The sequence below is a fragment of the Stegodyphus dumicola genome, chromosome 3 (assembly GCF_044657685.1).
Source record: "Stegodyphus dumicola isolate Sdum_Otavi_A_Nest chromosome 3, ASM4465768v1".
NCBI classification, from domain to species: domain Eukaryota; kingdom Metazoa; phylum Arthropoda; class Arachnida; order Araneae; family Eresidae; genus Stegodyphus; species Stegodyphus dumicola.
Window position 1 is genome coordinate 177,276,155 of NC_140770.1, and position 144,179 is coordinate 177,420,333.

The following is a 144,179-nucleotide window of genomic DNA, read 5'->3' on the forward strand; positions in this document are numbered from 1 at the left end:
TATGCATATTGCGCACAGAGAATCACTTTCTCAATTTCTGTAGTCGGAAATTTTACGTTATAAAACATTAAAAAAGGCATATGATTATTTGGCTAATCTTTAGAATATGGTAACAGGTAGTTTGGTGATATTTTGTTAAGGCGATAAAGGCTACTAGCTAGGACTTTAGCAATAATCTGAGAAGTACACAGTTCGAATCACAGATTATTTTGTCTCAGAGAAATGAGAGATCATGAGACATGTAATGTGACATTTTCCGGAAAATTCCGATCGTGATTTTAGCTAATAAGCATTTAGAAACAATTTCGCTGCTAGAGTGCAGACTTGCCCACTTATTTGTTTGGCGCTTTTTACAAGAATAAGATGAATTGGATTTTTGTCAATTTTCTTTGACTTTTTAAGTGAAAATAGGTCGATGTGTACATAGATAAAGTCAAGAGTGTGCGCAATGCCATTTTTGAGAAATTCTGGGATATTTTTTTAAATGAAAATTGGTCGACGTGTACATGGATACCGTGTTGCAATTCTTAAAACCGCGGGAATCAGTTTGCGATTCTGCACTTTCTCCCAATTTCGCACCTAATCTTCGTTATGATTAAGCATTTTTGTTCCATAAAAGTTCTAGTATAAGCGTAATTCGGCTAGCAGATTGTTGGAAAAAATGTTGAGTAACACAAAAAAAAAAAAAAAAAAAAAAAAAAAAAAAGAAACATGCCTTTACTTCGGGAAAACAAAATGGCGTCTAAAACAAAACTAGCAGGTTGCAGTAGCAGGGTTGGTCGTCAAATTTTCCCCCCCAAAATAGTTAAGTTACCATAATGTAAAGATTCACCGAATATTTTTCCAGTACTTTAAACTATGAAAGACTTAGTAGTCATCAAAAGGCTTTTATAAAACTATGATTCATAAATTCCATTTATTCAAATTCACTATTTGACATTAATATAAAGCTTCTAAAAATTACTAACGAGCTCTGACTGGTGTTTCGGAAAAATCTCCAAAGTTCCCCCTCCGAAAACATAGGTTATTATGGTTATGAAATTGTATCATTATATACAATTTCTTCCCAAAGCAATAAACCATAATTTCTATAGTAATCCAGTTCCAAAGCTTTTGAATACACGTTATGAAGGTCTTGTTCCCTTCAAATAAAATCAGAGGAAATGGATGATATCAAAAACTGAATATCGGTGCATTCGTAAAAAGAACTAGAGATCATTCATTTGAGCTCCAGAAACGCTGCTCTTTGCAGACGTCCGAACGACGATATTTATGGATGAAAATAGAATGACAAAGCATGAGTCATGTATCATATAAGGCAATTTTACTAAATCTATGACATAATGCTTCTCTTTATACATTTATCTTAGTACTAAAGAACGGATCGAAAGAAGTTACCCGTCATTGAGCTATCTGTTAAGCCTTGTTCTTTTTTTGAAGCAATATAAATTTTATTGTACACTGTATCCACAAAAGTCATTGCCAGGATTTTATTTTAGCAACGACTGGTAATAATTATACTTTTGGAATGATACGATACCAACGTAAATTATGAAATCCATGCACATGAATAGCAGCTTCTGAAAAAAAAAAAAAAAAAAAAAAAAAAATCACACTTATCTTCACTAGAAAATTGACCGAGAGTCTTGAAAATCATGTTGTCTAGATTTTTCTGATTTTTATTAACATCACACACAAAAAGCATATTAGACTGAAAAATTCGAGAACAGTAATTAATCCGAGATTAACAATAATGCATAATTAATCCGAGTACAGGAAAGAAACAACTAGCCTAGTAAGCAAGAAAATATGTTACACCTAAATCCAAAGTCTAATTTTCATAAACATTTGCCGCAAGGCCTGCTGGGAAAAGGACTCAGACGACCGTTAATTATTTTTAACAGCTTCAATAAAGTTAGTACAAAACAGCATCATAAAGTTTACAATGAATTGCAAAAATACCTGAATTTAAAAAAATATATCCTTTGTTGAATTTTAGAGGAAAACATAAACCCGTACATAAATGAATAATATTATTACTGATAATATTCAAGAAAATTACCTATTTGAATAGTTTTAAGAAGAATTGACACGCAGAACGTTTTAATCAATACAAACACTCAAGTTTAACTATAATTTCAATTTTTCAGAATTTGCGAAATGACTATAAGCTGGCAATAGGATAATATTATTGCGAAATGACCAGTGGCTGCGCAGTGAGATAGCTTCCCCACAAAGCGGGTTTAAAACGAAGCTCCTCTCCCGGAGCGGGGAAAGAAGTCTGCCAGCGGGACAGCGTGATTCAACGGCAAGCTTAGAGTGTCAGAAAATGTCAGGGAAAAGGCAAGGTTGCCAGACCTGGCACAAAATTACCCATCTGGAATCGAAATTTAAGCGTCAGAATTGGCGATATGCCATAGACGGAGTGAGAACATTCTAGAAAGCATTTTTAGTGGTTTGCTCGGGAATATTCTGAAAGGTAAGTTAAAGCTATATATACCCTGCCTGTCCGGAGAGAAAGCAGTGTCTTGAGTTAAGAGATTAACTTGAGAGCGATCGACCGAGTTGGGAGATGTACTTTAGTGTTTTGCCGTAAAGCTGTCTTCACCTTTACAGACTGAAGGCTGTGTTCCTGTTCGTTTCAATGTGTTTGTCGTACTTTAGACCGTGATTCAGCCGACAATGAAGAATGAACTGCGAAACTTTCCTGGCGTTTCCTCTTTATATTTGCTTCTGTGAAAATAAAACTGATAACTACAGTTTGGAACTGCATGAAGATTTGTAGTGGAAGTGTTAATATGGCGGAGGTAAGGTACTTTTCAGTACGTTATCGGTTATGCTATTATATTTTTATAAGATTTATATTATATATTTATGAGGTATATTTATAAGGTTTATATGTCTTTCACTTGTTGTAACTTGTGACCAACTTCGTAAACACCAAGAGACTTATCTCTAAGTTTAGAATTGCCACAACGTACTTGAAAAGTACTTGAAAATATAAGACTTAGGAAGGGTATAAAACACGCTTTATTTAAAACTAAGGTTGAACAGAAGGCACTCTTGGGTGCTTACAAATCCGCCTCATTTATGGAGAGAACTGAAGTTGCTTACAAATACGCCAACATTTATGGAGAGAATCCAAGGTTTCAAAGGTACATCTAAATTTAGTTACTAATAGCGAAAGGCTACACAGAGTAATTTAACGTGAAATTGGCTCGGATTTCACCGGCGTGTATCGGCAAGTATAGCGCAAAGCCGAAGACTGGAATTCTTATCTTAGAGTAATAATCTAGTAATGTGGCCTTCAAGGGTCAGAACACGCTCTGTCTTATAAATCTCAAAACCTCACTTAAATACACAAACTAATTTGCATTCTGGGGGAAAACGGAAAGAGAGAAGTGATAGTAAAGATTCAAAACAATAACTTTTTATTTAAATTAAAGGAAACCACATATTTTTAGTAAAGTTATCTTATTTACTTTCCAAAGTCATTAGGTTTTTTAACGCAGAAGACATGAGAAATGTGCAATAACCTCATCGGGCTTCGAATACTGGACCTCGCGACTGATAAACAGTCGTCCCTCCAGTTACAACACAGAGGCACATGGTAAGAGATGGGGGAACATGGGAAAACATTCCTTACATATCCCACTTTTAAAGGGGTTGGAGAGGGGGAGACCCAATTCCAAATCCTGGTGGTGACATATTGTTGTCAACCACCTTTTAGTTCGAGCGCCATTGGCAGAGAAATTAACTTTTTTTTAAGCAGGAAATATGAAAAATGTGTAATGCCGTCGTCGGGATTCGAACACCGGTTCACCCAATTGCTAGAGGGACATACTCCCAATTACACCACAAAGGCCCACGGAGGGAGTAAGTGCCTCACAACTTCCTTTAAAGAATGCTGAGCATTTATTCTTTAATCTAAGACCGTGTAAGATATCCTTTCACCCAACTTTATGAGAAACTTTCTTGTTTCTCACTGTGTGCCTTCGTAGTGTAATTGGTAGCACATCCGGTTTTATGATGAGAAGTAAACAGACTTTGTTTGTGCGTTCATCACCCACAGAATTTTTAAATTCCACGTTCCTGGAGTTTTGAAAACACGCTGTCAAGAGCGATGCTCAAACTGTTATCCATCTGAGAACGTAATCACCTAACCTTTTCTCACTCAATTGACACTAATTTAAAGCAAACATTTCTCCCACTCAGGGATGAATCAATAATTGACTTCTACGGCTTTTACATTTTATAAAAAGCATTTAATTTTGGAAAGAGAAAACATTTCAGAGAAATAAATTGAATGATTTTTTGAGATTTCAGTGGAGAAATGTGATTGAGTATTTTAAATTGAGTAGAATCTCTTTTAACTGACAGCAACAGGACCTCAACGATTCCGAATAAGAGATTTTCTCCAGATAAATGAATAAAGTTTGTCTAGAACTTACCTCTTCATGTTCTGTTATGCCGTAAATAGAAATTTCAGATGCAAATTCCGATGGTTTTTCTATCTGTCGGCTATTATTAAAAAGTAATATTGAAAATCGTACAAATTATTTAAACTTAAAATAAGGTAAGGTTGCTATCGATGGTCCGGCTCCTTCGTTGTGCCACCTCCATTATTTTCTAGTAATCTGACAGTAGGCCTTACTGTGATAGGGTGGAATAAAGGTTCTTTGTCTAGGATGAGTGATTTCAGAGTGCAATAATTTGCATCAGTGGTGAAATCCTGTGCCTTTGTTAATGATTCCGGTTGAAGCCTCGAGGGTCACTCCCGTAGACAAAGAGATAAAAGAAGTCTTTTCATCAGGGTCAAGAGATGGACACTTTGTTATGTATGAGTGAAAGAATCATTTCCCCCTGGGAGTTCAGCGCAAGTAAACACAGAGATATATATAAGGTGGTTTCCTGAGAAGAGAGAAAAAACTTTCCTGTTTCGAGCTATGTGCATGTTCACCTGCTAAGAACGATCATTCCTCGTGTATAATGCGTTAGAGCATTTTTCCTGAAACAAAATTCTGAAATTACGGGACTAAATATATCCAAGTCCCATAGTGTGAAGGTATGCAACTGTTAAGGTTTTCATCTTATTAAAATTCAGGTTATTATTAAAACTTGAGTTAGAAGTTCATTTCAACCCTGTGTCACAACCCAGAGTTTGCGTAGCGGTTTCGGCCACTACACCACACTACTTGTTGACTGTTTTATATACCAGATGAAGCTTCAAAACCGTCATTTGGACTGGGAGAAGATCCACTCTCAAACAAGACTGCTTTACAAGAAAATAAGATTTTTGTACTTTTCTTCTAATTCATCAATCTAAAAAAATACCGGTATCAGGTAAGACATCAATAACGTTTTAGTTATTACTGATAACATTTAAAACTGTATTTAATCAGCATTAGTTGGGTATAATGACAATGTTTGTTTGCCTTGTTGTAACCAAAAGCACGGACATATTACATACCATTGCTAATTGCCTTCAGTGAACCAGCCAGCGTTGTTGTGATATGAGCCAGTGGCCCAACTAGAAAACCATATCGAGGCTAATATTTTGTAACTTCTTCAAGTTGAAGAATAAAATGTCACTGTACCTCATTTAGTAAAAAGCTATCAGGGGTAATTAAATCTATAATTAGATAATGATATCATTTTCATTGCTATAAAAATAATTACAAGCTATTAATCTAAACTGTAGTATTCTTAATTCGTGAATAAAATAAATATTTTATTGAAATTGTCGTAATGATTTTCATTACTTCTTGCTTAATTAATGCTTATTTGTAGTTTTAAAATTGTATCTGTACAATAAATAGATTAAATACATTAAGGAACAAGTTTCTACGACAGAAACAACGGAGAGAAGGAAAATTAGAAAATCAATGAGTTCTATATAGCAAGATTATTTGGGAAAGCATATGTACAAGCAGCAGCAGTAGAATGGCAATGAATGGTTTTCCTAAAACAGGAGTTTGGCCAGTGAACAGAGATTTATTTCAAGACTCTCGTTTTGTTGCAGCAGTGCAGTTTGAGAAAATTATGTTCTTGTTATAGAAGTCCCTGACCACAAGCCTAACTGTTTCTACTAGTGGACTGTCACATGATATGCAGTCTCCAGGGAGCAAATCTGTTACAACTGCCAGTGGAACAAAATCAGAGTCGTTTCCAGCTGGTACATCATCAACATTTTTGTCAAAAATTAAAGTTTTTCTGAGTGAAATCTCTGCGATTCCGTCTAAATTCTCAGTTGGAAAAGGCTCAAACAAAGCTTAAAAAACAATACTGATGACAGGAAGCCCACATATGCAAATCCTGGATGAGGCTTAAAAAAAAATCTGATGTCTACACCACATGACTTCCTTGTACGGAATATTCAATTATACGCATTTTTTCTTGAATTTCATTTAAATTGATTGGATTGAATTAAATCTACTTCGTCGACAGCGCATAAACCACAATAGAATAAATGCACTCTTTAAAATTCACTATATTTGTGTACTATAATAACGACACTCTGAATGCACAAAATTTATATCATTTGAAGAATTATCGTTGCCACATGTTCTATTCAAATACTATAATAAAGCTAAAACGAGGTATGAAAGAAATTAAGCAAAAAAAAAAAAAAAAAAAAAAAAAAAGAAAAGAAACAGTTTTTCACAGACGATTTAGTATTTCTCATTCAATTAATTCAGCTCTCACTTCGCGACAAGGCAAAAATACATAAAAACTCAAAATATCTGCATTAAAAATTACGAAGTAAATCTTAAACACTTATTTCCTCGAAAAAATTCCAGAAAGGATTAAGCATGATTTAATTCGCAATAATAAATGAAGGCGTTATTTTTGTGTTGCGAAGCTGAGTCTCTCTAGATTGGCAACAAATCTAGAATTCTGCTGTTTCAAATGTAAACAAATATGTCCGCCATGTTATTTAAAACTTAACCGCATTTAAACAGCTTTTAAATTGTTGATAATTGTACAAATATTGCTTTCAGAATTACGAAAGGCATAAAAACTTTAACCGGAAGATAAAAACAACATAATTCAATCATTTTTTAAAGCAAAAAAAGGTACAATTTACAAACATATAATAGTAAAGAAACTGAGATCACTGAGCCGGGTAACAGAGTGGATATATATATAAATATATTTATATACGTTTGGTGCGGCCAATTGCAACCAAAATACGAGGTGCACATCTACATGTTATAGCAGTCCTATATACAAAATTTCAACGTTCTGAGGCTTCTCGTTTTTGAGTTATGCGAGATATGTACGTACGTACGTACGCACGCACGTACGTACATACATTTGTACAGACGCCACGAAAAATTCTCTTCAGAATTCATTTTAAAGCAGTTTTTTTAGTCTTTTTGGAGGAAAAGAGTCTTTTATTCTGTCCTTACATATAGATATCACGCAAAAACATCGTTAAATTGCATTCGAAAGCGGTCAAAGTGGATATTTTCGTTGAAATATGCTGCCTGAAGCTTTTCGCGATTACAATACTTCCTTTTTACTTCGTACAAGGAAGTAAAAAGGAATTGTAAATTTAGTTGTGAGTTATTTAAGCTACATAAAGGAAATACATTTGCTGCTGTCATCTCAATGAACTGGTGCAGAAACCAGGGTTCTGTGCTTGAGGCACTAACCTTCCCAATAAGAACTTTCATTGAGAGTTTTGTCACTCCACAAGAATGTTTTTAGATTGAAGTCCTTTTCAAAGTCCTAAAGCATTTCAAAATAACAACTGTGTAAATGGTAAGAATACCTAGATAGGAGCAAAGTTGACGTTGGTGGAGAGTAAGCAGAGAACTTATAATATTACACATACATGTACAATGAATAAAAAGCAAGTTCCACTCGCCAAATTAAATTTTCGTTTTCAAGATATGCGAAAGATGGAGTTTTCCGTTGCTTATGATCTATCTTCAAAATTGTTTCCGTAAATGATGTGATAAACACTTTTTGTGAGCTTATTCTGTGAAGAAAATATGTGTATTACAAATTCCAACCTTGTGTGACAACGTTGTTCCCAGAAGTAGAAAAATGTCAACGTACTCAAACAGCATTTTTCAAATAAGATTCTAGGAACAGAAGTGTTATCAAAAGAAGGTAACTCTTCTAATAAAAAAACCTGCTTCTAATTGTGCCTCGAATAATAACTCTGTGCGGCGACGAATTCTGAATTTATTGTATGCGTGAGACTAATTGAAAAGTATTCGGTTTTAACCTGCGGCTAAAACTTAATCTTGGAATCTAGACACGCTGCAGTATGTGCACCATTTAAACAGAATTTGAATTATCGTGAAAGAACACGTAAAGCAGTAGATGTTTTATGCCAGAAAATTCTAGCTTTCGCGACTATTATTGCTGAAAACATAATGTTGTGACCTATTCCGCTTGTTTGATATCAAAGCAAGCCCATCTTGGCGAGAAGGCAAGATTGCGCCTGTCGTTGGCCTCATATAGGTCAGGTGACAGTACGTCTTTGGTCAGTTTCGCCCCACTTGTGAAGAAAAGCACCCCGGGGAGACGGGTGCGAGCGTCTTCCACCTCTTCTTCCCTACGCCAACCTTTCGAGAGGACTTTCAGCTGGACGCATATTTAGAGTGCCCTATGCCCTACATTTACAAACATTCATGCCCCATGCCTTCTTCGGCATTTGAACCCGAGTGCTCAGTCAGTGTCATTAACCACTTCACGATCGGCTCATGTTGAAAACATTTGATCTGCAAGTATCAAGGATTATAAAAGTACAATATCGCTCAAATTCTCCAACATTTAGAATTAATTAGTTTTGGAAAATGTGCTATTGCTAAAAAAAGTGCTATAATACCTTATTTGGACTCCTCAATCATTGTGAGATTTACCAGCATTTTTTTATTGTTATTGTACCCTGTGGCTATGTTAGAAATGCTAGTGAAAGGGTACAACAAAAAAATTTAAATTCTTCCGCGATTTTTACCATTTAGAAAATTTTGATAATGAAATAGAACTTTGATATAATTTTGGAAAGAGAAGAAAGTAAAGATCGATAATATGAAGAAAATAACAACAACAGATGAATTTTCCCCGCACAAATAAATAAATAAATAAATATAAATAAATAAATAAAAATTTTAAAAAAATAAAAAAATAATTTAAAAAAAATAATAAAAATAAAAAAATAATAATAATAAAAAATATTCTTATATCTTTTTCTGAACCATGTATCACGAGTACTATCGAAAATTTATCTCGAATCCTGCTCAGAATAAAAATTTTATTGCGTTCAACACTTTGGTTTTCATTTTGGTTCAACATTTTGGTTTGGTTTGGTAGATTATAGCAAAGCACACTAGGGTTATCTGTCTAAGGGGAAGGATGTTTTCCTGAGGACTATGTAGGAGACACTGGCTCGTGCACACGGTACACAAGGGGAAAAACTCGGAAACGCCCATGCAGCCAACCCGTTCGCCTAGAATCGACCTCCAGGTTGAACTACCATTGTTCAGCGATTTTACCGCTCGGCCGCTGGTGGGCTTCAACAATGACAAGGAATAGTTTGATTAGACTAAGTATGTTAATTGCGCATTGAAAGTTAGTTGAGGAAAAAATAATAATAATAATAAATTATTCTAGAAAGTTTTAGTTCGGGCAGAGGAAAAAAATTTATTTTTTTATTCATATTTGCCAACTTTCAATAATCTGCTTGCACTCTTATATTCAAATACATTATTTACTTGCTCCTTTATTGAATCGTGCAAAGTGCGCGGGAGCTATTTACCCAAGAAAAAACATGTCTTAACGGAAAATTTTCTTAGGGTTAACTCGTATTCACTACGATGAGATAACCCACGAAAACACTCATGAAGCTAATCATTTCGTCCCTCTGGGCCGAACTAAATTTTATCCATCCAGACGCTGATCGGCGATTTTGAGACATAACCTGGTTTAGCTTTCTGACTGTGAAATCATTTGAATCCCTGGTTTAGAATTTGAATCCAATTTAGATCCTCAATGAATCAAAATTATATATATTAGGACAGTATTTAGGATTCTAATCAGGACTGCATTTAACTTGAATAAATTATTAATATATCAAACCAGATATTAATATGCTGATATAAAAAGTCAGCCAGGATGTTATAATTAATAAGGCCTGCTTTCTTAATGGGAATCTATTTAATAGTTTAAAACTTGTATGTGATGTTTGAAATAATATATTTTATATTTTTACCTCCTTCTACGAAGTAAAGAAAGTATTATAACGAACTTGAAAAATGTCGGGTATCATATTTCAGCAGAAATATCCATTTTGACGGTTTCCGAATCGATTTGTACAGTTTTTTTTTTTTGCATGACATCTGCACATAGAGACAGAACAAAAGACTCTTTTTCCCAAAATGGGATATAAAATATATTTTTTCGCTACATATGTATATGTATGTATGTATCTAGTATAACTAAAAAATTATTAGCCGTAGAACGTAGGAATTTGGTATAGGAGATTGCTATAACATCTAATTGTGCATCTCGGTTCTTTTTATTGCAATCTACTAAACATATATATAGTCAAAAGTCTTTAATCCGGACTCGTAGGGACTTCGGCGATTCCGGATTATAGATCATCAATTTAAATCTGGTAAGATGGCATGCAGAAATTATAAAATTAAAAATATGAAACCATAATTTATGAAATAAAGAGCAATTATGATCTAAAGGGTATCAAAATTTACAAAAAAAAGCTTAATATTTAATTGTTTACTTTATTAAACATTTCTTTCAACGCGCGCATGCGTAAAGTATACATTACGCATAGTCGAAATTAGAAAAATGCAATCAGAAAACTATTTGATGTGTATTCGTGATATTTATAATGACGAGGAATTTGATTTAAATCATATCAAAGACGGAAGGAATTATAAGCCGAATAAAATAAAAACATCTGCCCTGAAGATGAGGATAGTGCTGACAGATCAACTTCCAGGTCATTGCGCGCCGCGATGTCCCCCCCCCCACAGAGCAGCGTGAAATTGATAAACTGATTTCGGAATGGTTAGAGAAACAAAGGATATGCCTTTATCCATTTTTTGCAGCAATTCCACTTTTTGTTTGTTGGACATCGAAACATGCTTTCGCTTTGTAGATCCTTTGGCAGCTCCAGAATCGGAAATTCTTTTTGACATAATCGAAAGTTCAAGCTAACTTTTATAAAATTGCTCAAATAGATAATTAGATCATTTTAGCTTAGCTTATACCGTCCGTTATACATTAAACGCGCATGCGTAAACGCATACGCTCATGCGTTTACTCATGCGCAGAAAGTTTGTAGCTTTGATGTCCGGATTATAGATCATTCCGGATTATGAACGTCCGGATTAAAGACTTATAATAAAATATGTATAATAAAATACGAAACTGTTTAACTGTATAATAAAATACGAAAAGACGTAACTGGCAGTCCCAAAATTGACTATTCTAAATTTTATGTCCCCCCCCCGCAAGTTTATCTTTTCTCCCAAATTCGGGACCTTTCCAAAATTATATGACCCTTATATAACGCTGCTTATAAAGAGAACTAAAAACTAACCAATGGAAGCTTGGCTATACATATGCACCTCCCTAGTATAAATAACGCTTCGCGAGCAATTATGTCATCCATTTTTTAACTTCTCCTGCCTTGCAAAACATGTGCTCGCTGCTATGCTTAATTGTCATCCTTTGTTTTTTTATCTAAGATAACGTAGTATTGTGTTTAACCCGTGTACATAAAAAAATTTTGTATTTAACTATGATAAATAAATTGATTTGATGTGAAAAAATAAAGACTGTGAGTCTTCGAATTCAGTAGTGTCATCGTCATCTTTGCATCTACACTCAGCTGTTTACAACTGCCAGAGTTAAAAGTACCGGTTACTTCTAAGCATTAAAGTATCACAATTAATAACATATTTATACATCCACTCCCTTACCGTTCTTTATTTTTGCGATCATTAGTCATAATGATATATTTCCAATTACGGAAGTGTTTTAAATGACGCAAATATTCATGTTTTGGCAAAATTCCCGAACAAATAACGAAATCTAGCTTTTGATGCGGTCTCCCGGTTCTTATACTTACATACTCATTACGAAAAAATATAATTTACACTCATTATGAAAAAAATATGAATTAATTAAAAACTTATTATACTCATTATGAAAAAAAAAGTTTGACTCCCATACGACAAAAATTGACTAAAGTATTTCATTTCAAAATTTGCAATTTTTGATGTCATTTTCAACTCTCCTTGAGGTATCGGTACTTTGAGTCAGAATAATTCGAGAAAATAAGTTTAAATGGGTGCAGGAAAAAATATGTTTAATTTTAAAGACCAACTCATTTAAGATTTGTCCATTTTCGGATTTGTTTTTATCTGCACCTGTATGTAAAAACATGTTTCAGTTTCATCAATCAAAATGTTCAAAATCCGTAATTTGTTTTTTGATATTATATTGGAATTGTTTTATTATTTCCTTTTTATAAGTTACAAATAATAATTTCATTTAGCAATGTTACAAAAGCGTATATGAGGGTCCACATGCTTAGTTAGTTAGGACTCCGTGCATCCACAAGCAAAAAAGTTTGAGAATCTGTGGTCTAAAAGAAAAAAAAAAAAAAAAAAAAAAAAAATATTTATATTCTTAAAATACTCCAGGAGTTAACAAAGAACAGTTAGCCATGTCATTACGTAATTTACAACAGATTTTCTATTAATATTCGTAAAGTACATATTTTCCATGCGATAAGTGATGAACTGTTACTGAAATATTAAAATATTTGCCATATGTAGTAATATGTTATAGTTATCTGATAAAATATTTTGAATTCCAGATTTCAGTGCATTATATGCATAATTATTGAATTTCAAGGTAAGAATTTTTCTTATAGGACAAAAACGTGCCATACATATTTATTTAGATTAATTTTATTACTTCATATAACACATAACGTAGTGTGTTTTATCTTTTTTTTATCAATTTAACCTAAGGAAAATTAAAAAAAAAAAAAATGAAAAACTAATCGCAAAATTAATTTTAAATCTATTGGAAAAAAGAACGTGCGAACCGGATAATTGCCTTCCAGAATAATAGTAGAGATGGGAGAGATGGAGATCGGCTATACGTACGGCCTGTGTATTATTGCCTTAATTATTTCATTACTGGAGTAAGTAACTGCAAAATTTATACAGAATCCCAATCTTAATAGTAAAAGAAAAATATGTCTTTGGAGAAATTAATCTGACCCTAAAAATATGTGTTGTGTGTGTGTGGAGGGGGGGGAAGCATCGAGGGGTTAGATGGCACGAATCTGAGCACTTTAAACTGAAAATATGTGAAATTGCTGAATAGCTTGAAAGGAGAGCCAAAATGCTAAGAAAACTCACTTTTGCAAATACATTTTTGTCAAATATATAAATTTCATTAAATGCAATACTGAAAGAAGAAATATTTCAGCGAGGTTATAATACATAAAGACTTTTAGTATTATTAGTACTGCACCAAAATCAAAAATCTGACAAAATGCATTTCAACATTTGACATACTTTTGATTCTGAGAAAATCGAATACAATTATTTCTTTATATAGTATTTCTCAGAAGCATGTGTGTGTGTGGGGGGGGGGAAATCATATTTCTTGTGAGGTTATAAAGTAGCTCTTTTATAGGTTTAATATACATTAAAAAAAGGGGGAAGTGTTTGTACGTTAAAAATAAAACATGTGATTTGTGAGTTTGGCTTAGTGCCCGCCATGTACTACATAACGAAACATCAATGTTAGGATGCTAATGAGAAGACATAATAAACCAGGTTTTTACATCTTAAAATAAAATAAAATTGTTTATTAGAGTGTGTTTTTACACCACTAAATCAAACCGAAACATTTAAAGCACAAGATTATAAATGGGAGATACATATAGTAATTAAATCCGGAAATAAATTTGGGCGAACAACTTTCAATTATCTTTTGTTTTAGAGAAGACAGCTCATGGCGATAAATGAGAATTATTGGTAAACCCGAACCTGCCTTTTCAGCTTGTACTAGAGCACACTTGTTTGATGGAAGGTCAGGGTCGCTTGCGATGTTTCATTTCAGAGGTTGTTCCAAGTTTTCACTACTCAGCCCCGCAGTCGCGGATGCTTACGGATGACAGCCTAAATATCCCAAGAGGTAAGCACAATTTTGTCTTTCTATTTGATCTGTCAAATATTATTTTTAGCGAGAAAGTAAGAGACTAATTGAGATATTTATTTCCTAATCATCAATCAATAGTTAAATCAACAAGTAACTGAGGATAAAGCATGCTGTTTTGGCCCCAATATGACATACTTTTTTTTAGCCCAAAGGGGCGGTATCCCAGAAGGTGTATTTGTCTCAAAACGGCATTTTCTGGCGTGGCACTATAAACGGCGAATCACTTTTTAAATTGTTGCCACAAAATATTATTACTCTGTATTATATTAAAAAATTAAATAATGAAGAATCTGCATTAATGTATGTTTGTATGTTTCTTGCATTATGAAAAAATGACGACAGTTAGAGCCGTCAAATTTTAAGTAACGTAATTCTCCAAAAGAACCTGGGTACCGGAACGCCGAACTTTTAATTTCGAATTTGTTTCTCTCTTTATTTCGTATTTTGCGATATTTTAAAGAATTTTCGATTAACAAACCAACGATTTCAAAGTGAGCAATGGCAACACTGTACGGGGGGGGGGAAATCTCCAGCGCGCGAGACTGTATATCGGAAATTTTAAAGAGGTGTTGTTTTTAAATATTTTGTGAAATTGCTGTTGAATTGAATTTTATTTGCTTTAAGTGAACACGAAATTTAATAACTGAAGGTAACACACAAAACGTTGAAACGCTCCTTTGATCGTAATATGAAATATGAAAGCTTTCAGAATTTTTTTTTAAAATTCGCTCCTGAAATCCATATCCGTTTCAGAGTTGTCTGAAATCTTGATAACTTATTAAATGTAATTTATTGCTTGGAAATTGGTAGAACAAGCAAAGGCTATATTGCTTAAGCCTCCAAAAAAAAAAAAAAAAAAAATTGAATAATGAAACAAAATTTGTTTGTTCGATTGGTCAACTAGCAAAGCGCGCGAGAGCTATCCACTTAATAGGGAGGGGAAATAATGAAACAAAAAATTTTGTTTCGTTATATGGGTATTAACAAGCACACGCTGAGGGCTATCTGCTTAAGCACAGAGATATCATCTGGGAGGAACATTTTAAGCAAAACCTTAAGAATTATATGAAACTCAATAAAAACTATTTTCAGGTGTTAAAATCCTCAGAAATACATCGATATTTAAAATATTTTAAATGGAACTCGTAGCGAACTTCGTTTAAATTATTTTAGTAATTTAACAATTTTGGGGAAAAATCTAGGTCACTTTTTCCCTATGCATTTTCAAGCTTATCTTTCTGCACATTTTCACCAGAATTAATTTTATTGTCTAATTGTTACTAACATAATCCAGATTTGTGTTATCCAGGATATTGGGGCAGTTACATAACGCTCTAGTCGCTATATATGAGCAGTATGTTTTGAGTTTCTCCTTGATGTAGCTGAAAGTTAAATGATATATTAATATTTTACTTTTAGCAGTCTGCTCAACATTTTTTAAACGCGTGAGTATTATTATTATTTCTTATTTTAATATTTTTACTTCTAAGCTTATTATCTTTAGTCGATGATTTCTTAATTTCCACTCCAGGAAATTCATCTAGACCCCAAAGAGCAGTGGTCTGAATGGCTAAGCTGTGGTAGTTTGCTTGGATTTTTTCTCGACGGTGTAACTGATTGGTTTGGCATGAGGCTTTTGGTGGTTTTACCATGAGTATTATAACTACGGACCACTTTCGCTTGTGTTATCACAGAGATTACAGCAGAAAGCTTCTCCACGAAAGCATACTTCATACAGCATGTTTTGCACGGTCATTTAATAGACCATTCTGCTACCACGCTTGTTTTAAACTTTTGCCTAAGCTCATTTCTTTAGAATTTCCGAGAGACAGTCTCGCACGCTGGAGATAAAAAATATTTTCTTCCTTACAGTGTGTTGCCGCTGCTTGCTTTGAAATTGTTGAGTTTCTGAATCAAAAATTCGCTAAAGTTTAAAAAGTGTGAAATAATAATAAAACAAATTCGAAATTCAAGATTGAGCTTCGAGTGCCCATGTTCGGAAGGAGGACTACGTAATACATTTAAAGAAATTGAATAATGAAGAATCTGCATGATTGTATGTTTCTCGCATTGTGAAAAAAACAGCGGCATCTAGAGTCATCAAATTTTGAATAACGTAGTCCTCTACACGAACATGGGCACCTGCAAGCCCGAATGTTGAATTTCTAATGTGTTTGATTATCTATTTCATAATTTGTAAAACTTTAACGAATTTTTATAGCATACTCAAAGATTCCAAAGCGAGTAGTGGCAACACCGTACGGTATAAAATATTTTTATCTCCAGCGCGTGAGACGTTATATTAGAAATTCTAAAGATATGCTGTTTTTAAATATTTTGCTATTTTTCTGTCGAATTGAATTTCATGTGACCTAAGTGTGAAAAACGTGATATTTAATAGATAAAGTTCACATACAAAGCGTTATAATAATAAAAAGAACAAAAAAAGTATTATAAATTATCTTACTAAGAAAACTGAACACTGATATCACAGACTGAGAAAAGACTGAAAAATATATATATATATATATATATATAAAAGTGTTTTGCCAACACTTAATACTGCACCGAGAATTTTAAACATGCTGCTGCTTTTAAAATGTTTAAGATTTTGATGTTGTATTGTGTATGGCGTAAGTGCGAAGAAAACGATGCTTAATAATAAGGCTAAAAGGGGGGGGGGCTAGAACGAGTGAATGCAAGAGTAGATAGATAGACTGTTAGCTCAGAAAGAACGAAGAAAACCTTAACAAACCTTTCGGGCGACCGTTTAAATCTGAAAACTTTCAGATTTATTTATTAGTCCTAAGGAGCTTTGTCCCTGAAAGACTATTGTTTTCGTTTTGCTATTTGTAACTTCAGATAGTTGCGGGATCTGGGCGTTACCCGATTAGTCTATGTAAACCGTCCGGGTGTCCGGACGTGCTCTCACCTGTCACCTATCAGTCCGTCATATTTTAATTGAGTGTCCATGTTTTAATAGTCTTCGTCAGAAATATTTTAATAGCTCTCGACTTACCTCTCGACAGTTTTTAGAAGGCCCACCAGCGGCCGAGCGGTAAAGACGCTGAACATCGGGGTCCGAGGTTCGAATCCCGCGAACGGGCTGGCTGCATGGGCGTTTTCGTGGTTTTCCCTATGTGTAAGGTGTATACGAGCCAGTTTCTCTTAGAAAGTCCTCCACGAAGGCATTACTCCCTTTAGGCAGATAGCTCTCATGTGCTTTGCCAAAACTGAATAATCCAATCCATCCAATCCAATCTCTACAGTTTAATCGGAAGTGAGGTCAATTGTAATTTATTTTATTTATTTTTTCTTTCTTATTATCAACAATTATACATCAGAAATCATCTTCATTCATATTAAGTTAAAATGTTCGGGCGTTAAGTCGGAGTTCCATTTCTTACAGTTCTCGTTTGAAGATACCTGGAAGTTATAATAAACACCATGAATTTACAAATTTATAATATTTCATTTAATTTTCGAATCGATATTAACATTTTTATAGTGATCAAGAATCAAATTATTTAGATCACTTTCAGCTCACGTGTCTTATTTACTTGCTGCGATTGAATGTAATTGTGGTTTTACAATACTTTTTTTACAATATCTAAACGCTGAGCAGATGAGAGCGCTGTGGCCAAAGCAAAATTTATAAGTTCTATTTCATAAAAAATTTTACTCTATCTCTGTTTAGTGAAGACGGATGGGAATTTTAAAATTCCACCTCGTACGCGCTTTGACGCAGCCATCGAACAGCAGTGAAGTTCAGCTGAAAAAGAAACTTGCAGGGTGCGAAAATTAGCGTTTTTAGAATTTTTAATTAATATCTCGGCTGATCAAAATCGTACGATCATTAGAATAGTCGGATTGGCTTCCCACGAATTTTTGGAAACCGGGGTATCTCTTTCGAAACTCAACTTCCCTCCGTTCCGGAGGAGATGCTATTAAAACAAACAAACAGAGACGCGCACATATTTTAATAGTATTAATGTTACAATTATTTTAAAATAGATGCTAATCTCTACTAAGCTTCCCTGCCATTCTTTATCAAATGCCCATGTAAATTTTTGAATCTCTACTTTGCTTTATCGAAGCAGAAACAATAGTATAATTATTACATAAATTCACAGATTTCCACCTTAGCTGTATGAAATAGATTTTAATTTTCCTCTTTAGACATTCATCAAGAAATTATCACACAAACTGTCACATTAGCATTTCCCTTTTAGTTCAAAAGAGCGTTATCCCAAAAAGGTTATTAGTCTCAAAATGGAACTTTCCGTTGAACCACTGTCTGAATCACTTTCCGAAATGTTGCCACCAAATATTATCGCCCTGTATTATATTTACAGAAATTAAATGATCAAGATCTGCATGAACGTATGTATGTTTCTCGCATTGGAAGATCACAGCGGTACCTAGAGCCATCCAATTTTGAATAATGGAATATGAGCACCTGGAAGCTCGAATTTGGAATTTATTTTATTTTCTATTTCATATTTTGTAAAACTTTAACGAATTTTTGATTAACAAACTCAAGATTTTAAAGCGAGCAATGGCAACACAATACGGGGGAAAAAAGAATTATCTCCGTCGCGCTAGATTGTCTATCGGAAATTCGAAAGATAAGCTGTTTTTAATTATTTTTAGTCCTAAGGAACATTAATTCAAATGCTTTCGAAACGTGTGATACCAGATTTTTCACATTTTTGTCGACGTTATTTTATTTTTATTTTAGTTGAATGTAATCTGAATATTTCTTTCACTGTAGTATGTGAGGCCATTTTAGACGTACGCTGTTTTTCTTCGTGAAACAACTTCAGAAAATGGGGATCGTTTTGTATGCGATGCCGTCTTTATATTCGGGCATTTGCAGTAACATTTAAGCTTGTTTTGTTTACAGGAATCGGGAGACATTCAGTGAAACTGGAAATCAAAGCGTTTCTAGGGTCAACGGCAGCAGAGGAGAACGACTCAGGTAAAATTGTCATAACATTGTTGGGTTGATTTAGAATGTTAATGGTTGAATCCACTAACCGGTTTAAACCAGGTGTCTTTAACGGCAAGGGGTGCGAAATGTCTTTATATCAAGTAAATGGCTTTGCTTCGCTGTTCCTTTCACCTGTCTTTCTTTTCTCTCACCCACCAGTGATTTCTGAAGATACTTTTACTGCGTTTTTGAAGCTGAGAAAGTCCATTACACAATTAATCTGGTAGCAGCTAAGAAATGGCGAAGAAGAAGAATATCATATTATAAAAAAGAAAACAAAAATCTGAAACCTTTTAGATTTTACGTTATGCACAAAGGGGCGTTTTTTTAACGTTTTGTGTGTTATTTTTATTTATTAAATATCATGTTCTTCGCACTTAAACCATAAAATTCAGTTCAAAAGCAATAGCGCAAAATAATTTTAAAATGAGCATATCTTTAGAATTTCCGATACACAGTCTCGCACGCTGGAGATAATTTTTTTTTTTTTTTTTCCGTACAATGTTGCCATTACTCGCCTTGAAATCATTGAGATTGTTAATCAAGAATTCGTTAAAGTTTTACAAAATATGAAATAGATAATAAAACAAATTCCAAATTAAGGCTTTCAGATGCCCATATACGGGTGGAAACGTACGTTATTCAAAATTGGATGGCTCTAGGTACCTTCGTTTCATCACAATGCGAGAAACATACATACATTTATGCAGATTCTTCATTATTTAATTTCTTTAAATGTAATACATGCTCTAATATTTGGTGGCAACAATTTGAAAAGTTATCTGCGTTTATAGTAAATCGGAGCAAAATGCCGAAATGAAATTAATAATCCTTCTGCGCAAATTGCCCCTTTGGACTAATAACAGAAAAGTACTACTAAAAGGTTATATATGCATTTTCAAGGAATTCAATCTGCAGATTCATTTGACTAATTAAATTAGATTAGCATTGGAAAAAAAAAATTAACAAGAAAAAAAAAATCTGAAATGTTTCAGATTTCAACAATCTCCCAAAAGAGTTTCTTGAGGCTTTTTTACGCTGTCGCTGAGCTCGCAGTCTACCAGTCTACTGTTGCACTCACTCCTGTTAGCCCATTTCCTTTTGTCTTTTTAGCTTTATTATTAAGCATAATTTTCTTCGCACTTTTCTACGTACAGTTCAGCAGCAAAGTTATATAAAAATTTTAAAAGCAATATGTGTTTAGAATTCTCGAGGAACTGGTAAGTGTTGGCATACATTTTTCTATATTTTTCAGTCTTTTCTCAATTTATCATATCAATGTGCAGCTTTCTTAGTAAGATGGTTTGCAAAACTTTTGTTTTTGTGTTTTAAAAATTAACGTTTTGTGTACTAAATTTATTAATTAAATATCAAGTTCTTCCTACTTACGCGTCATAAAATTCAGTTAAATAGCAAAATCACAAAATATTTAAAAACCGCATATCTCTAGAACTTTCGATACACAGTCTAGCGCGCTGGAGATAACAGAGTTTTAATCCGTACAGTATTGCCACTGCTTTCTTTGAAATCGTAGAATTTATTAATCAAAAATTCATTAAAGGTTTACAAAATACAAAACATAAAATTCGAAATTTAAAACTGCAGATTTTTTAACCGTATACAAATGAGTTTATTTGCTGCAGATAAATTTTAAGTAAACGCTTCCTTGAATTCATATACCTGTTACTGTGGAAGACCGAGATTTGGAGAATGTCGACATTCACCTAGTCGCTTGGTGCATATCCAAAATATTTGCCAAATATCCTTACTTACACCGGCAAATGTCGACATTCACCATGCACTAATGGTGCATGTTGAATACGACGGAGATATGCATTTTGTTCTCCGTATTTCAGGCGCCATAAAACTTCAAGGGTGACGTAACGTTTTCGCCTGTCTTGCTGAGAGGAGTATCCAATCCCTGGGGAGAAGAGTTCTTCGTAACTATTCTATAGAGGCGTTTTCACTGCGTGACATGTAGCTTTAGATTCTAACCTGAGGAGGGCTACTTGATATTACCTGCCTTCTTAATAGTGACAGGAAGGGAAGGCTATCGACATGCCGCCTTTTGGCAGTATAACGTTGCGCGCCTCCAATTTGCACGCAACCAAGAGGTGACTGTGAAAGCTGTATAAAACACAGAGTCTTGTAAAGGGTTTAAGTCCCTTTTTATTCAACGTAATAAATTACAATTGCGTCCTCTTGACGCTTACAGACGGTGCCAACTCGGCAGTCAAATAAAAATAATAACCTGAAAAGAAACTAAAGACAAGATTCTAACTATGAGGCTCTCTAAAATAACTAACTCACCGCGTTTTACAATACCGCTGCTAATTCAGCAGACTTGAAGCTCACTGGAACGATTAACACTACTTCCCGCCAAGCACATAGGCCGAAACGCGGGGTCCTTCAAATTCTCGCTAACTACCTCCGCGCTCGCTAAGTAAGAATATCACACCGAACTCGTTTCCTTCTATTTAAATCATAATACTTCCGATGATAATTTGAATGCTTGCGCGTTCTACTCAAATTTACATATTCTGGCATTGGCAGTTCCAGGGAAAAGTAAGGCTTGACAGGAAAGATAGTTTAAACTTAAAATAAATGTTAGTTAAAATAAATATAAACCCTACATTTGCCGCTGCCAGAATTTGGAAAACTTGGAAGCAGGTCCTACAAACGACCTGTTGTAAGTTTCTCTAATTCTGAACTAATTGGCGAGAACCTCGTTTACACAAAAAAAATATCTTATGTAACCATTTGTATACTAAAATTCTGTTGATCGTTACAAAGCTCTCTTCTTACAGCAACTTTTCCTGGACTTCATCAATCAATCTTGGTCTTTCCTTCCAGCATCTGGAAGGAATAAGTATCAGTATCTTTCTACATACATTATAATTTACACTTTCTTGACACAATAAATTTTTGTTTTTAAACGATTCGTTTTTCTTAGTTATTGCTTACTTCACATTCATTCAATTTTTCAAGCATTAATTTAACTTTACCCTGGCTCTCCACCGTGTGTGGTGTCAAACGGGAATATTCGTGTTTTAGTCTTACAACACTTCCCCTAACCACCATGATTTGTTAGAATTCAACGACCAAATAGACACACCTTACTCGACATTCTACAACTCAATGAGCTACTTTAATAGTCTTAAAAATTCAAATGTAGGTGGAGAACCCTACAAAACACATTCATTCTAACTTCCCCCTCATTCATCTTTAAACATGCAGGCTTTCGCTCTAAAGCATGACTTTATCTACAATTTACTACTTAAATTTTGACTTCATTGCTTTTAAGCATTCACTTTTAGCATCTACAATTTTATGCTTCTAGACTAAATTCTACTTTTACATAATATTCAAGGATTTATGTACATTTACAAAATTTTAATACATATGCTTTTTACAATTTACCATAAAATGAATAAGAGAAAATAAATTTTTACTTTACTCATTCTTCGCCAAGCTGGCGGCACTGAAAGTAAAATTCTTATTAATACAAGAATACGAAGTTATTTTTATCTTCTGCCAAATTTTGGCTTTAACATAACAGAATTAGTCTTTCGACCAACAGAAAATGCTTGTTTTTAGCTTTTACACTTAAAGAAAATAATACTTTTGCCTTAGCTAAATAAAATAAAACAAAACTAAGTCTCACCCGAGACATATTGACTTTCGTCAAAACATAGAACTTCGTACTTATGCATAACATTTCGGAACAAAAGAGGAAAAAAAAAAAAAAATTATAGAAGGTTTTAACTTATCTTTGAGTTTTCGATGCTTGAAATTCCGTCATTCGTTTTTGGCAGAATTGGTCCCAAGTTAGAGGTTTCATGGATGTTAATCTTCTCCTTACTGCCCTCCGAGTGTCGTCCACCTGACTTTTTCTTTTGCGTCCTCTACATGCTGGCCTCTTGACGGAGTAATCGTCTGGTTGTTGGCCTTTCCGTTTATCCCTGGGACGGCTGGTCTTGACGTCCTCCGGTCTGGAGTCCTTCTTGAATTTCTTCTGTTCCTCGTATTTTTGTGCCTCCTGTTGGCGTTTCAGTTTCCGGAACGGCGGCCTTGCTGGCACCTGACTCTGTGGCCGTGTGCGCGTTCTCCTTGATGTGTAATTTCTCCTGCTATCCTTTGTAGGTGGTGTTTTTCTCTTTACCACGGTTTCTTTACCCGGTGCATCTGTATTTTTGTTTTTCTTAAACGCTGGAGTTTGAAAATTATTTTTTCTTTTTGATACCGACGTCCGGGTTGTAGAAGTGCTAGGTCTCTCTTCAGTTCTCTGTTTCTTGGGTGGTGGAATAGTTGTTGTAGTCTCTGGATCTTCTACTTCGTTTAGACTTGAGTCCTGCAAGAAACTTTTAAGGATTTTAAAATCATTTGGATTATAGTATTTTTTCACCTGGTCGGGACTTGCTTTACAGATTTCCCCTCTCTCGTTCTTAAGATATAAGACTACTCCTTTGATTTCCTGAATTACATAGGGGCCTTCAAACTTTGGAGCTAGCTTTGCCATAAAATTGTCTGGGGCACTTGATAAAGAAAATTTCCGCTTCAATACTTTATCCCCAACTTTAAAATCTGCTTCACGGCGTTTTCTATCGTAATATAGTTTCTGCCTATTTCTTGCCGTATCCGAGGTTTTAAGCGCCTGATCAATCAACTTTTGCACATCTTTTTGTTTAAACTCCTGCTCTCTTTGTTGCACAAAGAATAATTTATCTAAAGGCGTAATTAACTTTCTGCCTAAAAATAATTCTGCTGGAGTTTTTCCCGTAGTATCATGATGTGCCGTTCTTAAAGCATAAGCTAATTCATTTATGTAGCCATCCCAGCGCTTGTGATGTGTGCTCACGTAACTGCGAATTACTTTTACTATGTTTTTATTAACTCTTTCTGCTATGTTAGCCTGTGGTCTATACGGAACCATTTTGATATGGCATATGCCAAGTCCATTGCATATGTTTTCAAATATTTGACTAATGAATTGTTTTCCGTTATCGCTAATGACTTTTATCGGTGCACCGTATTTTAAAATGTATCTGTGTAAGAATGCATCTGCGACTGTTTTGGCTGACGCGCGTTTAAGTGGAACAATTTCTATCCATTTTGAAAAATGATCTACTATTACTAAAAGAAAACGATTTTTATTTAACTCGCTCTGGGGGAAGGGAATAAGAAGATCTATGCCTAAAATTTCATTCGGAAATGTAGCGCGAATGCTATTTAAGTACCCGGCCGGGCTGTAATTAATATCATTTATTAACTGACATTGATTGCAGGACCTGACATACGCCGTTACTATTTTGTATAATTGCGGGAAATATACCGCCTCGCGTACCCTTTTTATAGTCTTTCTGACCCCTAGGTGGCCCGCTGTTTTTTCTTCGTGCAACTCCTTCAAAATGCTTAATCGAAGCGAGGCTGGGATGACTGGCTTATACTCAAGATTTTCGTTTGTTGTTTTCGTATAGAATAATAAATTATCTATTATTTCATAGTTTTTTGCTCTATTTCTTATCGCATCGATATCTGTGTGCTCGAAGCTTTCGGGGTCTTTCAAATAAGCATAGATATTTCCAAATTCAGGATCAGCTTTCAGTTCAGTAATAACCGTATCTCTAGAATCTAAAATTTTTGAAGTCAACACAGCGCATTTAAGTTCATTTCCTTCATCGTCCAGTTTTATACGAGAAAGTGCGTCAGCTACATTGTTTTCCTTACCCGGTTTATATTTTATTGTGATATTATATTCTTGGAGTTTTAAAGCCCATCTTATTAACCTGGGCGTTAGGTTTTTTCCCGAGTAAAGTCTACCAACAGCCGCATGATCCGAAAAGACTGTTACTGGCGATTTGCCGAAATAAACTCGAAATTTGTGTACAGCCATTAATACGGCTAATGTTTCTCTTTCTGTAGCTGTATAATTCCTTTGTGTCTGATTCAACGTTTTACTAAAAAAATGCCAGCGGATGGTTATTTTGCATAAGAACCCCACCCACCGCATAGTCTGACGCATCTGCTGCAATTTCCAGGTTTTCGTCCCCCTCAGGGAATTTTAAAACAGGGGCATTAATAAGCGCTTCTTTTAATCTTTCAAAAGCTGTGTTAGCTTCCGCTGTCCACGTAAATTTAGCCCTTTTTCTTTTGATTACTAAGAGTGGTTCAACAATATTAGCGAAATCTTTTATGAAAGATCGATAGTAAGAACATAATCCAAGGAATGATGAAAGTTTCTTGGCGGTGTTGGGCGGTGGGAAATTCTTAATAGCTTTTATTTTTGAATCTTGCGTTTCTATACCCTTTTGCGAAATTTTATAACCGAGATATTTAAGTTCTTTAGTTGCGAACTTGCATTTTGAGGCGTTAATTGTAAGACCGGCCTCTTTTAATAATTTAAAAACTTGTTCGAGGTCATTAACGTGTTGTTCCAACGTACTACTCGTTATAATTATATCATCTAGATAAATTAAAGTTGATTTTCCTAGGACAGGCTTTAGAACAATGTCCATAGCTCTCTGGAATGTTGATGGGGCCCCACACAACCCAAAGGGCATGCGTAAAAATGCATAAGTGCCCGATTTTGTTATAAACGCGGTTTTATGTATATCTTCGGGTCTCATAGCTATTTGATAGTAGCCAGACGTTAAGTCCAAAGTAGACATATATCTTGTCGATTTGATCTGTCTAATGATCTCATCTATAACCGGCAAAGGGTAAACTGGAAATTTAGTAATACTATTTAGTTTTCTGTAATCGATAGCAAACCTCCAAGCCCTTTTATCCGAAGGAGGAAACTCGTTCTTTTTCCTACATAGTACGACTGGACTCGCGTACTCACTATTTATGGGCGTTATTATTTTATTCTTTAACATCTCCTGAATATGTTCTTCGATGATTAGGTCTTTTTGTTTATCATAACGATACGGTTTAGTCCTACAAGGTTTTTCGGCATTTAATTGAATCTTGTGAGTTACTATCTGGCAGTTTCCTGGTTTTTCTGAAAACAAATGAGAAAAATTACTCACCACCTGCTGTATTGCTTTACTTTCATGGTCATTCAGATGGCTAAGGTCCACTTCAGGTGTCTCCACAGGTTCCACCACCCTCTGGTCCATCTCCAACACCACGGAACTATCTTGAAAATTTAATTTGGCCCTCGCGGCCCTTAAAAAGTCCATACCTAAAATAAGAGAGTGTTGTAGGTCTTTCACCACAAAAATTAATACTTTGAGATTTTCCTCTTTTACCTGTAAGTTTAATGATAATTTCCCGATGCAGTGACATGTTTTTCCTTGCGCCGCTATAATTTCCGTATTTTTGGTTTTAAATAGTCGTATCCTATAAAAATTCTTTTTGAAGAACTTTTCACTCATAAAATTTCTTTCTGCTCCTGTATCGATGAGGGCTTCTACTGGTACATCGCCAACCAGGACTTGTATAATTGGTAGCTGTGAGTTTTTTACGATGACCGTGTTTAAATGTCTATTTGAGGGTTTTTTTAAAACTTCCGGGGTCTGGACCCTCCCTTTCACAGGTCCCCCTAGTCGTTTAAAGCTTTCCTTTCAATCTGTGTCTTCTGGGTACGCGGATGTTTATTTTCAAATTTTCTTTTTGGGCCTTGACCTTCGAGTTTCGATGCGTTAGCTTGATAGTTCTTTCCCCCATAAGAGCGATTTCCATTTCTGGTTTCCTCTTTTAAAGATTTCCTTCGGGTACTTTGAGAATATGTTTCCCCTCTCGCTTTTTCCGCTATTCTGCAACTTCACCGCCAATTCGAAAAGTTCCTGCAATGTGCTTGGGTTTCTAATTCAAAGTAGTCTTGGACAGCGGGTAACAATCTTGGTAATATTATTTCAATTATCTCCGCATCGGGTTTTTTTCCATACAGCATATCCGTTAGCTTGATTTTTCGTAAAATAAAGTCCGTCAATTGTGCTGTATCCCGTTGATAGAAACTATATAGTTCGGCTTCCAGCCGTGCGCGATCTTTCACTATGGGGAAGGCCTTTACTAACGATTTTTTGAAATTTTCAAATGTATACGTCGGGCTTCCAAATTCACCTAGAAGAAATTTGCCTATATTTTTTCACCATAGCGCGGCCTGTCCTCTTAATGCTGATGTAGCGATGGCAACTTTTTGTCTTTCAGGCACAGGGTAGAGCTGAAAGTGGTTTTCTAGACCTTCTAGAAATACCGCCACCGAATTTTTTCCGTCGAAATGGACGTTTGGCTTGATTGATGCTCTCAAAGTCTGGACCAGGTATCCAAATCCTTCTAACTGAGTTGTCATTTCTTGGTGTTGTCCAGCGGCTTCCATCCAATTTTCGGCCATTTCAGTTCGATAATTGTTCGGGCGCCAATATAACGTTGCGCGCCTCCAATTTGCACGCAACGAAGAGGTGACTGTGAAAGCTGTATAAAACACAGAGTCTTGTAAAGGGTTTAAGTCCCTTTTTATTCAACGTAATAAATTACAATTGCGTCCTCTTGACGCTTACAGACGGTGCCAACTCGGCAGTCAAATAAAAATAATAACCTGAAAAGAAACTAAAGACAAGATTCTAACTACGAGGCTCTCTAAAATAACTAACTCACCGCGTTTTACAATACCGCTGCTAATTCAGCAGACTTGAAGCTCACTGGAACGATTAACACTACTTCCCGCCAAGCACATAGGCCGAAACGCGGGGTCCTTCAAATTCTCGCTAACTACCTCCGCGCTCGCTAAGTAAGAATATCACACCGAACTCGTTTCCTTCTATTTAAATCATAATACTTCCGCTGATAATTTGAATCCTTGCGCGTTCTACTCAAATTTACATATTCTGGCATTGGCAGTTCCAGGGGAAAGTAAGGCTTACAGGAAAGATAGTTTAAACTTAAAATAAATGTTAGTTAAAATAAATATAAACCCTACAGCAGTATACGGAAAGGATAGGATGCCGTAGAGGACTTCTTAAGAAAAACTGGCTCATATCCACGTTACACATGAAGAAAAACCAGTGCTCAGCGGCTTTTACCGCTCGGGCGCTGGTGTTCCATGGATATAGTAAGAACAAATGAAAAGCATTCATGAATAAACTACCGGTAACTATCATAATATTTATTTAAACAAAGGAAACCTACATTCCAGTGAGATTACATAGTAATATTAACATCACCAATATCTAATAAGATATCTTCATTTCTCCTTTTTGTATCTTGAATCTAGTCTGCTCTTATTATTGTCTACTTCTATTTCCTAAGCCTCAAATCAAAATTTAATACAGTTGAAACTCTGTCTATGTCATGTGCTATAAGCTTTCAAGTCGTCGCCACTGTCACCGTCTTCATCACCGTTTAGTCTGTATTCTCACATGAGAATGATCTTCAGAACCAACATGAGCATCAGATATCCCCATCTTCTTGAAGTTTTTCATCGTTTTTACTTCATCCATCAGAGCCCATGTATCCAAAATCCACGGACATATCAATTAATAAGACGAAAACAATCATACTACATGGGCGAACCCGTTTAAAACCTTAGGGAAGCTCGCTTTAGGAAATGAGAAAATAACATGAATACTTAAAAAACATCAGAACTTTGTGATAAATGCACAGTGGAAAATACGCGAACAAATACTCTCTGTATTATTAAAGAACGTTATTGGGATGTGCTGAAATTTCGGCATGGCATTGTTGCCATCTCGCGCTAAATCAGTATGTAAAAAGGGTGGTTCAAAAACAACACGCCTAGCAATTAAACAGTACTCCTTCAAGCGCCAGTGTTTCTTTTTCTGAATAATAACGTAGTCTCCAAGTCAGACGTTTAGTCCTGTATAGTCTGTCTATCATAAGAAAAGCTCTCGCCAGTTAGTCTGCAGCTGTCTGTTGCCGTAGAAACGAGCCTTAACCCATTTTTCGTAGGGGTGCTTTGAAGATTTACTTTTCGGTTTGCCATCTTGGCGCATTTAAAGAGGAATTATCAACCCTTGGTTCGCCGCTATTTGAAATATACTAGCCCTGTTGCTATAGCGACCGCCACCCGCGAAACACTGTGGCGGGAACTGTTGTTCTTGTAGACAAACAGTAGATGTTTAGGAAGTGAATTTCATTGCAGTACGTAATTATCCGAGACCAACAAGGACCTGACCCAGAATCTCTAATTCATGGAGCATTAGTCATTTCACGTCATGTTAGAGATTATATTTACACAAGATATTTGCGCCGCCGACGGAATCGCTGCTTTGTTGTAAAATCTGAAAATTTTTACATCCAGCCAAAAGAGGAGACATTAATTGAGAAATAGGAAATGGGGTAAAAATCTGAAAAGTTTCAGATTTTAACGGTCGCCCGAAAGAGTTTGTTGAGTTTTTTACACTCTCGCTGAGCTCGCAATCTACTAGTCTGCTGTTACATTTACTCTACCTAAACCATTTTTTCTTTGTCTTTTTAGCTTTGATATTAAGCATAATTTTTTTCGATCTTACTCATATACAATTCAACAGCAAAATTACAAAAATTTTAAAAGCAGCGTAACGGTATGTGTTTAGAATTCCTGATGCAGCGTTAAGTGTTGGCAGGCATTTTTCTGCTTTTTTTTTTTTTTTTTTTTTTCCAGTATTTTCTCAGTTTATCTGATCAATGTTCAGTTTTTTTCCTAAGATGGCTTTACAAAGTTTTTTTTTTCTTTTTATTATCAATGTTTTGTGTGTTTACTTCATTTATTAAATATTGCGTTCTTGTCGCTTACGCCACATGAAATTCTATTCAACAGCAAAGCACAAAATATTTAAAAATTAGCATACCTTCAGAATTTTGGATAGACAGTCTCGCGCGCTGGAGATATCATGCAGATTCTTCATTATTTAATTTCTTTAACCCGATAATATTTGGTAGCTACAATTTGGAAAGTGACACGCCCTTTATAGTAATTTAGAGCAAAATGCCGTTTCGTAACCCTCGGAACTAACATCCTTTTTGGGCTAATAATTAAAAAAAAATACAGTGAAATAAGAATAACCTGTACATAAAATACAACAGATGATATATATAATGCAAGCAGTTAACATTATTTTTAAATGACTAAGCAATCCGAAAAAGAGGTATAAGTAATGATATACATTTAATATGAGTATTTACATTTAGGCCATTAGGAAAAATGCGATAATTTCCTTACAATTTACTTGTTTATTTCTGTGGGGCATACAAGCGGACGAGCGGTAAAATCGCTGAATACAAGTAGTTCGACCTAGGTTCGATTCAACCTCGATTCGGCTGCTTGCATGGGGTTTATCGTAAGTTTCCCCTTAAAAAGTCCTCCACGAAGACATCCTTTCCCGTAGATAGATAGCCTTTTGCATGCTTTGCCTTAATCAATTAAACCATGAGAGTTAATTTAAGCAGTGTCATGCTCTTAGCTTCCGTAACGGTAAATCGTCCAATTAAAATTTTTATGCAAATTTTTATTATACGAGCATCATTTAGTTTAAATTTTGCAGTTTCTCTTATTGTAGCTTTTGCTGAATCGTACTGAAGTTAGTACTTATGTGAGGAAGTGTTGATTAGCTTTTGAAGGCAGCTTCATTCTCTAATACGTGACCGTAATTTTGGAAGTTTTTGTGACAGTTGGGGGGAAGAGTTGAACTGAAATACTTTTAGGTCTGTAGTTCATTTCATCAAGAGCTTAATTAAGAAAATTTTTCTGACAGACCGACTTTTTTTGGCCGGGAGGGCGGGTGAGAGTTGAAATTAGAATAGATCTTTAATTTATTCACGATCGTAGTTAGTCAAGGCGTTAATTTTGGAAGCATTTATGACAGAACCATTTTGAGGGGAGTTAGTTCAAATTATAATGTTTCAGGTGTATATTTGATTTAGTTAATCAGGTCAAAAGTTTTAGGAGACTTTCTGACGCACCTTGGGGGGGGGGGCGGAGTAACTATAAGAATATTTTTATTTTTGTAGTTGACTTAGGATCATAATTTTGGGAGATTTTTTACAGACTATTTTTTGAAGGGGGACGGAGAAGTGAGTTGACATTAAAATACTTCTAAAGCAGCGATCCCCATCCTTTTTGTATCTCAGAGCACATTCTAGAATATCGGTGGGGTGGATAGTTCAGTTATTCTTTATTAAGTAAATTTGTAGATTAACATAGTAAATAATATACATAATATACAAAAGTATCGTCCCAAAAATATAATTTTTTGCAGTTATTCTTTATTAAGTAAATTTGCAGGTTGACACAGTAAATAATACACATAATATACAAAAGTATTGTTTCAAAAATATAATATTAAGATAAAAACTTATTGATTATATTCTTATGTAAAATAAATAATTGGCAAATAGTGCAAAAAAGTTTATTAAAATCATCGGTTTACAATTCGTTGGTACAAAAATGATTCATAAAAATGTAATTCATTTGGCATTCCATTTCATAGACCATCGCTTCATAATTAGAAGAGTATAATGATATTTCTGGTCGTAAGCAATCATCAAAATATTCATCTGTAAGTCGAGATCTGGACTTGTGATATTCATTGTTGTAAACAATGATATTTATACGTTAAAATTTTTAACAAGTAATCTGGTCAAAATGACAAATTAGCCGGCATCATATTTTAAAACTGGACAATCCCGAGCAAACCTGGACGTCTGGTAAGTCCATTTAAAATTATAAACAAATATTGTTATATTTCTCTAAGTAATTACTACTATAAAGATTATATTTTTTTGAAAATTTAAGCAATTTTTTATTGCAGTCGCAAAGCAGCGTATACACGTAAAACACTGGCAGGCGAAATGGAGCCTGCCATAGGATTAGAAACCTTAGTTTTAGCGTCTAGCCGATTTAGTTAATCAGAACGGTAATTTTGGAAATCTTTCTGATGGATTCTATTTAAGGGAAAATGTTTGAACTTACAACGCTTATAGATGTCTAGTCGATTTATTAGTTAGAAATGATTGCTAGTGGATGCCGTAGGCCAATTATTGTGTTTTTTTGCAGACTAACACTTCTTCAACTAGAGGATAGTCATAAAAAACTTTTCGTGATATATGAATACCTATCTGTTCAACCAATCGAAATGAAATATCAGATATTGTTATTTGATGGTATGCGCTTCAGTTATGGTGATTTAAAACAGTAGAGCTCTCACTTTTACGGTTAGAGTGAAAACATTTCAAAGTTTTCGAGTGGCAACAATCCCTGTTTTCCTGCGATAATTGCTCAGCGCATTGAAAAACCATAAACGGCGTTGGAAAGTTACACGCACGACAAAAATTGACGACGTAAAGTTTGTAAAAAAGAGCATTGTAAAGGACGAATGACAACACATGAGAGGACAGGGAAAAAATGCGCGAAAATCATCAACTTGCACCGATAATTACATTTTAGTTTTTCGTTGAAAAAAATCGCCATATTGAGCCGAGGTAATTGCCACGGTGTGAAGGTACAGTGGCATTATTATGGAAATTTCTTTCTGGCTCTACGATGTATAACGAAAAATAACTGCAATTAAATCCATTATGATACATTATGTAATTTCATATAACTTCACACCTTGAAAAACAAACTGCTAAATATACATGTCAAGGAAATAATGAATTGTGTCATTTAAATTCGCATTTAGCTTTTTTCTGGGCTAGATGGGACATATATGTCCTGCCCCCTGGAAAAATTAAATCTCCTGCCCCCTTTAAATGCATCTCAAGAAATTTTAGTAAATTATGGAGATTTAAAATATACTTTTTAATACGGAGTAGGAAGTGTAAGACTCTTAATTTGTTTTTCTGCTCTTTCCTGTAAAAATAGCTGACTAAGTGGCTTTAAAATATTGGTCTCTATGGCATACGGAAATAAGCTGTAGAGACATAAAGCTATTTTGAAGCAGAAGACGAGAAAAATATGCAATGCCCTAAGCCGGGACTCGAACCTCTCGAATACGCGCCGAATGTACTGGCCATTACAGGAGATAGGAGACCAGCTGTGCCTTTTAGCTTTATTGCTCACTCAGTGGGACCATGTTTATTTAAATTTCGACATTTAATTTTTGACACTCGAATATATATACATTAAATCATTATACATAAATAAGTACATAAGTAACACATGTATCTATGTATAAGTGTGTGGCTTAAAATAATATCACACACTTATTTATGTATAAGCTTATACTCTTATTTATGTATATTTATGTATATACTCTTATTTATGTATATTTATGTATATACTCTTATGTATGTATGTTACACTTATTTATGTATAAGCTTATACTTATATATATTGTATTTATATATAAGTGTGTGGCTTATTTATTTATACATAAATAAGTGACCAGCATACTTATTTATGTATAATAAATCAATTTACCTAAATAAGTGTGCTGGCCATTACCCCATGAAGGCATGCTAAGAAGGCAGGAGAAATACCTTATATGAAACCCCTTTTAAAGAGCGACTGGGGATTAGTGGATCCAATCGCCTGGTGGTGGAGAATCATCATCCACCATCTTTTTTAGTTCGGGCGCCATTTTTAGGATTTTTGATGTTGAGAGACGTGAAAAATGTGCAGTGCCCTCGAACCTCGGACCTCTCCAATACGCGCCGAATGTGCTGACCACCACGATGGCGTGCTGAGAAGGCGTTAGAAATACCTTATAAGGTTAAAGTGACCTTATATGGTAAACTTAAATGCATTTAAGCATAGCTTTTGTGGTGTTTGCGAATTATTTAAAGCTATCATTCTGGTGTAACAAATTCTGTTATGTAACAGAGCTTCCAAACTCTCCAAATGACAAGAAATGATACAATAATAAAGATTGAGCTTTTGCGAGTACAGAGTTATTGACATCTTTCTTGAAGAGTGGTAATAAACAAGAACGACTCTCTTCCACTAGGGCAGGGTGTGACTTGTTTAATATTTGAAGTTAGCTCTGGGAAACTGGTACACTTTCCATACTCGACCTGGGAAGTAATAATTTTTTTTTCGTTTGCAGGGGTGTTATGCAGCCACTGTTACAAGACAAAAAAGAACACGTTTATTTCAAGTCTTTTCGATCGCGACCTTTTTTGACCTTTATATTCCAAATATAAAATTGGAATGTCTGAGTAGAATGATATGGTAATCGTTGACTTTTTTAAATACTAAATTGTGGGATATGGTCATTTTTTGAGTACAGTTGATGCCGCTTAATGTGATCACGTTTGTTCACTCTTATTTTGATAAGATTAACCGAATGATAGCATTTAACGACGAAAAATGTATCCTTCAAAAGAGCAATGGAATTTGCCTAATTTAATATAAATACAACAAGAAACATATATATATGTACCTTAACAGAATGTCTATTAGGAAAATGGAAAATTTTATATATGACGTGTTCATAATGTCTTCAATGCTGAAGTTCGTAACTGTTTCTGGAAATTATTTGATCGATGCTATACCTGTAACTTTGGTACTCCAGTACCGGATAACGACAACACATTAATTGTTAAAAAAACTGAAAGGCTAGATATTTTAATGGTCGTTGAATGGGGTTTGTTAAACTTTTTCTCCTGCGTTCGCAGTCTACTAGACTGCCGTTACTCTAAACCAGATTTTTGGCTTTATTATGAAGCATTGCTTTTTCACCATATACAATTCAACAGCAAAATTGCAAAGAATTTAAAAGTGGCATAACTGTATACGTTTATAATACCCGATGCAGCGTATATTTTTGTTTTGTTTTTTTTCGGTCTTTTCTCAGTTCTTCATATAAGTGTTCAATTTTCTTACCAAGGTGGCTTTACAAAATTTTCGTCCTTTTTTTATTAATGTTTTGTGTGTTTACTTTACTTATTAAATATCAAATTCTTGGCGCTTACGCCTCACAAAATTCGATTCAACAGCAAAATCACAAAATATTTAGAAAAAGCATATCTGTAGAATTTCCGATAGACAATCTTGTGCGCTGGGGTGAAAAATGTTTTATTCCATACAGCTATGCCACTGCTCGCTTTGAAATCTTTGAGTTTGTTTATAAAACATTCGTCAAAGTTTTATAAAATATGAAGTAGGTAATAAAACAAATTTCAAATTCGGGTTACCAGGTACCCATTTTCGGGTGGAGGACATCCTGGGGGGGATTATTCTTTATATGTGTAAATTTGAACTCTTTTATGTTCGCATATGATAAGTTGTGACAATAGTTACAATTTGTCTGTCGTAGAATACCTTTTGAAGGAAAAGAACATGGAACTGATATGAGAACATTATTGCGCTGTGATTTTCAATAATTTTCTAAGAAGAATGCATTAAAAGTATGCAGTTAGCACATGGAAATGAAGCTCCAGTTCGCGCCACTGTATTGGAAATTTCCGTTTTGGTTTGTCTAGCTGCTGAAAGATGACACCATTGCTGAGTAAGCAATGACTATTATGTTTACAGTAATTAAAAATTGGCGGCATAGCACTATCAGTTTATTGATATTGCTTTGCTTTTGCCGATTTGTTTTTGCTCTTCGTGAAGTTGCACTGTGTTCGCGCCGTTCGTGGCATAGCACAGTGGCGCACTGTGTTCGCTTTACTGTGCTATGCCACTGTATTCAGATGGCTTACAGAATTTCGCAGAAGTCGAAATTTTCACCTGCATGAAGATCATACAGGAAATACTTTGTCAGCTGTAATCCCATGAAATGTGTTGGCGATACAAAAAATATCAGTCGTGTTAATTGCTCTGCCTACCAAATGATACAAAAATATCAGTCGTGTTAACTGCTCTACCTACCAAATGATACAAAAATATCAGTCGTGTTAACTCCTCTACCTACCAAATAATACAAAAAAATCAGTCGTGTTAACTGCTCTACCTACCAAATGATACAAAAATATCAGTCGTGTTAACTGCTCTACCTACCAAATGATACAAAAAGAACGAAACATTGGATCCCCATCTAGACATAAAATAGTTCATAAAGAACTACATATGAAAAAATTAGTTTGTCTTTGGGTCCCCCACAAATTAACGAAACACTAAAAATTGGAACATGTCAGTATCAGCAGAGAAACCGTAAAATTACGTAATGATATGGATATTCCATTCATTTCTCAAATTGTAACTGAGAGGAAATCTACAAGTTTTTGATGTTAAAATACATCAAGAAATTAAGTATGGGTTTTAAAAGATGCCTCTAACCAACAATGGTGAAAAGACAACGAGCAATGATAAGAATGATGTATGCTGTCTTTTTTTTTTTCTGAAGTATGGGACTGGTAAAGCCATCAAGTTAGAAGGGCAGAAGACAGTTACAGCTGACTGTTATTACACCACTGAGTGTCTTCCAGAACAGCGGTCGTCAAACCTTAGAACTTCACGGACCGCTACATATATAATTTTATATTTGGCGGACCACTAATATGAATTAAAAAATCTGATGTGTACACCACATGACTTCCTTGTACAGAATATTAAATTATATGCATTTGTTCTTGCATTTCATTCAAACTTATTGGATTGAATTAAATCTACTTCGTCGATAGCGCATAAACCGCAATAGAATAAATGCACTCTTTAAAATTCACTATATTTGTTTACCATAGCGACACTCTGGTGCTAGGTTCACTTAACAGCGTTATATTTCGTTCATATTAGAACTCAGAATGCACAAAATTTATATCATTTGAAGAATTATCTAATCGTTACCACATGTTCCATTCAAATATTATAATAAAGATAGAACGATGTATAAAAGAAATTAAGCAAACAAAACAAAAAAGAAACAGTTTTTCACAGATGATTGAGTGTTTCTCATTCAATTAATTCAGTTCTCATTTCGTAACAAGGCAAACATACATAAAAACTCAAAATATCTATATTAAAAATTACGAAATGAATCTTAAACACTTACTTCCTCGAAAATTTTTCCAGAAAGGATTAAGCATGATTTAATTCGCAGTAATAAATGAAGGCGTTATCTTTGTTGTCGCGAAGCTTAGTCTCTCTAGATTGGCAAAAAATCTACTATTCTGCTGTTTCAAATGTAAACAAGCAATGGCCACCGTAAAAAAAAAGGCTTAGCGGCACTTAAACAACTTTAAAATTGTTGATAATTCTAAAAATATTGCATACAGATTAACTAAAGGCATTAAAAACCTTAACCGGAAGATAAAAACAACATAATTCAATCATTTTTAAAGAAAAAAATGTACAATTTACAAACATATAAGAGTAAAGAAACTGAGATCACTGAGCCGGTTAACAGAGTGGATATATATACTCGTATAAATATATTTATATACTCGTATAAATATATTATATTTGGTGCGGCCGATTGCAACCAAAATACGAGGTACACATCTACATGTTATAGCAGTCATATATACAAAATTTCAACGTTCTGAGGCTACTCGTTTTTGAGTTATGCGAGATACGTACGTACATACGTTAGTACAGACGCCACAAAAAATTCTCTTCAGAATTAATTTTAAAGCAGTTTTATAATTTTTGGAGGAAACGAGTCTTATTCTGTCCTTATGTACGGATATCATGCAAAAACATCGTTAAATTGCATTCGATAGCGGTCAAAATGGATATTTTCGTTGAAATATGCTGCCTGAAACTTTTCGCGATCAAAATATTTCCTTTTTACTTCGTACAAGGAAGTAAAAAAGTACATGTATTTATACAATAATAATCAGCAAGCTACACATATTTCGTTCACACTGAAAAATTACATGAAAAGTACAAAAATCTTACCTTCTTGTACAGAAAGCTTCACGTTTCCATTTTTCCACTGAAAAGAAACTTCACGAGGTGCAAGAACAAGTCGGGAAAAACAACACAATTCAATAAATTGATAACGTTATGCCGCCAATTTTTAATTATTGTAAACATAATAATCATCGCTTACTCAGCAATGGTGTCATCTATCAACAGTTAGACAAAACAAAAAGGGAAACTTCCAGTGATGCAATTATAAACAAGGATGCAGATGGTTCTCATAAAAATCCATCAAGTTGCCTATTAAAAATGAGAAAAACTGTGCTATTAATGACTGCTATAGCGTATGTTTACAACTGAAAAGGAAAGAGATTTCCAGTTCGCTCTAATATTGATAACAGCAGCATATCTATGGATGCCAACTCTTACTTTCAAATGTCGCTAGATACACCTGCAAAAGTAGTTAAAAAGTCGCTAAATTCATAAGGAATTTCGCTAAAAGTAGTAGCTAAAATTTAAAAAAAAAGTATAATCTATATTCCATAATAGGTTTTGTTACTCGTCAAAACTGAATCTTCATAAAAATATATATAACGTTCCAATTTTTCTGCAGACAAGCAAAAACTTATCACGGACCACCGGTTGGCGACCGCTGTTCCAGAAATTCTTCAAGAAGTAAATATTCGGGGGCCCGTGCTTCACCATGATAATGCATCTTTTAATTTAACAAGATTGTCACTCAAATATCTTCAACAAAAACACCTGAAAGTGAGAGAGCATCCGCCTATTCTCCTGATGTTTCTATCGCTTTGCATTCGAAGCCTTTTCGTTCGGGTGAACCAGCAACTCGAGACGATTATCTGCATATTTGGTGAATTTCTTACAGCTAATTTAAAATGATCTGGTATTTCTTGATGTATTTCTTTGGATTCTTTACATGTTGCCTCTTACTTCATTGCAATCTTCAGCACTGCTTTCCTCCTTTCTAACGTCAAATGGTCTACGCATAGATGTAAATTCGTTCTTCATTCAACGAAAAATCGAACTCATCTTCACTTGAACTGATTCCTTCATTGTATTCCATGCTTAGTGGGCTCCGTAACTTTGAAAATAATACTCCTATTTCCACCACTCATCGAGTTCGAACTAACGTCGAACACGCATATGTAACAATAAGTATAAAAAGCGTATTTCGGATTGAACATTAACAGTTGTTTTATACACATTTATTGTTAAATACACCGCTCCAATTATCGCGTCAAGCCGACTGGTGATCGAGTTCGAGTCACCTTTCGAGTTCGAGTCACCTTTCGAGTGACTTTCAAGTTCGAATCACCTTTCGAGTTACCGTATCAAATCAAGTGGTACGGTGCAAAATCAAGTGGTACTAGAGTCACCCCTCGAGTGCAAAGTGTTAACTTGTACCACATACAGTGGCTCACAAAAGTGTTCGTACGCATTTCAGTGAAATATTGCTTTATTCATTAATAAAAATTAATATATTAGAATGAAAAACTTTTAAAAATATCTATCTATAAATTTTTCTTAGGAAAACTACATTATTAATTTTAATTATTTTATGAAAATATTAAAACTTTTCTTGGGGGAGGGGCAATCAATAATAAAAAAGTAACGGAAAAGGTACCTCAAAGTCTTCGTACGTTTTAATGAAATCTGAATATATTAGTAAATATTGTAATATTTCTGTCAGTTAGTATTTTGTATTATATCCTGCAGTATTTATGACAGCTTTCAAAAGTCTGGACATAGCGTTAACCAATTTTCTTTTGTAATATATGCAGTAATGTTCCTGCATTTTTCCATCATCCTTTTAGTTCGATTTTGTTTTAATGTTGTGCCCTCGTCCTCTAACTTTTAATTCTCTCCAAATGCGTTCCAAGGGATTTAAATCTGGTAACTGAGGTGGTGTTTTCAGAACTTGTGAACAATTATAGACATCCAAAAGGCGAACGTTGAGGGCCGTGTGCTTAGGATCGTTACTGTGATAAAAAATAAAATTGTTTCCAGTATCCAAATTTTGGACGAATAATTTTAAATTATTTCTGAAAACATTTAAATAAAGAGCAGGTTAGTTTTACCATCAACAAATACTAAATTATTTAATCCTGATTCTGACATGCACCCTTACATTAAAACACTTCCACCGCCATGCTTTGATGTTCCAACCAAGGTCTTGGAATTAAGCTCCTCATTTTTTTTCTCCGAGTAATTATATTCCCATAGGAACCAAAAATGTTAAATTTGCTTTCACCTGAAAATAAGACATGATTCCAATACGCTTATTTACCATTGATTTTGAGAAAAGCCTACGCTTTCTATTTTTTGCATTTCCAAAAGTTGTTCTTCGAGCAGAGCGTTTATGCAATCCAGGTGATCTGAGCACTCTTTGAACAGTTTTTAGTGAAAAATCGAAGTAGAAATTTTTCAGTAAATTCTGTAGAAATCTTTACAGCGCTCAAACATGGACTTTTCAAAGATTTTCTAACTGATCACGTTGAGTCACGTCAAATTCTCTTCGCCGGACGACCTCTTCTTACTTTATTTTGGATCAACTTTAGAGCATTTTATCACATACTGCACCTTAGAATGGGATACATTTACTAACCTAGCGATACCCCGAATTAAATTTCCATCCTTATGATAAAAAATTATAAATTTTCCAATGCAGTTCGTTGCTTCTTTACGACTACGAGACTTTTTTTAAAAAGATTAAAGAAATAAGCAAGCAAATAAATAAATAAATAAGTAAATAAATAAGTAAAGCCAAACAACTTTTTAAATGTCACCAAAATGCAAAAATAAAAAAAAGTGGTAGGCGATAATTTTATTTATGAAATTTTACGAAAATTTTTCGGTGTACGATCAGTTTTGAGACGTGTTTTATCCTATACCTACTTGCATTTTCAGTTTCAGAGAAAGAAAATATGTTCAGCATTAAAAATTTAAATGTTTGAGTTTTTTCAAAATGACATGGAGATAGTATGAAAAAATATTGGGTTTTATATTCGAATTTAGTTCTGGGTTACAGCTCTTTTTTTCTGCGAAATTCTTAAAGTGTACGAACACATTTGGGAGACATTACATTTAGCTGTATCTAAAACATTTTAGGTATGCCTGACATTTCAACAAACGTTATATTGCTATATACCTCTTAGCTACATTTGCTCATAAATTAATTTAAAAAATAAATATTTTTTCAATAACATCTTTAAAAATATTAATATATTGGAAAACTTCTCCCTTGATCGTGTAAGATGAAACGTTAATATGTGTTACAGAAATTTAAAATATTATTAATGCTCACTTTAAAAAATAAATGAAATATAATTGATTTAAGAGCTTCCTACTGCAAATTTTACATATGTAATGAATAAGCATATTTTTTTTCTTTTTGCTGCAAATTATGTATATTTTTTATTTTTACTTTGTCTGTCTAGTATCTACAAGATTTCTAATGTCTCGTATTTCGTTAAAATACCAGTCAATGTGAATGGAAAAGAACTTTTATCATTAAAACCATTAAGGTATCAAATGTTGAATCAGATAAGAACACAGAAACTTAATCTTTGAGGTTAAATTTCAGGAGATAAATATCAAGTTTTGATATATAAAAAACGTTTCCCAAGCAGATTCAATTTCACTGCAAATTAAGATGACGAAACTAATGTCTAAACTTGACATATTTAATTAAGGTTATCGTACCGTAGATGTTGCTTAATGTGATCGCGGTAAATGTTATCATTCGTCCGGATATTATTTTCAATATCCGAATATTCGCCCGGATATTAATATCGAATCTGCTGAGTCCCGTATACTTGTGCACGAAAACATGAGAAATATATCTTTTTGTTAATAAATAATTCGGTTAATGTTATCAAAACATTGCTGGATGAATTTTTGAAACTGAAGTAAAATCGTCAAATAAAGCAGATTGTAGAAACTGCTAAATGGCAGTGACATGTGGCCATGGGATTAAGCCGCGAAGCTGCTTGGTTTTGATTTAAGACTACCACGTGCAAAAGCAAAGGAATGATGATGTCCCATTTCCGGCTTTCCAGATTCAAGCTTTCTGGAAGTGGCACCAAAAATCGTACCATTTTAGACTACTCCCTCCTTCTGTAGGTGTTCTGGTTAAGAACAGCAAAAACCGTACCATTTCTATTTTTAACCTTGTAAGGAACGTTATTTTTAGTTTAAAACTAATCAGTTTTATTAAGTTACTTAGCTTTTCGGTCTTACTTTATTTCCATTTCCTGCTGGAATGATATTGTGATAATGCAAAGTAGGGTAAGATACTATTTAAGCTGGTGTCAGAGTTACTTCAGACAAAACGTATTCTCTTTTCGACCACGTTGTTTCTCTGATTTAAGTTTGCTATTTTACGGCCGTGCATGTTAATTGCTGGATTGTGTACGTCGGTGGTACGGCTAAGAGCCAACTCCCGTTAATTATCTCTGTGCAGCTTCGGCTGATTATTTAACTTTGTTTATAATTTTTAGTCCAAAGGGGCTTTGTTCCTGAAGGACTAATGTTTTCGTTTTGCGATTTTGCGTTGAATCACTATAAACGTCCTTTTCACTTTTCAAACTGTTGCCACCAAATGTTAGAGTCCTGCGTTATATTTGAAGAAATTAAATAATGAAAAATCTGCATAAATATATGTATATTTCTCGCATTGTGATAAAACAACGGTACTTAGAGCCATCGAATTTTGAATGACGTAATCCTCCTGCGAATATGGGCATGTGGAAGCCCAAATTTGAAATTTGGAATTATTTTTATTATCGATTTCATATTTTGTAAAACTTAAACGAATTTTTGATTAACAAGGATTTGAAAGCGAGCAATGGCAACGTTGTACAGAAAAAACATTTTTATCTCTAACGCGCTAGACTCTGTATCGGAAATTCTAAAGATATGCTCAATTTAAAATGATTTTGCGATATTGCTCTTGAACTGAATTTTATGGTTTAAGTGCAAAGAACGTGATATTTAATAAATAAAGGTAACAAACAAAATGTTAAAAAAACGCCCATTTGGACGTAATTTAAAATCTGAAACCTTTCAGAATTTTATATTTCGATTTTGATTTGTAGCCAAAATGTGAGCACCAGGAGACATGCTAAGTTTGTAAGCACCGGAAGTGCCGTCTGTAAATTCCTTCTTGAGTTGAATAAAAGTGTCTTTTCACACTTCTCACGTTTTGTAATTGAAACAGTTTGAATTTAGCAATTAGTCGCTTTGCATTTCAAGCAAACATCTAGCCATCAAAGTAAAGTTAATTTAGCTAGAATCTTACAAGCTTTCATTCTAGTTTGTGGGAAGACGTGCATTTTAACTTACTCTAGAATAAATTGTAAACGATCTCCTCTTTGATGAAAGTTATATTTTAAAAAAACTGTAAAATAATGAATTTGTTTAATTATTATTTACAGCATCACTGACGGTTTTGACACTTCATTGAGGCCTTGTATTTTCAGTATTAATTTAACATTTAATGACGGCCTTTTCATTTTTCGCTTTTATTGTTTCAGTTTTCAAGATGTAGAATTCTCAAAATATTTTCGCCACGATTGTTCTTTAGAAATCGACGTATGATCCTATTTGAGGATAATACTCATTTGTATTCAGATTTTAATTAATTAATTATTCAGATTATGATTAGGTGTCATTTATGATCATACCTATTTTACAGTCCTGTCCTTCTATCGCCCTTTCGGATTTCACGTTGACTCTGAAGGAAAGTATTCAAATGGGAATAGCTCTTACCTATTCTTATCAAGAGAGGCTGAAAGGGCACGATTTTTAAAAAAGCCTCAAATGGGAAAGCCTGAAGTGGGAAATTATCTGCAAAGAATCATGTTTTTCAAGTTTTAGGAAGATCGACTGTATTCATGAGAATTAGCGAATAACGAAGCGGAATTCTAGAGGACTGCTTTTTCACGGCAAATTATCTGAACAATAGCTTTCACACCAAAATATCTGAAAGATTTCAAGTTGCAACATCATTGCCAGAGAAATATATCAGTCAAATATTTTCTGAAATAAATCCAAGAACATTCATAATATGATAAAATTTCTAAAAACGAAAATGATAAAACTGGTGAATTTCTTATAAGTGCTGAGATGAGGGATGCCATACAAATATTAGTTATTAGCCTAAAAGGGCTATTAATCTCGAAATGGGATTTTGCATCGATTCACTATAAATGCATCGTTTTACATTTCATTCGAGACTGTTGCCATTTGGTAGAATGTAAGATATTTGTCTTTCAAATTGAATCTGTCTTTGTGGATTAACAAACCGACATATTTGAGAGCAACACATGCAGTTCTTAAGAATATTCGTCTGTTACTTTTGAATCGTATGGACTTAAATAATAAAAATGCATTTAATTCATGATCTGTATAATTAAAAATATTCAGTATTTTCATAGAATGAAGTTATAGATATTTTTAGCCCCAATGGGCTTAAAACCAAAAAGGCTATTAGTCTCGAATTGGCATTTTGTGCCCAATCACTATAAACGGCTGTATCGCTTTTTAAATTGTTGCCACCAAATATAATCGCTCTCTGTTTTATTTAGAGAAACTAAATAATGAAGAATCTGAATGAATTGATGTGTTTCTTGTATTATGAAAAAACAACGGTACATAGTGTTAAGTGTTAGCATACGTTTTTCTACTTTTTTCAGTCTTTTTTCAGTTTATTATATCAGTGTTCAGTTTTCTCAGTAAGAAGGCTTACAAAACTTTTTTTGCGGTCTTTTTGTTATTAATGTTTTGTGTGTTAACTTTATTTATTAGGTAGCATGTTCTTCGCACTTACGTCACATAAACTTCAACTCAACAGCAAAATCACAAGATATTTAAAAACGGCACATCTTTAGAATTTTCCAGAAAGTGCTTTGCGCGCTGGAGATAAAAGATATTTTATTCCATACACTGATTGCCACTGCTCGCTTTCAAATCGTTGAGTTTCTTAATCAAAAATTCATTCAAGGTTTACAGCATATGAAGTATAAAATTCGAAATTAAAAATTCGGACCTTCAGATGCACATTTTCGGGTGGAGGACAACATTATTCAAATAATGGCTCAAGGTACCGTCGTTTTTTCACAATGCAAGAAACTTACACATATTCATGCAGATTATTTATTATTTAATTTCTTTGAATATAATACAGGGCGATAGTATTTAGTGGCAACAATTTGAAAAGTCTTTCGCCATTTATAGTGGAGGACGCAAAATCCCGTTTCAAGTCTAACATCTGGCTAACGCAGTTTTGTGTTAATAATACATTTAACGAGCAATATCACACGAGAGATTCAATATATGCCTCTTTGTTGCGTAAAAATGTCTGTTTTTTTGCTATGTAATGTGTAGTATATTCTGGATTACGCATAATTAAGTTATATATTATCTATATATATATAAAGAAGAAAGTTTAGTGCTTTTGTTGTCTAATAACTCAGTCGCTACTATAGCTATTGCCACCAAACTTTATACGTTCTTTTCTGGGGCCTGGAAAAGGTTGAAGTCCATTTTATCCCCCCAAAAAAAAGCTAAAATCAGAGATATTAATTAAAAACTAGGAAAAACGCCCGCCCTCATTTTTCCGAGTGGCAACGGTCTCGCAAGCTGGAGATGAAATCTGCTTTTTCGAAAGTTGTTGCCACTGCTCGCTTTCAAATCCTAGAATTTGTTAATAAAAAAATTCTAAGTTTTACGATGAAATAAAAATAGCATTGCCAAACATTAAGTACATTATTCCCGATTTCAAAAATTCGTGGAAAACTACTTCGGCTATTCCCATCTTCGTACGACTTTAATCAGCCGAAATATTAATTAAAAACCATGAAAGCGCTCATTTTCGCTCTCATTTTTCCGAGTGGCAACAGTGTCGCACGTTGGAGATAAAAATGCTTTATTTTGAAAAGGTTGCTACTGCTCGCTTTCAGATCGTAGAGTTCGTTAATAAAAAATTTGTAAGTTTTCAAAACCTATACTATACATACAGTGTCTCACAAAAGTCTTTGGACACTTTAAGAATTTGCAGAGAAAGAGCTGTAACCCAGAACTAAATTCGAATATAAAACCTAATATTTTTTCATACTATCTCCATGTGATTTTGAAAAAACCCAAACATTTAAATTTTTAATACTGAACATATTTTCTTTCTCTAAAATTGAAAATGTAAAGAGGCATAGATAAAACACACCACAAAAGTGATCGTACACCGAAACATTTTCGTAAAATTTCATAAATAAAATTTACCTCTACCATATTTTAAAATTATTTTTGCATTTTGGTGACGTTTAAAAATTGTTTTGCTTTATTTTTTACTTGCTTACTTCGTTATATTTCATTTAATGTTTAAAATTGTTTCGTAGTCATAAGGAAGCAACGCACAGCATTTGAAAATTGATCACTTTTTTATCATAAGGATGGAAATTCGATTCAGAATATCACTGAATTAATAAATTTACCCTATTCTACCGTGCAGTATGTGATAAAATGCTCTAAAGGAGAACATCGGATCCAAAAACAAAGTAAGAAGAGGTTGTCAGGCAATGAGGATTCGTCGTGGCTCAACGTGATTAGAGATTTATTGTTAGAAAAATCTGTGAAAAGTTCACGTTTGGGAGTTGTAAAGAAGTCTGCAGAATTTACTGAAAAATTTTCTAGTTCAATTTCACTGTTCGACGAATGCTCAGATCAGCTGGATTACATGGTCGCACTACTCGAAGAAAATTTTTTTGGAAGTGCCAAACACAGAAAGCTTAGGCTTTTCTCCTCAATATCAATGGTAAATAAGCTCGAAGTGTTTTGGAATCATGTTTTATTTGCACATGAAAGCAAATTTAACATTTTTGTTTTCTATGGGCGCATAATTGTATGGAGAAAAAAATGAGGAGCTTAATCACAAGATCTTGGCTGAAATAGTAAAGCATGCTGGTGGAGATGTTCTAGTGTGAGGGGTGCATATCAGCATCAGGATTGAATAATTTACTATTTATTGATGGCACAATGAATTCTGCTATTCATTTAAAATTTGGATTCTTGAGTCAACTTTATTTTGTATCAAGGTAACGATCCTAAACACAGTGCCCACAACGTTCGCGTTTTGGGTGTGCATGATTGTCCACAGGTTCTGAAAACACCACCTCAGTAACCAGATTTAAACCCAACAGAACACATTTGGAGAGGATTAGAGGTTAGAATACGAAGACATAATATTAAAACAAATACCGAACTAAAAACAATAATGATGAAAGAATGAAGGAACATTGACGCAGATATTACAAAAACCAATGGTTAACTCTATGCCCAGACGTTTGAAAGCTGCCATAAATACTGCAGGATATACTACAAAATACTAACTGGCAGAAATACTACAATAGTTACTTATAGAGTGCAGATTTCTTCAACATGTACGAAGGTTTTTGTGAGGCAACTTTTCTGTTACCTTATTATTATTAATTTTTCAAAAAATTTTAATATGCTCATAAAATAATTTGTGTAATTTTGTTAAGAGAAATTTATAGATATTATTAAAAAATTTCATTCTAAAAGATTAATTTTTATTAATGAATAAAGCAATATTTCACTGAAACTTGTAAGTGTTTCACTGAAACTTGTAAGTGACAAAAGTACACTTGTAAGTGCACTTTTGTCAGCCACTGTATAAAGAAGAATGTCTGTTTGTGTGTTTGGTTGTTCGCGTTATTAATTTCTGATCAATTATGATGAATTTTTGCCACATTTAATAGACTAAAATTGAATATAGGTGAAATATTGGGTGGAACTTGAGCTTTTACGACCATTTGATTCGAAAAATGAAAATCATTAAAAATTGCGCACCACTGTTGCTGATGTAATGAGAGAGTATCAGTTTATTTTTCTATCGAAATTTTTTATATGGGCTCCATATCGCATCAGTCTGAAAAATGTATGAGAGTCGTATTTTTTGCATCATTTTTAGAGAAGGATTACAGCGGTGTCGTTCTCTCTGTTGTTAGATGCATTACTCTCAGTCTAACGTAACTGGCATCTGGTACTTCCGCTAGTTATCAATAAAAACCACACGAAAATAATTATGACATTGGTTGTTATCTGTGATGTTAATATTCTTCATTGCATCTTCCGAAGGCAACTTCTTTAATGCTAATAATTCGTGATCGTAACTTTTTTTAGTAAACAAATTGAAAATTTTTTTAGACAGAGCCCGGTTAACTTGCTGCCGTTAATCGGGAGTTTATAATATTTTATGAAATTATTAGTTCTATTATTAGAAATTATTAGTTTGATGTTTCACATAAGGAGTCTAGGAAAAAAGTACTTAATTGATGAGATAATTAGGTTTGGTTTGTTTAATTATGATAAAGCATTCGAGGTCTAATCTGTAAGGGAAGGCAGTACTTAAGGGAAACTTGCTGATTGTTACACATGGGGGAAATCACGAAACGCCAATGCTGCCAGCTCGTTCGCTGAGATTTGAACCCCGAGCTTAATTAGACACTGACGTATTCTCGCAACAATCTTAGTAAAAATAGCCAAAATTTTAGAATGCACCATAACCTGGAAATCACGTGGGGTAACAGTTCTTCAGACAACCATCAGCACCGTCTTAAACTTCTTCTTAACCATCAAAAAGGTTTTACTGACAAATCGTGAAATCCTTTGTTGTAAACTCAATTTAAAAATATGTGCTTATTGGATTTTGTTACAGTGTGAGAACCTACAATAGGGTTTTAGCAGGAATGTATATTGTATTTTGGCTCAAAACTGCTAACAGAAACAGTTGTTTTGATAGCTAAGATAATCTGAATATGGCAGAGCATACAAAGGCCATTTACCAAAGAGGAGGAATGCCTTCGTGCAGGATTTTCTAATTCTTAGGTTAGACTAATTGATTAAGGCAAACGAATGCAAGGGCTATCTGCCTGTGGGAAGCCATGCCTTCATGGAGGACTTTCTAGGGGAATCTCGCTCATAATCATGTTTCACATGGAGGAGAATCAGCCATGCAGTCAACAAGTACGCGTGGGTTCCAACATGGGTCGACCAGTATTCAGCTGTCTTAATCCTTCGGTCACTGGTATGGCAACAACTGTTTTGAATCAGAGATTGGTATGGAATTTCCACCAGAATAAAAGAATGAAAAGCCTGCTGATTGGTAATTTTATTGACTGAGCATCTTTACTGAAATAACTCATCAGCGGTCAAGTGGTGAAGTCGCTGAACACCGGTAGTTTGACTTGGGTTCGATTACAGAAGAACAGTAATTCTACACGGGCGTTTTCTCGGTTTTGTCCATGCGTAAATTCGATAGGAGCCAGCTTCCCTTAGAAAATCCTCCACGAAAGCATTCCTCCCTCTAGAGCAGGGTCTCCTAAAATGGGGGTCGCGGGACCTGCAGCAGGGGGCGACAGAAATTTGAGGAGTTTTGTTATTTCTCTAACTATTATAATAATTTTACAATTACCAAGTATTTTTACGCAATGTATCTGAAAATAGATAAAGATAAGACAATATAGACAAAGGAAAAAACGAAAACGTTTTGACGCGTTCTTTTTATAATATAAAAGTTCATTTTCCTTGCTTTGTAGGTGACGCTGTCATTTCGTCTGTTACTTATTTAAAATTTTCACACTGTTCTATGTCTTAAAATTAGGAATTAAAGGACCTAAAACTGCAATAGTATATTACAGCACAAGTGAAAAAATTGACAGTTTCACTCACGTGCGTGTCGGATTTGCGCAATACTTATAGGGTCCCATAAAAGTTTTGTAAATATTTTGAGATCTTGGGGGTCGCAAAAAAATCTCAGTAGTGATAAAAAGGAGGTCCCGACTGAGAAAAGTTTAAGAAACCCTGCTCTAGAGAGATGGCTCTTGAGTGCTTTGCCATAATCAAATAAACCAAACCATGCATTTATTGAAATAAATAAAATACCTAATGATATTTTTGCATGTAATTTTTTAATAAGGCATTCTTTTGCTTCTTTATCGCCAACAACGTAATTCGCCAACAACGCGAAAGTATTGGCGTTGATATTTAAGTAACCTTAATTAATATCCTGGGATATACATATAATAATGATCTCTGGTTAATACATCTGTCGAGAAGTAGCTGTTGGCAAATTAAAGCAAGCGTCGAGGAGATTTTTGAACTTCCTATTGGAGAGATTAAAAAAAAAGTGTAGCGAAAATGGTTTTTCGATCCCTCCGCCTCCGGACCCTCACATCATGGAATTCCAAACACATTAACTTTTTTTTCTTCAGACAGCAGCAGTTTGACAAGAGGGGCACTTTAAAGGTTACTTAACGGGAGAAGATTAGAAGTTTCTGCTTCCTTACTGTCAGTATGCGTATCTAAATCTGGTTCAGATATGAAGTTCCAGTTTCGAAATTGATGGATTGTGAAGATTCGATAGTGTTACAGGTCACTCAAGATCATCTTATGGACTTATTTTTTTACACAAACCTTGTTTGTGTGTCTTTCCTCTGCCATATTTCAAGACTTGCTTAACTGATAAATAGCTCGTAACTGAGAAGATTTACTTCCTTGTGGTGCGCAAATACTTCGTTTATATTGGACCATGAGTTCTTCAATTGAATATTCCGATGAACTGCGCATTAATTTCTTCTTGAAGCAGTAAAATTTTGCAAAAACTATGAGGTAACTAATTAAAAAAAATATTTATTTATTTATTTTAAATTTGATCGCAATCTTTTTTACTGTCATGCAATTTAGAATGTATGTTCTGGATATAAGATAAAAGCAATGAAATGACCAAAAGTCTGAAAATCAGAATTATAGTAATTTCAGGTAACTGTCAGAGCTATGGAAAATATTTTATGTTGGTTAAGCTGTTTGAATAATATCTGGGTAGAATTTCGATTTTTTAAGGGAATACATTTTAAGGGAATTTAAGTTTTTAAGGGAATACATACCCTTAATACATCGCGGGGAAAAATTCAGTACTTAAAAATGAAGTATATTTTCATATTTTTAATTCAGAGAAACTTTAAAAGAAAAGAATATATTAATATTATTTAAGTTATATTAGACTAAATATTCTAATGAACTGTACATTAATTCCTTCTTGAAACAGTGAAGTTTTGCAAAATCTATAAGGTAACTAATTAAAACAAATATTTTTTAGCCCAAAGGGGTAATTTATTTCGTTTCGGCATTTTGCCTCGTCTACAATAAAACGGCGTTTGACTTTTCAAATTTTTGCCACCAAATATGAGAACCCTACATTATATTTCAAGAAATTAAATAGTGGAGAAGCTACATGAATGTATGTACGTTTCTCGCATTGTGAAAAAGAACGGTATCTGGGGACATGAAACTTTGAACAGCGTAGTCCTTCACTCGAATGTGGGCATCTGGAAGCCCAAATTTGGAATTAGGAATTTGTTTTAGCATCTATTTCATATTTTGCAAAACTTTATATCGGATATTCTAAAGATATGCATTTTAAAAATATTTTGTGATATTGCTGTTAAATTGAATTGTATGGTTTAAGTGCAAAGAACATCATATTTAATAAATAAATGTAACACACAAAATGTTAAAAATCATAGTATAAAATTTGAAAGCTTTCAGATTTTTTAAAATTTATTTAATTTGTTTGCAAAGAAATTAAGTTTATTAATCTTCTGACATTTATTCATTTATTTATTTTTTAACTTTATGGCAATCTTTTTATTGTCATGCATTTTAGGATTTATGTTCTGAATATTGAATGTCAAGATAAAAACAATATATCAGAATTTTTGAATATCAGAACTCTTGTAATTCCAGATAACTATTATCCTTATGAATAATATTTTATACTGATTAACCTGCTTATGTAAAATCTCGCTAGATGAAGAAAACCATTCCTTTAAAAGATGCCATTGCAAGAAACGTGTTAGAAACAGTGGTGTAAGAAATGGTAGGCAAAGAACGCCGTCGCATAGGTGCCCGAAGGCTAAAAGGGTCCTTGAATGTCTTGCTCAACTACATTCACGTGATTAAACTTAAAAGAAGACGCATTCTTTTATATATACTATGACCAAGGGCAAGGTGCCCTCGTAAAATTTGAATTCAGTGTTACATATACCAAAATGTCGGGTATCATATTTTAACGGAAATATCCCTTTTGACCGTTCCCAAATCCATTTGGACGTGTTTTTTTTTCCGTGACATCTGTACGTACGGACAGAATAAAGGGCCCTTCCTTTCAAGAAAGGATTATGCATTGGTTTAAAATGGATTCCGTGACATCTATGCATTCGCATATACGTACATAGGTATATCTATCTATATCTATCTTAAATGGATTTAAGATCATACAACATTTGATATGCTAAATAGCAGCTATTAGCGCTATTTATCTCTTGCCTAATGTACCCACTTTATATATTATCTCCATTCTTTTTTAAGTTTTAAAGTTCTTATACAAAAACTTTACTGTATTGAAGGTTAGCAGCCTCCTTAATTTTATTCTTCATGATGATTTAACTCCAGTCCCCGTTAAAACATTATTAACATTTTGCTTTCAAATTACTTCAAAACATCTTTCAAAATATAACTTACCAGTAAGGATTCATTCTTTTAAAATAATTCTGCTTTTATTAAACTTAGGAGATAATATAATCAATTAATCAATACTGTTTAGGAAATATATAGATAGATAGATATAGATAGAGATATATATCTCGCATAACTCAATGACGATTTGCCGTAGAGCGTTGAAATTTTGTATATGGGACTGCTATAATATCTAGTTTGTGCACTTCACTTTTTTATTGCAATTGGCAGAACATATATCCACCCCCCTTACCCGGCTTAAAAGCCCATACCCGAGCTTTATTTTTGCAGTCTTTGGTCGTAGTCATAGCTTTCCATTCAGAAGACTCCCAGGACAAAAAATGTTTTGGCAATGTCAAATTAAAAAAAGAAAAATACATAATTTTCGACATATAAACCAAATTTAAACTTTCCTCCGGGTTTATGTTTGGAAAAGTGTTATACTCATAAAAAAATAAATTGCAAGAAGTTTTGACTTGTGTGCAACAAAAACTGACCGGGATATATAGTTCAAAATTTTCAGTTTTTGATGTCATTTTCTTCTTGCCGTTGGTCGGTTAATTAAATTTGAGTCATTCAAGGAATTAAGTTTAGACGAAGCGTAGCAAAAACTGTGTATATTTTAATACAAGAAAGTCATGTGGTTTCCATATCAGATTTTTTAATTATTATCTGATAAAAATCATCATCAAAATTTTGGCTTCTCGCCACTGGTTAGAAATCCATGGTATACACTTACTTGGGTTTTGTACATTACGGATTGTGAAATTAGATTATTTTTCCCTTCAACTTCCGATTTTGTTTTAATTCAATCTAAAATATACGTAGACAGCCTATGTATGCAAATGTGCTACTAATCTTGAAATATGTTGTAAAAATAATTTTTTTTGGCTACAGGAATATTTCCAAAATATATGAATATTTGCTGCAATGGCTATTTTGATACCAGAATTACATTAATAGAAAAATAATTTTTTGGTTTAGTGAATTTAATTTTTTTTCGAAATTTTCAGAATTGACTTTGTAGAGACATTAGGAATTTTTGGAAGCAGGAAAGATGAAAAATGACCAATGCCCTTGCCGGGACTGGAACCACGAACTCTCGAATACGCGCCGAGCGTGCTGACCACTACACCCCGAAAGCATGCTAAGAAGGCGGGAGAAATTCCTTATATACTTTCCCTTTTAAAGGGCGATTGGAAATTAGGGGACCCAGTCGCCAAATCCTGGTGGTAGAGAATATCATCCACCACCTTTTTTAGTTCGGGCGCCACTGTATAGACATTTGGTATTTTTTGAAAGCAGGGAGGATGAAAAATGAGCAATGCTCTTGCCATGATTGGAACCACGGACCTCTCGAATACGCGCCGAGCGTGCTGACCACTACACCACAAAGGCATGCTATGAAGACTAGAGAAATACCTTATAACTTTTTCTATAAAAACTACCATTATTTAACGTTTTCACATTAGTTACACAGTTACACTGGGAGATTTGTGTTCAAATGTCACTTTCGTCAATTTTTTTTGTCTTCAATGCACTGCTATTTTTTTTGAGGGGGGGAGTAGAAATAAAGGAAACAGCTTTATATATCTTCCCATTTTGAAATAATTTGCAAAATATATTTTATTCTTTTAGGTGTCATGCCCAGTAATATTTTGTATCGTTCGCGAGAAACTTATTTTTTATTCTTAGTTTTTTTTTGTTTGTTATGTATAAAGCTCACTTGCTACATGTACATTTTTATATCTCTTTCTTGAAGCAACATCTGTTATATATATTGCGATTCAAGCAGATGAAGCCTACGTGAGGAACTGAAAAATACCAAGTCTTTTTCTGGAAGCTTGGAACTTGTGAAGGAAAGCGAAGAGAGGGAAAAAAAAAAGTTGAATATGAAATTGAACTGAACTGCATTTCAGAGTGAAAAATAATAAACATGCAACTGCTTGCAGCAAGAAAGCTTCATATTCGGAATGTTTTATAAATTTCCATTTTATTTCTGTCGAAATGCCAACGTTATATATTTGAGTTAGCTACATTTCATATAAACTAAAAGTTACTGGAGTTTTAATCTTTTAAGACGAACAGTCATAGGAAAAACAAAAACTTCCAATTAATGACAAATTAGTTTGGAATATTTTACAATCTGGTCTTGTGATCTTATGTAGGTGTTCTAAAGTTTTTCTAAGAAACCACTAAATACTTTGTTTTGCGAAGAGAAAGCCGATTGAGAACAATGATATTTAAAAAACTTGCTCAGTGATTAAATTATGGAACAATATTATTGAAATATCTTTTGCTCGTATTCGAATTTTTATCTTTGATATCATTTGTACAATAGTTTGGATGGAAGACTTTCAACATTTTTAAAAGCAAAGATTTCAGAAGTTGTTTTATATTTTTCCTACATATGAGAACATTATTATTATCATTAATGCGCGCAGCCCTAGTCCACCTAGTCTACATAAGCCGGCCATATGGACTAGAAGGAGGACCGGAACGCAATCTCATGGACCTCCGACCTAAGGTTCTACACCAATCAGAGTTATATGTCCATGCGACGGAAAAGAATCTACCATCCACCGCCAGCGGCATTCACTGAATCAATGATAGTAATATTACAATGCTAAATTGACAATGTCATCTATACAATAATTATTACATAATAATCCGTATGAAAAATAAATATACGATCAATTAAAAATTACATTGTCATGGATAGGATCTATGTTGTGGAGAGTGGAACTTATATATTAACCAGTTTTTAAACCTATGTCTTCTTCAATACGTCATAACTTCATGTTCGTATCAGTTACTAATGATGTGTGTCCGTATTATTTTTGCAGTTATCCACAGAGTAAGCCAGTCACATCAGTTCAGGCAGTTGATAGTTCCATAGCCCAAAGTACATGATGTTGTGTAGGATATTCAATGTTCATATAAACTGAATTCTAAATTAACTTTTTATAAATTCGAAGTACACTTTTGTTAAGTTCATTGTTCAAGTAAATACTACTTGTCCACTTCGATACATCATAACTTCGTGTCCTTAACAGTTTGCACACCTCATTATGTGTGTCCATAGCAATTTGCACACTGTGTCGCAATTATCCACAAGGCAATCACGAAATTGCAGTTGGGAAGTTCATTGTAATATGTACACTATTTTACTGTTATCCACAGAAGCAAATGTTTTGTAAATAATGACTTGGCTCCCAGATTTAATATATAATAATAATAATAATAATAATAATAATAATAAAAAAAAAAAAAAAAAAAAAAAAAAAAAAAAGAAGGAAACTAATTCTTAAATTTTTCAATACAATTCTAAATTGTGCAAAACTACAGATTTGTTAAACAGTTCCAGTCAATAAATATTGACTGGTATTCCAACAATATAATGCACATATTCTAAAATAAAACGTCTAATGGAAAACAGCAACTAATTCCCAATTAAAATAGACATAAAATACATAATTATTCAGCACATATTATATACCAATCATCATACCATAAAAATACATATGTTTCAAATGCTGCAACTAATTTTTTATTACAGTTAGAATATTTACCAATCAAACATACTACAAATGTACATGTTTAAAAAAAACTGCAACTAATTTTTTTCATGGCAGTTAAAATAATAAATTTCTTATTTGTGCTATTTATAATACAATTATAAATAGCACAAATAAACAATTTCAATCTATGCAAATTGACAAGTATTCCTACAACATAAGAACACAATTCAAATATATCTAATCATTCTTGTAAAATGGCTATAATAGTGCCCAATTTCTTCAAATAATTAAAAATATCTACAGAAAAACAGGAACCAATTCCCAATTGTAACAAACATACTAGAAGGAGGACCGGCCGATCCAACCGAAACGAGGTAGCCAGCAGCCCGGCTGCACCCCCCTAAATGATCAAATCAACGAAGTTAAACTAGCCCCAGGGAAACCAGGTCAGGGCCTCCAGTAACAAAAAAATTATGAGAACATATGAGATGAAAAAGATACACACCTATTTGACCATTGGCATTTACACTCATTGTTTTACCAGTAATTATCCAGAAAACAACACTCCACAGAAACTTCCAAAGGGCCCCGCCAAGCGTTGCTTGAAATGCGTTGTATTTGGTGGGCTCATTCCCTTCTGGTGGGTGTAAGTGTTTGGAATGGAAAAAAGTCTGCTAATTTAATTTCGTTGCCATATTAAAGTATCTAAACATTATTAAGAACAAGGCGTAATTAGATGCGTAATGGCACACATGACTGCTTCCTGTAAAAGATGGGCTCAAAGAAAGGATTACTAGTGCTTCCCATTTTATTAATTGAAGGCAGTCCAAGGCTTTGTTGCAGTTCGCTAGCATTTGCGCTTTATTTCACTGACTTTTTATAATCTGTTTTATCTGAAGATATTATTATAGTTTCAACACTTAGAGCATATATTATATATTTTAAACTATATTGCAGACTTCAATCAAAATGGCTGGTTTCTTTCCCTTTATATATCATCTAAAAATACAGGATGTTTATAAAGTCCTGGACTCATTTTGATGTTTAATAACTCATAAAGTAATGAAGATAGAAACAAACTTATGGCATTTATTGATGTAATAACTTATATATCTTCCTTTTCAGGTTTGAATATCTTTACTTTTGTAAATATCGTCTGCGCGTGGTTAATTTCAGATAATTTCATTTTCCAGTCTAAATACCTATACTTTTCTAAATTTCGTCTGCTTATTAATTGCATTTTTCTCTCTTTTGTTTTCGGCATCTTTCTGGCATTGTTAATCGCCATAATGTGCGCATATGGGGATCTGAAAACCCCCATGAATACCGTGAGGCACAAAGGGATTCCCCAAAGGTTAATGTGTAGTGTGGACTAATGCACGACCGAGTCATTGGGCCTTTCTTTTTTACAGAAAAGATGGTCTCGTCAGTCGTATACTTAGACATGTTGGAAAACTTCGTATTTCCACAACTAGAAGAATTTCATCCACATGTCTTTTTGCAACAAGATGGTGCACCACCTTCATTGGGGTACCATCGTTCGTAGTTCTTTGAATGACCATTTTACAGGAAGATGGATTGGGCGAGGAGGTCCAATTCCTTGGTTACCTAGGTCAATTGATATAACGCCACTGGACTTTTTCCTTTGGTGATTTGTAAAGGAAAACGTTTACAGGAGAAGAGTGTCTAACATTGATGACCTAAAAGCCAGAATTCAACCGCAATAGCCTCTGTGGATGCCGACATGCTTGCCGGTACCTGGCGTGAAATTGAATATTGACTTGATATTATCCGTGCGACGAAGGGGACACACGGGGAAATTCATTGACAAGGGTCATGAAACTTTTTGAGTCTATCTAACCATTTATGTTATTAATTTTAATCTATCTTTATTATTTTATGAGTTATTAAACATCAAAATGGGTTCGGGACTTTATAAACACCCTGCATTATTTCAGCAAAACAAATCAATTAGATTTATTTACATGAATTTGCATTTGCGCGATTTTAAAGTTGAGTAAATGATGCATAGTTTGGAAGTCCGTTGAATATAATACTCTTGGCATGCTAAAATTAGTATAAACCGCGTTGTTTATTTTTGTGAAAAAAAATGTTTATCACTGACTTATTTTGTCTGAAATGAAGAAAACGTAAAATGAAAAATAATCCCTTTGTACAGAAAAATAACCCTTTTCTACAGCGACGAAACCTTGAAGAATACACCCAAAGAATTAGATGCTAAGTGGAAGATTGAAACAAGAAAGGTTCAAGAATATAAGAATCCACTTTGTAGGAAAATGTGAGATTTCCTTTCTTTATCCAATTTTTTTAATCTCTCAAGCGAGAATATTCTTGTTGTGTGTTGCAGCATTTCAGTTGACGAATTCGATGTTCTGACAAGATAAAGAGTATTGCGACTTGAGATAAAAGTTGTTTCAAGACATTTGTGCAAGCGATTCGATGAAATAAAAGTACAGAATTATTTTTGTAAAAGACCTTTATATCATATTAACTTATAATGAAGTAATTGTAGCAAAGTTACCCCTTCTCCCAGTATTTGGTTTCTCCATTTTGAACGACTCATTTTAAATAAATAATTTTGTAGTTTGTAAATTTGATTTTTAGGGGATAATTCATAATTAGTATGCCTACCATAAATTCGTTCAGATGCTGAATTGAATACAGTTTTTTTCCAACGTAATGATTATTAGGTTTTACATAATTTTTTTATTTAATTTTTTGAAACTTTGACGGTAAACCTTTTCGAAATGTTTACATTATAATTTGAAAGCCCCATATTGCAATTTTTAATATTTTTTCTGTATGTGCATCATTATTTCATAATGCGGGAAATAGCGTATAATTGGTTTTCTGTCTTTTCTGATATTTTTTTAAAAATTGCTTTGATTTTGCAAATAAAATATTTATGCTAATTATATTTAATATGCTAATAATATATACGTTAGGATTAATATTATTTTTTTTCCTATCCGAGAGTTTTTTTAATCTAGATAATTTCCCTACCTTCTTTTATATTACTATTACATAGTTCACACTGTGGGACTGAAAAAAAGTTGCACTGAAAAAAACTGAATGGGAAATTTACTATCTTACGCTACGTTTGACTGGCAAAATATTTCATGAAAAGCGTGACGTATCGTCAAGAAAATTGAATGTGCCGTAATAAAATAATTCTTAATGTCAAAATAATGATATAGAGTTTCATTTAAATTCATTATAGAAGCATTTGAAAGCATCAGCATCATATTTATTACATAGACAGATACATATTGAGAAATCTTGAAGAATCCTTCAATGCTTTTACAAAGCCCATTCTTACGCCTGTAGAACAGTTATACCTGTTATCAGCAAACCGACATCTTCTAGGAGTGTTTTTAAATGTCCTTTTCAATTAAGATAAGAACTTTGGATACGTTATCTGTGTTTCTGTTCCTCAAACCAAGCAGGTCGAAACCCAGATATTGTGGAAAAAAATGGGCAATGTGTACATAGAAGTTAGGCAATGTTTAGTAGTTTTGAAAGATGTTTGGAAAGCTTTGGTATTTTTACTCACCAAACTCAGTTGCGTTTAAATTGTGCTGTTATTTGTATCTTTTTATACTGTCGCGTGCGTACGGCTTCATAATGGATTGAATGCACAGGTTGATGATAGCTTAATAAAATTTATTTTATCAAACAAAATACTGTACAGTTTTTATTTCACAACAAATTCTCGTACTGCTCTCCTCAGTACCATAGAGCACAATCAATAGTTACACTTCAAACAACTAAGACCGTTAAACCCAACACTAAGCAAAGTGCATCTAAAAGCCGAAGCTATTGCGGATATCTCAGTACTCCGAATTCACTGAACTAAAAAACTCTGATGTGTGCACCACATGGTGTAAGAATGTGAGGCTTCATTTTTTACATTAATCGAAGCGCCATGAAGGAAATGGTTGTTTTTGATGAATTTGAATATGTGTATAGCTCATACACAGATAATAAAATGATTAAAATTCACTGTCGTAGTACCTATTCACGGCTCACAATCACCCATTGAGTGTTCAAATTAGTAGTTTGTCGAACCGCCCCTGGCGGCAATGCATGCTAGATTTCGTCGAGGGAAGAAGTGGTAGAGGTTCCTAATGTCATCCTGCGACACATTCTGCCAGGCATTCATCAGTTGTCGCTCCACATATGCGATATTTTGTGGTGCCCGAATCTAGCGGCCTACAATGTCCCAGACATGCTCGATTGGTGAAAGGTCTGGTAACCTTGCTGGCCAAGGAAGAGTATCAACTGCACGGGGACAGTCCAGAGGTATGCGAGCGGTATGTGCCTGGCATTATCTTGTAGGAAAATGGCCCCTTAAATGCTATGAAAGGTAATGCAACTGGCCGCAGGATGGTATCAATATATCGTTGAGCAGTTAAAGATGTACGGAGAATGACTAAAGATGACCTGCTATCATGAGAAGAAGCGCCCCACACCATCACACCTGGAGTTCTGGCTGTATGCCTTTGTAAAAAATCTGATGTGTACACCACATGAGTTCCTTGTATTGGAATATTAAATTATAGCATTTTTTCTTGCATTTCATTTAAACTTATTGGATTGAATTAAATCTACTTCGCCGACAGCGCATAAACCACAATAGAATAAATGCATTCTTTAAAATTCACTCTAGTATTTGTTTACCATAGCGACACTCTGGCGCTAGATTCACTTAACAGTATTAATAATTATATAACAGTTAACTTATATAATAATTATATAACGGAAACTAAGTTAACTGTTATATAATCCAATAATTATATAACAGTTAACGTATGTATTTCGTTCATATCATAACTCATAATGCACAAAATTTATATCATTTAAAGAATAGAATTATTTAATCGTTGCCACATGTTCTATTCAAATACTATAATAAAGCTAGAATGAATGATGTAGAAAAGAAATTAAGCAAACAAAACAAAAAAGAAGCAGTTTTTCACAGACGATTGAGTATTTCTCATTTAATTAATTCAGTTCTCACTTCGCGAGAAGGCAAAAAACTCAAAATATCTATATTAAAAATTACGAAGTAAATCTCAAACACTTATTTCCTCGAAAAAATTCCAGAAAGAATTAAGCATGATTTAATTGGCAATAATAAATGAATGCGTTATCTTTGTTGTTGAGGAGCTAAGTTTCTCTAGATTGGCAACAAATCCACTAGTCTCCTGTTTCAAATGTAAACATCAATGCCGCCATTAAAAACAGGCTTAGCGGCAATTAAACAACTTTAAAATTGCTGATAATTCTAAAAATATTGCACACAGATTTACTAAAGACATAAAATCCTTAACCGGAAGATAAAAACAACATAATTCAATCATTTTTAAAGCAAAAAATGTACAATTTACAAACATATAAGAGTAAAAAAACTGAGATCACTGAGCCGGGTAACAGAGTGGATATATATATATATATATAAATATATTTATATACGTTTGGTGCGGCCGATTGCAACCAATATACGAGGTGCACATCTACTTGTTATAGCAGTCCTATATACAAAATTTCAACGTTCTGAGACTACTCGTTTTTGAGTTATGCGAGATACGTACGTACGCACGCACGTACGTACATACGTTCGTACAGACGCCACGAAAAATTCTCTTCAGAATTAATTTTAAAGCAGTTTTATAATTTTTTTGAAGGAAAAGAGTATTTTATTCTGTCCTTACGTACAGATATCACGCAAAAACACCGTTAAATTGCATTCGATAGCGGTCAAAATGGATATTTTCGTTGAAATATGGTGCCTGAAACTTTTCGCGATTACAATACTTCCTTTTTACTTCGTACAAGGAAGTAAAAAAAGGCTGATTGGGACCGCTGGCCCCGTCCTCTCCAGACAGCAACACGGTGGCCATCTGATTCAAAACTGAAAGAATGAAGCAGGATTCATCGCTGAACACTATAGATGCCAGTCTGATGGCAGCCATGATGATCGGCTGCGACATTACACCAGACGTCTCCGAAGATGCTGTGGGGTCAAAGGCAAACGTCTTAAAGGCCTCTGTGAGCGTAACCCCGCCTCAGACAAGCACCGTGTGATGGTGGACGGTGCCACGGGAGGTATAGACATGGCTGTAGTGCGTTGAACAATCGACGATGATACCGTTGGGGCGGTTCGGGCCTGGCGAACAATCATCCTTTCTTGCCTCGCATTCGTGCTCCTTGGCCTTCCAGAGCCTTCATTTCGACGGCAGTTTCCTTGTAGCAACCATTACTGCCAACATCTTTGCACAGCAGTGTCTGTACGCTGCAGGTGGCGGCCTATTGCTCGGTATGACCAGCCAGCTTCACGCAACCCTAAAATGCGACCACGTTCGAAGTCGTTTAGTTGTCTTTAAGGTCTTCGATATCGTCGTAATGGCATCTTTAGTTGCTTCTTTACGGAATTAAAATGGCAGCAACAAAAAAAGATAAATTTTCCTCATCAGTTACTGGTTTTATATTTTGCGAATTGCACTCTAGAAATGCGCTATGATCGCAATCCCTGTTCATTTGCTTTGAAACTGAGCATTATGCACGTTCGATCAAGATGTTTTTGCATACCAAATTTCGTCATAATCGCAAAAGTCCTTCTTAGTGCTTCGATTTTTTTACAATATGTATATATATATACATGTATAATAAACAATTCAAATCGCAAAATTAAAATTATTAATTATTAAAGTCTCCCAAATGTATGAACTTCGATTTAGATCAAAATAATCCATGAGAAAGTTAATGAGATTTTAAGGTTGCAGAGGAAAAATTAGGATTTACGAAAACCGTAATTACGAAACAGTTAATAACAAATGAAGAATCTTTTGATAATAGAAATTTTCTATCGTACGCTGGCTCATTTTGGTGAAGGAGGAGCATGCAATCAAGTATTACTATTCGCGTTTCTGAGTGCAAAGGTTTAGCCTTATATTTTAGTAAATTAAAACAAACAATGATTTTTATATACGATTCTTATATAATGTTGAATTTGAAATTATACTTTACTATACCTGAAATACAGAAAGGCCCAGCAAAAGCGCCGAATTTAGTTTGCTCCCACAAAAAGTAATTTACTTACCTCAGGCAAATGTTGCGATTTTAGAACGTCGAATTTAATTTAAACAGGCGACATTTTGACATTTCCTTATTGTCAGTTCTTTTTACAGGCTCATTGCAGGTTAGTCAACATGGAGCGTTGCATAAAAGAAGAGTGAGCTTTGGATGCGAAAACTCATTACAAGAATGGCGATTGTTATGCAGAAAGCTTTCGGAAAGCTTCGTGCAATTTTTGGACGCCAAAGTGCACCTAATGAAACAACAGTTCGCATATTGATAAAGAAATTTAAGAATACGAGGTTCAACAGCAGACATTAAATTACTGAATTCTCAATCCAACCGGTCTATTGAAAACATTGTTGCTGTGTGATAGTGTTATTGCAAGTCCCCCAAATCCGAAATTAAAGCAAAACACGAAAAGAACTTAAAACTGAACGAGGCAAGTCAACAGGTAGATATGTAAAAACATTACGAATTTCATTGAGAAAGGGCAGTACTGCACAGCAGGTCGTGGAGGATATAGACAAGACGTTATTTTTCATTCTTAAATCGGAATATTTACCTGTTGCAAGTATGCAAAAGTACTTTCAGTTTTATAAAAGTAAAGTATGGCTACGAATTTTGTACATATGTAAATAATTTTAGTGAAATTATATGTGGAACTGTAGTACTTTTTGTATGATGTAAACAAACAGTTCATTTAACATTGAGTAAATAGCTATCTCGTTAAATTGGTGAGATATCGGTAAGTTCGCAATGGTTTTTGCGACTAATTTTCTCACCAAGTTTGGAGAGAAGTCGCCAAACCTGGCGACCATTTGGCGACATTTTAGTGCTGCTCCTGCATAATTGTAATGTGTATTGTAATTGAATAACTGTAATTAATCTATATATGTAACTATAACCGTATCTGCCCCTCATATACCTTCGAGTAGTTTTGAGAAGTACTGGAGATTTCTCGGCGGCCTGGGGGAAACTATTGTATATTAGACGGGAGAGAGCATCAGCGAAGTGCGTTCTTAGTTAGCTTGAAGTGTAACTACTGATTGGAATGTGTGATACTACGGCTATTTTTTTTTTTTTTTTTGGAAAGTTCCAGAACTGTGAAGTGATTCTTTTGGTAAAATTAATTTTATTGTGCTATCATTGGTTCCGTATGCATTCAATCTGTTACAACCCCGTACTCACGCAACACACATAAGGAACTCGAAAAAGGAATATGTGAGAATATTACGAATTTTACCGAGAAGAGGGCGGTGCGTCAGAGCAAGTCTTGGAGGACATAGGCAAGACATTTTCATTCTTAAATCAGAATATTTGCTTGTTGCAAATGCGTAAAAGTATTTTCCATTTTATAAAAAAAAGTAGTTTATTAGATATGTTTGATCCAGAGCCTTTTTGGTAGGGGGCATCTTATAGGTAATTGTATATTATCTGAAAAAAGGATAATTGTGAATCAAACAAGAAAGAGATAAAAGCGATTTTGGAAATGAGCGAGAAATGAAAATTTATAGCGAAATATTTTTAAATTCTGCATGAAACTGAGCATAGTCAAAATTTGCTGGAAAAGGCACATGGCAACTGATTTCATATTATCATTCTTTTTATTCTGAAGTTAAACATACTTAAGTGTAAGGGTTAAGTCACAAGATTGATGGATGGATCGAAATTTTGATAGCTGGTTTCAATGACACTTATTCATTCAGCTTCTGGTTTTTGATAGTGACTCAAGCTTATCGCTGAAATCGGAGAAGTTGATCGCATGAAGTAGTTTCTAAGAACTGTTTGTTATTCTTACATTTCAGTTAGAAAAAGGCAGCACTAAAAATACATTCGACAATCTCTCTGAAGAACAAATTTATGCTGAAATTTGAGAACATCAATTTAAAAAAACATTATATTTTTGAAAATCAAAAATGTACTTAGCATTAAAATAATATTAAGTGGTAATAATATTTTTAAATATTACCTAATATTATTCATAAGCGCTACTAAAATAAATCTAATATTAATATCTTTATCTTTTGTTTATCTTATTTAATATCTAATATTAATATATATTAATATTAAATCTGATATTAAAATAGTAGATGAATGAAAGTAATCGTGCTGATAAAAAACATGTTTGCTTGATTCAACATTTTTTCAGAAAAGAGAATAATTGAATGAATTAATAAATGATAAATTTCGAAATATCTTTCAAAGTTTTGAAAGTTTCGAAGTCCTTTTGCCGATATTTGATACGACGAAGCAACTAACACAGACGTTCCGTTATATTGTCAAAAGTATCTGCAAACTGAATTTGCTTTTAATTTGGTTTTGAAATAAAACTTCCATGTCTATAAGTTTCTGTTAATGTCCTGTAGACTCTACTGGACTGGAGGCGAGTAATCGATTTAGCATGAAGCAAAGAAAGGTCTTAAGAAGGTTAATCACCTTTCTATTTAATTTTCAAATGAGCCGCCCATACGAGAAAATGGTTAGTGACTCTGAATGCCGTAACCGAAGGACCCGGTCTCGAATCCCGAAGAAGGCATGATGTAAATTGTCTGTCACAATCTGTCTTCACAGGACTAGAACCTCCGTTCATTGGGGGGATGGTTCAGGTTCAACAAGGACCCTGCTGGTACTGTCTTGTCTGCCTCCTGGTTGTGAGGTCGCAACATTCTTAGATAGCGCGGCTGTCTTTGGGAGTTTGGCTCTCTCGATGCCCTCGGGGGATTGACATTTCAAATAGAACACCATCATTGTTTAAGTTGAGGCCGGGGTAGCGCCCGGTAGCAGTGTCGTTGTTGCCCAGTGGGGAACGCGGGGACTGCGCCCGCATGGGTGGCTCCCGGAGTATGGATGCTGATTCCTGAAAAGTTAAATTGCTAGTGCGGTATTCTGTCTATTAATAAGAGGTAGCTGTGGCCCACCACCTAATAGTCCAAACTGGGAAAATATGGTACTATGTGCATTATATAACACCTCTGACCTCAGACTGCAGGATCATAACTTACACAACTTGTCCAGCAGCCCCTTTCCTATCAGTGTTGCGGTGACCTCAACGCTTAACGTGTTAGTTGGGGATGTCGTCAGTCTAATGAGAACGGAGAAATTCTTCTCAAGTTTCTATACAACAACCCATTCTACATTTAACCCTTGGAGACTACACATTCCGTCCCACAAATCCAAGACAATGCCCTGACATTCTAGACCTTCTTCTTACTTCAGAAAATCTCCCAATTAGCATCGAAGTCCTCAATGATCTTTCGTTCGATCATGTCCCAGTAATTGCACACGTTGGAATTAGTATACCTGAAGTAAATAACACGTGCAAAGTCACGGACTGGAACAACTTCCAAAACCATAACAACCAAAAACCCCTGCCATTAGACCCCTTAAAACAATCAATGATATCGACCAGGCAATTTTAAATGTCAACAAGTGCATAGAAAATGCCCTTAAAATTCTACCACTGAATTGACCAGCAAAACACCTCATTTCAAGCTCCCGCATATCATCAAAACCGTCATCCAATCACATAACAAAATCTACACCTACTCACGCGACCCAGCCATCAAAAAATCGGAAACTAATAAACTCAACAGGCACATCAAAGGCATGATTGAAGAACACCGTATCAAACTTTGGAATTACAAAGTAGAAAAACTTTATGCAGGAGATGGAGGAATTCTGGAAATTCCTTCGCCCCCTCAAAGCAAATAGAACTAGCAACAAACCACTTCAGGCCGACTCTGGATACACTTATAGCAACAAGGAAAAAGAAGGCGTGTTTGCCAAACACTTTGCTAAACAATAAACAAATTATATAAACCACGTCAACACTTTTATTGATAACTGGCTGTGTCAACTCAGTGCTACTAAACTCCCTGTCTTCACATCCCAACCTGAAATCAACTCTATCATTTCTAAACTTCCTAAAAGGAAAGCCCCAGGAAAAGATAAAATCTCTTATACAATTATTAAGCAACTCTCCAATAAAATTATAAACAAACTCTGTAGCATCTATAACACATGTCTTTACTTGAGCTATTTTCCGACGGAGTGGAAGCAAGCAGTTGAAATCCTCTTTTTCAAGCCGGGGAAAGATAACACCAAAGTAGATGGATTCCGCTGTATCAGCTTGCTCCCAGCTTTGGGTAAAATTCTTGAGAGGATGATTCTTAATAAATTGCAGCTTGCCCTGAGCACCTTTCCAAACCAACAATTTGAATTTAGGAAGGGGTTATCCACTACTGTGCAGCTAGCTAGGATTGTGGAATTTGTGAGGGATGCTACGCATAAACACAAAACAACTGCTTTTCTTATGGTAGACGTGGCAAAAGCGTTTGACCCCGTCTGGCATAACGGCCTCACTTACAAGCGTGCTTCCCTGGATCTCCCTAGGGAAACGGCTAAGATCCTGCATTAATTTCTTAATAACCGTTCATTCTGTGTAAGACAGGGAGACCACCGCTCTGGAAACCCACCTTAAAAAAAGTGGTGTCCCACAGGGTAGTATAATCCGACCAATTCTCTATTTAATATAAGTAACAGATTTCCCCAGGCTTGACAACACAAACTGTATCACTGCCTGTTAACGCGGATGACACCGCAATTCTTCTCCAGCTCTCTTAACCCCGCACATGTCATCACAAGGATTACACACGAGATCGAGGAAGTGTCAGAAATGTAGGACTTTAATAAACGCATCAAAATCGAAACTTCTTCTCATAGGGCGTCATAGAAAAAAATGTCGACATTGATTTATTATTTAATGAAAAAATCCCCGAAGTTAATCAGGCCGCTTATTTAGGAGTCCATTTCAACGGCTCGCTCACATGGAATAAACATATATCCGTGGCTCTTGGAAAGGCCATCGGGGTCTCCAGGAAACTTAACTCTCTTATCAACGCCTCGTCCCCACTTCATTTAGCACGCAAAAATCGTATTTACACCTCAATTATAAAACCTATCCTCACATAAGCCTCCCCAGCCTGGAACACAACCTCCAACACTGACATAAACAAATTCCAAGCTTTCCAGAACAATTATCTCCGTAAGATCAACAGGACCGCTTTAGTTCGTTCGTAATGAACATCATCATATGGATCTCAAAATTCAAAATTTGGCCACCTTCATAAACAAACTTAATAGTAACTTCTACAAAAAAGCAGTATCAAATGAAGACGTTAACTACTCGGACAATTTTAAGTATGAACTTTTAGAAATAGACATAAATTTAAGACCTTACGCCACTCATTATTTCAGAAACCCAGCATAATATTCAAAACATCTTTCATAACTCTCCCTTCAAACTCAAGCAGCATTCCAGGGTCAAAACTTGGGTGGGTGACCACTCACGTGACTGATCCCCGTCAATCAGAATCTGCTCTTCCGAAGTTACTTTCTCTCTCCTAATTGGCTCCCTTTTGCTCTATTATTTTTAACAACACACCCACGCACTTATTTTTTCCACCTAGTTAAGTGCAATTTCATCTCACACTGGCCAGGACCATCACCTCACACTTATCATGCAGTTTCTAATTAAGGTTTTGCTATGATGTATTGTATGTGTGTCTTCCCTAGCCGGAGTTATTTGAGGTGCCAATAATAGCTGGATAAAATTCCAACTGAAACTGCCAAAAGTATAGTATCATAGTATCACCACCTAATATGTTATTAGGTGCCTCCGCCAACTAATAGATGGCGAACCATTATAAAGTGATCACCGCTTGTGGCCATAACAGTGGCAATGCCTATAACAGATAGTGCCCACCATAAGAAAAAAATCTAAAAAACGTTTAAATGAACGGAAAGCACTGCTTCCTCGACCGACGAACCTCCGCTACTTGCGGATATTTAAATTAACTTAAAATGAAATTAAATTGCAATGTAGGTAAACTAGTCCAAGACTATATACACAATAGACTATTTAAGCTGGCTCAAGACAGTTAACAACACGTATTTAAACGTCGGCTAGCAAGATGCTAAAGCCGGAGTCACTTTTGCAGAACTGAAAATAGTTGGAAACAATAAGAGGAGGTCGTAAGAAACTCTAAAACATTCAAACCCTTGGCTTAAATACACAATAACTAATTTGCATTCTGATGAGAACTACGAAAAGAAGGAACAAAAGTTCAACATATAATAATTGGCCAATTCACGTAAAATCCTACAGATTTTCAAACAGTGCTGGAATTAGTGCATTTGGCAGTTCGAGCAACACTGTTTTCGATGCTCTCCTGAAAAGCAAAAATAGAAAGATATAGGTAGAAATTTTCGAAAGTATTAGTACTTATAAACATATGCTGCAACACATACGTGCTCAGACGTATCTAAAAAGGCATGAAATAGCTCTTGGAAATTCCAATCGACTAAATAACTAGATGACATCTTGCTATAGCTAAAGACAGTTAAAAGAAATGCCATACACTTGAAAAAATGTATAATGTGCATAATTTTCAATCATATTTAATTCATTCATTCAGTTTAATAGTGGTATATCAGCGATCAAAATTATAATCACTGGCAGGGCTTAAACAGGCTGGAAAGCCCTAACTCCAAGCGGACCAGCTGCTCTGAAGGTGGAGTAAATTAATTTTAAATGTCTAACTTGCAATTATACCATAGCCTATTTATTCCTCCGTAAGTCGGTCAAAGTTTTAACTACAAAACCTAGTTTACAAATAAATGATTTATTAATTAAATAATTATAAAAAATTTAATCGCTTTAATTTTCAAAAAAGCTTAAAAATAATTTTAAAGCAGCTTAAATTAATAATAAACTTTTGCGTGTCTTTTTATTCGCAAAATATTTTATTAAGGAAGAAAAATGTAATGTGGTCTTCCTTATACGACCTATTAAATTATACACGTTTTTTGCTGTACTTCATTTAAACTTATTTATTGGAATTTCATTACATATATTTCTCATTCAATCACTTCAGTTCTTATTTCGCGTTAAGGCAAAAATATATAAAACTCAAAATATCGTCATTAAAAATTGTAAAATACAGAGAAACATAAAACACATAATACAGTTTGAAACAGTTAAAAAAATAATTTTTGCAATAAAAATTATTGTTTCTACGCCAAAACAAGTATTTCAGTCAACGGGCAAAAAGAATTTTCGGTGCACACAATTTATAGTTAACGTCCAGTTCCAGTGGACAAAAACATTCTTAAGTTGCAGCACCAATTGACTTAATTCGCTATACTACTAAGAGCTTCAAATATAAATAAACGGTCGCCACATTAGGCCTAGCGCAACTTACGTTCTTGTAATAATTCTACAACTAATGCATACAGTTTCACTAAAGGAATAAAAACCTTTACGAGAAAATAAGAACAACATAATTCAAAAATTTTTAAGGCAAAATGTACACAATTTACCAACATATAAGTGTAAGAAAGCAGAGCTCACGAAGCCGGGTAAGAGAGTGGGTGTGGATATATATCCCACAGTCGCACCAGAAACGTATACGTATATATATATATATATATATATATATATATACGTATACATTTCTGGTGCGACCGATTGCAACAAAAAAAGGCGACGCACAATTACATTTTATAGCAGTCTCATATACAAACTTTCAGCTTGCTACGACTAATTGTTTTTGAGTTTTGCGAAATATATACGTACGTACGTATGTTCCATACGTCTGAAACCCGGTCTGCATCCATTTTTTAAATCCATTTTACAACCGTTTAGGAACAAAGAGTCCTTTATTTTGTCCGCACACACACCGCTAGCGGATGGGGCCGCTTCCGATCTGAGGCTGTTGCCAAACGGAATTAAGAGCCGCCCCGCCGAACTTAACAGTCTACCATGTTGCGACCCCACAGAGCAAGGGCAGACGAAGCAGTACCCGTACGGTCCCTGCCGAGCCTTAATTTGTCCCGAGAGCCCTCAGGCCTTCTGTGAACCGTGGCTGAGACTGCCCAGGTACAGATCTTAACCAGTACTTCCCAGGCGTTCGCCTGAGTCAAACCCCGGAGAAAGAAAGTCCGCACACAGTCCACCGTCTGTGTCCGCTCACACAGACGGCACGCAAAAAAGTTGTCCAATTGAGTTCAAGAACGGTAAAAGTTGATATTTCCGTTGAAATATGATACCCGAAATTTTTCGCGAAAACAATACTTCCTTTACTTCGTACAAGGAAGTAAAAATATAAACGCAGTATTAAACGGATAAAACAAATCAAAATTTACTTTAATTTTGCTGTACTTATACGAAGGAGAGGAGAGAGCATAAGTGGAAAGTGATGAAGCAAATTTTATAGTTTTGTACTTCCATAAAAACATCAGGATGTTTGGTTGGCATCCATTTTTTTATCTTTCTTTGTATTCTACCACTATTTGACGCTGAGAGTTATTCAGCTTCCGTTCGGTTTAAAATTTGTCTACCGTGATTTCTTGTTACCTACACTTTAAAATGTCTCTGAAGTTAGGCATTATCGTTCAAATTTCTAACGTTATAGCTTGTTTCTGCTTTATCAGGATGGTATGGTTTTGGGAAAACGTTACATCCTTTTTGCCCAAATTTCGCGGATTAGAGGATTTGGATTACTTTTTTCCCTTCCTTTTTTTTCTCTGAAAAAACATTTCTTCCACAATTGCTTTTTACTTCTTCTGAAATCATTGTTGTTCATTCATGTTGAGCTCATTTGTATGGTTCTCTAGGAACTTCCTATGTCTCTATTGTTAACTTCTTAGGGCCATGAGTTTGCCTAGAAACTTACTATCATAGATTAAAAAAATTCTTAAGAGTTACAGAGCTCAAAATCTCTACATGCATCCCAGTATGGCCATGATACCCTCCAGAATGAATTTGTGGGTATTTATCAGTGACCTCAAACTAGTGGCCCGTGGGCCCCGAGAAAATGTCACACGGCTCTGGATTACATTTAAATTACACATTTGTTTTAAATACGATGTGAGCCGTGAGCCATAGATACATAGACTAGGCTTATGTGCTCGACTTCTGTTTGAAGTAAAAAGCGAGGGAGGATTAAGTTGGGAATTTGTCACCGTATGCTTGTGTGGTTAGGCCACGTGACTGGGTTCGGATGGGGGTTCAGCTTCCCGCGTGGGTATAGTCAGTGAATGTAGTTCGCCAGCCAACAGTTGGTGCTTGGTGCCATTTCAGTATTCTGGTGTTTCCAGCACACTCTATTGAGTTGGTTCTTCTTATATATGCTTTCTATGAGTCTGTCACAATATAGAACAATAATGCAGTCATGACAACGCAGCAGTCTATTTCTTTATGTTTATTTATTACATTTCTTTACATGTATACTTTTATGTTGTATGTTTATATTCATTATATATTGCACGTTATGTGTATGCATAAATTGTAAGTTTATGTTGTAGGCATACATTGCATGTTATATTTAGTTTTATGGTATATGTCTAAATGTTGTATTCTATAATTCTGTTAGCAAACCAAAGATTCCTTTCTGTACTGTTGTAACCAATGTAAAAACCATTAGCTATGCAGCAAGTAAGTTACACATACAAAACTGCCGATACGGTATTTTTGTTGCCCCTGGGAGGTATTGCTTTGAATAGGAGAGGGCGTCGGACACACACCTGTTTACCTATGCTAGACATCAGGGGTCCCCGGCCTCCATCATCAGCCTGTCATTAGTTGGTTAACTGTATGTATAGCTGCGTAGTTCATATTTTTTATAAATTGAGATAAACTAAGTTAACGTCGTGTAAAACTTGTTTATTTGTACTTTTTATTAGATTTGAATTATACCAACACCTATGATTTAGACTGTGCATAACTTTTGATTATTGCTTGTATGTAAATATTAAATTAAGTTTCTTTTTTTTCTATTAATATATATATGTAATTTCGAAATTTTAGTTTTACAATTTAATTAATATTTTTTCGGGTACTCAGTTTGCGTCGGGGTAATCACTTGTCTCTTTGAGTTTGGGTGTAATTATTGTATTATAGAAATTTATATAGTATTTATTTATTTATTTAAAAAACTTTTGCTCAAAGAATCAAGTGGAACGAATCGTAAGTTGAGAGCTCCTTAATTGTTCGGGTTTCGCTGTTTCAAATTATTACCCCTAGATAAGTCGATTTGAGGAGCTGAAATTTGAATGATTACATTACATACGTTTAAATGTTTTCTTAATTAGTTTAAATTTCAATTTTTCTAAAAAAGTGTATAATTTTTTTTAAACTTTTGTTTTTTTATCATGCTTTGATCTAAAATTTAATAGTTTGTCATGGTTTTCAAATAAAGTCATTTTCAGGTTCTTTTTGAATTTTTTTAAAAAATTTTTCGGGATAATAATTTTTCTTCTAATTTTTAACTTTTATTCTATTATATGTACATATATATTTATTCTATTATATATACTATGTAAAAAATGAAATTAGCAGCGTAAATTAATTTTCCTTCTCTGTTCTAAAAATAGTAACTTCTATTTCACTGCGAGACTGATCCATGTCATATGATTCTTATGTTATATGATGATGTATATGGAACTCAAGCGGCCAATAACAATTTTACAGAAGTATTAACTATCCAATCAAATGCATTGAGAACGTAAACTAACTCAGTCTGAATTAAAGATTTCTCCCTGAACATAACGCACTTGCTTTCAACGCTTTGGGCTAGCTAAACTGCTGTCTGTCTGCTCTTTCTATCTTACTGCAAATTTATCTAAAATGTAAGTTTTTTTAAATAGGCACAATTAATGTGCCAGCTTGATTGTGGCTGCAACGTATCTACCGAAATAAAAAATGAAGATTAAATCTGCCTTCGCCTCCAATTTCCTATTCATTATAGATCAACTCTTCTACGCCATCAAAATTCCTGCTGGTCATTCACTTCTGACTTTGTTTTTATCACACATATAATGCGATGATTCGGAAACAGCTACATTGGAATGGCGATGGCTATTTGCATTACAATAACTTGAAGAGGCTTTACTGCGTAGTTAGAAGCAAGACACTTGAAGACAGACGTGACCGTAAATTCAACGTATAATTTTATTCCTTGATAACTTATTCTTAGGACAAATATTCGTTGTCATTACACATAATAATTATGAGTGCACTATGCACCCCACGATTTTACACAGACTTATTATGGAGAACGGCTAGCAGAGGCTGAGCTAAACGTCGAAGCAGCAGCAACCGAAGTAGGAAAAAAGGGTATGCAACAGGGAAAGTGCCAGATATATAATAAATTATTTCTTTAATCTGATAGGCTGAGAGCTGTTGCACTGCAGCTTCATTACATAAGAGACATGGAATGTATTAATTTTCAGATGACGTACTTTAGATTCATATCTTAGCATTTTTAAGACAGAAAGTGGACGTAACCAAATTAAAACGAGGAATTAAAAGGACTTCTTAAACTTAGTAATTTTGTTTGCAGTGTTCTTCAATATTTTATATCTTATATATATATATATAACTGCTTTCAGGTCGTGTGTTCGGCCCGCAGTCAGTATGAGACTACTTCTGTGAGTCACTTGTTACCAGGTTTTTGATAATTAGAATTAAGCAATGGAAAACATTAAAGTGATATTTCCGAAATTAACATCATCTCCTTGAATGTTAATTAAATAGCTTTGGTTATCTCGAAAACCACATGTTGCTGACCTGAGAGTTTGCTATTCAAGACACTGTTCATAATCTGAGGTGGTTTTTGCTGAGAAAATTTGTTCGTGAATCAAATTATTCCTAAAGTAAGGCACTTGTGATCCGAATTTTTATTTTTATTTTTTTTTTTTTTTTTTTTTTTGCGAATTTTGCATTGGGAATGTCTAAATACGACAATTATGTGGGGAAATCTACCGTACACTATTGCACACTTTTGACGATTTTTTCTTTTTCCAAACGGAGGTGCGACTATTACGCAAGTAAACACGGTATGTAACCAATTAAACAGGGAGATTATTTATAGTATTTTATATTAATTATAGTATTAATACTTTCTTGTGTTATTTTAACTGTTCTTGTAATAACCACGGATGTTATCCTTGATGTTACTCTGATTAATCGGGAGATGACGGAAATTTTGATAATTAATGCGTAAATGCATTCTTGGCACCATCAAAGTGATATACAGATGTATGCTGAAAAAAAAAAAAAAAAAAAAAAAAAAAAAAAGATAAATAGGACCTCGTTGTGTTTTGTTAAAAGTATTTGTTTTATAATTTCAATTATTTTCTTTTCAGTACCAATGCTATATAAGGAAAGCTTGATATTCTATCATATAAGTAGTTTGAAAGAGTAAGCTGATTTCCTGTGTTTCAGATGTATAGGAGAGCATGCAAAAAGAGTCTGAAATCTTTTTGTACCGTAGCTGAAAAAAAGCTGGTTGCGGAGCTGGAAACTAAAAGCTTCGATTCCATCCCTGGGCCAAAACCTTTGCCGCTAATAGGAAATTTATGGCGTTATTTCCCGATCATAGGTAAACTTCACTGATAATAATTCTCATTTTGTTTTAAATTATTTCTCTCTAAGACACAGACGGATACTAAATGTTTCATGGTATATTAAATACAGAGGAAACTTTATATTAATTACATCAAATTTATCTAAGTATATCAACTTTATCTTTATGTATATATATATATATATATATATATATATAAACTTTATCTAAATATGTAATAAATAAAGTTACTTAAAAGATAATATACGAGTTGTAAATTGAAATTTATAGATCAATAAAAAATTGTGTGTAAAGTTAGTTTACGAATATTCATAGGAGAAAAAATAGACTTGTGTCCATAGGCCAAATCCGTTTAAATTTCAGTAAATAAAAAGCAATAGAACTCTACGGGTACCCGTAAATCTGTTCCCAATCAGCTGCAGAGCGGTAAAATGTCTGAACAATTGTAGTTCGATTTCAGGCGAATAGGTTGGTTGCTTGGGTCAAAGAATCTCTAAGAGATTCTTTGGCTTGGGTGTTTTCCCCATGTGTAACGTAGACAGAAGCCAGTTTCCCGTAGAAAGTTCTCCGCGAAGACATACCGTCTCTAAGGCAGATAGTCCTTGGATGCTTTGCCATAATTAAATACATCAAACGCCGTGAAAATCAGTAGACAAAAACAATACTCTTTTACAAGTACCTGTAAGCCGGATTTCCGCAGGAATAAGTAAATAAAAACCTACAGAACTCTACGGGTACCCTAGGTCAAAACGGCGTAAAACTCAGTCGGTAAAAATGCACTAGAATTTTACAGGAACCCATATCTAAAAAAATAACGAAACTGATAAATTTCTACGTCTACTTCCACATCCCTGTAAAATCATCAGAAAAAATCAGTAGAATTTGTTTTAGTACCAGTTAACAAAATATCCATAAAAACATTATGTATATATAAGTAATCCCTCCATAAAACCATATTACTGTAAATCCCATGGAATATTTTCCAGTAAAAGATAATACCGGTGAAATTCGGAATATTATAGTGATACCAAATACAAATATGTAGAATAATATCCGATAAAAAACAGGCCAGGCAAAAAAAAAAAAAAAAAAAAAAAAAAAAAAAAAAAGATAAAACCTTAAAATGATATTTATGAGCTTACAGGCTTGTGTCATGATTGTCCAGAAAAAAATCAAATCAGTAGAAATGAATATTCATATAAATGTGTAAACACATTACAATGATTAAAATTCCTATGATATGCTTTGGCTGAGTACCTAAGACACGATTACAGATAGTTGGTGTCAGTTAATTCTGCAGCTGATGGGACCGGCTGCATGGGTTTTCGTGATTCTTTCCCCACTTTTAAATACTAAATACGGACGGTCTCTGTTGAAAAAATCATTACGAAGGCAGCCAGAGAGCCCTCATGTATTTTTATATGTAAGTAATTTACCAACTTTCTTTTAATGTATAATTATGCAAAGCAATTTTTTTTAAATGTCTGGGATTCTAGCATATTCCTTATGCGCAGAGTTCTTTTTACCGAATTAAGAGAAAAAGGAAACTAAAGCAAATTAACTAGTCAGTCAGTTCATCTTATTTAAATAAAAAAAAAAAGGCTTAACAGACTAGGAAGCCATTCGCGCAACACCGTACTGGAGCCACTTTCCATTTTTAAAGCTCAGGAATTTTTTCTGTTGAAGAAATGAGAACAGAAAATCCACGAGGAACAGTTGAAAATGTCACGAATTTGGCTTTCGATTCTCCCTAACAAATGCCAAATTCAAATGTTCTATCGAATGCCAGTAATCGTCTCCCCAAGGAAATGATTAGTGGCAACACTTCCCTGGAAAGCGCTTTTGGTACGCTTCTTCCAAGGTCAGTAGACATTATGCTTTTTTAAGGTCAAACCTTTCTCTTTCTGACGCTTGAGACAGTGACGTCACAGAAGTTGGAGAAACTTTTTTAAAGCAGGATATCTACGTCACCACGCTGGCTGATCGTGCTCAAGAAGAGTAAACCTTATAGTTTCCACTAGCACACTGTTTGCGCGAAACGTTTTCTGGTCTGTTAGGCATTAAAATGCCTCCATCAAGTAAAAAAAAAATTACCTTCTTATCATCGACACATGGAATGCTTGTTTTAAAAAATATTTGCTTTCTTTCGGAATCAGGTGAATATACTTCAGAAAAAATGCATCGGACCTATGCAAAGATGCATGAACAATATGGGCCACTAGTCAGAGAGAAGGTCCACAGCGATCGAACGTTACTTCATGTATTTGATCCCAGAGACATGCAAATTGTGTACAGCAATGAAGGCCCGAAGCCTATTAGGATAAGCCACAGAGCATTAGCAAAGTACAGAGAAGAAAGGCCACATCTGTACAGTGGACCAGGACTTTTCCCAAGGTAAGTATTATACTCAGATATAGGTGTTTTAAGATGACGATTTAGAAATTCTTACTTTCAAATAAGGAATCCTGAAACTTCAGCAGTAAATAATTTGCTTAAAGTATGGAAATATACATCATTTTCGGGGATGTGTAGTATACGTTTTTTAATTAAGAAATCACATTTCTACATATTGAAAGATAAATTCACCAACATTTAACGAAAAAGAGAGAAAAAGATAAAAATAATTTATTATAAACGTAATTTTTCAAACAATTACTAACGTAGAATATAACTGTCTAAACTAAAAAGATAAGTAAATACAAGATGAATTGAAAAAATTGTTATAAAGTTTTGAAAATTTACAGAAAGCCGTAAAAAGAAAATAATAATAAAATTTTTAGGTTTTTCTTTTCAAGTGCTATTCATACTTTAATTTTTCACTGATAATACAGTAGTAAAGATTTTTTTATATCAAAAGTAATTATTTTACTTTTTATTATGTATCTGTAAATTACCTTACTAATTCTGTAAGGTAATTTACAGATACATAATAAAAAGTAAAATAATTAGTTTGGTTTAATCATATAAACGTGGTGATTTTAAAATTATGATAACTTATTTGTGATATTTATTATTTAAATTTGATTAACAGTTGGCTTTAGGTTAATTTATTTCCATTATAGCTTGCTTACTCACGTACACGCTGAGACCAGAGGTTTATGCAAGCGGCTAGGTTAATTAGGTTATAATCTTAACCGGTATTCTGAGTAGAAATCTCACCGCTGTACTACTATCTGCTGTAAAGAGACGCCGATGAGATAGTTTGAACGACCGACAATAGCTACGTTCGGTAAGTGAAGAAAGCTGCTTGGTACAATTTGTCCAACATAGCAGTAACTTCAGAAAGGTTTTGTAACTTTCAGTGTTGAAGTTCCATTGTAACTTTGTTGGAACTGTTACTCAGTCAGATATTGGAGTTAGGCAGCGAGTTAGGATATATGCCAGTCGATGGAGATATCGAAATATTTGTTTTGTTACTATTTTTATTTGTATTGACACAAATAGTGCAAAATAATATTTTGGATTTGATTTTACCTTCTGGATGTATCTTGTGTTTAATAGTAAGCATTAAGATAGTAATAACTCACCAAATCTTAGAGTTAACTTCTAAATGTCAGACATTAGAATGAAGAACAAGGAGTTCTAGTTAGTAAAGACCTTTAGATGCTATACATTATTCAATATATTTAAGATAAAAAAAATTTTTAGATTTAGATTTTTGACTGTGGCAGTCATTGAAAATCGCTATTCTATCACATTTCCTTTTTCTCTCTCTCATTAGATACAATTCATTTCAGCAATGGCGACGAATGGTTACGTTTTCGCCGTCTTTTCCAGAAGACATTACTGAATCCCGCCTCCGCGGATGCTTGTTCTAGTGGACTAGAAGCTATAACTGATGATCTTGTAGCTAAAATACCATCTTTTCTTGATGAAAATCATGAAGTGGATCTGCAGCCGTGGTTGTTCAAATGGGCTCTAGAATGTAAGAATAAAAAGTTCATTTATTTCTATATTCTGCCTGTGATAAATGCAATTAGAATTTTTATCAAATTTTATATGGAAATACGTCTTTTACTGTTTCCATTTATGTTTGAAATAAGGTTTCATTTTATTAATCAACACTTGAAATAGTTTTTTTTAAAGATCATATTTTTTTTTTGTGTTTTAGCATTAATCCTAACAAGTGTGTCAAATTATTTCAATTTTCACGTCGTTATTATTTATGATTTTAACCTGAGTTTCATTTAAATAGTTACAGCTGTTACAGTTTGATGTTGCTGCCCATGAGAGGGCTCAGATTTTTCATTTAATGTTTTCTGTTTTACCTACCGCTTTGTGGACTTTTTGATTGAGATGTGATGTCAACGACACAATTTCATGCTGGTTTGAAAATTTCAGGTTTTCATTCAAATTATGTTTGAAACTTTGAAACATCCCACTTTAAACTGCGCAATTCCAGTTGAGGAGAAAAGAGAAAAATAAAAAATGGCTAGTAAATGCTGTTTAAGTTTTCGTAAGGCTCATATGTCAGCTCGTATGTAAGCTGATGTTGCTGTATAAGCTCTGATGTTGTACGCAGGTTACAAACAGTGCAATATTCGAAAAATCTTTCATGTTTTTATGATATATGTTCTTAATTGAAGATTGTTTTAAATCTGATTGTCAAATCTCTCACGTAGTATAATTTTTATTCACTTTCGTTTTTATTCCGTTTCGACTGTGGTAGACCAGGAACTGCATCAAGGAACTTCTTAACATCCGACTTACAAGGGACTCCAGCTCTAGATCTTCAAATACCTAGATAAGTGCTTTAGGTGCCTACCCTAAATTAGTCGTTTTGGTGAAAATTTTCGATTTTTTTTTTATTTATTCATTTTATAGGCCACATATTTAAATTTCCAGAATTTTTTTTTTTTTTAACGGTAATTAGAAGCAAAGTTATAGTATAAATAATAAACCGGAAGTGAATTTTTGGATGCCGGAAGTTGGCATTTAAATGGTCGTAAAAATGTAAACATTAAGTTTGTAGAGACACTAGGATTTTTTTTGGAAGCCGGAGAGATGAAAAATTAGCAATCGCCTTCGCCGGGAATCAAACCACGGACCTCTGGATACCGCCCAGCGTGAAGAACCACTACACCACGAAGGCACGCTAGGAAGGCAGGAGAAATACCTTATATACTCCCCCTTTTAAAGGGTGACTGTGGTTTTTAGGGGCCCCAATCGCCAAATCCTGGGTGTGGAGATTCATCAGTTACGACCCTTTTAGTTCGGGCGCCACTGTAGGGACATTAGGATTTATTTGGAAGCAGGAGAAATGAAAAATTAGCCATCGCCTTCGTCGGGAATGGAACCACGGACCTCTGAAATACCGGCCCAGCGTGCAGAACCACTACACCACGAAGGCACGCTAGGAAGGCGGGAGAAATACCTTATACATAGAGTTGCTTTAACGTAATCAGACCTATTAAAACATTTTAATTAATACTGATTTGCACAGTGCTCTTTCCAGTTCAAACATAATAAAAGCACGGAGCCATTGAGTTCTGAAAAAGAAAATCGCAAATTAACATTCTCGAAAGAAAACATTGCAGGAAAAAAATGTGTTAGAAATAACTGCATTTTATTACGTTGGTGATAAACATACTTTGAATATGCCAAATTTATATATTTTATTAGTATTCCCGTATTTAAAAAATAATTCTCTTTTTCTTAGTAAAAGGCTAACATTTGAATAATATCTATACTGGAATCTTGACTTAGCTTTTTCTTATCAGGGCTTGATTTACTCAAGGCAAATTTTCCCCTGACATCCACTTCAAGAGACCTTCCAGTTTTTCTATAATATTTAAAATATGTAAAATAAAAAAAATATTTCTAAGGATAAAAATACGCAGACTAGAAATTATACTTTTAAAAACATAAAAGTAGAAGCAAGAGCAAATTTTTTAATGTCGTATTTTGAGTTTTTATGGTCTTTCTTCAAAAATGACACCGTCGATCATTGTCTTGCATTCGCATTAGCAACAAATATTATTTAGGGGTGCCTGTATTCGTAAAGGTCACGCGAATTTAGGGTCTTTTGATTGTTGTAGGCCTGGCACTTATCTATATTTCATTATTAAATTGATACACAATTCAATTACATTATTATTCAATTTAATTAATTAAGGCTTATGATAAAACCTATAAGAATTCTTGAAATTTCTCCTTAATCACCAGAAAAAAGAAATTCGCATTTAAAATGTACAAGTTTATGTTTTATATAATACTTAATAAAACTTTATTTTAAAACCTACGTCAGACTTCGGTTTTCCAGCCTTTGCGGGTAGCCCATAAAAGTCCAAAAACAAGTAAAATGTTAAGATCTTCTGATCTGAAGACTACCGGCAGTGTTTGTGAGGATCGGAGCAGTTATAGAGGTGATCGCAAGTCGTGTGAGCTAGGCAACGTAAGGAACACGTTGTTGAATTTATCATTCTCATACGATGGAGTTGTTTTTGAAAATGGTCATGGCAAGTTCGGAACGAAACTTTGGTATACTTAATAGGTTTAGAAAGGTTAAACCGCAGTTTTTGATAAGGAATCTCAGTACTACCCGGCCAGTTCTACAGAAAGGTTTTACCCGAATAGATTGGTGCTTGATTTAATAAGTAGCATCAGCAATAAATTGGAGAAAGAAAGCTGTCTCATGACGTCACCGCGAAGAGTGCGAATAAAATCTTTTTCGTTGAGAGTGGGTTCTCGAAGGATGGAGATGTAGTCCTGTCACATGAGCTAGCTGTTAAGGCTGCGTCCAGTTCTGATGAAGAATATCCTTGGAGACTGTCCGAGGGGTTCCGGTCTCTTTCCCCTACTACCAGACCACTCGCGATGACGTTCGTCTCACTGTGTGCTTTGTTTCATGCCGCATAGGCGCTACACATATACAAACATCTATGTCTGCTCCGGAATTCGAATGCAAGTTCAACGATATAGCAGCCAGGAGCAATAACCACAATATCGATCGGGGAGACAAATCTATTGGCAGTAGAAAAATCAACAAGAAAATGGGGTTGAAGTAAGCTAAAACTAACATTGGCCAAGCCAATCCGCCAGGTCATTTTCAATAATTCCACAATATATGAGGTTTGTTTATAAAGTAATATGTTATCCGTTTTCAAAGAATGTCTTAACTGTATCCTGGAGTCAACAAAGATAGCATATCTCTTGCTGGTTTCCTATAAAACACTTAATGAACTGAAACCATGAAAACAGAGGCTACAGAAAGGCGAAATTATTTTCTATTACTTAAATATCCTAGTATGGGAAAATAGTAAATTACTTGGTTTTTTTCATAAAGTATGCTGTGCAATTCGACATCAGTGATATGTGTTACTTTGTAAAGAATTAGAGGAAAAGGGATTTTGCCCTAGGCCTTTAATTTGTAAATCGGGTACTCTTCTTAGTAAAATACTTAGGATTAGAGAGCTTTGGTAAAGAGAGACATAAAACAAGAAATTTTTAATACGTTGCACGAATCTAAAGGCTTCCTTAACAAATATCTGTAAAATTTTATTTCGTAAATATCCATAATGAGGTATTACATTATTACACAAGTTATTATACCTAGTTTATGTTTGTTAGGTATTGGAATGATAGCCTTGAACAGACGCCTGGGCTGCCTTTCTACAGAAGAAAATAAGGAGGTAGATGCTCTCGTTAAAGCTGCTCATGACATACATCAAGCTGTTTTTAAAACTGAATTTAGTCCTTATATGTTCGACAAGCATTATAAGGCGCTTGAAGCTGCACAGGATTATTTGGCTGGGTGAGTAAATTCAAAATATATGCCATACGTAATGCAATTTATTATAAGTACCAACTTACTAAAATCATATGGACTGAAACAACAGCTCCCCATCATTAACGTCTTCAGGTATATATTCAGGTCTCAGGTACGTCTTCAGGTCCTGATATGTATGTGGGCATATTTAGATTTTTTTTAGTTATTAAGTTGAAAAAAGCTACAATCTGTTGGAGAACTATTCAGTGCAGAATCACAGAACAGTAAAAACAAAAAAAATTGTCATCAGTGCTTTGTTTCTGAAATCAGACTACGCTGAGCATGTCATTATCGCAAAATATACGGAGCTGAAAAGCATTTCAAAACTTCATGGTAAAAATTGTGTAAGAAGAATTCACTACATTTGCTAAAACTTTAAATAAAATGACTGAATGCTAGAAATATTTTCATTCTAAATTTGTCATTAATGTTCACCGGTCAAATTATATGGACATTAATTGTTGTTGCTTTTAGTGCATATTTATTCTTTTTGAAGGCTTTTATTTAGCACACTTATGATGGTGTTTGTTGTTATGGTCAAACATTTCTCTTCGATTTCTCGTCTCGTTTTTGGTAATCTATCCAGCTCAAATTTTACACACACATTCTTTGTGGATACACAAAGTCCGGTGAACTGAAATTTGCATACTTCGTTATCTAGCTTTTTAAAAATTATATGTTGAGTGATTTTTCGCTTATAGCTTTGTCTAAAGAGCAAACTAAAAATGTCAAAATTTGACCGTTTGCGTCATTAGATAAAGCGAAAAAAAATTTTTTTGAGTGAATTTTATGCGAAATTTTTAACTAATTTCTGATTTTCTGGCCAATTTTTGTCGCTAATTCGCTATATTTGTTAGATTACTTCACATCTGTTTTATTTATTTATTTATTTAAATTTCAACATCTAAAAATGTATTTGTTATAAAGTTTTGAAATTTTCGTAGATTAGAAGATGAACTCTTGCCTTCTTTTAAAAGAGCAATGATGAGATGATGAGGTAATTTTTTTAAATGCTGTAGTGTAACTTGAGTGACTGCTGCATAAGGTGTAAGGAGAAATTTCTTTCTTGAGCGTTACGTAATTCGTGGGAAGTAGTTGCGAAGTTAGAAAGCCATCCATGATGGCAATACCTCCCTTTAGTAATCATATAAACCACTTTGAATTTTTTCTCATTTTGATAGTAGAAATGGAGAGACTGCGAGTAACTGTTCAAAACAGTCTACAATCAAATATAGAAATTTTGCATGGCAGATAATAGATAAACATTTTAATGTAAAGTTAAAAACAATAGTTTTTATCGTAAGGTTGCAAATAACAGAATTGCTGAAAGTAAAGTAGTGATTATTTATTATTGAAAACGAATTTTCCAATTGAAAGGATTTAATTGATAAAGTGTAATTGAGAGTATAAAGCAGACAATCTAAAAAAAATAAAAAAAGCTTTTTTAAATAAGCTTTCATTTAAAACTCATAAAATAATTAATGAATTAAATGCAGAAACACTGCAAGACATTATTTTATTTTATTGCATTATTATTATATTATCGCAAAGCATTGTTATTATATTATTATAGTTTATTTTTTATTATACATAATAAATTATTAGAGTTTATTAAGAACAAAAGAATAAATAATTCTCATTAGAAAATTAATCTACGATTTCATACCACGAACAATAGAAGTATGGCGCTAAATTAACGAAATTTGTTAGTCAACTTTCATTGTCAAAAATGAAAGCCATTATCTTTATAAATTTATCAAAGGCGTCCTATGCTTTTATTATTCCTGGATTAAAATTGTAGATGAACTTTGCAAAGTGAATTATTTAATCTCTTGTTCTTATTAAACTGCATGATAAAATATTTTTCTTATTTTAGTTCATTAATATTGTTTTATGAGTTTTAAACAAAAGTTTTTCTTATGAAACGTAATTTTTTTGCAGTTTTTTTTCTGGTTTATTAAATTATTGCCGATATGAAATGAATAAGACCTAATCAAACAAAAAATTAGTATTTTTTAAAATGATAATATTAAATAAACTTAACAATAGTGAATAATCTTAATAATAATAATATTGAATAATCTTAAAAATCTCAATAATAATAATAATAATATTAATAATAATAATAATAAATTGTTTATAGTAATAAATAATTTCCTTAAAAAATTCATCCTTGAAGAGGTTAATAAGAAAATCTAAATCCTTTTAATAAACCTCAAAATTTTACTCAGGTACAAGGTAATGCTATAAATATTTCGAATAAATACAGGAAAAGAAAAGTCTCGAATTTTTTCATAAATACTGCATAGTTTCTGAAGGCAAGATCGTTATTATTTTTCTTCTATTTTCTTTAATTTCCAGTGTGGTGGAAAAATATGTTGAAGAAACCGTATTAGACCTGAAATGCGGAAAGAATACCAACTCTATTCTGGCCAAGTTACTCGAAATCGCGGATCGAAAGGATGTCTTCACGATGGTACTGGATATGTTCTTGGCAGGAATTGATACCGTAAGATATATTACCTTATTTCTTATTAAATACTTCACGCGTTGCTGAACATCTTTCCGTTCATTTGACAACTTCTCTATATCAAACCAGCTGGAATAATGCTATGAAAGCTTGACTTGAGAAATGTTATAAGTATTTAGTTCTGGAGACTCTTAAAGTTTGATATTTAAAAAATCTAACACATATAGATGGATTCATTTATGGTATATATATAGGGTGTCCCAAATAAAGTGTCAGATTTAATATGTCCGATATAATGTTCTATTTTCAGAAGATGTAAAATATTTCTACGTACTTATGACAGATAAAGATTGCTTTTTAAGACTGAAGAAGAATATCTGGGTAATGTTTATCACAACTTGCTCTGCAGTACTGCACTCTCTTGATCAAATTCGTAATTACTTTTTCATATATCTGCCTATCGAAGTGCCTAATGAATAATCAATTTCCTCTAGGTTGTTTCTCTTTAAGCTAGGATTTTTTTATATTTACAATAACACTGTCTTGTCCATTCTCATTTTTTTTTTTTTGGATTTGCAATAACATTGTTATGCCTACCAAATTCTCGATACAGCCGGTCTATGTTTAACAGATCGGCTGTATTGAGAACTGTGTCGCTGCCCAGACGGTATAGTAGTTAGGGAAGCCTACTAAAGTACCGAATTGCCTCGGTTCGAATCCTGGAGAAGGCATGCATGTTTGTAAATTTATAGTGCCTCTGCGGCATGTGGGCACTCAAAATGTACGCCGAGCCGAAAGTTCTTTCATGTGGTTTGGTGATAGGGAAGGGCGATAGGAGACCCTTAGAATCTCCCCCTCCGGGGTGCTCTCGCTCAAAATTGGGGTGGAAGTAGAAGTCCAACCTCCTCTGGCAACCATTCTTCCGTGAAATACATGGACAAGACAACAGCAACAGCTGTTGTTTCATCAAGTTCACTTTATATATACAGGGTGATTATAATTAAAGTTTAAGTTTCAAAACGCTATAGAAAAAGAACCACTCATGAAAATGACGCTAAATTTGAAAGGAATGTTATTGAAGAAGGCGGAAAGCGTATGGCAGAAGAAAAAATTTAGTTTCAAAAGTTAGCAACAGATGGCGCTGCAAGCGCAAGAAGACAAATTAAAATGTTAGTTAAATTTCAGTGTTATAAAGCCGTCAGATACCAGGCTGTTCCTCATTTCGCGTCTCAGACGTTCGCCATGGGTGTTTCACTGCAGGACCGCGCTCTGCTGGTAAAGCTGTATTACAAGAATGATGATTGTGCAAGAGTAGCTCTGCAAAAATTCAGGACACTGAAGGGTAGAAAAGAAAGCGTTCGTCCAATGAGTGTCGTAGGTCTAAAGAAAATGATGCAAAAATTCGAAACGACAGGTTCGTTTGATGTGCAATCTGGTAGAGGGAGAAAACGAGTGCATTCGACGGTAGTTGAAGAAGTGGCCACAGCATTACAGGAGGGGTCGGCCGGTCGTGTGCAACCGTGCAGTGCACGAGGAATTGCCCGAACATTGGACAGGCCTACGAGCACGGTGCTGAAAATTGTACGAAACATCCTGCAATGCTATCCGTACAAAATTGGCCATGTGCAGGAGTTGCTTCCGCCTGACCTGACAGCTAGGGAGACGTTTGCGTTAGAATTCCTGGCTCGCATGGAAGTGGATAATGAATGGCCGTGGAAAATTTTGTGGAGAGATGAAGCCCATTTCCATCTGACAGGATACGTGAATACCCAGAATTGTCGAATATGGGCAACAGAAAATCCACTGGCAACGCACCCCGTACCACTTCATCCTGAAAAGGTCACGGTATGGTGTGGCTTTACGGCATCATTCATCCTAAAACCACATTTTTTCGAGCAGAGTGCTTCCGGTCCAGTTACTGCAACCGTCACTGGTCAGAGGTATGCGTCTCTTTTGCGCAACCACGTGATTCCAGCTCTGCAACAGCGTGGATGTGTGGATGAAATCATTTTTATGCAAGATGGCGCTCCTCCGCACATTGCACATCCCGTGAAGCAGCTGCTGAGGCGCCATTTCGGAAATGCTCGAATTATCGGCCGTCATTTCCCTACAGCCTGGCCGTCCCGATCGCCTGATCTTACTCCGTGTGATTTCTGGCTGTGGGGATATCTGAAGGATGCTGTGTTCCGTGCTCCAATTGCAAATTTAGCGGAATTAAAGGCACGCATTTCGCAACACATTCTGAACATCACCCCGGAGACACTGCGATCCGTTGTGGAACATGCTGTTTGTCGCTTTCAACTTGTTGCACACAACACCATATTGAACATGTTTTGTGCCAGTCTCGCGACAGTTCCGAACTTCTTTGATGAATGGTTCTTATGCGGTATGTCGCCGCAAAACTCTTGAAACCGATTTGTCCCTTTCGATGTGATATGTACAGTCATGCAAATAAAATTATTCAACAATTCTAATTTGTCAATGCATTTTAATGTGTAACTTCCACCTTAGCCATTGTTTTACGAATCGCTTCTCGTTTCTCGTCGTGATTTTGCCGCTTACAGCGCCATCTGTTGCTAACTTTTGAAACTAAATTTTTTCTTCTGCCATACGCTTTCCGCCTTTTTCAATAACATTCCTTTCAAATTTCACATCATTTTCATCAGTGGTTCTTTTTTTATAGCGTTTTGAAACTTAAACTTTAATTATAATCACCCTGTATATATGATGGTCATAGATTGCACGAAGGTTTGTTACAGTTTGTGCATAACACCCACCATTCTTGTACTGAGTTTTCACAATCAAAACTCACTGTTCTGTAGCGAAGAGCTCTAGATCGACTAAGCTGCAACGAAAGATGCGACAATGATATAGTGCCAGTGCTGCCAGGTCGAATCAAACTTGCCATTCTTCTTCTTGGCGTTTTATAAATATAAAATGTGGTTACTTAATGTCTGCTGTCGAACATATATCCTAAGATTTCTTTATCACTTTGCGAACTGTTGTCTCATTAGCTGCACATTACCTCCATGGATTGCATGAAGCTTATTAACAGTTTGTGCATAACTTTCACCATTCTTATATTAAATTTTCACAATCAAAACTCATTGCTCTGTTGTGAAGAGCTCTGTGTGGAGTAAGCTGCAACGAAGATGCGACAAGATAAAATGCCAGTGTTGCCAGGTCGGATCCAACCTGGCATTCTTGAATCAAAACATTTATCTGTATGTTAAAATACGCTCTAATTTATAAACATTTGGTTTATAAAATAGAGCGTATTTTAACATAAAAACGACTCTTTTTGGGTATTTTAACAAATAAACGACTTTTTTTTTGGGTATATTTAATCCGGTGCTTTTGTTGAGGCACCCTGTACGTGAGATAAAGATTGCGCATAATAAATTCCTAACTTTGATTCATAATAATTATTTTAAGTCTCTGATTTTGTTTGGTTATTTCTCCTGTCTATCCTAAAAAAACAACATGTTTAAAATGTATATTTTTTCAACTGCATTGTTTCAAAATTAATCCCTCATATGTGATCCTTATATAACGCTTATGACGCACGACGTTTCAGCCAACGATATTAAAGTTTGGAAATCGAAGCTCTATTAACCAATAGTAATAAAGTGAAACTATGATTGTATTATTCTTATCTAACCTTCACATTACAATCTATGCATTCTATCCTGATAATGTATATCACTTATTTTTCTTTCTGCAAGCTAATTATAAAAATGTGAAAAGTACAAATGTATTTGTTCAAGACGGGATGCGTAGATTGTATTAATTTAGCTGCTTGTCAAATATGTTTTCATGCATCAGAACTACTTACTTACCACCAGGTTAAGTTGCTGTACCGCCTGTTAGATGATTATAAGCATTTGTACTCATTTGGTGGAGCATTTCGTTTGGCCCTAGGTCCAGCCAAAAATCTCTGTGGGGTATTAACATTTCTAGCGGAATTTATAAAGTCACTTCGGAAGATGGATATTTGTGACCTGTTTGTATTAAAGAGACCCTGTCAAGACTTTGACTGTGCAAAATGAGGGTTTAGCTATGTTTTATGCATTGTGATTCCGAGTTATTTATGCATCAGCTATATCAGTTTTACATCTTCTTCTTACGCTTCAGAGCCGATTTCCAGCCTAGGTGGTCTCAGTCAGCTTCCGCCGTCTTGACACATCCAACGCCACAGTCCTCCACCTATTGACACCAATGTTTTTTAACCCCTTTTCTATATTGTCTAGCCACAGCGTAGGTTTTCATCATACATATCAAAATTTTCATTTCATATACTGTATTTACTCGTTTATATCTCCCCCTAACGTAATCCTCCCCCCATAGTTTTCATTTAGAAACGACCCACCAGCAGCTAAACGGTAATATCGCCGAACACCGGTAGTTCCGACCGAGGCTCGATTCTAAGGAAACGGTATGGCAGCATAGGCGTTTTCGGAGTTTTCCCATGTTGTAAAAACATTAGGTTATTTCTAAGCAGGAGACATGTCCTCGTCGTGACTCGAACCTCGGACCTCTCGTGCTGGCCATTACACCACGAAGGCATGCTAAGAAGGCGGGAAAAATACCTTATATACTCCCCACTTTAAAGGGCCATTGGAGATTAGGAGACCCAATCGCCAAATCCTGGTAGTAGAGAATCATCATCCACCACATTTCGGTGCCACTGTACAGGTGGTGTTTAATTATGGCAAAGCACACTAGGGGAGGGATGCTTTCGTGGAGGACTTTCTAAGGGAAACTGGCTCGTATACACGTTACACATGGGAAAAACCATGAAAACACCCAAGCAGCCAGCCCGTTCGCGGGATTCGAACCACGGACCGAACTACCAGTGTTCAGCGACTTTACCACTCGACCGCTGGTGGGAGCCAGCCACTATAGAGACACTAAGTTATTTCGAAGCAGGGGACATGAAAAATGAGCAATGCCGTCGCCGAGACTCGAGTCTCGGACTCCTCGAATACGCGCCGTTTTTTGCTGCCCATTACACCACAAAGACATGCTAAGAAGGCGGGAGAAATACCTTCTAATGTGTGTCGTGTATATGAGCCAGTTTTCCTTGAAAATTCTGCACGAAGGCACCCTTCCCATTAGACAGATATTCCTAGTGTGCTTTGCCATAATCAGCTAAACTAAAACCAAACTATTTGGAAACTTCTGATTTAAGGTAGAAGTGTAAAATGTATGCGCAAATGGAAAAGTATTTTGTATAAGTAAAAAATATATTATTGAAACTAATGAATCTTTTTAAATATATGATATAATAATATTAGTATGTTTTTATAAGTGCTTTTTATTGCATTAGGTTTCTCATCTAAGCAGTTTCTTTATAGAAATAGTATACACACGTCGAATTCCCCCCTTCCGATTTTCAAGCAGTAAACTTAATATATGTATAGGAAAAGGGAGGAATTCTGCGAATTCGCTACAATCAACAAGAGCAGTTTTCTAAACAACAACAAATTAAGCAACTACTACAAACTGAGATGTTTTCCTCCTTTTATAAGATTTTAAAATCACGCGCTAGAATTTTCCAGTACTTTCTCGAAATCAAAAAGAGATATTTATTTATTTAATGCACGCGCTCTTGTATTTTCAATTTTCCGGCTTAGCTATCTTTTAATATTCGTCACGCGCTGCACAGCGCGAGAAATAAAACCATTTAATTTATAATTGAACTAACATTAGCTTTTTAAATACCAAATTCGTAACACTATAGTGATAGTTACCGGTAGTTTATCCAGAACATTGCATTTATTATTCTTTTTCTGTAACCGAGTTCGGAAATTAAATCATTCGCATAATTTTCCCGTCTCGATTTTCGTACGTTAACATTATTTAAAAAAAGAAAGCTCGAGAGAAATACGCGAGTAAAAATACAGCATTTAAAATATAGTTTATATTTTATTTTGAAGTCATAACTCATAATATATTTTTGCGAAGGATGGAAACTTAAAAAGATATTCTTCATCTTTCCTCGAAAATCTAACAAATTATAGGCGTGAGTGCATCATGACTCATGTGCTCATGAGTTGTGATCGTAGTTGATTTGAATGAATTTTAGTTCTTACAAATTTAGTCAAATTTCATTCTACATCGTTTTCATGTTTAAAAGTAATGAAAGACTTGTAGAGTCATTAGGTATTTTTTGGAAGCAGGCAACATGAAAAATGAGCAAACGCCTTCGCCGGAAATCGAACCACGGACCTCTGGATTACTGGCCTAGCGTGCAGACCACTACGCCACGAAGGCACCCTAGGAAAGCGGGAGGAATACCTTATAGACTGTCTTGAATTATGGATAAAACTTTCGCGTAATTTCCGTATAGCTGTAAAATTTTCTTATAGCTTTGAAACACTATCTTTCCTTCGTGATATAATTGAATTAATTTATTCAAATATTTCAATTCATTTCTTTCTTCTAGACCGCTTATACCATGGCATTTTGTCTTTATAATCTGGCTATGAATCAAAGAGTGCAAGATACTTTAAGAGCAGAACTTAAAGACCGGTTACCTAGCAAATCAAGTAGAATAAGTGAAAGTGATGCCAAATTACGGTACCTTCAGCTCGTTATTAAAGAAACTCTAAGGTGAGTAATTACTGCTTATTTTCGATTTTCAAAGAGCATCCATTCACATGTATTTAATCAGAAACCATTGTTTCCAGTTTATAATAAGTGAATATATGTGGTTAAATGTGTGCTATACATTTTTTAAGCATATATTTTATGTTAAACTGAGATTTTGACTGTACAAATGCTGCTTATTAAAACTACAGTAGACGCCCATGGCTTCTTTGATATCTTTAGTCAAAGAATAACGTTAAACGATGAGAAAAATATTTCTCAAAATAGCAATGGTATTTAACTAATTTAATGCAAATATAGCTAGATATATATAAATAGATACTTTCACAGCATTTTAATCAGGAGAATGCAAAAATTTGCTTATGAACGTGTTCATAACGTTTCTGTATATTATTTGACCGATGATGTACGTCTAACCGTAACCCTTGGATTTCCGAAGCCTGCGCTAACCTCTATGCTTAGAATACCGAAACGACCGTTCCCGTCTATTACCCTTCCCATCCATTAACGCACCAAAAGGTATGACATCCTTTCTACTTCCTAACAAAGAAGCGTTCATTAGTCTTTTAGGACAAGCTGTCTGCAATTACCTGTTACAATGCATTTGGGGAAAGTGCACCTGCTATTGCATACTTTAGGGGGGGGGAGAAAACAATATTACAAACTCTGCCGTTTCGGGCGGTTGTTGTTGTTTGAATGAAATGTTGTCTCGGGCATTTTGGCCTTCAAACGGTTAATGTTCGAATGGGTCCCTCATTGGAAGAGAGCTTGCCAATGTAGTGTTTGAAACTGTGGAAACATGCAACATTTTTTTTGTACAGATGTTTCCAGAGGACATTTTTTTAGGAGGAAAAAAACTTGAAGAAGAGGGACCTGTATCTAATCGCCTTTAAAATCGATAGAGCTATTCAAAATGTACGTCAGTCTATGACTGCTTTATTAGCTCAAAGGGGCGTTACCCGGGAGGTTTTTTAGACTCGAAGCGTGCATTTTGCGTCGAATCACTATAAACGGCTGTATCACTTTTCAGATTATAGGCATGTTTCTTGCATTGTGGAAAAACGGCAGTACCTAGAGGCAACAAATTTTGAATAATGTAGCCCTCTATCCGAACATGTGCACCTGGAAGCCCGAAATTTATATCTCATACACTCTAAAATTTTAGTTTACAAGCTCAACGATTTAAAAGCGATCAGTGAGAACACTGTACGGAATAAAGCATTTTTATCTCCAATGCGGGAGCCTATGTATCGGAAATTATAAAGATATGCTGTTTTTAAATATTTTGTGACTTTGCTGTTGAATTGAATTTTATGTGAATTGAATTTTATATGAAGAACGTGATATTTAATGAATAATGTTAACAAATAAAATCTTAAAAATAAAAAGACAAAAAAAAGTTTTTAAGCCATCTTACTGAGAAAACTGAACATGAATATGATGAACTGACAAAAGACTGGAAAAAGCAAGAAATGTACGCCAACACTTAACTCTGAATAGGGAATTCTAAACATATGCTGCTGTGCTGCTTTTAAAATCTTTGTAATTTTGCAGTTGAATTGTATATGGCGTAAGTACGAAGAAAATGATACTTAATAATAGTGCTGAAAAGGAAAAAAAATAGCAGCAAAACTGGCAGATTACAAGCTAAGCTAGAGCGTTATAAACCTTAAAAAACCCTTCTGGAATACCATTAAAAATTGATGCATTTCAGAATTTTTTTTTTTTTTTTTGGCCTTATTTTAAATGGTTGAACCAATTCGAACCAAACTGTTTCGTGACTTAATCCTTTACTTGACGACATTTCTCTATCACTTGCAATTTTTGTATTCAATTTTGAACTTATTTGGCGACTTTACGACAATTTAAAAAATTCGTTCTAAGATGTTTTCGTCATATTAACCGAATTGTTGATCACTTTAAAAGCAGTTCTTAAGAATATTCTTTTTCATTTTTTAATCTGATTGATTTAAATAAAAATACATTTAATTCAAGATATATCCAATTAAAAGTATATAAAATTATTATGAAAAGACGTTACAGATTTTTTTTCACTTTTCAAATATACACAAGATAAATAACATTCCCATGTTAGTCTAAACATGTATTCATCTAATGTTATAAAACATTTTGCTATTCCATCTGAACCATCTCTTTTGGTAGTTTCTACTAATAAACTATGATTAATTTTAAAACAGCTATTTAGGACACCCTTTAGGAAAGGGGTCAGATTTTATTAAAATTTCAGATTTTATTAAAACGTTCAGATATTTCGATTTAAACGTTCAGTCAAAATATTCAGATTTTATTAAAACGTTCCGAAAGGGTTCCTTTCAGAATTTTTTTAAAAAAAGTTATTATTTTATTTATTTATTTTATTCAGTTTACCTCGCGGCCTTCAGTAGAGTTCTGGTATTTCTAGTTTAAGAAATTAAATTTTGAACTGAGGAGAGGCACGAAACTCAGTCAGCTTCGATTATTTTTTACGGTATAACGCCTTTGATTGCATTTCTGGAATCTGATTGGTTTATAAGCGTAATAATTTAGTTTTAAAATCTTGCAATATATATGCTAATAATTTGTGTTGTTGCTCTATATCTAATAAATTTTGTAATTTATTAGCATAAACTCTCATCCGCGAAACTTTTCAAAATTGGTGATATAAGTTTAATGTTATAAAATGTTTGCAAAATATTTACTCTAAATCCTGTGGTAAGGTAAAATAACAGCAGCAGTCCTCACACTTTTGTTTCAGAGTTAATCCTGTGGCTATTGGGACAGGAAGAATACTTCCTACCGATGTAGTTCTTTCCGGATATAATGTTCCTGCTGGAGTAAGTGACACTTAATAGTATTTCTCATTTATAAAATATTTTCTGTCTACAATTCAAATTTAGAAAAATGAAATGAACATGAAGGAACAAAAACTTTTTATATGTGTCTAAGTATATAATATATGTTATTTTTCGATATATTTTGAAAATAATATTGAAAAGCTCAAATATAATCAGTAATAAATTTAATAATATTAATTAATTCTTTATGGAAAAATTATTTAATGCCTGTAGTTTATTTAATTAAACATTAAATCAGTAATAATATTTATGTTTGCATAAAACAAATTTGTATTTCCAAAATCCAAGGACCCCCCCCCCTCCAAAAAAAGAATCCACTCTCATTTTTGGAGAAGTGAAGTATCATATCGAGGAGAAGAGAATGGTCTAGTATAGCGATTTTCAACCGGTGGTACGTGTACCACTGGGTAGCACGCAAGAGAAAAGTAGGTGGTACTCAACGAAGCAAAGTATTTTTAACTATTAACTTAAAAAATCTCGTGAAGAAAAAGAACAATTGATTGAAATTTCCTATGATCGAACACTAATTGAAGATTTAAAAAATAACACATACACTTTTGGCTGAACCCAAAAAATGGATTTAAAGCGTTTCAAATAAGGCTATTAAATTTTTATTGCCTTTGGCACAACGTATTTGTGTGAATGAGGATTTTCCTCCACGTTTTATTTGAAAAATAAATACAGAACAAAATTAAAAGCGGATCCTAATTTGCGATTAAAGTTGAATGAAATAAGACCACACATATTGAAATTGATCTCTCTTAAGCAGGCCCAATTTTCGCCCTAAATTTTAGAATTAAAGTATTATAACTTAACTTAAATTTTGATAATTAAAATGGTAACCCATTTTTAATCTAATATTTTATATGTGTGCATATTTAATACAAAAAGCCAATAGGTTGTGCAAATGACAACATATATATGTAATATTTAAGAAATTGAAAAACAATCAGTGTAAAATATATTAGTGGTACTAAAGTTTTTAATTTTTTTTTTTTTTTTTTTTTAGATGGGACGCGTTAGTCAAAAGTTTGAGAACCGCTGGTGTATAGAAATGTTCTCAAACTGAAATTACATGTGGGATTAATGCACCATCTGAAAACAATTAATGGGCAAAATTTTTTTTTCAAAAAAATGAAAATTTTTCATTAAGAAGATAAAAAATACTTTAAATAAATTTTAAATTTCTCTTACTAAATATAATCCAAAAATAATAATATCGCAAAGGAAAAATTCCAATAATATACCGTGTCTCACAAAAATAACCGGCCATTATATTTTTTTACATTTTAAGTAATAGGAAAAAAGCTTTGAAATAAAATAATAAAGAATAGTTTTTCTTTAAATATATATTTTCTTATTTCTCTCTTTGTGTTTAATAAATTAAAAAAAAATAAATGGTAAATTTAAAAAATAACATTTTAGGCTGAAGTGTCAAAAAAAAGAAACCAGAATAATTTTGTGGTACCTTTTTTAACACAATAATTCATTTATTTGCATCAAAAGAAAGAGAAATCTATTAAGATTACTGCCTATTTACTTAATTTAAGTAATTCTACAGTTTTCGATATTATTAAGCATTATAAGTAACAGAATCGTATTCAAAACAAAAGACATGGAAGACCATCCAAGTTATCTAGAATGAAACGCTTTATTCTAAGGAATATTAAAAAGAATCCATGATTGAGTTTTCCTAAACTTGTTGCGGAACTTCGCGAATTGTATGGAATATGTGTAAATCCAGAAACCGTAAGAAGAGTGATACGATTTGCAAGATACCATGGGCGAGTAGTAAGAGGAAAATTTTATGCCAGTAAAAAAAAAAAAAAAACAAAAACAACAACAAAAAAAAAAAAAAAACCTAAAACTTCGACTGGTTTTTGCAAAGTCGATGAAACAAAAGACACCCGACTACTGGAAAAAAGTGTTGTTTGCTGATAAAAGTAAATTTAGCATCTTGTGTGTGTGTGATTATGGCAAAACCTCGAAGGCTATCTGCCTAAGGGGAGGGATGCCTTCGTGGAGGACTTTCTAAGGGAAACTTGCTCGTATACACGTTACACATGGGGAAAACCACGAAAACGCCCATGCAGCCAGCCCGTTCGCGGGATTCGAACCTCGGACCGAACTACCAGTGTTCAGCGACTTTACCGCTCGGCCGCTGGTTGGCTGCAAATTTAGCATCATCGGCTTAGATGGACGAATGCTGATATGGAAAAAAACCCAACGAAGAATTTCGGAATCAAAACTTACCACCACCTGTTAAACACGGGGGAAGAGGAATTATGATATGGGTATCTATGCACATTCCGGTGCTGGTAATATAGAGTTCATAGATGGTATTACGGATTCCTCTCTCCAATGTAAGTACCTTGACATCTCGAAGCGAAAGTTGGCATCTTCAACACAATATACAAAATAATTTTAAATTCTATCAGGACAGTGATCCAAAGCGTACTACGCGCAATGTTAGACTCTGGCTGTTATATAAGTGTCCAGAAGTTATTAAAATACCATTCTCAATCGCCAGATCTTAATCCTGTTGAACATATTTGGCAGGAAATGGAATCAAAAATTCGAAAACAGAGCATATCTTCGCGGGAGCAACTGAAAGCAGTGATTCAAGAGGAGTGGCATAAAAAAAGTCTAAAAAATAACAAAAACACTTGTGGAGTCAAAACCCAGAAGGTTAAATGAAGTGATCAAATGTAAATGTAATCTCACAAGATATTAAGAAGCAAAAACTATATAAGTTTTTTTTCATTCTTCGCTGTTACTAAAAGTTTCCGATTATTTTTGAGGTAATATTTTGCCCCATTTAAACAAACGATATTGATTTTTGAATTTAATCTTCATCTTTTCGAAAATCTATTTACTGTTAAAGAATTGTTGAATTTATATAAAATCAAAATAAAAGCCTTTGTTTTATTTTAATTTATTTCAGTTTTTATGTTCATTGAAAATTAGAAAAATTCGAAGTGTCTGATCACATTTGAAAGCCACTGTTATATTTACTTTCTGTCTGAAATCTTAAGTTTAGTACCTGCAAGACATTTTTGTTGGCTACACTTTGTAATTCAAATATACTGACAGATAAATATTAAATTCCTAGAATAACATTTCTTTCAAATAATTCTAACTTGTTTAATTAGTCACTGAGTAGCTTACAGTAATTTAAACAAAAAACAAAGTGTTACAAAAATTTTCGAAGTTTTCAGAGAAAATTTGTCAAATGGGGCAAAACTTGAGAATAAATAATAACAACTTAGTCTCTTTCTCTTATCTATTGAATTTTTGTTGACGCCTGAATTAAAAAAATTATATTTATATGTAAATAACATATTAATTTGAAATTAATTAATCAGTTACCTCATTTATTTGTTTTATTATTACTTTTTAAGTAAAATATTTTTTTCAGTTAGTTTTGGGATGAGTTTTTTGATTAAATCTGAAAGGTTTCAAATTTTGTATTACACCCACAGAGGTTTTTTTTTTTTTTTTTTTACCATTTTGTGTATTACCTTGTAGAGACATTAGGATTTTTTTTTTTTTTTTTTTTTTTTTTGAAAGCAGACGAGATGAAAAATTAGCAATCGCCTTCGTCGGGAATCAAACCACGGACCTCTGGAATACCGGCCCAATGTGCAGAACCACTACACTACGAAGGCACGCTAGGAAAGCGGGAGAATAACCGTATATACTTCCCTTTTTAAAGGACGAATAGGGTTTTAGGGGACCTAGTCGCCAAATTCTGGGTGTGGACAATCTTCATCCAACATCCTTTTAGTTTAAGTGCAACATCACAAAATATTTAAAAGAGCATATCTTTAGAATTTCCAATACATAGTCTCGCGCGCTAGAGATAAAAATGTTCTCTTTTTTCCCGCCTAAAGTAAATCGCATATACAAGTGCACGGCTAGCTTTAAAATCGTTGAGTTTCTTAATCAAAATTCGTTAACGTTTTACAAAATTTGAAATAGATAATAAAACAAACTAGAAATTCAAAATTCGGGCTTCCAAGTGCCCATGTTCGGTTGGAGAATTACGTTATTCAGAATTTGATGGCTCTAGGTACCTTTTTTTTCACAGTGCGAAAATCATTCATGCATTCATGCAGATTCTTCATTATTTACTTTCTTTAAATTTAATACATGGCGATAATATCTAATTGCAACAGTTTGAAATGTGAATCAATGGAGAAAGTGAAACGAAGCAAAATTCCGTTTTGTCACTAATGCCCCTTTGGGCTAATAAAACATTTTTTAGTTTATTTTTACAAATCATAAATTTTTTAACCTCAAAATTGCTTGGATAGTTACAATTTATTTCATTTAATTATTTTGTATGTAAATAACTACATATTTCTTTATTTCTTACTATAGCTTAATAATTGATGGCGTTTTGATTCTGATAAAATTTGTAGCCTTGGAGAAATTTTTACGGGACATTATCTTCAGCACGAATTGTAGATGCTCATCGGCCAAACTGATTTTTTTCTTCTTAATTTTGAACTCCGAAAATAAGCAGTTCACATAAATGTATTCTCAAACAAAGCTATTATTCTTAGTGCACAATTTCGTAACTATTTACATTTGAAAAAATACCAGTAAAAGTTAATAAAAGCGCATCTTTAGATCTTTGAATAAGATTTACATCACGTTGTAAATTAATTAGCTATGTTTATAAATTTTCTGGTGCGTTATTCATGTTTGTTTTTAATGGAAAGAAAATAATGTAAACTTGGACTTCAAATAACTGATATGTTGAGATTTTTACAACACCATAATCGAAATGTGTTGAAAGGCCGTGGGAAAAAATTACTTCGGTACCTGCAAGTGTAAAACCAATGAATTAGATAGTTTTCATAAAATTTTGAGAATTTGCGTTATGTAAAGCAAATTTAACTTCAACTGCATATATAGCCAAACAGCACTAAATTTAGACTAGAAGAGAAACACGCTAATGTGACAATCAAAATCGTAAAAAACAACCTTATATTTAGCATAGGTATAATGAAACACTCAATCGATTTCGAGGGCAGCTAAAGGTCCCTCCTCATCAGGAGAAAGAAATACATAGAAAGAAGAAAATAGGAATCACAGAAACACGTGGTGCTTATCAGCACTGCACGTGGTTATAACTAGATTTTTAATCAGAGTTGCACTGGCCGCCTACTTTTACTGAGCCAGGCTGTCTGATCAAGCATAAAGAAATATTAGCGAAGTTAAAATAGGGAGCGAGGGGCAAATGCACATTACGCTCAAAATCTGAACTTCAAATAATGGAAAGCAACCACTGAACGGATTTTTATACCCTCTGGTAGTACCAAGTGCGAGGAGGTAACGCCATCTATCGGCAAAAATAATTGAATTAAGATAGTAGAATTTTAAAGGCATTAGGAAGGACTGGATTGGACTTCAAATCATTAACTAAACTTTCTAAATCTTTGTGAATGTGAAAAGCCTCAAGAAAATCCAATTCGCCTATGGAAGAAGCCTTTTGGATGATTTTTGCAGACCCAAAATTAAAATTATGGTTAAAAGTCCAGCTATGATACGCTATTGAAGACTTGTTAATTTCCCCTTTTTTGACATAAGATTCATGTTCCTTGATACGAAACTTCAACGCTCTTTTTGTTTGGCCAATATATCTTAAACCACACTGACATGATATACTATAAATTCCCCAAGAATTCAAGACAGAAACGCAATCTTTTAGAATCGAAGGGTGAATTTTATTAATAGGGGAGAAACCGACTTGAAAATTGAATTTCTGGAGAATCCGTGCAATTTTAGCAATTTTATAGCTAACAGAAGGATAAAATGGAAGCACGACAAGGTCATTGATATTATTTCTAACAGTGGAATGTCTTCTTTATGGGAATCTGAAAATTTTTTGACGGCTTTATCAATAATCACGGGAGAAAATCCACGGTCAATCGCAACTGCTCTCAAATAATTAAGTTCATTGGTAAGCAAAGATTCAGAGGAACAAACTTTTAGCGCGCGGAAAACATAATAGTAAAAAGAAGCCATTTTTTGCTTAACAGGGTGGCATGACTTGGCATGGGGTGGTAAACAAACTGCAAAGTGTTTACGGTACACAGTGGTGCTAAAATCGGTTTCATTGCGGATTATAAGAATATCGAGGAAGGGGAGGGAATTGTTGGATTCAATTTCAAGAGTGAATTGGATGGCTGGATCAATTGAATTCATAATAGATAGAATCTCGGATAAATCCTCTTTATAACCGTCAAAAAGTGCGAAAGTGTCGTCAACATACCGAATCCAAAGACGAAAAGATAATTTATCAAATAATTTCATCTCAAAATAGTGCATATAAATGTCAGCAAGTACCGGACTGAGAGGATTACCCATAGCCAATCCTTCAACTTGACCAAAATATGCATTTTGGAAAACAAAGTGGGTTTGACTTAGAGAAACTTTAGTAAGCGAAACCAACTCATTAATTTCAGTATGTGTGAAGTGAAATTCCCGAAGCCTAGTTTCAAGACAATTTAGTGCTCCTTCGACCGGAACATTAGTAAACAATGTTTTGACATCAAATGAAACCATAATGGAACGAAGTGGGGAAATATTTTTAAGTTTATCAATGACTTCAACAGAATTTTTTACAGTGTGAATATTGTTATCAAGTAGAGGAGAAAATCTGGAAACTAAATATTTGGCCAAAGGATATGAAGCAGTACCTATGTTGGAAACAATTGGTCGAAAAGGAATACCGATTTTGTGGACTTTTGGAAGAGCATAAAGTCTAGCGCAATTAGTAATAGGCGGAATAAGTGATTTCTTCAACTGAGTTGGCAGAATGTGGGAAGATTTAATAGCACTTTTTACTTTCATGAGGTCCGAAGTTGAAGGATCTTTAGGGATCGAGCAGTATGGGCCTTCATTTATCAATTTAGAGACTCCAGTAATATATGTGTGTTTGTCCATAACAACGATCTGTCCGCCCTTATCAGCTTTAGAGATAATGATATTAGTATCAGAATGAATTTCACGTAAGATCTCATTTTCCTTTTTGCTAAGATTAGAACCCAAAGATTTATTGTTAAAATTAACGTTATGAGTAATTAGGTGGCGGATTGTATCCTTCTGCGTTTCCGAAATTTTGGAGAATTTAAAGGCTTTCTCTATAGGGGCGATGATTTGAGGAATTGAAGGTTTAGATGTCTTTGAAAAGTTGAAATTATATTTTAATACTTTTAACTGATCCTCCGAAAGATTCCTATTGGAGATATTAACGATGGAGTTAACGTTTACAGTGGGAAGATCAGCTAGATAATTGGGACTATCCGACTGGTGTGTGAGTTTTTGGAATTTAGAAATGAGCACATTTTTATGCCGTTGACAAACGGTATCGGTTCTAGACCAGGATGTATGTTCAAATGAGGAAAAATTTTCAGTGGAATTAGCATTTTTTTTTTTTTTTTACTAAATTTATTTAAATTTGGATAAGTCTGACTCTTGCGTGATTCTGAAAGCGATGATGTGAGATCGGAAGTTATAAGGTGGAAAGGTCAGCTGACAGCTGGCTTTAGGGCTAGAAACTCTCCCAGGAAGAGGGGTGATTTAGTTTTTTGTACTTCCTTTCGTGACAGGAACGGAAAAGAATCTTGGAATATTTGCAACTAAGCATCGTTTTGTTAAAATTAAAATGGACCAGGGGCAGCGTGGTTTAGGAATCAGAAAATAAATATATCGAAAGTCTGATAAAAGAATATTACATTCCTTTAGCAGACGTACTTTAATTTTGTTTCTAAATTGATAGCTCGATGGAAAATATAAATTTCTATTTATTATACTTATAATATAAATCACCGGGCTATTGATTAAGGCTCTAATGATAAGTAAAAATTGCTAATAAGAACTGGAATTAAAGGAACAGTTAAAAATGGCAGTAAAATTACAATAAAAAGGTCACTGGATAGCTAAGAACTGATTAGAAGGAAATATAAAAATATAAATAAAATTGCAATAAAAAGGATCATTGGACGATTGAGAATTGATTAAAGGATAAAATGAAAATGAGAATAAAATTGCAATAGAAAGGTCATTGGAAAATTAAGAAATAATTAGAGGAAGCGGTGAAAGCGAGATTAAAATTACCATAATAAGTGCATGGGACACTCAAGAATGGATTAGAGGAAGAGGTGCGAAATGAGAGTAAAATTGGAATACAAAATCATTGTACGTTCATAGATGGGCTATGAAATGAGGAAGAGGGAGAAATGAGAGTAAAATTTCAATACAAAGGCCATTGGACGGACGAGATTGGATTAGAGAAAGAGGGAGAAATGAGAGTAAAATTGCAATAAAAAGGCCATTGGACGGACGAGATTGGATTAGAGAAAGAGGGAGAAATGAGAGTAAAATTGCAATAAAAAGGCCATTGGACGGACGAGATTGGATTAGAGAAAGAGGGAGAAATGAGAGTAAAATTGCAATAAAAAGGCCATTGGACGGACGAGATTGGATTAGAGAAAGAGAGAGAAATGAGAGTAAAATTGCAATAAAAAGGCCATTGGATGGACGAGATTGGATTAGAGAAAGAGGAAGAAATAAGAGTAAACGGTATTGGACGGCCAAGAAAAAATTAGAGGAAGAAGTGAAAGTAAAGCTGCTGTAAAATGTCTCGATCGAGACTTAATGAGAGTAGAGATGAAAATGAGAGATAAATTGTAATAAAAAGTTCATTCAGCAGTCAAGAATTTGTTTCAAGTTGTTGTTTCTAACTGTTCACTGCTATGTGCGCCGATTAATGGTATCATTCGGATATTGTTAACAAATTGCCGAAATGCCGCCCGCTCGTATACAAAGATGTGGAAAATATAAAATTTATTCTAATGTTAATGTGATCAAAATATTAAAGAATAAACTTTTTAAACCTAGGTAAATTCACCATGTAATCTAAAGTCACCAAATAAGGTTGAAATCAAGCCAAATGACAGAGAAATGTCGCCAAGTAAGGTATGAGGTCGCCAAATAGCTTTAATCAAACCAAAGTCAACCATATATAAAAGAACTCGCTTTCCAAGTTTTAGGATGATCAATTGTTTAACGAAACTGCATTTTATATGAACGAAACTGCATTTTATATGAACTTCATTTATCGCATATAAAACGTTCTTTATTCTGGTTTGAGCCTTAGATATTTATCAGTGTTTTGTTCTGCGAAACGCTCACTTTTTTAAATCTGTTTAATCATTTTTATCACGGAAATTAGTAAATTTGTAATGATCTGAGTCTAAAGGGTCATTCACACTGGGGTTCATATGAGCTAACGGAGTCAGTTCTATTTGTCAACTAGCTCGGCTTTATGTGAAATTCAGAATTTTTCACTGAATTAAAACTGATTTTCTCGCCATTGTGGAGCATTGCCAGCTGCAACAGGTGTTTTCATTTGCTCGTATGAACCCAGTGTGAACAGACCTTAGAGCTTCGCTCAGACTACGGAATTGTCGCCATAAAGCTTTGTGATTTAAGGCATAAAAGTCATTAAGTCTATTCACACTTATTTAGCAGTGTTAAGCCACAGCCAACCACGGAAGGAAAGTTGCGCGAGCGTAAATGTGTAGCTGAAACAGCGCAACCGTTAACTGATGTTTGCTTCGCTGTGATTGGTCGACTGTTGTATCAAGTGGCGTAAAGTAGAAAATTAGAACATTTATGCAAAATCCTTAAACCAATTTTTCTGACGTAGCAAGGTCTGGTTGCATAGTAGCGAAACTCGGATTCGACCACACATGATTCAGTCAACATATTAGATCACCGTGACCAGCTCCCAGAAATGATTCAACGGATTTCTGCTTTTCTCAACCCTTCTTATGCAAAATTTTAAGGAATCATGAAGGTATTATTTGCAAATCAAAGCAAAATCGAAATGTTAACATTAAACTGATGCATAGCTGAAAAGATCACAATGTTGAGAAAGCACTGAAGATTTAGTTTACAAATGTCTGAGAAAGATGTGGCAATCAACGCTCCACTGATGTGGCAGAAATCTAAAAAATTAGCTGTAAAAGGATAGGGTTGTTAATTAATTAAGATTAGGCTTGCAGCATCGGTCTATTTTGTCACGTTGTTCATCGGTCTACTTTGTCATGTTGTTTATCGGTCCATTTTGTCACGTAGTCACTCACTTATTGTTCACGGTGTGGATGCCTATTAACCATCTATCTATAACTCTGTAATTGTGAAACTGAAATTGTTCTCCTCACCCACACTGCACTCTTCTTCCATCATTGCACCATTGACTCGCCTAGCATTTGTTTGCAGCATCCCCAGCACTCGTCTTGAGGACAATATGCAGCAAAGAGTGTTATGTAGACCTAGTTAATTTCGTCAGCGAGGCTATCTGGCCGATATGCTAACTTCCCCAGTGGATCGGCTGCCTCGCTGTCGGTGGAAAGAAAGAAAGAAAGAAAGAAAGAATCGGTCTATTCATATTTAATATCATTATGAACAGTTCATAAATGAACATTTGCGTACAGCTGCATACTATCCATTGTGAAATCCCCCCTTTAAAATGCTGTAAACGGATTTATACGCTTTTAGTTATATTAGTTTAACTCCGTCGATATCTGATGATCACAATGATACCCCACTGATATTGATTAACAATTTTTTTTATCATCGTTTAATGTTATCAAAATAGTCTTGGACAAATCTGATGACACTAAGCGAAGTCTCCTATACTTTGAGCCTGCTGTACTGTAAAAGACTGGAGATATCTCAACGCCACCTATATCCAAAAATCAGGTAATTGCACCAAACACTCAATGTTCTAGGACTGGACCTATGCCAAGTCGCAAATTAAATGCAAAATTTTCAGTGCTACGATCTCCAAAATATCAACTCTTGTATTTACGTAATACAATATTTTAATCAATATACTAAACGGTTTGTATTATTTATGTAACTTTGCCTAATTTTATATTATCCTCTTATGTTTAAATGTAACACTTCCGATGTATAACTCCAGTATTGCTTAGAAATAGTCAATTCAAGTTCTTCATACTCTACCTTGTTAGTGTATTGGAGCAATACTTGTTCGATTCTGTAGTGAAGTTTCTGGTATCCCATGTACTTTTACCTGTTTACCTGCTGTACTTTGAAATTGTATGTGGTAGACGGAGTAAAAACTAAATTCTGCTGTCTACTAAATGCTGAAAAGTAGATTGTATGTGTTTTTAATGATTTATTAATAACAAACAGACAAACAACGATCCAATGATAAAGTTCCAAAAGACTCTTTTGCAAGCAAAGAGTTTCCAGATGCATGGATTCCAGATCAATCATCTTCTTGTAGTATGATCTTAAGTTCAAGTAAATGGTTGTTAATAAATATAGGCAAAACCGCTCCTTTATGAGATTGGATCGGACCTGTTTTTTTACTGAAATGAGCCGGTTCTTTTTTATGACTCACCGTTTTCTAACAATAGACTTAATGAAAAAGATTAGAAACGAGGAGTGAATCAAGAGCAGTTAGTGAGGATGGAGCGAAAAGCGGAAAAATCGAACGAGCAGTTGAACTGGCACGTTTAGCGAATGAGAGAATAGCGAAAAGAATCCCGCAAGCCGAGGAATCGGAAGAATGAATTCAACACTAACATTAAACATCCTGAACGTTAATATCAAATGCTAACATCCTGAAATGCTAACATCAAACGCAGAATATCCTGAAATGATTTCTTTTAACTGTAGTTTTGAGATTCCATAAAACCTCCTTTCTACACAGAACTAACAATAAAATTCTAGAGAATAAAATTTTTAAAAAAATTAGGAAATGAGAAAACTTAAATCCACTTTTAAAAATTAAACTCACTCACATGGGGGGGATAAACTTCTTTTTCTCCCTAAAATGGGAAGTTGGCACTCTTCCAGCTCATCCTCCGCTCTTTTTTCCCAATTAAAGTGAATCAGTTCGTGAACGAATAGCCTATCCCTCTCCCTGGCACGGATCCAACAAGAGCTACCCATGAACTGTAAAAAAGCTATAACTCAGTTCTTTGGAGTCAGGGTAAATTCGCTCATTAAAGTGAACCGGTTCTTTGAATCATTTTCTGAGCGGGTCGTCCAACTTTGTTGTTGAACCAAAGGGGACTGGGAGGCACCAGAACTTGCCAGCTAGCGTTAGGCAATAACGATCATCTTGAGTTTTATTTTCATAAATAAGTAAATCGAGTAAATACACGAAATATATGATAGCTACAAATGGCCAAACTTTGTCACAGTAGTCATCTTATATTGAAGCCAACTGTAGGCAGAAGTAATGAAAGAAATCTCTTTACGTTAAATCATCTGAAATGGAAAAAGCAGAAACAATTTTTTTCCAATACTGGAATAATAAGCATATAAAAAAACAGCCCACAACGTGGTATTTGCTCTTTGCTTTTGGTCCAGTAGCTAGATTGGTAATTACAGTCTACTGGCTGCGGTCTAGAATTCGAGTTGCTGGATGGCTGACTTTAAATCTGGGAGAAAGTATGAGAAAAATGTTGGGTTGCTTATGGGAATTCGGATTCTGAGATATTGGGGTCATGTGAGCCGAGAAATCTTTTATTACTTTAAAAGTAATAAAATATCTCATCGGGGAGAGAGGAGAAACAGCAATTTCTGCAATAATGTATTATGAGCGAAATAATAAATTTAGAAAATTATTTCGCTATTAGCAATTTTTGCTTAAAAATGAGTAGTTATTTAGATATAATTAATTTCGCAAAAATAATAATAGTAATGTTACGAATTTTGTACTTTTAGTTGATTATTTAGTTTAGTTTATTTGCTAGCTAATTTTAGTAGAATTATAAGTAAATTACTGTATTTTTCTGTGTAATGATGTACCGCGAGATAAAGTCTAAGAGAAAGCTATGCCAGAAAAGTAAGAATAGAGGGGTAAGTACTCTTAACATTGAGTAAATGTGAATCTTAGTAATTTGGCGAGATATCGCCAAGCTGTTAACGGTTTTGGCAACTTATTTTGTCGCCAAATTTGACCATTTGGCGACATTTGGGTCCGGTCCGTGTATTACCTAATATATATTGAAATTGAATAAATGTAATTGACACTATGTTAGCTGCAACCGTAATTTAATCCTCTTATTGTTTTCCAGTAATCTCGAGAAGCAGAAAGTACTAGAAATATCTCGCGACCGGTTGAAAACTATTTAAGGACGAAAAGAGAGCATTTGCTCTTAGTTGCTTAGTCAGCTCCTGTTGCTATTGTTGCGAGTTCAGCATGAGATCGGATTAGCTTTCTTCTTATATGCGCTTTGCATTGCCTTGTGTTTAACGTTCTTAGTAGTTTGAAGTGTAACTACTGATTGTACTGTGTGATACTGTGAACACTTGTACGAATATTTCTGTCGGAAATTCCGAAGTTCTTAAGTATTTCTTTTCATAAAAATAGTTTTTTTTTAATTAACCTTTTATCGGACTTGTGCATTCAATCTACTACGAACCCGCACGCACGGAATGCTTCAGAAATAATAGTCTTAGGGAATTATTTCGCTATTATTAATTATTACTTAAAATGAGTAGATATTAAGATATAGCTAATTTCGCAAAAACATTTTAATAAGATATTTGCGTTATGTTGTAAAATTGTTTTTTACAGTATTCGTTTTGTAATAGTATGAATTTCAAAATTTAACCGCAATTGAGCGCTTAATGATAAATAAAAAAAATATTATCCGAAACTTAACTTCTCCGGATGATTAGTACAAACGAAGTTCTGTATAGTCTAACATGCAAGTCTTACATGGTTACATTACAAAATGGCAGCAATATAACGTAAGTAATATTAATATTTATAAATATAAAAATTTGAAATGTGTTTAGGATTGATGTCCGATATAAATATCTGCTCAAGATAATTAGTCCAAAGGGGCAGTTTGCCCTGAAGGACTATTAATTTCGTTTTGGCATTTTGCGTTGAAAACTTTAAAAGGCTGTACCACTTTTCAAATCGTTGCCACCATATATTATCGCCCTGTCTTATATTTAAAGAAATTAAGTACTGAAGAATCTGCAAAAATGTATGTATGTTTCTCGCATTGTGATAAAACAACGGTACATAGAGCCATCTAATTTTGAATGGCGTAATCCTCCTACGAATATGGGCATGTGGAAGACTAAATTTGAAATTTGGAATTTGGTTTATTATCAATTTCATATTTTGTAAAACTTTAATGAATTTTTGATTAACAAACTCAAGGATTTAAAAGCGAGCAATGGCAACACTCTGCGGCGTGGGGAAAAAAAAAACATTTTTACTTGCAGCGGGCGCGGAATTGTGTATCGGTAATTCTAAAGATATGCTCATTTTAAAATTATTTTGCGACATTACTACTGAACTGAATTTTAAGTGCAAAGAACTTAATATTTAATAAATAAAGGTAACACACAAAATGTTTAAAAAAAAAAAAAAAAAAAAAAAAAAAAAAACGCTCCTTTGGACGTAATTTAAAATCTGAAACCTGGTTTCTTAGTCCAAAGGGGCTTTGTCCCTGAAGGACTATTGTTTCCGTTTTGCGACTTTGCATTGAATCACTATAAATGTCCGTTCCACTTTTCAAACTGTTGCCACCAATTATTAGAGTCCTGCATTATATTTGAAAAAATTAAATAATGGAAATTCTGCATAAATGTATGTATATTTCTCGCATTCTGATAAAACAACGGTACCTAGAGCCATCGAATTTTGAATGACGTTATCCTACTGCGAATATGGGCATGCGGAAGCCCAAATTTGAAATTTGGAATTTATTTTATGATCGATTTCCTATTTTGTAAAACTTTAACGAATTTTTGATTAACAAATTCAAGGATTTCAAAGCGAGCCATGGCAATGTTGCACAGAAAAACATTTTTATCTCCAGCGCGTGAGACTGTGTATCGGAAATTCTAAAGATATGCTCAATTTAAAATTATTTTTTTATATTGCTCTTGAGTTGAATTTTGTGGTTTATGTACATAGAACATGATATTTAATAAATAAAGGTAACACACAAAACGCTAAAAAAACGCAAACTGGAAACCTTTCAGATTGTTTAAGGTTTTTAAATTGTTTTTTGGTTTTGTTTGTTATAGGAAAGAAGACTGTCTTCGTTTCAGTAAAACATATTATATCTGTTGAAAGCTTCACGTATTTATAAATTAAAGAAAAAAGTAATTTAAGAAATGTAGATTTAGAAATCATATATTTCTAAATTAGAGAAAGTAAAGAAGCAGACTACTGATTATTTCTTTATAAAGATGTCAACAAATATTTATTCGTTGAATCATTAAGAATTATTGTTTTTAAAATATATCCGTCCTTTTATTTTCCAGGTAATGATATTTCTACAGCATCAGGTAGCATGTATGCAAGATAAATATTTCAAAGATGCACATCTTTTCTGTCCAGAGCGATGGGAGAAAACACGTGTTCCTCTTGTTTCGAGCCCTTTTGGTTACGGCCCTAGATCGTGCATTGGAATGAGATTTGCTAGGATGGAGCTTTATCTAGCCACAGCCAAGGTAAATAATCTTTTTCATGTACCAACAAAGTTATCGTCTTACATTTTAAAATCCAAGGTATTTAAAATTCTCGGAAGCATAAAAAATGTGTCCCGTTCTGAAGCAGCTTACTCAATCTAAAGATGAGCGGCCGAGCGGTAAAGACGCTGAACACTGTAGTTCGGTCCGCGGTTCGAATCCCGCGAACGGGCTGGCTGCATGGGCGTTTTCGGGGTTTTCCCATGTGTAACGTGTATACGAGCCAGTTTCCCTTAGAAAGTCTTCCACGAATGCATCCTTCCCTTTAGGCAGATAGCCCTCGTGTGCTTTGCCGTAATTGAATAATCCAATTCAATCTAAAGATATTTTCGGAGATATATTGAAATATATATGACTCATATATGAGAGAGGAGTTTACTTAGTATACACAGAGCTCGATTTAAGTAATTGATATTCAAGCTCTCAAATGAAAGGTTTTCATATCTATACTCTAAAAGTATTGTCGTTTTCCTTAAACGACGAAGAAGAAAGAAAAGTCTAATTTTGAATATGCCAAGAGCAATATAGCAAAATAATTTTAAATTGAGCATATCTTTAGAATTTCCGATACACAGTCTCACGCGCTGGATATAGAAATGTTTTTTCTGTGCAAAGTTGCCATTGCTCGCTTTGAAATCCTTGAGTTTGTGTGAACCTTGAGTTATTGTGTCTTAATCCTTGAGTTTGTTAATCATAAATTCGTTAAAGTTTCCATGTAATTCCGAGTTTTAAGCCCTGGCCGGTTATTTTGATAACTAGAATTCGTATTGTACTTGGCATACCCTACATTGCAAAACTATTGTCGCAGCTAATTGACTTTTACAATGGTTTTAAAGTTATTTGAATCTCTTTTTAATGCTTCAGAAGAATTGGTTTCTAAAAATGGAGTAAGTCATTCTATAAAGAATGTTTTCCTTTTCCTTTGTGTTTCTTTGTGGTTTAATTGAAAGGAGTTCGGCTAGAAATTGGAAGGTCCAGAATTCATATCCCGGCGACTGTTTTTTCGTATTTCCTGCTACGAAAAATCTACTTGGAAATGGAATTTAACAGTCTGTTTAAGTCTGTTGCCAGCAGCATACAATTTTGAACCATTTTTTATTGCTTCTTGTATTAATGCATTGTGAATGCTCCCGAAAATTGTTCCACTTGCTCGTGTAACAGCTATATGCTCTGATAAGAACTTTCAGCTGATTGTGTCTGAACTTTTAGCGGTAACCTCATGTCACTAGCTTATGACCAACTGTTAAATTTTATGAAATATATGTATACATAAAGTGTTATAAGGGGTTTTATAGAGACATTAGGTATTTTTTGAAAGAAGGAGTCTGAAAAATGAGCAACGACTTCGCCGGGAATCGAACCACGAATCTCTGGAATACGAGCCCACTGCACCCCGAAGGCATGCTAGGAAGGCGGGAGAAATACCTTACATATTCCCCCTTTTAAAGGGCGACTGGGATTTTTAGGAGACCCAATCGCCAAATCCTGGGTGTGGAGAATCATCATCCACCACCGTTTTAGTTCGGGCGCCACTGTAGAGACATTAGGTATTTTTTGGAAGCTGGAATCATGAAAAATGAGCAACGCCTTCGCCATGGACCTCTGGAATACGCGCCCAGCATACAAACCACTACACCACGAAGGCATGCTAGGAAGGCGGGAGAAATACTTTATAGTTTTACGCATATTCATAAACATTCCAAAATGAAACCGTGTTGTCGTGCTATACGAGGGTTTTCCCAACATTCGCATCCTGGAAGAGCGAAACCTTGTTGTAATAGTTCTAATAACCTTGTAAGGTACTTGTGTCTATTATCCATTTATTTTATGTTACGTACTTTCACTGTCACTTCTGTCATTCCGTTTTCCTGCCAGAATGCAAATTAGCTCGCATGTAATTGAGGGGTTAGAGATTGTTTTAGTTAAGAGTGTGTTCTCCCTACTGAAGGCCATTTCATTTGTCACGTTATTCTACGATATACATTCCCGTCTACTATGTACATTCTTGTCTTCCTGTCTGCTTAAATATCTCTGCCCAGCATTTGGCTAACAAAGCCGTGGATTTAGTTTAAACTTAAAATTCTACTTCCGCGTTCACGCCATAAATGCTGGCTGATATGTAAGCACAGATAGTGCTTTTTGTTCAACTTATTGACTTCTACTAAAAGGAATTGTTACACCTTTAGCACGTCTCTGTTATATTTGCAAGACTTAGCGGTAAGTCGTTAATAGTCTTAGTAGGAGTCTTGGCTTAATGTATGTTACCAAAACAATTGAGACTCTACAACCTGTACTCAAAAGGTGATTAAAAATTCGAAATTTCGAAACAAAACTAAGAGACAGACTTGAAAGTTGTAACATTTTACGTAAATTTAAATTTGTTTATTTTTAAACTTGTACAAAATGAATTAATGTTCTTTGACTAATACCCCTTTTATTTTTATTACAGCTGGTGAGGAATTATATTATCTCTTATCATCATGAAGAAATTGATTCCATCACTAGATTAATCAATGTACCGGACAAACCACTACGACTGAGGTTTAAGAATGTTCCAGAATGAAATTGGATGGAAAAAAAAAAAAAAAAAAACAAAGCAAACTATAACAAGCACATATTAATAGTGAGCATAGCGAATTATGATAATCGAAAGCCTATTAGTCTAGATTTTTCGAGTGTTTATTAATATCGTTTAATAGACTCTGATTAGCAATGAATCATTAATTATGTTTGATTGAGATTAGCTGCTGATTAGTATTCAGGTGGCAAATTTGAGCCCTTGCTTGAGGTGATTCTCATTCAGAAGGAAGTTAATAAGTGTTCAGGTTAGTAACTGAGCTGATTACGAATAGATTAAGACAAATTATGAATAATAATAAACGCAGTTGAAATATTCCAAATGAATATTTCTGTAACACCCACAGGTGATGGATTTTAATGATGGATTATTTTGAGCTGTAGAGCTTTGGATACATTGAATGATTATGGAAATCGTTCGATTAGGCTTTAGACTGATATGCTGTATATGATTTTGTACCTTAAATTTCCATGTGTGGAATGTAAAACTGTGCGGAATGTTTTTAGGACTTTTCGATGGATTTATTAAAATAACAAATTATAAATTATAAATTTCGATATTTATATGATCAGATTTATTAAAATAACTTTAAGCTGAAATAAAAATTTAAATTTTGTAAAAATTGTTAAGTACTTTTATTTTATAAATAAAATTTGGCTTTGAGGTAAAGTTGTTTTAAGTTAGGATAAGTGTCATCGGTTATAGATCAAGGTAAAAATCACAAGAACATGTTGCCAAACCACAGTATGTTTGATTAATATTCTTTATCATAAAGATGCGTTGATTATCAAATAAAATATAAATAAAAAAGATTTGACAGTAAGCTTTCATTTAAAATAACTATTGTAATCATGGCATGTATTTAAAATGGCTATGCCCCAAACTTTTATTATTTGTGACGCAAAATTGCACATGAATTCTGTAAAGAGAATGATTTAATCTATTATTTCCATTAAATTATATGACAAATTATTTCATTAATCAACATGTGCATTAATTAGCATTTTAAGCAAAAACTTATTATACAAAACCTTTTTTAATTGTATTTTACCTTATATTTTTTAGTCTCAGTTACACGTTATCAATGACGAAAATTTTAGTCATTGCTAAAACACAAGCAATAATGCGTAAGAAAATTATGTAATAAAGGAAAACAACTGAACATAATTCACAAAATAGAGAAATTATTTTGAATATTCACTTTAAGAAATTGGATGTAATAATTACAGTGAGTACTGAAGCTAAATTGAAAAAGCATATATCGCCAGTTCGTCATTAATTGCCCAAAGATGGTAATCTGAAAAGCAATTTTTCCGCTTTCTTCTCTCGTCTGCTTCAGACTCCAAAACATTTTAAAAAAAAGTGCCTAAAATCACCCATTTAATATTTTTTTCATTCCTGTTTTATAAGAGAGCGAAGCGTTTGTTTTATAATCTGCGAAAATTTCAAAACTCAACATCTGACACATTTTTAGATGTTGGCATTTTAAAATCATAAACGTCAAATATTCTAACAAATGATCTATTTTCAAAAATTCCAAAATTAAATTGCAATTTTCATACAAACGTTTTCATACAAAAAAAAAAAAAAAAAAAAAACCCTCTATTTGACGGTGCAAAAGGTAAGATTCTGGTATGTTTAGTTTCTTTATGAAATAGGTGCGAAAAATCCTATAAATGTGAAATTAAAAAAAAAAAAAAAATGAATCGAATTTTGAAGAAACATCATCGCCACATTGCGTTTTCATCGACCTTGATGGGCAAAATTTGAACTCAATAGCTTAACAGGAAAAATCGATGACAAAATTCCAACCACAGGAGTGAATTAAGTAAAAGCTTTTAAAAAATAAATACAATGTTCTACAAATACATTATATATCAAATTACACACCTACTCAAAGAGTAGGTGTGCAATTTGATATATAATGCAAATGGATATGTTCTTTAGCTTACGTACTATTTATCACTGAAATTCGCTCAGTAATTTAAAATTATCCTATATTTTGGAATGCTGAAATAATACTTGTTACATATAATACTATAAATATAGTTATGACATTTTAATGATAAATACTATTTTGGGGAGTGAATTTTGTATTTTTTGCATACATATTTTATTTTAAAATAATTGTTTCTTCTACTGTACTTCTAATTAATTTTTCATCTGAGAGTTAATCATAAATCATATCAAAAGTCTTTTATAATATGACAAAGAAAAGAAAAATGTTTTCTCAAAAGACGTATATTATTTTTAACAGCCCTTTTTTATGTTAAAAAATTGCTCCTTTTTTTTCAAGTATTGATAGAAAGTAAAAGGTGTAACAGCAAAAAAAAAAAAAAAAAAAAAAAAAAAAGATAAATTTCTTTCCCTTTTTTGTTTTTTACGTTTTTTACCCTCCCTAGAACAAACGTTACGGAGCTTTTGTTGCGCCTGGCATTTACTAATTATTTTTATCATATTAATCCACGTTTTTCGTTTAATCCCAGCAGACACGTTGATGCACAAAGAGCAACCAATAGCCGCTCGAGTCTGATAAATGGATTTCGTACCAGCTGCCAATAAAAACAGCCACCTTCAAACTTTTACAAAAGCTTCGGCGCTATTTATCAGAAAAGGTCTCCGTTAATTCTATTTTTATTTACTCTTTACAATTGCTCTCTGGTGAAAGTTTCTGCATTGTGCGGTTACAAACTGCTCTGGGAAGAATGCTGTGGTGCTTGCTTGTAAATACACTCATGTCCATAAATTAAGGATAATGCAAAATCAAGCAAAGGAAGAGTTACAAGCAAAACAAATTTGTCTTATTTGTAAAGCTTATTTATTAAACAAAAGGTAAAGAGCAAAAAAAAAAAAGATGCTATATGTTTGATATTACTAAAATAAAATAGCGATTTTTTCTCCCTGGAGCAAATTAGAAAAAAAAAAAAAAAAAAAAAAAAAAAAAAAAAAAAAAAATACTACATGGTTGGTATAATTGTTAATACATTGTATGTCTCCCAGACGATGCAATACAGTCCGTACGACGCCTAGGCATGCTGAGTATCAAATTATCGATCTGATCTTGGGAGATACTACACCACTCAAAAAGAAATGCTCTCCGAAGTTCCGGTAGACATGTAGGAGGAAGTTGACGGGCTGCAACTCGTCGGCCAAGCATGTCCCACACGTGCTCTACTGGATTCAAGTCCGGTGAGAATGCTGGCCAGTCCATACGGGTGATATCCTTCGATTGAAGGCATTCGCTTACGATGTTTGCACGGTGAGGACGGGCGTTGTCATCCATAAACACAAATTGTGCGCCCATGGCGCCCCGAAACAAACGTATATGTTGTTCCAGAATGACGTCCCGATAGATTTGGCTTGTCATGGTTCCAATTTGAACATGCAGGTCAGTTCTGGAACCCAGAATAATTCCACCCCAAACGAGCACTCCTGCACCACCGTAACGGTGTCGTTCAATGATGTTTTCTTGGTGGTAACGGGTACCTGGACCTCTCCATATGAAAGTCCGGCGAGAATCAGACTGTAAGCTAAACCTGGACTCGTCGTAAAACACCACACAAGCCCACTGTCGCGGTGTCCTCAATGCATGCTTTCTACTCCAGGCTAACCGCAGGCGACTGTGAGTTGCAGCAAGTGGAACGCATCTGTCAGGTCTACGAGCATATAGACCAATCTGCCCTAAGCGTCTGTACACGGTCTGCCTTGAAATTGTCGTACCAGTGGCTGAAGAGAGCTGACGAGACAGGTCTGAGGCTGTGCTCCGCCTGTTTCTTTTGGCAGTAACTGCCAAATACCGATCCTCATTCGGCGTTGTAACTCTGGGGCGACCTGTGCTGTAACGTCTACTCACATTACCATCATCTTGGAATCGTTGCCAAAGCCTGGAGATGACACTCTGGGCAATTCCAAGTTCGTCAGATACTTCCAGTTGGGTACGCCCACATTCCAGACGGCCGATTATTCTACCACGTAAAAAATCTTCCAAATGCGTCCTTTGTGTCATAACTATTCGGTTATTGCACTGAAATGCTTATAAAGCGCCTGCGAACAATTTTACTTCTTTGCCTCTATTCCTTATATATCACTCTCTTATACTCTCGTCATTGTGACGTACCATCGGTGTCATTTGGTTACTTCCTGAAATTTACATATGATTCTTGAAGATGTGTGTAGTGATTTTACAGGTGATATATTTATTTTAGAGTTCGATTTCCGAGTGACTCCGAATTATCCTTAATTTATGGACATAAGTGTAGTTTGTCATATAGACTATTTTTCTTCTTTAAGTGATTTGTTGCTAGAGGGTTTTAATACTTAATTAATCATCCAGATTTCATTAAATACCGAAATGAAAAGAACATTAGAGACTTTTATTTTGATTTATCGCTGAAAGAAATATTTATTTTGTTAAAGATATTTTATAAATGTAACATCATTACGTAATTTTACTTAGATATTTAATTTTGCTTGAGATTCTTTAACAGTTGGATTTTTTTTTTTACATTAAAAAAGAAATATGCCAATGTAAAATTTGAAATTAGGAAAAATAGCAATCCTTGTTTTTATCTATTTACAATTTCAAATATTTTATTTTTAATCTAAAGTTTATAACTGATGTTATAAATCATTCCAAAGTAGCTGCTTTATTTGTAAAACGGATGAAAGAGTTCGACGTAATAACTAAAACTTTATAAAAGCATTGCTGTTACAGCATAGTCGAAGTTGTAGTACTTGACATGCAAGTAGTAGTGCTTGTTTGAAAGAAAAGACACAAGATTTGGGACACGCTTTTTTTCACGCCTCCAAAAACAAAAAAGAAAAAAGGAGTTACGCTATTTCTTTATTGTTATACTAAAAATTTTTGGAAGTTTCGAAAAGTGCTATCATGCACCACCCGGTCAATTTCTTTGGAACAGATTTCTACCGGATTTACCTTGCGAATGAAGATGCACGATTTTTTCCCCTTTGCGATAAATGTTGCAGACTGTTCATATTTCAACTAATCATCTATCTGAACTAAAATTCCATCTCTGCTATTATTATTAGAATACCTGTTTTTCTTTAATAGTTACGCTAGGCATCCGTAGTGGCTGCCATTTGTTTATCATATGACTATTTCACAAAAGAGTTGTATTTTCGAAATATTTTCTTGTGCGATATTAGCTTTAAAAATCCGAAATGAAGAGAGGAATTCACCAGAGAAATAATTTTGGATTCTTAAAATTTAAATCTGCAAATTTTATTCAAATAAGCCAATATAAAGAAGTGAAAAGGTTTCCAATAACCTCTCATTCATTTTAGGAATAACTTTTAATTTGGTCAAACAGTTTTATAAGCATAATATCAGTACGATAATTTTAATAAGTTTATAAAATACATAACTTCCTTATCATAGTTATAGTACCATTTCTTTAAACGTAAATCGCTATGATTATTTTATAATTTGAAAATCGTGTTCCGAGACTCGCCTCTTTTCTTTTGACAAATCGCTACAGTTGCCACTCCAAGTTGCGCAACTTCTACTGCATTTGCCCCGTAATAGTAAAGCTTTGATAATATTGCAGTGAGCTTCGCTTGCAGTCAGCAATAAAATGTTTGCTTATTTGCGCTAGTTATTACGTTGGATCTTCATTTGTATTAAGCAATAAAGCAACCTTACCCCAGATTTCTTAATTCCAATTAAATAAATATTCGTTTAACAGAACAGATTTTTCAGTCAGTGAATCGGTTTCCTTTAAAGGTTTTCACTTTCGCAAAAACTTTCTTCTTTAGTTATGACATTAATTCCAATCCAATCGTGGCTTACACTTTCTGATAACTTAGTTTTCAGGTTTCCGTATTATTTTCCTCGATAGATGGCACTGCATTCATGCTCTATTTGCTTCTTCCATTGCTTTCCATATAAAATCGGTCATCAGCATTCTGCCTTCCATCCCACAGTCATTCTGTTATTCGAGACTCCTCATCTGGTATCTTATTTTACTTGACGCGCCCACAGAGACATTTACATTATGAGTGACGGATAAACGTGCGAACCACATGCTATTCTCCGCTTACTGTGGAAGTTGCAGTTAATTGCCCTTCATAGGGAAAAGATTCGAGAGAATAATAGTTGTATGACTTTAGCCACATTTGCATCTATTTCCAGAGGACTCATACGTGTTTAGGAGAGAGATCTCTATTGCTTAGCAGTTAGTTAGATTCCCAAAGTTTATCGGAACTTCTCTAAGGCACAAATATTTGCATGCGCTCTTTATGCTGTATGTGGCGAAAGCTATCGGCCGCGTTTCGCGTAAAGAGCTTATCTACAAGTTGATTGACATCAGCTTCTCAAAGGAATTAATACTGCTCTTAAAATATTTCACATAACGGTATTTTACAATGAATTGCAGTCGAGGAGCATTCAGTCTTGGTATGGTATGACAGTTTCGCACGATCACATTTTCGTGCCCGAGCAGAAAAGACGTTTATCGGGAGACGTAGCGGGAGCAGAAGAGACTTAGAAGACGTATCGGGAGTCTTTTAATATAATTATTAGCACTGAGAAAATAGTTAAAAATTTTTGACATATTCCTACCCCCCTCCCATTCGTTTAGCGTGTGACGGCAGTGTGACTGCACCATCAGCTGTAGCAGAACTAGATTGAACATTTTAAGAATAAAGGTAAATCTCTTACCTTTTCAGAAGGTATTCTAATCCAAAATCCGAAACTCTTTTTATTAATTGAAGACATTCGACTGATCACAAAAACGTACTTCTAAATAATAATATATTTTAATACACAACACATAACTAACTAATTATGTACACAATATACAGAAGAAAAGTTACGGATTGCATCTTTTTCATTACATCGTCCTTTGGTAGTTCTGTCAAGTTCTTTTTAGAGTCCACTTGCATGCGTGGATCACGTTAAGTAAATCGTTTGGAAAGAGTTTCAACGGCGTGAGTTTCAATAACGCCCCAATGTAAAATTTTAAATCAGGCAAAGAAAAATAAATAAATAAAATAGAACTAGCCTTAGCTTGGTATAAATTTTGAATAAAACTCTGTCAGTTTCGAAGCCGATTTGACATGCAAACCTATCTTTTAACAGCAGAAACTTTCGCAATGGCGGATGGAACACACAGTCAAATACACAGTCACTCGGCAGTTACGTTCACACATTGCAAGTGCCACTAGAACTGTTATATCCCAACAAACTGTATACAAAAGGCTTCATGAAAAGGGCCTTTATGCCAGGAAATCAAGAAGGGCATGTGTTTCACTGTTCACTACAAAAGAGGAATCGCTTTAATTGGTGAAAAGAACATCAGAACTGGAGCGGATACCGATGTTAGGAAATCAGTGTATGAAGCACAGAAAAACGATCGCAGCGTTATCTGTAGACGAAAACAGTAAATGTTCGAAAACTATTTTTCAGGAAAGGACACAGAACATGCAGACTAGCATAGATTTTTTTTTTTTTTCAACAGCACAGTTGTTTCTCCTAACATGTTTCTCTCAATGCCCATATTCGGGTGGAGACGTAAGCTATTCAAAATTTGATGGCTTTAGGTACCGTTGTTTTATCACATTGCGAGAAACATACAAACATTACTGCAGATTCTTCATTATTTAATTTCTTAAAATATAATACAGGGCGATAATATATGGTTGCAACAATTTGAAAAGTGAAACGGTATAAAATGTCAAAACGAAATTAATAGCCCTTGTAGGCTATTAATATCGTTTTGACATTTTGTGGCGTTTCACTATACACTGCGTTATAGCTTGAAAAAAAAAAAAAAACCCTGCTCGTTTGGGCTAAAAGAAAACCGTCCGTTTGGGTGTAATATAAAATTTGAAGGCTTTCAGATTTTATTAATTGTTTAAAATTTATTTATTTATTTTAGTGTTTTTTATTAATACGCCGATTTTGCATACGCATGTTATCTTAATTGTCTGCGTTTAATTTATCCAACTCTATAATTTTAATTATACGCGGTAGCAACTTTGTGATAGTCCTCTTTAATGACATTATAAATTAATTCATTAAAGAAATCAAATATTGCCTAGACTAGAAAAACCTGAGCTTTAAAGTTCTCCTAATTTTCGATTAACGCCCTAGGACATGATACTGAAACCCTCACACCACTTCCTTATCCTACTAATGGATCAAGGAATCATAAAAACATTCCCACCCTATTTTATGTCAGACCTATTTTTATCTCTGCAAATAAAGGAGGCAATAGACTGAAGGAAAGCCGATTGCTGTAACGATATCGGTTTTAATTCCAATACATAATTAACCTGAAACCTGGAGAAGATTTCAAATTGCTGAATTTAAAATACGAACACCAACCCAGAATTCCAGACAAATAAGCTTTTGATGTTTAGTTACCATACTGCTCACCAGATGGCAACAGGAGTCAAGCCTTCGTTCAAACTGCAGAAATCATGCTGAGTTATTTTTCGTATCATTAAACTTAATATTAAAAATGTCTCGTTTCCTTAAGCACACATGTCACGCAAACTACAGAAGAATGCGTAGATTCTCTCTAAAACGAGTATATTTAGGAAATGGAATTTCAAAGTTAAGTTAATTATGAACGATAATTACTGTTAATTTCCTGGAAGCATAGGAGCGATTAAATTTTAAAATTTAATGGATTTAACAGTCGGCTTACTCGAAGCTGCTATTCGCAAATTAATATTTCATTCCTGATTTGAGCTTTAATTTAAAGTGGTGATATGTATGGGTATAATTCCATGTTTAACCAACATGCATTTATAATTTATGCATAACCTATGAATGTAACGTGTGCACCGAATTTTAGTGAACATAATAGGAAATGCTTTTACTAAAGTAGGGTCTTTTAGTCTAAGAATTAATAACACTGGTCTTCATTACTGAAAATATCTAGAGTATTTTGCATAAGTAATTTTAGTCTAATAGATTCATTTCCACATCACGCTATACCATAAAATGGAAAATTTTTTGTTTAAAAGAGTTTAGAAATCGTTTTCTGCTTTCATCTAAATTGCTTCTACAAATAAAAGTTATTAAAATGGCATTAAAGCAGAGTAAATATTAAAATAGAAGTTTAAATGTTATCTAATTCCTATACGATGAATAACAACGCTTAGTAAATATTACAAAACATTTATCATGAAAAAAAGAGTACAACCGTTACGCAAAATAGCCAAAGCTCAATCGTGTGAGAGGAAAGTAACATGACAAAAAATTGGCAACAGATTGTTCTACAAATTGTTCTCTGGAGCAGTGTTTTGCAGTCTGTACCGTGTGTTCCCATCAGGGCTGTGCTTATAATTCCCATGGCCTAGTCGGCCGCTTCAGGAAAATAAAATACATAAAAAGGCAACGAAATTGAAGAATACGGAACAAGTAATCAAAAACAGGAATTTAGAATTTGTATTATAAAGGCGGAAATTCATCAAGTAAAATTTCGTATCTCATCTCGTAGCCGGTACTTGGCCATTATTTGGAACTGCAGATTTGAGAAGCTTAAAAAGGCAACGAAATTGAAGAATACGGAACAAGTAATCAAAAACAGGAATTTAGAATTTGTATTATAAAGGCGGAAATTCATCAAGTAAAATTTCGTATCTCATCTCGTAGCCGGTACTTGGCCATTATTTGGAACTGCAGATTTGAGAAGCTTTTCGATTCGTCGAGAATTCTTGGGTTTTACTGAAGGCTTCTCTAAGCTTAGCCATGCTTGTCTTGTTGATTTAAGTCAATTCACAGTGAAATTTCACGCAGATAATATCGTGGTTTCTTAGCGATTGTTTCACGAGGTTTTTGTACATCGATTTCTTTATGAACTTATCTGATTTACTAGCAAATATTAAATAATACAGATGATAAATAATAATAATAATAATAAACTATATAAAATTGCGACCTAAATTCAGACTCTTTATACTAACTAATGTGTGAAAAAGGCCAGCACGAGTCCCTTCTCCTGCACCCTGAAGCAAGATGGTTGTCTCAGCGTTGGCCTGCCCACAAAATCATGCACAAAGAAGCAACCGTTGGTGTATCATTAAACGTTTTTAGGTTTATTTTGTATTATGTCTTAATTCAGGGCTAGAATGCATTATAGTAGTTATATGATAATAAAATTAAATTGAAATTGTATTTTATAAAGAATAATAAAATTTTTAAGCAAGTAATAATGGACGAATATACGTTTGAACTGAACTTCATGTAATGATTAACTGGCAGAAATCGAACTTACTATATAATGTGTAGTATATGCCGCAGCCAAAATTGGTAAGTTTTTTATTGAGCTTTAGAAGAACCTTTATGAAATTTTAATAATATCACGTTGAGAATAAACTGAGATATTATAATAAAGGTAAAAATCTCCAAATGTAATTTCACTTCATGAACAGTTAGACATTGCGCTACTTTACTATCCTACACTTTTTTTCCCTACCAATGTATTAGGCAGATAGCCCTCGTATACTATACTTTTACAGACATGTATGACTTCTCCGGGATTCGAACCTAGGTCCTTCGGTTTGGCAGTCAGCGTCACTAATCGCTACCCTGTTTGGGTAGCGGAACTAATAAATAAAGCAGTTAAAAACGATAGGTAATGCACATTGCGTTTAGAAAGTTAAAGTAAGAGAAATGATTAGAATAATGCATGCAAAACTTTGAAGAACGTTAAATACAAAGCTTCAAAGCGTCAAACATAACTTCTGGTGAAGCTGAAGAACTTCAAAATGTAAAATAGTAAAGAAAAATTAAAATATATATATATATATATATATATTGCTTCTAAATGCACTTTTTCCATTTACAATATGTTTGGTGATGTTTTAAAAATATAAAAATTACAGGCAGATTTTCATAACTTTTTCTAACGTTATTTTTGTAACATTTGTAACGTTTCTGATGGATTTTTATAATTTATTAAAAATGTGTTACGTTATAAAACTGTAGTACAACTTTTATAAATTTACTCACTTTATAAGGTGTTTTCTCTCTCCTTTACGCATGCTTTCCTGTACTTGTCGTGTATTCAAGAGGTTCAGGATTTGAATCCCAGCGACGGCATTGCCCAGTTTTCACGTCCGCTGCATCAAAACTTCCAAAATACATTACAAGTGGCGCTCGAACAGAAAAGTAGTGAATGATAATTCGTCACCACCAGCATTTGGCGATTGGGTCCTCTAATCCCCTCTCGCCCTTTATAAGGGGGAGTATATAAAGTATTTTCTCCCTCCTTTTCGCAAGCCTTCGTGTGTAATTGGAAGCATACTCGGCACTTATTTGCGAGGTCCAGGATCCCGGCTAGGGCATTGCTCATTTTTATCTCTCCTGCATCAAAAAATGCAAATGTCTCCGCCAACGTATACAACTTTCTGATAGATATTTTATAACGTAACTCTCTCTCAATTGCAAATATTAATAAATATGGAAATAATTCTGTAATTATTAACATTTGCAGCTGATTGGGGACTTTAGAGCGAATGATCAAAAGTTTCATTTGTAAACAAACTGTTGAGCAGAATTTTCTCTTCACGATAAAGCTTTTCTCTTTAAGAAGAATTCATTTTCTTAAAAATAAGGGATCCTTATGTAAGAAGATGCTTCATCATACGTTTCCTTTAATTATAATACTTCTCTTTTAAGATGGAAGTTCTTTGTGAACAAAATACTTTCTGTAGACTAATGAATCGGCGTGGCGATCGAAAAGGAAAAGAAAGGTGATTTTTTTTCCTTAAATTTTAAATAATTAGCTTGATATCGTGGAGGAGAAAATATGCACTGAGTATAAAATAACTACAAAGTACAAAACATGAGAAAGCGGTGTTCAGCCTTAGACGAATTTAAAAGTGGAATAATGAAGGAATATAATACCTTGTTTATATATTAATTTTTATTTCTCGCCAACCTATATACGTAGGTAAAGGCAGGTAATGTTTTCGAACCAAATACTCAATAGTGAGTTGTCAGTGATTAAACACGAATTGGAGTCCCGCATTTAAGTTTTCTGCATTCATATAAAATTGAGTAGATTTTGAGAAAAACTGGATAACTTGAAGTGGTGCTTTACTTGAAACACAGGTTAGATTTTGAGAAAAACTGGATAACTTGAAGGGGTGCTTTACTTGAAACACTGGCTAGATTTTGAGAAAAAATGGATAACCTGGAGTGGTACTTTACTTGAAACACATTACAGTTTTTAAAGAAAAGCTATATTAAAATAAAATTAAAACATTTTTCAGTTTCAATATTTAGGACATTTATATCAATGGGAACTACAAGGTTTTGGCTGAAATTGATAAACAGGAACAGATACTTTGTTTGAAACTCTGAAGAAACTTAAGTAAAAAATACATAATGTGATAATCTAACACTTCTCAAATTTGGTATTTAAGATAGGTATATAATATTTAAATTAGGTAAAAAATTTTCCCCATTTGCAATACTATTCTACATTTGTTTATTTTGTTAGTGCTATAACTTACTTGTGTAAGCCTCGAGGTACATTTTGTGGAGCACAAAGAGCTAAAATTAGAGTTAAAATTAACCAAATGTTTTGCAATGCATTATTTTAAAGAGAGACTACAATAGATATATAGTACAACGTATATATAAAGAAAAGTATGGCAAAGCAAATATAAATCCTACACCGAATATAGAAAGGAAGGCATGGTAAGCTTTAACATTCTGTCTGAAATTCTAGAGATATGCTGTTTTTAAAAAATTTGTGATTATTAAGCCATTGATTTTGAACCCGAAACGCTAAATGACTAAAGAATATACTACTACCGATTCGATGTTTTCAAGGAGCCACCGAGGCGTCAGATTTTGATCACGTGGAGAAGAAAACTTTTCGCCTGAAAAGTGTTTTGTAAGCATTAGCTCCTTCTCCTTGTCTGCCTCAAATTTCATATCGTAAGACACCAAACATTGCTCTGTGGGGGATCATCAAACTACGGGTCAGGAAGAAGCAATATGTAAAGAATGAAGCTCTGCGGTAATGCTAGTGCACATACGAACGTTGTAGACAAATAACTCTGTCGAGGCTTTAGGATTTTTTAAAGCAGGAGAGGTGAAAATTGTCGCCGGGACTTGAATCCTGGATCTCTCGAATACTCGTCGAGTATGCTTCTAATTATACCACGAAGGCATGCTGGAAGGAGGGAGAAAATACCTTATAATGTTATTTATGATAAAAATTTTCATTGATGAAACCAACCTTTGATGATAAGAGTCTTATCTTATCGTTGGTGAAACCAACCTTTGATGATAAGAGTGCGGCAGAAAATTTGTGCTAAAAATTTGAATGTAGGCAATCTGAATGGCATACTGCCGCCGCTGTCTTCCTGCGCTTTTTGTGCTGACAGACAGCTGAGAACGTTCTTTATATGTAGCTGACATAAAGCATCGGTCCCAGATAATACTCTGCTGGACGTCAGCATAAGAGAAAACATTTTTCAATAAGTTATTATGAAAAAAAAAAAAAAAAAAAAAAAAAAAACTTTCTAAAATATAAAAGACTGAATAAGAAGGATTAGCTCACACTCAGTACCTGAATTCCCAATATTTGTGAAGTAGACTTTCTTGCCAGGCGCTGTCGAAAGCTTTTACTATGGAGAGCAGAAGAATGCTTTCCTCTTTATCTGTAGTTGATCGATGATTTCCAACATTCTGCCTAGTTGCAAGGCAGATGAGAGTATTTACTGAAGCTAGATTGATCTTCAGACTGATTTTACCGAATGAGTACTGTGTATTTCGACTGATCCTATTTAAGACCGTTTGTTAAAAGGAAACTTTAACTAATTGGGCTGTAACCTGAATGAATTGAATAGTCATTTAAGTTCAGATTTTAGAATAGAAACTATATTTGTACGTTTCCATGGTTTTGGGAGGTAAGAATTATAAAAGCATATGTTTAAGACACTTGCGTTAGTTTCTTTATGTGGTAGACTGCAACTACAAAATGATCATTTAAAAAAATCTTCCTGTCCTTCCTTCCTGTGATATGGACCCCCTGTCCGATCAACCAATGGAAATGAAACTTCAGATATTGCTGTTTGAGGGTATCCCCTCGAGATTGCGGCGATTTAAAACAATAGAGCTGTCACGGATATGGTTACAGCGAAAAAAAATTAGAAATTTTCGAATGCCAACAACGTCAACTATTTTCCTGCGTAGATTGATCAATGCACTGAAACATCGTAAGTTGAAACGATACATGTATGACGAAAATTACTCGCCTAAAACATCTGCAAAGGAAAGCATTGTAAAGGACGAATGACAACACAAGAAAAGAGCTGGAAAGAACTTTTATTGGAATTACTAGTTTTCAACATGTACAACATTTCGAAGATAAAGTTTGCAGTTTCGTGGCCACCCGATCACTCGACCTCACTTAGACTGATTTCTGGTTCTGGGGTCATCTGACACCTAAGGTTACACGTCAAATCCACGAGAATTTTTCAGAACCGAAACATGCCATAAAATGTGATGTTATGTAGATTCTTTCAGCGATGTTACTTTCGTCATTGTTGTCAACACTCACGCATCCAATGCGTTATCGTCCGCGAAGATGGGCACGTGGAAAACTTGTAATTCCAATAAAAGTTTTTCCCCTTCCCTTTTCTTGTGCTGTCACTAGTCCTTTACAGTGCTCTTCTTTGAAAATGTTTTATACGTGCTACGTTGTTTTCATTATACGTACATCGTTCCAACGTTATTTACAATTTTTCAATGCGCTGATCAGTTTGAGTAGAGAAAAAAATGGGTATGCCATTCGAATGTTTCGATATGTTTTCATTGTAACCCTAACCGTGAGAGATCTCTTGTTTTAAACCATCACAACCTTTTAATAACAATATCTGAAATTTCATTTCGATATTTCGATTAGAGAGGGTATGTCTCTGAGGGTTCATATATCGGGGAGTTTTATGTATGATCGCCCTGTATATTCTTAGATATTTTACTAAGTATAGAGCTTTCTTTAGCACTATAGAACGTCGATAATCTGATGAAAGTAAGACCGTAACCTCCACAGATAATGGAGAACTCGGTTAATAGAGACTAACTTACCATGCCTACCAATAACAATTATTCCATACTAGTATCATGCCAATTATTCTTTTGAAAGGTTTATCAAACGTTTTGTTTGAAATTCTAAAAGTAACTGTACTAATACTGTACCAGTACTGTTCTTAACATTTTAACATATTTTATTTTAATATCAGATAAAAATTGCTTCCTTCAGGTAGCAAATAATCTACCAATATTTTATTTTACCACAAGAATATCGGACGTAATATTTTGCGACATTAAAAAAAAAAAAAAAAAAAAAAAAAAAAAAAAAACGGAATAAACAAATTCCATCATAATTTAAAGACATTTTGGAACTTTTTTAACTTACTTTAACGATTTTTATGAGAAATTAATTTTTTTAACTGTCTATCCTTTCTTGTGATAATCCCGCAACTCTATTAGGTGCCGCACTATGTTGCTAGTTTTTAATCAGCAAAAAATATATAAAATAGACATCACATTGCTTTGAACATTAAAGAACATTTGTTCAAGTCTTCAGCGTTTACTAGTAACTGAGTGGACAAACCACTGAATACCGGTAGTTCTATCCGGATTCAAATCCCGGCCGACGGATTGGGTGCATGTATGTTTTTATTGTTTTACCATTTGTAATGTGAAGATGATTTACTTAACCTTAAATCTTCCACGAAAGCATCCCTCCCTTAGCCTGGTGTGCTAAGGGATATAATATAATCATAATATATAAAGACCAGGACTTCTGAGTGGTTTAATTTTCAGGTTGTATGTTTCCTTTCATTGTCTTCTCAGCCATCGCAGCATTGTTTTCAGGTCCCACGCCGCGAATTAATGCCCCTTCACTCAAAATTTGTAAACTTAAGCCGCTGTTTTTTGCATTTATTCATCATACTTTCATTTCTGAAATAAGATTTAGAAATTCATTTTCAGTTAGTATAGCTTTTATCTTTAATATATTTAAACCACATTTTTTTTAAATCTTATGCGCAACAAGAAGAACGTGAAATTCTCCATCGTCGATAAGAAAAGCCAAATCATCAATCATCGATTAGATTTTACCGATTTTTTTCTGTGCCCTTTCTAATATCCCAACATTTTCCCAATGATTTTTTTTAAGCTGATTCCTCAACTCGGGTAACAGAGACGTCGGTTGATGCAGGAATGATTAATAGAAATTCTATTGCATTTACTTTGTTACAAATTTTCTTGGCCTTATGCTGTGTTACGCTTTATGATAAATCGGAGACAGCAGGGACATTAGTTTAATTGGCTGAAAAAGAGTCTAATTTGGACTATAGTATAACGAATACTAGTTTGGGGCGAATTGCTTCTTTAGATCAGTGGTCTCAAACTAGCGGCCAGCGAATACATTTCAAATATGTATTTGTTGCAAGTACGGAATTGAACAATTTCAAGATTTTAGTATATTTGAAGACCGAGTTTACATTATTTTCATTTCCATTGAAAAAGAACATGAATAACACACAAGACAATCTATAAACTGAGCTAATTAATTTACAGTGTGAGATAAATCTTACTCAAAGATTTGAAGATACAGATTTGATTAATTTTTATCCGTTCTTGTCAGAAAACGAATAAGGTCAGTCCACCAAAAAGCTACCATTTGTTTAAGCTTTTTCGAGGAATATATGTGAAAGCTTCTTTTTAACAGATGGGCATTAACAAGGGAGAAAACCGATTGACAGAGGGCACATTTACAATTCGTGATGAAGATAATTTCTAGTAATTACTCTTCAAAGCTACAAACTTTATGAGAAATGAAACGCCATCAAGCGTCAAGCCATAGTAAGAAATAAAGTAGTTTATAAGTTTATAGTTATTAACATGCAAAAATATACATTTTTAGTTATGCGTCGAATTAAAAATTATTGAACAAGAGAAAGAGACTAGGTTGTTATTATCCTCAAGTTTTTTACTACTTGCTAAATTTTTTCTGAAAACTTACGGAGTTTTCACGATTTATTTTAGCTTAAATTAAGTTACTCAATCAATTAAATATACTACAATTATTTGAAAGAAATGCAGTCTATGAATGTAACATTTAGCTATGAGTATGTCTAAACTGCAAAGTATAACCTACAAGAGTGTCTTACGAGTAGCAAGCTTCTGATAGCCCAAAGAGCAATTTGCCAAGAAGGGCTATTAATTTTGTTTTGGCATTTTGCGTCGTCCACTATAAAACGGCGTTTCACGTTTCAAATTATTGCCACCCAATGTTAGATCTCTGCATTATCTTCAAAGAAATTAAATAATGAAGAATCTGCACGAATGTATTTATGTTTCTCGCACTGTGAAGAAAACAACGGTACACAGAGACACCAAATTTTGAATAACGTAGTCCTCAACTCGAATATTGGCATCTGGAAGCTCAAGTTTGGAATTTGGAGTTAGTTTTGTTATCTATTTCATATTTTGCAACACTTTAACGCATTTTTGATTAACGAACTCAGCTATTTCAAAACGAACAATGGCAACACTGTATAGGGAAAAAAAACATTTTTAGATCCAGCGAGCGAGACTGTGTATCGAAAATACTAAAGATATGCCCTTTTTAAATTCTTTTGCGAATTTGCTGTTGCATTGAATTTTATGGTTTAAGTGCGAAGAACATGATATTTAATAAATAAAGGTAATACACAAAGCGTTAAAAAGCGTTTGGGCGTACTTTAAAATCATTTAGATTTTATTTTTATTTTTTAAGAAATATTTTTTATTTTGTTAGCGAAATGTTTCATTTTATTAAAACAAATTTCTGCTCCATCAACTGTTTTCAGATTGTGCATTCGGCCAAGTTGAGCTTGAGTCTGAGATCATTGTTCTAGATAGTTTTACAAGGTATTGTGTCTTAGGGCATATCGAGTACCTATTCTAATTAAGAAGCTATATTTTGAGATACTTTCGAACTTGTAGTTAATGCTGCACTTTGTCCCTGACGTATGTCTATGTGAATCTGTTAGCTGCTTTAATGCTCTATTCAAGGATTTTTATTCTTCAATTTTATTTTTTTCTGATGTGTTGTCACGTGTTCCGAACTTACTTCTTGTCTGAGCAAATGTTTTAGTTTAGACTTTTGTTCAAGTAACGAATTACAAATAACTTTTGAGAAATGGTTTAATGAGAAAAATTAAAGTTGCGACAACTGTAATAGCTTCATCAATATTGTCTTCATATTATGTATGAAAGGCTAACTTATTGATTTTCTTGTAAAAAAGATAGTACGTTTGTAAACACTTTTAGACATTATAACATCTTTGCGTTGCTGCGTTACCAACATAATACGAGTAAGAAATGTAAAGAAACTTCGCTCATCCGTGCTTGCGATGTTAATGTTACTGGAATGCTTTGAAATAGTTCCGTTTGTTAATCAAAAATTCGTTAAAGTTTTACAAAATGTGAAATAGATAATAAAAAAAATTCCAAATTTGGGTTTCCAAATGCCCATTATTCGAGTAGAGGAATACGTTATTCAAAATTTTATGCCTCTAGGTACCTTTTGTTTTCTCACAATGCGAGAAACATATATACACTCATGCAAATTCTTCATTATTTAATTTCTTAAGATATAATGCAGGGCTTTAATATTTAATGGCAATAATTTGAAAAGTGATTGAGAATATTATAGTGAACCAATGCAAAATGCCAAAGCGAAATTAATAGCCTTTCTGGGCTAACGCCGATTTGGGCTAAAAAAAGGGTTAAGTAGGACTCATATAATATAGGACTGGTAGACTATGAGCTCAGTGAGAGGGTAAAAAAACTTTATCAAACCATTTTAGGAGACCGTTAAAATCTGAAACTGTTCATTTATTTATTTATTGTCTTTTTTAAGACGGAACTCGCATATGCGAAGGTTAAAGGAAAATCACAAATTCTACTTTTTTAAGTACCGTTTTCATTTTTTTCCGATTTAAGTTTATTATTCTTTTTAAAATAAGGTAGCAATCGTAATAAAAAAATAATAATAGTTAAAAAAATGCAAAAACATAAAATCTGAAGGCTTTCAGATTTTATATTAAGCCAAAAGAGGCATGTTTTAACGCTTTTGTGTATTACCTTCATTTATTAAAAGCAATATCGCAAAATATTTAAAAATAGCGTATCTCTAGAATTTCCGACAGACAGTTTCCTGTGCTGGAGATAAAAATGTTATTTTTCATACAAAAATAATACAAAAATTTTAATAATACAAAAATTTAATAATACAAAAATTTTCATAAAATGTATAATCAGTGCTTCACATATAAATTTACAATTTGCATATCGCAGGAATAGAAATAAATAATTCATTTTATTAATTTTTGTTTAAAAAGAGAAAATAGTTCAAGAATAATAAGCATGTAAAACATTATATTGTTACGAAATGTACAGGCGCGGTAAGATAGCTTCCCCACAAAGCTGGTTTAGGGTTGCCATAAAATGGCAAGGGAAAACAGGGTTGCCACATTTCGCAATAAATCGCCCATTTGGCGACAAAATTGGCGATATACCATGGACGATTGGAGAACCTTCTAGAACGAATTTTTAACGGTTTAGCTCAGAATGTTCTCGAGCACAAGCCGAAAGCTATATAAACCTTGCTGATCCGCAGTCAGTGACTGTGCTTCATCGAGAGGGCGAGTCAGAGTGGCTCGTCTAGAGTGCGAGTTAGTTGGTATCGAGTTGGTGTCTCGTCTAGCGAGTCAATCCCTGCGGAGTCGAACGAGTTGACAGCCGGGCAACGAGTGCCGTGTGTCGTCGAATGCACCGAAAGAGTCTGTTAGTGTATCGCGGTTAGTGCATCGTCCAGAGAGTGTGTTGAGCTCCGAGAACGACTGAACCGAAGAAGCGGGAGCTGTGCTCTGTGTGTCGGCGAGCGCACCGCGAGTTGTAGCGTGGACAGTCTCGAGAGTACGTCGAGTTCTAAGAACGACCGAGCAGAGTCGGGAGCTGTACTCTAGTGCTTTGCAGTGAAGCTGTGCTATGTACTAATCGTTTTTATTTTCAAGCTTAAGTTTTGCTTATTATTTCAGTTTTTTATTTGTAATTGAAGTTTTTAATTTCCTTTTTTTGTTTTGTTGTTTAAAGTTGGTTGTAAGTTTAAACTGTAACTTTTGTAAACTTTAAATTTAGGTTAGGTTGCTTTAAAAGTTTTCTTCAGTTGAAGTTGTTTAATTTTAATTTGAGTTTAGGGACTTAAGATTTTTGGTTTTTGTATCTTGTTGTTTTGACCTAAGATTGTTTAACTTTGAACTTTAATTATTTTAAAGCCTGCTGCACTTTTGGTGTGCTAAATTTTTTTTTCCTTAACCTTAAGTAACTTAATTTTTATCCCTCTTTCTATTAAAGTTAAATGAATACATATTTTCTGACTGGCGATAGGAAAAATTTATTGTAATTGTAATTCAATATGGATAATATGTGTGTATACTTTAATTGCTGCTGAAGAAACAATTTATATAGTGCTGACATTTTTTTATGAATTATATTGTTGTGTAATTAGTAGTTTCATTTTTAATTTCCCAAAGTCATTTTTGTGTTAACTTGGTTCAGAAAATTTTCACCCCTTGCCGTCAGCTTGGATTTCATTCTCGGAAATCTCTTATCAGAGGATTTACTGCACCCCAAAATTCTTTTCACCCAAGCGAAAAACCATATGTGCGGGGGACGTGTTGGATGGTTACATCATATGATGTTTCCCGAAAAGAGGACCCTGTTTTGCTGGACAGGCGAGCATGGAGAGGTTCTACAGCGTATTTTATGGAGGGGAAAATATTCGTTGGGTTAGAAGCTCTGCATGGTCGACTGGGACCTCGAACGAGGCTAGTTTATCCCCCCCCTTGTTTTCGTTTGCGGAGCTTGTTGACAGATTTGGTGTGGCCTTGGAAGCTGAATGGATGAATGGAGATAACTGGCTCTTCTGGTAGTCGGGGAAACCCCTTCCCGTGAAGATTTCTCTGTTTGGGTTGCAGGTTTTGGCTTCTTGCTGATCACCTTCTACGCCAAATTTTCAAAAACCGCGCCAGCTATTAAAGTGGATGCGCAGTGTTTTTCAAGGGAAACTCATACGGATAGTGTCACGTGAGGACACGCCGTTCTATGATGATTGAAATTCGCCTCCTGTTCTTCAGTGTGTATTCTTACTTTGCTTTAATTTTACTATGAAGATTAATGTATTTTATCTCAAGTACCTGTATATTTGCCTCATAGACTCCTGAATAACCTTTAAAAAATGATTTATCGAATGCTTTTGCAATTCACCTCCCGCAAATCAGAATCAAGACTTCTGATCACGTGATTTTATCTACTCCCATGTATCTCTGCTCAATACCGCCTCTCTACTGCACCGAATTAAGCTCCATGCACCTACTCTGTATGCAAATTATTATTTCTACTTTAATAGTTACCTCACCTTAATTTACCTTGCTTTGCCACCTATATTTTTTCGCCCGAGGGCACGGTGCTTACGCACCTCTATTCAAAAATAAAATGCTAGTGGCTGAGGCCGGATAACTATTGGTTGATACTCTCAGCAGTAAATACCAAGTACTAGAATGACGACTTGACTTTTCAAGGGAAGACGAGGAAACCATTTTGAATGACACGTTTGCTTTTTTTGGAGGAAGGGACCAAGGAGACATTTTTATTTTTCGATGACTTCTAAGATGCAGAGCGGGGACCAGCAGACGGTGTTCCTGAGTAGACGAAAAAATTAAACAACTTACCCCGAAGGAAGGCGTAGTAGCACCAGACTTGCAGAATGACCAGCGTTTTGGAGATGACTGGCGTCCTGCCGGTTGGAAGCGGCTGCGGGGCGGAGGGCCTGGCCTCCGAAAGTGTTGCACATTATTAATTTTAAATTGTTTTTCTATTACAGAAACCTCTACCGACGAAATTGTTATTTCCAGTTTGCGACGCCTGTATCAAGTACCCAAAATATTGTTTGATGCATCCGAAAGTTGAATTTGTTAAATATGTCATTTCAATTGTTTCTTCAGATTTAAGGCCGACCTGCCGCGACCCTTGTTAAAAATGTAAATTATTCATACTATTTGCTCATTAATAAACGTTAGATTGATTTTACCTACTTAGCCTTGTAATTATTGTAGTTAATTCCTTACACTGGACCTTAGTCATAGAATGGGTTTAGCCTACACAACGCATGTACCTGAAATTTAGAATTGTTTGCATATTTTGTTTTTATGTTACACTATGATAACTACTCATCTCCTTGTTATGTGATTGATACAATATTGGTTGAAATGTTCTGTTATGTTACCCATATACATACAGTTACCTACCACATAATCTGGTATGAACTTTGATAAGAGTAATTACACAGTAATGATGTTCAGTAGTAAATAATACGTATGAATTTATATTATGCTATAATGATATAACAGTTGTCTTCACCGTTATAGCCTTATAACCTGGAGGCTGCGTCGCTGATTGTTCCAGCGAGTGTAGTAGTAGATCTTCAACGACTGTAAAACGTGACTTTGAAGCTGTCCTGATTAATACCGGCAAATAAAGGGCGCTTGGATATTTCATCAAGTAGTGTCGTCATTATTCCCTTCAAATCCGCACGAACCCCGTACGAACGTGAAAGAAGAAAATACCGTAACAACTGGTGTCAGAAAAAAAAAGTAACAATACTTTTGACTTACTTAGCTTCTTAAGTCTTACTTGCTAAATCTGAAGCGCTAACAGAAATTTTCTAAAGATGATTTTGAGGTTCCATTAATAACATGAGAAACGAGTTTTGAAGCAAAAAAATTCTTTGAACAAGTCCGATAGAAAAAAAAAAAAACCGAAATTCCTTTCTTAATTGCAGTGAATACGTTCCAGATTTGCAGCGCAATCATTATATATTTCGAATGTTCAAATGTTTGGATCACCCAAGAAATAATGCACGGGAAGAAACGATTTAACGACAGAGAGGAAACTGACGTGGAAAAGAAAAATGAGAAATCAATACTGACAAGAACTGAAAGCTTTTCATTTTTTTTTTCTAAACTTCCTGACGATTTATCGAAAATTGTCTAAATATGGCAGAATAAATCATGTAAAATTTAGGAACATTTTGTTTTCATATGTTATTCAGAAGTAAATGGTAAAAACTTGTACATCATTTAAGCGAAGTGGCAATTATCATGAAGTTATATTACGCACTTTTATTAAATAAAAGCGAAGCTTAATATTTTTTCCCTTTATTTATTTTTTATTTAATAAGTATAAGAATCTTAATCTCTTTGGCTACATAAACTCTAATAATTTCTACTTAGGTTGGTTTGGTTGGTTTATTAGATTACGGCAAAGCATTCGAGGGCTATCTGCCTTAAGGGAGGGAGGCCTTCGGGGAGGACCTTTTGAGGGAAACTGGCTCGTATACACGTTACACATGGGGAAAACCACAAAAACACCCATGCAGCCAGTCCGTTCGCGGGATTCGAACCTCGGACCGAACTACCAGTGTTCAGCGACGTTACCGCTCGGCCACTGGTGAGCAGATTCTACTTTGGAACCTGCACAGGCATGAAATAATATCAGCACAGACGAAGGGTGAAAATAACCCTTTTTTATTCTTAATTATGAGCAGAAAGGCATGTACACTGCGGGGGGGGAAGACAGTTCTGTATCTCCCTTCTACTGGGCCGATTGACAAAATTCAATTTGCGTTTTTCATGTCTCGAAAGCGCGACTTAGAATATGTATTAGATTTATATACAGCGTTGTTCTAACATAGGTATTTTGACACAAAATCGGACTTTTTCTGAAATAACAGACCAATATTTTTCCATATTGTTAGCATAAATTTAGGTATTTTGCATAATGAAACTCGAAAGGCATACGAAACGAACGTGCGCCGAGATATATATTGGCGAGAGAAAGTAAAGTTCGTGTGCAATGCAGTATATTCGATTTTCACCCTAGCTACTTGTACCTGGGCCAAAGGTCTAATTCAGTTTAGTGCTATCTCTTTCAGGTACTGTGTCAACGTATGTTCCTGTTTCTTTTCTTATTGCCTAAATAGGTAAGCCTGATGGTATTTAGGACTGATGATGATTCTATGTAAGTTATCTTCTTTTCGATAATTCAGTGTTTTAATGTCTGTGAAGATTATTACTTTTTGTTATGCTTAAGTTAAAAATCACCTATTTTATTAAATAAAGATTTCGTAGTTAATTTTTGACTTATGATTCTTTAATGAAAACTGTGCTTGAGGAAACTTACTCATTACGCCTTCAGTGCTAATGCAAAAACCAACACATATTTCGATTCTACGACTCAAATTATGCCTAGATATTAAATTTTACAGAATTACGGAGAAATATACGGAGAAATTCGCAAAATGTACAAAATTTACGGAGAAATTCAAAAATTTATCTTGGCGAAATTTTTTCGGTTTAATTTACTTGGCGAACTTCTTAATATATGACAACCAATTTTCCTTTCCCTTCCGTTATGCCGAACCAGAAAAAAAGGCACCTCGTTTCTACCTTTTTACACTGCGCATGAGCGGAAAAAAAGGTCACAGCGTTTCTACTTCCAAATAATTTTAACAAAATGTTTTATCGCTTTCAACAAATATGCCAAATTTTAAAACGTTCCAATATATAAATTCACGTATATCTTCGGAAATTTTGAATAAAAAAATTGTAATTTTTGCAGGTATGTTTAAGATGATGGTAAAAATTTTATAGATTACAATTCACAATGTTTTTAAAAAAGCTTATAAAAATTATTTAAAAATACAAATTTTAAAAATAAATCATAAAAAAGGGTGAATTTTATTTGCAATGAACCAGAATTTCGAAATGTGAAAAGAAAAATCAAATAAACTTAATAAAAAAAGAGAAATTGATAAATATATACCAAACTCAATTAACATTGAGGAGCTAAAATTTTGAGTGCTAATTTTTTAAAAATTACTCGTGCGACTTTTACGAAACTTGGTAGTTTGGCGTAATTTGAGTCGTAAAATGGAAATATGGTAAAAAATTGGTATGTTATTTCAGCAAAAGTCCGATTTTGTGTCAAAATACCTATATTAGAACGATGGTGTATATAAATCTCATACATATCCTAAGTCGCGCTTTCGAGACATGAAAAACGCAAGTTGAATTTCGTCAATCGCCCCAGTAGAACGAGAGATATAGAACTGTCCCCCCCCCTTTTTGTGTGTGTGTGTGCAGTGTACTTCGTGCTTTACGATAATATCCACAACTTGCGGTGGAACTTAAGAATTGTAATAAAACAAATTCAAATCTAAAGAGTAGTGCTGTACAAGTATAAGTTAAGGCTAACTAGTTTGACTCAACAACCTATCCGACGAGATAATTATTTTAAATGGCCAAAAGGCGTATCAGCAACTCCGGGTAAAAGCAACGTGAAAATCGTAACGTGCGCTGGCTAGCAAAACACGCTGTGACTAAACCCCAACATTCGCCGGTTTAAATTGCTTGGGCAACTCTCTGCATACCGGCTATGCTGGAACTCTATAAAGTTGTTTATTAGAATTGTTCATACCGGTGTCGTACGACTGCATAAAATTTCTGCTTTACATCAGTGTTGCCAGAAAATTTTTAGCTAAAGTAGCAAAAGACTAAAAAATTCGCAAAAAATTCGTAAATGACGTCAGATATCACGTGATTTTTTGTGACATCATAGTTACGCGTACTTATATGACCTCTGACGTCATCACAAATTTCGGTAAGTTACAGATTGTATTCGATCCTTAGTTATTTTAATTACGTGTCTTAGCTTTAACGAGAATTTTAAAACTATATGCTCATTTTCAATTGTTTAAATATCCATTCCTTTTGTGATTAATTCTCATTTAATTTAGATTTCTTTTTTAAAATTAAAATCCAGTGTTTCTTTTTTTTTTTTTTTTTTTCTTTCTTTTTTTTTTTTGCTTAATTGTGAACATTTTAATTGAGGCATGTTTTTCAGTGAGTTTTCCGTTCTGTCTAGTGGACTTATTTATTTCAAATTCTAATTACTTAAGACAATCTTGTTTTTTCTTTCACTGCTAAAATTATTTGCGTTGTTATTTAGAAACATGCTGTGGCTTTCATTTTTAACTCATTTCTCTTTCTTAGTTCTTAGCAATAATCAGGAGGATGAATTTTATTTCTTTCTCTGTTAAGGTACCCAATATATAGCGCGCAAGCTGCAAGTCCTTTTGTTCGATTTTTATCATCATAGAACTGAGGGGGGGGGACTGTCTTAAAAATAAAATTTGTAGTGCACTAAAATCATAAATATTAGTATTAAGGTGCATAATTCTTATGTTTTACAAACCATTTTAAGATATATTAGAAAAACTTTGAAGTCGCAAAAAGTAGCATAAGGAAATGATGTACGTCGCAAAAATTTCGCAAAAAAACAAATACTAAAATTTTAGTAGCACAAATTTGTCAAAAGTCGCAAATTTGTGAGAAATCGCACGATCTGGCAACACTGCTTTAGAATTTACTCTATGAGTGTATTTAATGATTTGTGATATTGTGAGAATGGAAATTTCTCACACCACGCAGTTCATCAGCATGGAAACTATCGTAACATTAATCGGAATCGAAGAACTACACGTGCATATAAATACCCGTCAAACAGGTTTTTTTTTCTCTCTCTTTCCTGACTACGGCTCGCACGAGTATGCGGGGCTGCGGACCTTGCATCTCTCCCACTCCAGAAAATGTTGTCGTTTTATCGATGAAAAAGAAGGAACGAAGGTACCTGAAAATTCGCACGAAATATCTGGACGATTATGCTGGAAATTAATCTATAACTCTAAGTAATGTTGTACTATATGTTTTTGCTCAAAAGATTGTTGCCATTGATCATCGGATGGTTTCCTCGTAGTGCATACGCTCAGGCCGTGTGTATTGAAGGAACTTGTGAGTAGCCAGATATCATCACGCTGAAATAGGAGATGAGTTTTTTAAAGAAATAATCTGCAAATCATGTGTAAAACAACGTCCGGACTAGTGTACGAAACATAGTAATATTTCCAATAAGGGAAATGAACGATGTTTGTTGATATAGATTTGTTTTCTAGTTTTCAAAGAGCTGCGCAGTTTCTTTAATATTTTGTGTGCTTTGTTATTATTAATATGATGTGTTTAATAAATGTGTTAATAATGATTAAATAAAGTGCGATTGAAAAAGGAAAATTGTCTCCGAACGTCTCATGCATGTGTTTTGAGTAAGTGAAGCACTTTTACTATTCTCTATTTTAGGGTTACAACGCAATGTACTACCTATCGTTTTTCAGGCCAGAAAATATTGGGCACATGTAACTTTGATTCGATACTTGTAAGTATCAAGTTAAGATAGATTGCCACACACAACACCACATATATGTTTTGCGTATTAAAGACAATTTCCTTCATTTCTGTTTTCATTCCTAAGCTAAATCTCTATCTTACTGTACTCTATTTCAATAAAATGTCAGTTTCTTCTAGTTAATCAATATCTTTGAACTCACAACAATAATTTATTAAAAAGTTCACCTAAATTCTTGTAACAAATTTAAACCAGCTCTAGGGAGGAAACTCACAATTAATGCACATTTAAGTTTAAATATCAAATTTCAAGTATACCTTTTTTAAATATTTCATATCCTTCATAAAAGTTCTCCGTTATCCGAGAATTCCTATTTTTTTCATTTATTACTGCAGACCCTATATTTTTCGATCTATTTCTTTATGCTTTGTAGATTCAAAGGTAAGCTTGGATCTTGGCTGTAAGTATACATACGAAGTTTCTAGTGAAGATTTTACATTCAGCCATAACACATTATTTACATTTTGAGATGGTTATAGAAGGACTATTACTTTCGTATACCATGGCTCAGATCTCAGACAAGATTAGAAGAACCAAACTATTGCAAAAATTTTGATTTGGATTAAAATTAGGATTATTTAGATCATGGTTTCTAGGGAAATCTGCCTAAGGGGAAAGATGCCTTTATGGAGAAGAAAGCCCTCCCAAAAATTAAAAAATTAGGATTATTTAGATTATGGTTTCTAGGAATATCTGAATAAGGGGAAAGATGCCTTTGTGGAGGGCTTTCGGCTAAATCGCAGAATAGGCTGCATCAGTCGATGCTGTGTTTACTTCTCTTATGCTTGGACACGCCTTTTTATGACGTAATATTGGTTACGCCTCTTCTTAAAAACAAGCTATAAGTATGCTATAGCTTCGTATTTAAAGAAAACTTAAATTATATTTTAACTGAGTTGAAATGGTAGGTTTATAATGTTCTGCGCGAGAATTTTTTAATTATAAATCTACTTTTGTGTGTTGTGTGGTAGTGTTAGCATTTAACGCAACGAATTATCTCTCACAAATGTATTATTAAGATACCAAACGATTGAAAACGATCAATAGCAAACGACTGAAAATATTGAATGCATGAATTAAAAATTATAACCGTAACTTCTGAAAATACAGAACAGAATTCTTTTGCTTAAAGAATGTTTCGATTATTGATGAATGTGTTAAAATCGGTGCTTACTGCAGAATGGATGAGTATCTGAATCTGGATTTTTTTAATCAGTTGGAGCGAAGAGGCAAAAAGAGCGTTATTGAGCGGTGTATGGAGAAAAGTTTGATTGCAATATCGTATAAGTGCCCAATTTGTGGAACAAATATGAAACTAGTAGAGAGACGGTTTTGAGACGTATAGACGATTTTGAGTGGTGCGCAGTGGCGAGTTTGTGCAACTCTGAGATGTTTTTAAGTGAAAATTGATCGATGTGCACATGGGCAAAGCCAATGTTGTGCGCGATGCCGAGTTTGTGCAATTCTGAGATGTTTTTTTTAAAGTGAAAATAGATCGATGTGCACATGGGCAAAGCCAGTGTGGTGCGCAATGCCGAGTTTGTGCAATTATGGGATTTTTTAAGTGAAAATAGATCGATGTGTACATGGGCAAAGCCAATGTGGTGCGCAATGCCGAGGTTATGTGCGATGCCGAGTTTGTGCAATTCTGGGATGTTTTTTAAGTCAAAATTGATCGATGTGCACATGGGGAAAGCCAATGCTGTGCGCGATGCCGAGTTTGTGCAATTCTGGGATATTTTTTTAAGTGAAAATAGATCGATGTGTACATGGGCAAAGAGAATGTGGTGCGCAATGCCGAGGTTGTGCGCGATGCCGAGGTTGTGCAATTCTGGGATTTTTTTTAGTGAAAATAGATCGATGTGTACATGGGCAAAGCCAATGTGGTGCGCAATGCCGAGGTTGTGCGCGATGCCGAGTTTGCGCACTTCTGGGATGTTTTTTAAGTGAAAATAGATCGATGTGCACATGGGCAAAGCCAATGTGGTGCGCAATCCCGAGGTTGTGCGCGATGCCGAGTTTGTGCAATTCTGGGATTTTTATTAAGTGAAAATAGATCGATGTGCACATGGGAAAAGCCAACTGTGCGCGATGTCGAGTTTGTACAATTCTGGGATGTTTTTTTAAGTGAAAATAGATCGATGTGCACATGGGCAAAGCCAATGTGTTGCGTAATGCCGAGATTGTGCGCAATGCCGAGTTTGTGCAATTCTGGGATGTTTTTTTAAGTGAAAAATGATCGATGTGCACATGGGCAAAGCAAAGCTCTGCGCGATGCCGAGTTTGTACAATTCTGGGATTTTTTGTAAGTGAAAATAGATCGATGTGTACATGGGCAAAGCTAATGTGGTGCGCAATGCCGAGGTTGTGCGCGATGCCGAGTTTGTGCAATTCTGGGATTTTTTTAAGTGAAAATAGATCGATGTGTACATGGGCAAAGCCAATGTGGTGCGCAATGCCGAGGTTGTGCGCGATGCCGAGTTTGTGCCGTTCTGGGATGTTTTTTAAGTGAAAATAAATCGATGTGCACATGGGCAAGCCAATGTGGTGCGCAATGCCGAGCTTGTGCGCGATGCCGAGTTTGTGCAATTCTGGGATGTTTCTTAAGTGAAAATAGATCGAAGTGCACGTGCGCAATGCCGAGGTTGTGCGCGATGCCGAGTTTGTGCAACTCTGGGATTTTTTTTAAGTGAAAATAGATCGATGTGCACATGGTCAAAGTCAATATGGTGCGCAATGCCGAGTTTGAGCAATTCGCTGATTTTTCTTTTAAGTGAAAATAGATGGATGAGCACATGGACACCGAGTTTGTGGAATTCTTTGATGTTTTTCGAGCGAATACTGATCGTTGTGTAGAAGAGAAAACGAGGTTGTGTGTGATGCCGAGCAGTAATGTAACTTTATTTATGTGCAATGTTTAACATATCGTTAGTGTATTTTAAATTTGTATTGTTGTTTTAATTGTGAATTATATTTAAGACGTCATTTTTCATTTAAATTGTATTTTTAATTTTTTGGCTTTGATATGTTTATAACGCTTTCCGACTTACGACATATATCGATAGCCCGACGATCTACTCAACAGAAGCAAAAGTGTTAACTTTAACTCTTGACGTAACGTTTACCTCATATTTTAATACGTAGTGTTTGGTATCGTAATTGCACTTGATAATATGAGTTTATTGATAATATGTGTGTGTGTGCGTATGTGAAGCATTGCTTAGTGTTCCAAGTTTGTAGTATTTATTTTATTATATTATTTTCTTTCATTCTGAGAAATTAGATTTTTTTATTTGTTAATGCGTAGAATTCTAGCATACCTACACAGAATATGACGTGATTTAGGAATTTTAGAAACTGAT

General features: G+C 34.3%; 1 protein-coding gene across 2 annotated transcripts; it reads left to right on the plus strand.

Annotated features, from left to right (window-relative positions):
* The first annotated feature begins 14,085 nt into the window (after nt 1-14,085).
* Nucleotides 14,086-113,434, plus strand: LOC118203426 (cytochrome P450 302a1, mitochondrial-like). Of its 2 annotated transcripts, none has more exons than XM_035375702.2 (10): nt 14,086-14,202; nt 75,426-75,582; nt 77,724-77,961; nt 79,305-79,492; nt 83,137-83,320; nt 85,697-85,844; nt 92,254-92,420; nt 95,173-95,251; nt 110,627-110,815; nt 113,283-113,434. In XM_035375702.2, exons 2-10 carry the CDS (start codon nt 75,426-75,428, stop codon nt 113,394-113,396), a joined length of 1,464 nt encoding a protein of 487 aa, XP_035231593.1. In that variant the 5' UTR covers nt 14,086-14,202; the 3' UTR covers nt 113,397-113,434. The 2 variants fall into 2 exon arrangements, with proteins under 2 accessions (XP_035231593.1, XP_035231594.1); XM_035375703.2 differs by lacking the exon at nt 14,086-14,202 and adding an exon at nt 50,458-50,612.
* Nucleotides 113,435-144,179: the final 30,745 nt, after the last annotated feature.

What these genes read in the sequence shown, in the direction of transcription:
- LOC118203426 (XM_035375702.2), top strand. Translation starts at nt 75,426, where the DNA reads ATGTATAGGAGAGCATGCAAAAAGAGTCTGAAATCTTTTTGTACCGTA. An exon ending in GCGTTATTTCCCGATCATAG is followed by an intron (nt 75,583 to 77,723) that starts GTAAACTTCACT and finishes TTTCGGAATCAG; the next exon opens with GTGAATATACTTCAGAAAAA. An exon ending in GATATAATGTTCCTGCTGGA is followed by an intron (nt 95,252 to 110,626) that starts GTAAGTGACACT and finishes TTTATTTTCCAG; the next exon opens with GTAATGATATTTCTACAGCA.